The sequence below is a fragment of the Acomys russatus genome, chromosome 20 (assembly GCF_903995435.1).
Source record: "Acomys russatus chromosome 20, mAcoRus1.1, whole genome shotgun sequence".
Taxonomy (NCBI): domain Eukaryota; kingdom Metazoa; phylum Chordata; class Mammalia; order Rodentia; family Muridae; genus Acomys; species Acomys russatus.
The window spans coordinates 46,535,412-46,679,590 of NC_067156.1; the positions used below are offsets into that span (position 1 = coordinate 46,535,412).

Here is a 144,179-nt window from a genome sequence, read left to right on the forward strand (position 1 = left end):
AATAGATGGTACTGATATCAATCATGGCATCTGAATCAAGCCAATCCCAGAGAGGCAGAGGTTGTAATTTCTCATCATTACAGTGGTTCCCAGGTTTTTATATAAATACATAAAATTGTCTATGATCATATGACCTGAATTCAAAAGTCACACTGCCTAGGACGACAAACAGATTATAGGGGAAGAAGGTATGAGTAAAGGGAGATCGGAAACCCATGGCAAGAGCATGCCAACATATAACACATATGTGTACAGAAACCTAAAATTTTAATTAAGTGAAAATAAACATAAATTCTCCTGTAAAGCAGATGATATACCTATTCTGCGACAAATTATTATAAGAGCAAATGTGACTTTAAATAGTAATCTTACTTATTTGGGGGCAATATTTTAAATTTAATTATTTGAAACTTTGTAAATGTTCACTTAATATCCCGATTGTAGCCTGTTCCCTCCTCTCCTCCAGATCCTTCCCTCCCACGCTCTTCCCCATCCCCCTCCCCTTGTACTCAGAAAAGGGGAACCCCAGCAACAACAACTCACCCCAGCAAATCAAGTCACATCAGGACTGAGCTCATCCTCATCCACAGAAAAATCTCTGCTCTCTCATCTGAAAATCAGTCTTAACACTTAATTGTTGGGGTTTCTTATAAGACTTGTTTTACAAGAAAGCGTAGAAGTCTGGGAGATGGCTAAATTGGAAAAGATCTTCCCACACAAGCATGGGTACTATGTTCTGTCACCAGCACCCACATAAATGCTAATTTCTAGTTAGTGTGAAATGGAGAGTGCTTTCCTTTATCAGACACTCTCATTGTTCTGAATTGAGTTGGATCCTTTGTATCAATGCTCTTTTGTCTGTAAGTTTCCTTCTAAAAAGGTAAATGAGTGCACGCCTTTAATCCCAGCACTTGGGAGGCTGAGGCAGGTAGATCTCTGTGAGTTCGAGGCCAGCCTGGCCTACAAAGTGAGTCCAGGATATCCAGGGCTACACAGAGAAACCTTTTATGCCTGAAAGGCAGGGGGAGGAAAGTTAAAAAAAAAAAAAAAAAAAAAAAAAAAAAAAAAAAGTAAATGAGCACAGGAAAGCCAGAGACCTTACGCACAAAGAAACCTGTGTTGGGTTTAACAGAATTGAGAGGAATGGTATGGAATAGAAAGGCTGCCTTTTGCATTAAGACCAGATTTCACACCCCACACCGAAAGGTTAGTCAATGGGGCTTAATTCTGCAAGTCAACATTGGTTAGGAACTAATTGAGCCATCTGCTGGGACATGGCAATGAAAAACTATTTGCCTAGTGGTGTAAGTAAGCAGGAGTTCAGAGAAAAGAGTCCTTTAGGATGAAAACAAAAAGCAAAGATTAGTGGTTAGAGCAATCCTTGAGCTCTTGTTCTGAAAAACAAATGCATCCAAGAGAGAAGACGCTTTAAACCTGAGCACATTTTGATGATAGGATAAAGATGACAGGGAAAATCTAACAGATTTCTTAATTTATTGTCATGATGGTCAGGGTGATGGTGTAGGACCAAAGTGATTTGGTAAGTGTCCATAGTCGTTATTTCCAGCCTCAGGGGATGAAAGATGCCATGAAATATGATTAATCCACATAACAGTGGCTCTGGACCCAAAGTCTGTCCATTTATAATATGTTGTGATATAAACATCAAATTAACTCTAACTTAGTTTGAAGAGTTGAAATTGGCCACAATCATTCAAAAAAATTAACTTAAAAATTGGTACAAGTGAAAACATTAATAATATTATAAACAAAAGCTCTAAACACGCTCTACCAATAATTTTTCTTCAAAATCAAGGTTTTTGTTTGTTTTGCATTGCTTTTGAGACAGAGCGCCATGATGTAGCCCAAAATGATCCTGAACTCACAATCTCCCTACTTCAGCTTCCTCGGTACCAGAATCACAAGAGTGGCTGCCTTCAAAGAAAGCACATTTTTAAATACTAACAAGAATATGGAACTACATGAGCATGTTATGTTTTTTACTTCTTAATGTTTTATTTATAGTTGACTTAAAATGAACTTTTCTTATGTGTGTGAGTGGTGTGTGTGTGTGGTGTGTGAACTGGAATATGTGTGAATGTTTGAACTGTGTGTTTCTGTATGTGTGTAAATAATATTTTCAACCTCTAACATGAAAATAAATATATAGATTGCCAGATGTTTTTGATTGTGTGCATGAGTGTTTTCCTGAATGTATCCATGTGGACTATGTATGTTCTATTATGGAGCTCAGGAGAGGGTGTCAGATCCCCTATAACTGGAGATACAGAGGCTTTTGAGCCATCTAGGTGCTGGGAATCTAAACCATGTCTTCTTCGTGGGCAGCAAGTGCTCTTAACTGCTGGCTAGCCTCATAGTCCAAGAGTTTATTTAAGGCTAATTTTTATGTTGGTAGATTTAAAAATCTAAAATATTCTTCTTGTGGGAACAGAAATCCAGTTTTAGGAATAAATCAACCTTTCCTTTTACACAGCAGACAGTCTGGGCTGCTGATGGACTTAACACACAGGCAGCAACTGCTCACAGGACTGGCCAGCATCCTTACAATAGTCAGAGGCTAACACACAGAATCTCACCCAGAAATTGCCATTGTGGCTCCATGAAATTAAAGAATACTAAGACATTCTAACTTATAGACCCAAATAGCTAAAATAGTTTGAGATATATACATGTGTTTGTGTGTGTGTGTACGTGTGCGTGTGCGCGTGCGCGTGTGCGTGTGTGCGTGTGCGTGTGCGTGTGTGCGTGTGTGTGTGCGTGCGTGCGTGCGTGTGTGTGTGTGTGTGTGTGCGTCCCCAAGTACATTGTATGCATTCAAGAGTGACAAGGTGGCTTCAAAACATGCCCAAGATGAATGTTATTAAAACTTCCTTAGGAAAGTGTATAAAATTCTGACTTGCAAAGTTTGGATGGCCGCTATCACTCTAACATATCAGCAAATCGCGCATTATGTTTAGATGCTATGGAAGAATGAATGCTTCTCATGACTGAAGAGAAAGCAGAACAGAGGAAGAAAAGATGCCTATAGATTTCAGAGTTGCCACAGCCTCTCAGCAATGGCATGGTTGAAGGGTGAGGACATCAATCTATCCTCATCCTGGGCCACAGAGGTGGAGGCCTCAGAAAGCCCACCTCATCTCAGCAATGCCCCCGCAGTAGTTCTGGCCAAGAAGGACATTTCTTGCAGGTGTAGAAGCGGGTCAGGCAGCAAGACAGAGGCACAGTCCAAATTTCAACTAATCCTTTGCCTTCTCTGGACCCATGGAAACCCAGTGTGCTCACACATTCAAGCACAGGGTCACTGCACTCAGGATGGGCAGTTAATTCCTAGATCTCAGCACAATGCTGGAAGAAAATAATGGCTAAATATAAACTGGATTGGATTTCTGCTTCAGACACAAGAGCCCATCATTCTGAGGGGCTTCACACATCGCCTGCTCTATCAATGTTATGCTTGGCTGTGCATACCAAATACCCAGTGATTGTCAGGATCTCAGACACAAGACATATTAGTAGAAGCTTGAGATGAAATAGAAAACAAGTCAATCAAAACTAATTTTTTTATTAATAGATCAGAGTTGTCACAAGAACATGTCTGCTACCCTCAATATCCTTGCTATAATAAAGGATTTTTCTTCTCCAGTATTTGTCTTTACACTGATGCTTTCAGAGAGCAAAGGGGGATGCCTCAGTTAGTAGAACACTTATCAAGCAAACAGGGGGACTTGGGTATGATTTTCAGCACCTGCATAAAATGTGCCTGTCTGTAATCCCAAGGCTGGGGAAGCAGAGGGAGGGGCATCACTGGAAGTCTCTAAACAACTGCTCTGCCTGGATCATGGAGCCCGAGGTTCTGTGAGAGATGCTAACTCAAAGACTACGGGGAAATAACTAGTCAACTTCTGCCCTTTGTGTGCACATATATGTTTGTGTACACCCACTAACATGTGAAAACACATTCAGAGAAACTAAATGTATTTTTTATTTATTTTTCTTTAGATAAAAATATTGTGTTAACAAGTATGGACGTCTGTATATGTTCATAGCATCGTCACCAAAAACGAGCTTTGTTTATTGTTTACTAAACATATCTATCAATTCCAGAAATATTTCTGTTCATGTGTGTACATGTGAATTTCCCTTTGTGTGCTCATGTGCGTAGGGAAGATGTTTTTGTGTTTGTTCTCAGGAATGCACTAGCTGCTTATGCTTTAGATATCACTTATATCTTACTGATGCTTAAGATCATAAAAATTTTTAAATGAAAATGTCAAATGAATGCTACATCATTCTAAGTAACGGTTAATGTACATTCTAATATAAATCCTGCATCCTCTATCTGCAGGGAATTCCCCAGCTATCTCAAGATGTATATAACATGTGGAGTGGGACTCAGCACCTAACCCTGCCACCTAAGCAGACCTGAGCCAGACTCAATGTGTTTCTGTGAAATGTTGAGTATCTTTAGTCCCTCGGGTGTTTTCTTTCAAACAAGCAAACAAAAAACTAACATGATTTATGTAATATATAAGACAGCACAGCACAAGATTGGAAAAGATTGTTTTAAAGTCCCTGGTTACTTCAGTTAATGTACTATCTGAATTGAGAGAAAACCAAAGCAAATACAACTAATGACCATCGGGCACGAAGAGTAAAGGCTACATAAGAGATGAGTCCAGATTCTGTGCAGCTAGGAGACAATACTCTGAGGTAATCTGTTAAGGATTCGTGGCAGGAGGAAAATGTAAGCAGGTACTGTGATGAGGAAGTGCTCATGTGGCCACAGGAGGCTACAGAGATGGGAAAAAATCAGCCTGTCCCCAGGAAGAGAATAGCAACTGATCAGATGTACAGAAGAATTTGGAGGAAAGAGAAAAACTTATTACTAAATAATAAAATACTAAGGAGGCAAAAATTTCCTTGAGGGCAATGAGTCATGGTGCTTACTAAGCATACTGAGTTTCCTGAAGGAAAGGTTTTTATTGCTGAAGGCTGACTGTCTTAACAAGTAAGCAGAAAGGTGGTTAAGGACACCATTTTCTATTTTTAGTATGCAAGTTTGCAAGTTTTTACATAATTCTGACTTTGCATGAACACCCTACAGATTGAATTTTATTTGTTGGCTATACTCTAAGGATGGGATTTTGATATATGAATAATTTATGAGTCCTAACGTAGTAATTAATGTCTACCCAGAGCTTCCAAAAGCTATCTAATCCTGTATTTTGGCTCAAATCAAAATAAATTTGCCTAGAAAATCTTTAGTAGGGAATACTCCAGAATATGTTACAAGAACAATCAGTTTCCATTATATTCTCCAGTTTTATGTGATAAACTTAACTTTAGGACATCCCAAAAACCATATATATATATATATATATATATATATATATATATATATATATATATATATATATAATGAGGAGGAAAGAAAATACAGCACTTACCTTCCCAGACAAATACTGAAGAGTGAATGTACATTTTTTCTTTCTACTCAGCCTTTTACTAATTCTTCATATTTTTTTGTAAAATAATTTTCTACTTTTATTTATTTCTACAAAATGCTAAGAATTTCAACCCACACTTTCAAATGGTGGGAAACAATGCAAAGTTTACATCTTTCCACTTCAAGGTAGGCACAGTTGTCATAGCTTTAATTTATAGGTAATACTGTTAAGAAATTCCTGAATTGTTCAGATGGGCATCTCCATACAATCGAAAAAGAATTAAAGGGAAAAATATCTGAGTTACGTGAGATCAAAATCAAAAGGATCTAAAAGACATCTACCCGGTGTCTAAACAGACATTTACCCAATATCCCACTCAATATTACAGAACACACAGATTTCTCACCAGCCTATGAATGTTCTCCAAAATACATCATATAATAAGACATTAACCAAACCTCAACAAACAAAGTAACATTGAAATAATTTCTTCTATTCTATGTGAAACCAAAAGCCAACAAGAAAAACCAAACTACACAATCATGTACACAGTTATCAGTACTTTATTAATGATTGATGGGTTATTGCAAAAGATCAATAAGGAAATAAAAATTCATAAGATTAAATAAAAATGAAAACACAACATACCAAAACCTCTGGGATGCAATGAATAGTTCTTAAGAGGTATTGTTATAGATATAAGTGCCTATATTACAAAACTATGGACATATCAAACAAATAACAATTCACCTTACAGTCTTGATAAAATAAGAAAAAAGTCAAATCTAAAATCAATAGGTAGAAGTACTTAATAGCAGGCAAAAATTAATGAAGTATAAAATTTAAAAATAAAATTGACCAAATTTTTTGCCAAATAAACAAAAGGAAAAAAAGAAAGACCTAATAATAAAATTAGAGATGAAAGGAAACTTGAACAAATATCAGTGTCAGTAAATTATTAGGACATTTTTTAAAATTTATATCATTAAATATAAAATCTAAACAAAACAGATACATATTTAAGAGTAGAAATAATGTAAACAAGCATGTGTGTGTGTGTGTGTGTGTGTGTGTGTGTGTGTGTGTGTATAGTGAGATTGAAGTAGTAATATAAATCCTTTCAATCAAAAAAAAACAAAAAACAAAAAAAAACCATCAATCCCAGGTAGATTATCACCAGTGCTCAAACTATGCAAAAGGTGCTGAATCTGCCAATCCTTTTTGTAAAGCCATTATTACTCAAATGCAAAAATACAGATAAAGACACAAGAACAAAAACAAAAACAAAAAAACAAAAAACAAAACAGTATAGGCCATGAGCATAGAAGCAAAATTCCCTATCAAATAGTTATAAACTAAGTTCTAGATTGCATCAATATAAGATCACTCGCCATGACCATGTTGGCTTCATTCCAGAGATGCTGGGAGTGTTTGACATAATACAAATTAATATAGGTAATGTACCACATACATGGACTCAAAAACAAAAAGCACATGATCGCATCAATAGGCGCTGAACTGTACTTTACAAAAATTCAACATCTCTTCATGATAAAATCCTTTAAAAGACTAGTTATAAAAGGAACATATCTAAACAGAACAAAGGGAACATATGCCAAAACATATAACTAAATAAACTAAGGGGGAAAGATATTTCTACTAAAATCAAGAAAAGACAAGAGTGCTCTCTTTCTCTATTCTTTTTCAACAAGGTGCTGGAAGCCATGGATACAGCAACAAGATAAGAGAAATGAATGAAAGGGGTACAACTAGGAGAGGAAGAAGTAAAAACATCCCTACAGGAGATAATAGGATTTTATACATAAGGGACACTAAAGACTATAACAGGAAACTATTCTTTACACATTTTGAGCAAGTGGAAAAATAAAAAATTGACACACATTTTTATTAGTCTTCCTATGTACTAATAACAAACACACAAAGAAGTTAGTAAAATGATCCTACTCAGAGTTGCCTCAAAAACAGACTCTGGAAAAAATTCTAACCAGAGTAGTAAAAGAAAACTTGAAAACTGTCTCAGTCAAAGTTATGTCACTCTGAAGAGACACCATGACCACAGTAACTCTTATAAAACATTTAATTGGGGCTGGCTTATAGTTTAGTCTGTCATTGCCATGGTGGGAAGCATGGCAGCATGCAGGCAGGCATGGTGCTGGAGAGGCAGCCGAGATTTTTACATCTGCATTAGCAGGCAGCAGGAAGAGAGAACCACTGAGACTGGCTTGAGACTTTGAAATCCCAAAGCCCACCCTTGGTGACAAGTTCCTCCAACAAGGCCACATCTCTCAATCCTTGTCAAGACCCACCCTCTCTAATAACCAAGCACTCAAATAGATGAGCCTATGGGGGCCATTCCTATTCAAACCACCACAAACGCATTGAATAGAGCGATTAAAAGAAACACCAGGAGATGGAAACACTTCCTATGTACACGTATTAGAAGAATTAATATGGTGAAAATAGCTTTACCACCAAAAGCAATTTATAGAATTGAGTTCAATGCCAACAAAATTCTAAGTCTATTCTTTGTAGAAATAGAAAAAGAAACTCAAACTTATTTGGAAACACAAAGACTCCCCAGACAGCCAGAATAATCCTGCTCAAAACAATATTAGAGGTATCACCATTCCTAATTCAGGTCATATTAACATCATAATAACAAACGCAGCATGGTTTTGCCATAAAACAACAAATAGAATAGCAATTTATAAACTTATATAGACATAGCCACTTGATACTTGACAGGTGCCAAAAATACACACTGGAATAATGGCAACCTCTTCAACAAATGGTGGGAAAAATGAACATCCATATGTAAAGTGAAACTACATTCCTATATCTTACCATGCACATAAAAATAAATTCCAAACTGGCCAAAGGTCTTAACGTAAGACCTCCCAAAACTCTGAAAATATTAGAGGAAAAATTAAGCAAACTACTTAAAGACGTTAGCAGAGGCAAAAGTTTTATGAATACAACCCTAATTTCTCAAGAAATTATGTCAACATTTGGCAGGAGGGATGTAATGAAATTAAAAATCTTCAACACAACAAAGGATGGTGCTAATAAACATAACGTGGAACGAAATCTTTTTCTCCTGTACATTTGACAGAAGACTAATTACCAAAATACACGAAGAACCCAATAAAATAAACAGTAGCAATCAAACAACCAAATCAATAAAAGAGCTAGTGAAATAGTCTCAAAATATGATATACAGATGACTATTAAATATATAAAAAATAGTCAAACTCACTAGCCACTGGACTCCATCTCACCCCAGTCAAAGTGAGAATTAGTATAGAGGCTCCTTAAAAGCTCAAATGATATCAACCATATAACACAGCTGCACCATTCTTGGGTGTTAATGTAAATGACTCCACATTAATACATCAGTGACACTTAGCGCACCAATGTTCATTACAGCACTACTCACGATGGCTAACTTGTGTAAGCAATCTATGTGTCCCAAAATAGAGGAATGGTTAGAGAAAATGTGGTATAAATAAATGGATTTTCTTTTGTCATAAGGAAGGACAAATGTTATTTCATTTGCAGGAAAACATATGCAACTTTAGATAATTTATATTTGTCTCAGAAAGAATAATATTGTATGTTTTCTTTCATACATAATTCCCAGAATAATAAGGATACAAAAATCATGTATACATATATGACATGAAAGTAGTAGCAAGACTGTTTAGGAAACAAAGAGGAGTCACAGGAGGTGAGAGAGGGAAAACAGGGATTATGTGGAGCCTGAAGGGGAGTGTGCCCAGTGTACAGCACATATTTGTATGAAATGTCCTTATGTTACACGGTATCGTATACAATGATTATGTACAACAAAGTACTTCTAAAATAACAGAAAAATATTTTACTACATCTCCAATTTTCCTTTCCATTCCATTAATGAACTTCAAGAACAAAAGTAACCATTCAGTACCTACCTGGGTGTGGCACAAAATGTGAAAGGAAGGATAGAGCTAATTGTTCCAGATGAGGATTCCATGAAAGCTTATGCACTGCCCTCCCTATGCCTTTTCACTGTTACTGAAGAGCTGGGATGCTTGCTGTCTGTGTAGTGTGATAATACACTTAACAGAATACCCCATACTCCGTCATTAATTTATTTATTGACTTTAGCTGCTAAGATTAAAGCCAAGTCCCTTGATGCATTCAAGGCTCTCATACAAGCATTTGAACTCAGCATTAATTAATATGCCATTAAAAACACATTCTTTTTCTCTTGGCACTGCATGAAATTACATCCTTTGAATTTTCTTAGTAATTTACACTGTTTGAAAATAATATGCAATGACACAGAGGGCAGAAGTCAAAACTACCTCTGATTTGACTCAATGTATTCCAAAACACAATTCATGTTCTCACTAATGCGTCAGAGTTGTCAGTGAGGAGGTATCCCTATTCTAGCAACAGAATTTCTACCACAGCCTGTGTTACAAAGCATAGGAAATACTTTTGACATGTGTGTGCTTGCTCCTGTGGGAGAGACCTTGCCATGTGTAGCAATGAACTGGAGGCTCTGGAAACCCTACTGCACTGAAGTCAGAGGAAAGAATGTAACACTCAATCATTTGTTCTTAGGATGCAAAGAAAAGAAAGTATAATAGAGTTGATAAATGGCTTCCAAATGCTTAACCAGGATACAGAGTTTTCATGTTCTATAAATCACCCCATCTTTACATTCAGAGCTCCCACAGAAGGCATTACTCATAGAGAGCTGTTGTAAAGGTCAACTGTGAGTGTAAACACTGAGAATTTATGACACGCATTTATGCTTCTTTCCCAGGGAAGCAATAATGGAAATAAATAATTTTATCTCTGTATTTTTGTCAAGAGCATCATTTGGTGATTTTGGCTCTTATATATGAAGAAAGTATGCATGCTCACACCTGACTTCAAGACAAGCAAATTATGGCAGCAAGTTCATGTGAACACCAGTCTCTTGGGCAGCTTTTTATACCCACTGAGGGAAAAGAAAAAAGGACCCACAAAAACATCAGTCTCTCTGCCTTTTCTCAAACAGAGAAACATTTCTTTTCATTTTTAACTGGTCTTTCATTTTATAGAGACAGGAACCCATAAATGTTGGGGGTTTGTCTGGTGCTATATATTCTAATGCTAATTATTGGCCCCCAGGATCTGGTTGCCACCCAGAGGAGTACATTCTCAGGTCTTCGGTGTGTAAATCTTGCTATTCCTAATTTAAAGTTGATTGGTTAATCAAGTTGCTAAAGCCTGTGACTGGGCAGAGGAGAAGTAGGTGAAGCAGAGGTTCCTGGCCTTGGGGTCTAAGAGGGGAGGAGAGAGAGGAAGCAGAAGATGTACCAGGAGGAGAGGAATCCAGAGAGGAGGCAGTGGGCATGGGGCAGTAAGACCAGGACCACATGGCTAGGAGAAGGTTGCCATGGGGACAGACTGATGGAACAGAAGCAGCTCAGCCAGGAACTACTATAGCAAGTGACTTGGAGTGTGTAGCTGGGAAATAGCAAAATAGCTTAGAGGGTTGATACCTGCCCAGTTGCTGTGCTTTCTAGCTTTCATAAATCCAAGAGGTCTCTACCTTGATTATTTGGAAACTAGCTAGGATAGAGAAGCCTCCTAGAGTCAAATACTTTTCCCCACAACACATACTGTCATGGATCAAAGTTGCCAGATATGTTAAGTAGTAGCCAGTGTTCAGTAGCTGACACTGACAAAAACATTTCAGGTATCAATAATTCCTTCTAGGATGAAGAAATAAGGAAATGATGCAGTAAGTGTTTATGTATTGTTTGTATTGTACAGTATTAAAGGATTTTTATATTTATTAATCAAGTAAATAGATTCATGGACTTTATTATAAACCCAATTAACAACATAACTCCTCTGTAAAAATCTTGAGTGTAATGATTCAAAATTTGATACACTGATAAACATCTCTATTTCTAAAAACAAATTACAGAAAGAGGGTTTACCTAAATGTACAATTGTTTTCTTTTTTTCCAAGATTTGATATCTTTTTTATTTATTTATTTATTCGGATTACATCTCCATTGTTATTTCTTCAATTGTGTCCTCCCATTCCTCCTCCGTCCCTTCTCTCTTTCACCCTATTCCCCTTCCCTAGGTCTGTGACAGAAGGGGACCTCCTTCCCCACCATATGGTCACTATCTATCAAGTCTCATCCTGGTGATCTGCTTATCCTTTCTCTGAGTGCCACCAGACCTCCTCACCAAGGGGAAGTGATCAAATATGGGGCACCAGAGTCATGTCAGAGACACTCCCTGCTCTCCACACAACTATGGAGAATGTTCTGTAAGGCAGAAGACACTGTCAACAGAACAAAGTGACAGCCTACAGACTGGGAAAAGATCTTCACTAAGCCTACATCTGACAAAGGTCTAATAACCAAAATATATAACGAGCCCAAGAAATGAAACACCACCAAACCAAATAACCCAATTTAAGAAACGTGGCTCAGAATTAAGCAGAGAATTTGCAACAGAGGAATATCGAATGGCTGAGAAACACTTAAAGAAATGCTCAACATCATTTGTCATCAGAGAAATGCAAATCAAAATAACTCTGAGATTACACCTTCACCCATCAGAATGGCTAAGATCAAAAACTCAAGTGACAGCATATGCTGGTGAGGATGTGGAGAAAAGGGAACACTCCTTCATTGCTGGTGGGAGTGCAAACTTGTACAACAACTTTGGAAATCTATCTCGCACTTTCTCAGAAAACTAGGAATAGGGTTATCACAACACCCAGCTATTGCACCCCTTGGAATATACCCAGAAGATGCTCCACCACACAATAAGGACATATGTTCAACCATGTTCATAGCAGCCTTATTCATAATAGCCAGAACCTGGAAACAGCCTAAATGTCCCTCAGTCGAAGAATGGATAAAGAAACTGTAGTACATTTACACTATGGAATACTATTGAGCTATTAAAAACAAGGAAATCCTGAAATATGCAAGCAAATGGATGAAACTAGAACTGATCCTCCTGAGTGAGTTAACCCAGACCCAGAAAGACTCACATGGTATATACTCACTCATAATTGGACACTAGCCCAAAATGGATATCCCATGCAAATCTTCACTTACCACAGGATTGGAATAGATGCTGGGATTTCCTATTGGGACTCTAGATGAGAGAAGTATGGGAGAGTGGGGACATAGAAGGACCCAGAACATCCTAGAAACCTACAAGAAGAACATCATGATGGGTGGATCTGGACCCAGGGGTGTCTGCTCAATTGTTTTCTATTACGCCTCACCAATTTTCAAGTAGGTTATGTGGATATGATTCTTGTGTGGTTTATAAAATGCCACACAAATACTTTGCATTGCCTTCATGTCTCATGCTGATCACTGCTTACTAGAGTTCTATGCTTATCCACATTGATGAAGGAAACAGAACCAGAAAGGAAGGCAGATACTGCCTCTATGTGAGTACTTGAACTCTTTGCGTTCAGAGCCTACAACCCTGAAGCGGTGACCAAGATATTTTATAACTACAAGAAAAGGAAGTGGCTCATAAGAAATTAGAGCACAGTAGCCTCAATTCCTCCCTCAACATCCATGAAATAAGAGACACCTGGGATGGGCAAGAGGATAAAGCCTATTTTCAGAATGGACGCTAAACCTAATAGGCGGGTTAAGCCTACTAGACCGGCCAGTGTGAATGGGACAGACACAGACATCATGAGCCACTGTGTCTGGATGTGCAGTGTATCCAAATCATCTATGTAAATGGCCCTTTTCCAAGTTTCCATCTGACTTTTGGCTGCTTAGGTAGTTTTATCTACAAATGATGGCAACAGAATGGTAGAGGGGGAAGTTTCTAGGCTTGGATGAACTTGAATAGATAGATGCTTAGCATGACTGACCATGCCAAAGCACGGCCAGGGGTGACTGATCTTGCAGACAATGACATTCTCAGTTCAACATATCACGAATCTGACCTAACACTGTAATTTGTTTTTGAAACAGGTGAAGAAAAGCCAAAGGAACAAGAACAGCTTCTCTTTATATGCTTGCATTGTAAAAGTTGTAGCGTAAACTTTGCCTCTCGTCGGGGTTTTTCTTATTTGTCACACACAGGCTGTGACTGCTTCTGAAGCTGATTGAAAAGTCACAGCTCTGTGGGAAAACTGGCTTTGCAGCTTTGTGTATGCTCTTGAGAATCACACCTTCCTTTTTTAAGCTTCAAAGGAGCCTAAGTTTTTAACTTGTGTCTCCGTGGAATTTTGGTGACCACAGAAGTGAAGGGGACTCTGTTCCTTTAGAGGCGTGCATGGCAGATCTGTTGGATGTGACAGATAGAGTGCTGCAGCTATTAGCCCACAGCAGAACACACCAGCCCACATCGCCCAGAATTAGCTTCTGTGGACAGACAGTATCACAACTGATAAGACACTAATCACACATATACTGACAGGTTTTCAGCTTACCCAGACATCCGGTGATACAAACAATCTCTTTTCACTCAGTCCTAAAAGACAAATTGACTAGGGAAAATGCATGGAAACACTAAATAAATGCGTTTGAAATTACTGCAGGAAATTGAATTTGTGACACAACTGAGATAGATAAATATTCCTACTTAACAGGCTATGAAGAGATGTCAGATGGCTTGGTTGTGCCTGTTCTCTGCAATGACCTTTAATGGCCTAAGGTGGTCCAGAGGCCCTGGAGCTATATCAATGATAGAGCTTTTATGTGTCTTTTCTTGCTAGTATTCTAAGTGAATCACAGGCATCAAGAAATCAGTTTCTTGGCTGGTGCCTTAGTTTGAGCGGGACCCCTGGGCCCAAACCTGCCTATCATATTGTTCTACTTGTAGATTTCTAGGACCCTCTGTATCCTTTTATTTTGCTATTCTCCCATGCGTCTCTCATTTAGAGTCCCAATAGGATGCCTTCCCCTCTGTCCCAGTTTCCTGGTAAGTGAAGGCTTTCGTGGGACATGCCCTTTGGGCTAGTATGCAGATATAAGTGAGTATATACCATTTGATTCTTTCTGCTTCTGGGTTAACTCACTCATTATGATCATTTCTAGTTCAATCCATTTATCCACAAATTTCGGGAATTCCTTGTTTTTAATAGCTGAGTAGTATTCCATAGTGTATATGTACCACAGTTTCTTTATCCACTCTTCTACTGAGGGACACTTGGGCTGTTTCCATGTTCTGGCTATTATGAATAAGGCTGCTATAAATATGGTTGAGCAAATTTTCTAACCCTAAGGCACCAGCCAAGGACAATAGAGGAGGTAAACTTTAAACCCCTACCCAGATCTAGCCAATGGTCAGAATATTCTCCACAGTTGAGTGGAGAGTGTGATACGACTTTCTCACGTACTCTGGTGCCTCACATTTGACCATGTCCCCTGGAGGGGGAAACCTGGTGGCACTCAGAGGAAGGGACAGCAAGTAGCCAAGAAGAGACTTGATACCCTATGAGAATATACAGGGGGACGTAATCCCCCTCAGGAACAGGCATAGGGGAGGGGAATAATGGGAAAATGGGGGTGGGGGGGAGAAATGGGAGGATACAAGCGATGGGATAAACATTGAGATGTAACACGAATAAATTAATAAAAAAAAAAAAAAATCAGTTTCTTATCTAACAGAGCTCTGATGTGCTAATTTTACCTATTGAAGCAGGAACATCTTATGACCAGTAGGGGAAAAGATGAGGGAAATATTTTAATGCAATTATTTAATAGTAGTAGTAATAAAAGGAGCTCATCTATCTTTCAGTTAGGCCTGCTACACTCTTTTATTTAGGCAGCTATTTTGGACCTAATTAAAGCAATTTCAATTAACATATATTAGAAAGTATCATTCTCTCTAAAAGATTTTCTGATCCTACTTTATGTAAAAATCATGACAAGTGACAATCAGTAATAATGGGAAAGCCAAAACCATTATATAAGGATGCACTATTCTTAACCAAGGATAACAAACAGGCAATGTCCTTTTATTATAACAAAAAATATTTGCAGAAGTATTATTAGCACATAAGATTTTTACTAGACTTGTTTCTTATATTTTCCTTTAGATTTTACAGAATGATCATATTAGAATTAAAAATGCCAAGAATGTTCAGAATTCAGTGCATTAACATTTAAATATGAAATGCCCTTCTCAATTCATAATTAACCTAAAATCAGATGTATTTAAGTTCAGTGCTTCAAGTTTCTATGAGGTCACCTGAATTGTGTGTATTAAGATCATAACCATTCTTACCCCCATAGTCTTTATAATAATTTTACTAAGTGTTTTCTAAAGTAGCATAACCCTGCCCTTCATTCAAAACACCGAGAGCCTAAAATCCCACAGAAATTCAGTCATGTTCACACCAAAAGGAAGAAAAAACAAGTTTTGTCATGTTATTCTAAATAAAGGACAAAAAATATTATTATTTCAACATAGCCACCAGCCAATTTTTTTGTAATTTTTCCAAATATTTACACAAAACTAGAAAAACACTAACAGGTGGGAGAGGCACTGGGGGACAAAAAACAACCAAAGATCTGTGTGATGGGTAATGGGAAAACTGAAAGTGGAGTGCACATGATTAGATCAAGTGAATATACATCACTACCTCACATATACTATTTTTAAATTTATTTCTGATATTATATTTTAATTGCAACATTTTCCCTTTCCTTTTCCCCTTCGAAACCCTCCCATATAACCTTCCACACTTACCTTCAAATAGATAGCCTCTTGTTTCACCAACCGTTATTGTAAGTATGTATGTATTTGTATATGTACATATATTCCAAAATATAACCTACTGAGTCCACATAATGTTACTTGTATATTATTTTCAGGACTGATCATTTGACACTGGACAACAACTTGGTGCACTCATCCCTGGGGTGGGCCGCCTTTTTCATTCTGAGCTTTCCTTAGTTGCCCATAGTTCTTTGTGCAGGGTTGAGGCCTTGTGGGCTTTTCTCCCATGCAGTTTCACATGCTCACTGGTGTTTGCCTTGTTTGGCTCACATTTGAGCAGCCATGCTGGTAAGGGACTTGGTATTGGCCTCACTAATCAGTAGTGAGGCCATGGTTATTGGAAGAGAAGCTACACCCACTGTTTTTTTTTTTTTTTTTTTTTTTTTTTTTTTTTTTTACACCCACTGTTTTACTAAGCCAGTATAATCCCTAACAACAGCAAGTAAAAATGTGTCTATGTACACAAAGATAAGTGCAATCTCCAGCCCTCCTCAAGGAAGCCTCTCTTTGCAACAAACAAAGACCACTACAGAAAACCACAAGCATCAACATGCAGAGTCGTAGAACCCAGGCCCAATGAATACATCTACAAAACATTCACATACTTTTATGTGATTGGACCGCATGCCTGTAATCCCAGCACTAGAGTGTTAGAAGCAACAGAAGCAGAAATATAGACTCAGGCTTTACTATATAGGGAGCTCCAGACCAACCTGGGTTATATGAGATCTTGTCCCAAACAAAAACAATAAAATTACTCTTGAATATTTTTAAAAATATACTGCATTGAATTATTTATGGTTGTGAGCCTAGCCTTTAACGGCTGAGCCATCTCACCAGCCCTAATTATTATTAACTATAAATCTACTTGTTGTGTAACAGATGTCTGAAATTTATTCATCCTATCAAACTGAAATTTTTCGTTCTTTGACCAATATCTCCCCATCTTAATCCATTATCAGCCTTTAGCCATCACCTTTCCACTCTCAACTCCTATTTCTTTTAGAATAAGGCTGAGAGATATTCCATTGTTTTTATCCACTCATCTGTCAATAAACCTGACTGTTTAAGATGGATATATATGTCAAAGCATCATGTTATAGAAAATAAATGTATAAATGTTTATGGTAGTTTTAAAAAGTAAGTGAAGGGTGGGGGAGATAGTTCAGTTACTAAAATATTTGCCAAAGCCTTGAGTTAACCCCTGTAACCCAAGTAAAAAGTTGGGCACAGTGCTGCCTGCTTGTAATCCTAGCACTGTGGAGACAGAAGAGTGTCAGTGTCAGAGCTTCCTAGGCAGCCAGGCTAAATAATGGGCAAGCTGTAGGCCAATGAAGAGACTGCCTCAAAAGACTAATGTGAAAGAGCACCTGAGGAACAGCACCCCAGGCACCTCTGTGCTTCCTATTCATGCTCACACACATGCACAGCCACCTGCACACGTGTGCACACACGTGAAAGCATGCACACATACACATATATACACCTTTACATACACAAACACACAAGAATAAATAAATAGTAAATTAAAATTACTTAAAAAAACAAAATGATGGATTTCTAAGAATTTATGATCATCAAGCATCTGTGTCAATAAAATCAACTTGCTGACATAAGAAATAGAAAAGTATAGAAAGAATGTAGGATCGACAAAAGGGGAGAGAGAAGTCCAGAAGAGAAGATGAAGACACTTCACATAAGAGAATCAGCTTTCAGACATTCCAGTCTTCCTGGCCTTATCTGATTTCTTATCCGGGCCCCAAGCGAGTGAGTGGATTTAGGATCATCTGAATGTTTGTGGGGAGAATAAGAAACAACTAGAGCTGAGGAACGCTGAGCAGAATAGCTACACGGCTCCCACCAGTGACAAAAGAACTGAAACCCTTTCCAAGTTCGTAAGAACTATGCTTGCTATTTGTTAGGAACGAAAATGTGACTTGCAAGTCTAGCCTCAGTATATAACAGCAGAAATGAAACTCATTTCCATGTATTTTGAACAGACTGAATTATAACACGGGAAAATCCACTTCACTGTATATTTCAATGAATAGGGATAAGCTTCACCATGAAGTCTGCATAGTGTGTGTTTTCACTGACACCTACACTGTACCCACCTTCTGCTCAATATGCCCTTCTGCACACCGACCATGGCTTCCTCTACATGTACACACATTCTGTAAGAGTAGCACGGGAATCTACAGCACAGGCCATAATTCTGCCGCTCTACATATGGCCAAATCTTGTGAACAAACATTATGAGCTCTGAATTTGAAGTTGTTTATGTTTGTATAATAAAAATTATTTCTTTGAGTTGTGTGTGTGTGTGTTATTTTTTTCTAACTTACTGAAATTAGTAGTTGCTATGCATATGTTGTGTAGCTGTTTCTCCTATATTGAAACATCCCCTCCAAGAGGAAGAAGGATGGCATAAGACTCAATGGCTTATAAACCTAAAATTAAATCTGACGGAATATGTAGGGCACAGAAAATCACAAGATTCAAAAGGCTCCTACCAATGTCATGTATAAACAGTAAACAGCTGCTAGGAATGGGGAGACTTAGGTATAGTTGCCTGCAAGTTGAGTAGGGATGCAGTATCACCCAGGCAGGCATGGGTTTCTAGTGATGCAGCTGTCTCTTTAAGCAACCTGAGTGAGTTCATTGGCCTACCGAGATAGACTGGAGTGGAATGCTTCTTCTTCACATTGGTTTTAGTTTGTGTCTGTCCTCACAGGCCTATCTGGGGTAAATAGACAGCTGTTCTTGTCTCCCAAACCATCCATACATGTCTCTGAGCTTCAAGGGAAGCCAGTTCTGATGATGATGGAAAGCTTCTAAAGAGCAGTTGCAGTCAAGTAGCTCTGTGGACATTTCACTCTAAAGACTCTTGTACATTATTTTTTATCAAGTAATAAATGACCTTGAGCTTTAAAATTGATCGGTAAGGAAGATTTGAGCTGCTCAGCCTCATCCCCTGTCCTAGTGTCTTCTAACCCATGCTTCTTCACAACAGGTGGCCATGGTAATGATCTCTGTCCTTGCTTCTTCCAGTGAAGCTGCCTTCAAATTTACAAATACTATCACGTAAGCTCTGTACTCAGTTGCTAGCTCTCTTTATGCTCCACAAGAGAAAGTAGGTTCTCTCAATTAAACTTCCCTTCTGCACTTTGGCTCTCTTGGCAGCATTGTGTACCGCTTTCAGATTCACAACTCTTTGCTGCTCTGTCTTTAAACTGCATAGCTACAGCTGTACTTATTCCTTACCCAGTAGTTCTTATTTTCTGTTTTGTAATAGGACATCCCTAACTACCTAATATTCGAAGATAGTAACAGTCAGGCAAGAAACCAAGAAAGCACAGTAGCACTGTAGACGCTTGCCAAGAGAATGGTCTTCCTATTGGGTTAAAAACCCAGTACTGAATAAGAAAATGGTGGAGAGCATGCTGTGGTGGTGTTAGTGGTAGCAACGACAGTAATAGCAGCCAACAGGTGCAGGACTTGCAGAATGCTAGTGCCACCTTGCAGGCTTCAATCATTTCATTTTGACAGTTCTATGAACCAGTCATTTCCAACCTGAGGAAAGCAAGACACTGGATGATCAATCAACATAGGCAGGAGGTGGCAAAGTGTGATTAATAAATCCTCCATTCATATGATTTACGTTGACTCTGGAGTTTGAGCTGTGAATTATGATGAGAGTGGTGACTGCAACAGATGTAGTGGTGACCATCAGGGAGAAGGAGTAAAGACTCCTGCCTTTCCTCAGATAAATCTCAGGCATTGGTATGCTCCACCTTGAGACCCATGCCATGAGAGCGAATCCACCCCTGACAAGACCTGGAGGGCTAGAAAGCATAGGCTGGATAGCCTAGAGCCCTAGGATAGAACCAAGCACAACTTTCCAGGAAAAAAAAAGTCAATGAAATGATTCCTTATGATATTGTGCTATACTCAATAGATTGCTGCCTATCCAGTTGTCATCAGAGAGGCTTCACCCAGCAATTCATGGAAACAGATGCAGAGATCTGCAGCCAAACATTAAGCATGCTTGGGTAATCCAGTAGAAGATGGGGAGGAAGGATTGTAGGAGGCAGAGAGGTCAAGGACACCACAAGAAAACCTACAGACTCAACTAACCTGGACCCACAGGGGCACACAGAGACTGAACCTCTAACCAGGAAGCCTACATGGGACTGACCTAGGCCCTCTGCACATTTGTTAAAATTGCGTAGCTCGGTCTTCTTCTGGAACTCCTAACAGTGGGAGTAGAGGCTGGCTTTGACTCTGCCTTTGGGACTCTTTCCTCTTACAGGGTTGCCTCATGTACCACTAATAGGAAAGGAGGTACACATTCTTACTGCAACTTGATAACCTGTAGTGGGTTGATACTCACGGAAATCTTGCCCTTTTCTGGACAGAAATGAAGGAGCACAGGGGAGGGAGAAAGAGGGGAGAGGGGTAGGGAATGGGGAAGACAGAGGGAACTGTGGTGTGGTATGGATGTAAATAAATAAATACATAAGGCTTATAGTTTATATAAGTCAAATAAAAATAAAAATTAAATCCAATAATATGAGTGTATGTTCTATATTTTATGACAGAAAATATAAGAGCCAATCTAGTTATGGTGTGATAATTATGAGGCAAACAACAACATACTAAGAAGTTTAAAAATCCATTTTAGAATTTTTTTCATTACACAGAAAAGTACTTACGTTATGATATGCTATGCAAAGCAAAATGCTGTAAGTTATGAATACACCCCAAAATAAGAGGTCTGTCTGTGTAGAGAAACAGAAAAAGATTTAAGTAAACAGGCAGCAGAGAAAACATTATAAGCTGAACAGATAGCATAAACAAAGAAGATGTGAGGACATGAGGAAAAAAGACTGAAAGTCATCTAAGGCAGCCACTGTAGCCCAGATAAAAGATAAGTTGTTTGGAATTTTACAAGCAATGGGTTCCTCTTAAAAAGTAGCTACCCAGACAAATGCTTTAATGTTTCTTGCTCTCTTCTTGATGAAACAATTTTGAAGATACACATAAGAGAGCTTACCATCAAGTGAGGGATTCTACCACATTTAGAGGACGCTTGAAAGAAAGTCGGAAAGCATTTACTATTGGAAAAGAAAAGTGGAACCTGAGATCTGTAACAGACCTATAGAGGTGTCCATCAAAAAAGTATGGACTGACGTGAGCTCTATAACAGGCCTACAGAGGCGGCCATCAAAGAGGGCATGGACTAAGAGGCTGCATGAGTTAGAAGAGGGGCAAGTGGGGCTACAAACACCACACCTCAGAAGTGTACAGGCTGAGGACTTGACATACTGTACTCTATTTTTAGTTTTTGTGCTCTCCCCTCAAAAATGGCAAATAACCAAGTTTTTCACCATCTAACGACATTTTAAGGCAATGACAACTAAAAAGTACTAGTTATATATGTGAATGTGATTAAGCAAATATATAATCGATGTATACATGATCAGTAGATGGGAGATAGAAACAGATGATAACTAGAGAGAGGATACATAGACACATAGATAAATAGACAGACAGATAGATGATTGATAAAAAACATGTGATAGATGAATAGAGATAGATGATAGATAAATGAGTAAGTAGATTAGATAGATGATGATAATGAAGATATACAGATAGATGACAGATAGATAGATAGATGGATAGATAGATGATAGATAGATAGATAGATGGACAGATAGATGATAGATAGATAGATAGATAGATGGATAGATAGATAGATAGATAGATAGATGATAGATAGATAGATACATAGAGAGATAGAGAGATAGAGAGATAGAGAGATAGATAGATAGATAGATAGATAGATAGATAGATAGATAATTGAAATAGAAGGGAAGCAACATCAAGTTATATTTTTGTAATGTTGTCTTAAGAAAGCAGGATATAGACACGATGAGTATTAGAGTGCATGTTTATAGATACAGAGGTCCTTTGTTTACAAAACAAAATCACAGAAGTCACTGCAAGTTTAGTTCTACTGCCTAGTTGATGTAACTGTCACTTGCTTCTTAGATGCACTGATGGAAGTAAAGTCATTATCAATGGTCACCAATGACATCATAGCTTATTTAGCTTCTGTTATTACCTAACCATTCCCCTATTACAGTACAATATTGTCTTCTGACACAGGAATTCCTCATTTTAAAAATTGGTACATTTAACTGGTATATACAAGGTAACAGTTAGCCTTGAATAGGTGAAAGTTAAAGACAAAGATAAACTTCTTGAAGTAAGGTTTCAAGAAAATGAAATTAAGTCAGGTAACCCAATAAGTTGGAAGATCTTTGAAGAAGGATCAACTGACTCTGTTGACATTAAAAAAAAGAAATGAAAGAAGCCTGTCATCCCAAAATAAATCAAGATACAGAGGTAGATTTTGAACAGAAAACAAACAAACAAAGCAATGACTTAACTCTGATGAAGGGAATATGTTTCCTTGAGGATCACAAAGGCAGTACTCAAACCACGAAAAACAAATGTAATGGGGACACCTTATTAATATAAAAGGAGATAACAATTTAAGTACTGAATGCTTAAAGTTCTGTTTTAAAATTTATTTTTACATATTTTTCTATGAATGAACTATTATGATTGTAGAGAAAGGTGGGATTGTAACAACCATAACCATAGGGATGACAGGTGAGATTGACAACAATAGAGTATTCAACCAATAAGACAAATGTGGAGAAAATGATAAAAGATTAAAAATGAATTTGCAAAGACATAAAACTGATTAAATAATGATGAGAGTTGTTAAACGTATTATTTAAAGTTGTAAGTTACAAAAAGCAAAATACACAGTATGATCATTATGATAATAAGAAAAGGAAAGATGACGATCAATTGTAGTTATGATTTTTCATAGAGGAGAAGCTAAACATAAATGCATACATGTATTTATGCATATATCCATAAGAAGTGAATACCCTAAAAACTCTAAACACATACAATCCGATAAGCTAAGAAATGATATACTTATATGATTCAAATACATACATACTTGCAGAAAGAAAGACACAGTGGGGAGCAAAAGAGAGCAGAAAACTAAAATCAGGAAATTTAGAATCATTACCTTAGAGCTTTTGAGTAGAGAAAAGGCACAGGGAAGAATAATGCAAATAATTCTTGTAATACTTCATGTTTAAAAGTTTTAAGCACATAGTGACAAACAGATGTCATTACATGATATCTCTAAAACAAAAGAAATAACTAAATTTTGTTTAGGAATAAGATATTACTGAAGTTTGATTATAGAAGTTATGAAATTTTTGAAAAAGGGATGGTAACACATGTTTTATCTACAGTTTTCTAGTTACATACACTAGGCTTTGAGACTTTAAGCAACTACCCCAAGGCCAATAAATCAATAAGATGATGAAATAGAAAGATAGAGCTATGATCTGCAATCCGAGACACTACAGACGCTTTGTTTTGCCCCTGTTTTAAGTTCCTGCTATAGTCATTCTGACAACATTCAAGCAGCTCAACTAAAGTGAACTACATTAATATCTATGGAGGGATAGAAACAGCACAATATAGTAAAATAAAGAGATCTATTATAAATAAATTGCCACTCCAGGAAGCCAGTGACAATTTCACCCCACTACCATAAGAAAAACTAGCAAGAATTTAAGGATCTACTCAATGCAATGTGGAGATTTCCCAAGGCAAAGCTTGACTCTATGATGTGTGCAAGAGACACCTCCTCAAAGTAATCCACAAAGGATAAAAACAAAGGCATCAACAGAGATTTACCAGGAAAACCAAAACAATAAGAAACCAGAAATTTGTGGAGGCCCCCTGGGTCCTGATCCCCTGGCCTTTGTGGTCTCCCTGTGGAGCTCCTGCAAATGGACAGCTCAAGTTCCACGTGTGTGGGGAGTGGGGAGAGAGGGGACTGCCTCTGACATGAACTCCAGCACCTGCGATTTGATCACTTCCCCCTTGGCAGGGCAGGCATGGGAGCACACAGAGGAAAGGACTATAGACTACGCTGATGAGATCTGATAGACTGATCAAACTGTAGGGGAGGATGTCCCCCCCCCCATCAGAAGACCAAGGGAGGGGAATATGGCAGAAGAGGGAGGGAGGGCGGGAATTGAAAGATAAGAGTAAGGGAATAAGAATCAGGATGTAATGTGAGATAATAATAATAATAATAATAATAATAATAATAATAATAATAACAACAACAACAATAATAATAAAGAAATCAGAAATTAGTTTCCTTTAACAAAACTAGAAGATTGCCCTCACTTCTGTTTAACCCTGTACTGCATCTTTCACAGACCTTTTCACAGAATAACAAAAGGGAAAAGGTTAAGAAATGAAAAAGCAAAGTGATATCTTCAAAGTCAGTAATATAATGGGAGAATTCTAAAAGTCAGTAACAAATATTACTTAGTAATAAATATTACTAAGAGAGAAGTATGTAATATTTTTGAACAAGAACTGGAAGCCTTCCTTTACATGACAAAAACTGGCATTACCACAGAAGAAAGAGTTATCTGTGCAGAGGTCAGTTAACAGAATGATAGTCTGGCATGAACAAATCTCTGAGTTCAACTAGCATTTCAACTAACATATAGATTGGTGTAATGGAGAAAGTCTGTAATTCAATAGTCGGAAGAGAGAAGCCGGGGGATCAAAAGTTCAAAATTAACGCACAGCCACCTAGTGAGTTCTAGATCAGCGTGGGCTGAATGAGACCCTGCGAAAAGGAGGGAGGGAGAGAGGGAGGGAGGAAGAAAGGAAAAAAGAAAAATTCTATTTACATTGCCAAAGAATAGGAATAAATTTAATAATAAATATTTAACATTCATATAAGAAAAACTAGAAAATCCTTTTGAAATATATAAAAGTGTATCACGTGCTCTAGGTCAGGAAGATTCAGCATCATAATAGAAAATCTCAAGTGTTTACATGAATTTAATGGCATACAGATTAAAAAGACTACATTTTTATTTAGATACCTAGAAAAGGCTATTAAATTTTTTACATGTGAAAGTAGGCATCTAAGGCTCTGCAGGAAAGCTCTAAAACTAAGCGCATGAGATTAAAAACAGTAGAAATCATCTATAATTAAAATGGTACAGTGCCCTTGTTGGTAGGCTGACAGACCAGCAACAACACCCTGACCTTTTAACACACCATGTGAGGAATATTAGAAAGCCACTGGGGGGAGATAAAATTGACGCTTACTTCATACCAAATGCCAGGGTAGACTTACAACACATCAGAGACCTGACTGAAAACATCGAACTCTTGAAAAAAAAATATGTTAAATCTCCTTGGCCTTAACTTAAGGCCAGGGGAAGCTAGTTTCCATTTAAAATCAATTAATTTTAGCCTTTAAAACAGTATTTTTCTCAAGGGAACAAGGAAGGAACATTTACAAATATACAGAACTAGGAAAATATTTTTAATGGGTCACATAAAGTGGACTAGTCACTCTGAAATCTGCAGAACTCTGAGAAGAATAACAAAAAGGAGACAGTAAAAGGACAAGATCCATAAGTTATCAAAACATGGAAGTAAATCTGAGATTTATGAATACAGAGTAGGAGAAATCCGCATCTAAACCACACAACCCATCCTTCCCACGTGAGCAGTTCAAAAGCTCGACTTCATGTTCTGTTAGTGAAACTGGAAGGACCAGCATGTCCCTACCTTGGTAGAGGAATGATCACACAGTCCTGATGGAGGTGACCTGGGAAAGGTCTAGCAAAATACAGCTGTAGTTCCCTTTTGACTCAGTGTAGTTTATACTCAGAATATGTAAACGTTTTCTCACACTTTACTGATCATAGTGGACTTTCATTTGGAGATTATTGAAAACGACCTAAACATCTAACTGTAGGAGGCTGGTTGGAAAAGTAACTGCATAAAGCCTTGTTCAGCTGAGCAAAGTAGTAAGATATATCATGCTAACTAATGTTCATAACAATATACTGTGCACTTACAGTAGCTAAGGGCAGACCGTTCTGTCCACAAAGTGTAAATATATTAAATGGTGCTTGTTGGTTTGGCTTAGCTATTCTACCCTGTGTGCATAGATCAAACATTATATCGCCCACTACAAATATACACTTGCCAATTTAAAACATATCTAAAATATAATGGTAGATATGCAAAGATATTTAATATCTCTAAGGATGGCTATGAACTAATTTCTAAGATGTATTCTTAAGAAAATAATGTAAACTACATATATCTCATCCCTTATTCAACTTCTTGTTTTGGCCAGGTCCCCTTGATGGGGAGACCCGATGGCACTCACAGGAAGGATAGCAGATTACCAAGAAGAGATTTGATACCCTATGAGCATGTACAGGGGGAGGAGGTCCCCGCCAATCACAGTCATAGGGAAGGAGAATGGGATGAAAGTGGGAGGGAGGGAAGAATGTGAGGATGCATGGGAGGGGATAGCAATTTGAGATGTAATATGAATGATCTTATTTTTCAGTTTTAAAAAAATGACTTAAAAAAAAGAAACAGAAAATTATATAATATACATGTCACATATAGCTTATGTATCACAAATATATATATATATATATGTCACATAATTTATACTTCTGTAAATACATAAGTATAGCATTCTAAGTTCCTTCTGTTTCTGTGATAAGACACCATGACCAAAATCAACTTGTGGGCACAAAAAGTTTATTTCAGCTTACAGGCTACGGTCTATTATAGAGGGAATTTAAGGCATGAACTCGAGTAGAAACTTGAAGCAAAAACCACAAAGGAACGTGGATTAGTGATGTTCTCACTAACTTATACTTAGCAAGCTTTGTTACAGAGCCCAGGACCACTTGCCTAGAAATGGCACTTTCCACAGTGTCCTGGGCCTTCCTACCTCAGAAAGAGTCAAGACAATTCAGTTCCCCACAGACATGCTTAAAGGCCGATTTGATGCAGCCAGCTCCTCATTTGAGGCCTCTCCTCTCACATGAAGCTAAGCTGTATAGAGATGGAAATTAAGGCTAATCATGACAAGTATATATTAGTATATGCACATATCATAATTTCTATAAAGAAATGAATGCTAGCACTTACTTAATCAGTTGTTTATCAGGAAAGAAAGAGTAGTGGTAAAAAATGTAGTATAAAGTATAAGGAAAGAAGTATCAATTCTCTGACTACCATTTTCATTCTTATATTTAAGTTATGGTACATTAAAATACAAATTTAAACCAATAAGAGTGGAGAAAATATTGAACACAACATATGAACTTAATCACATATCAAATTGATAACACAGTCATAAGGAAAAGAAACTACTAAAAGTAATTTTTGTTTTATTATATATTTCCTTGAGAAATCTTGAAATTAGGAGCAGGAGGATCTCTGAGTTCAAGGCCAGCCTGTCTACAGAGCAAGTTCCAGGAGAGCCAGGGCTAACACAAAAAAAAAAAAAAAAAAAAAAAAAAAAAAAAAAAAAAAAAAAAAAAACCGTATGTCCAAAATTAAAACAACAAAAGTCTTGAAATTTACTTAGTCAGTGCTATGTTTTCAATATTTGTGATCTGTTCCCAAATTCCTATGTTGAAATACTAATCCCCACCCAAAGGGGCAGCACTAGGAAGCAAAGCACTGGGAAGGTTGTTTGGTCTTGATGATGGGGCTTCCAAGAAAACTATGTAGTAATAGCACATTGTACCCTATTAATTTACAAACTATATCAATCAATAAAGAAATTTCTTCAGGTATCATGATCTATTTGTATTTTTTTTCTTTTTTGATTGTGTGTGTGTGTGTGTGTGTGTGAGAGAGAGAGAGAGAGAGAGAGAGAGAGAGAGAGAGAGAGAGAGAGAGAGAGAGAGAGGGAGACAAGTATATGCAGGTGTCCCCTACTAAGTCGGAAGATCCCTGGAACTGGAGTTATAACCAATTGTGAGCCAGCTGAGTGAGTTCTGGGAGCCCAACTATGGTCCTCTGAAAGAGCAGCAAGTGCTCTTAAGCATTCAGCTGTCTCTCTAGCCTCTATTCATGCTTTTAATGGCCTACTAAATTGGGATCTCAAAGACAAACAGCCTTTTTGAAGTATCTTTATTTCTCTTCAGTGGTCTTTAGTAGCAAGAGGAGCAAAGGGACTGATGGGATTGGCTATGAATCATGCTAAATGATCCTGTGAATCATTAACATGCTTTCAAAAGACTTTCATCAGGTTGAACCATGCTCCACTGATGCTTCGCAACTCTGAACTCCAACTGCAAATCCCGTGTTAGCTTTCTCCATGCAGAGAAGCACTTCCAGGGCCCTATTCAACTATGCTAAAGCTGGGAAATGTCTGGAGCCCCACCAGCTACCTGATTAGAAATGATCTCCTTCTGTGTAGGGCGGCTAGTCTGCAAACTAGAAAATGGTTTATGAAATCGCCCTCTGCCTTGGCAGATGTGACTGATCCATGGAGCAGCATCTCAGAAACAAGGAGGCCATGGAATAAAACTGCTCTTGGAAACGGTGAGCAGTTGGACAACTGACTATATTGGACCCGAGTGATAACAATTTTAGCATCTCCAGCACTCAGGCTTTTAAATAACTTCAAGAAAGTCAGACAAATCTGCATGCCTATTGAAGTCCTTCATTTAAAAGTCACATGCAGAGACAAAAAATTTATTTCCACCCACCAGGGAGTCAGTGATCCCAATGAATAATTAAATAAGAGAAGTGTACAGGAGCTAACATTCAGACAAAAGCTGGAGAAATAATCAGGGTCCCCTTCATTCAGAATCATATTAGAAGATTCCTGAAGGCCAGTTGGCAATGAGCAGACGGAGTACTTCAGTTTTCTTACAATGTATAGTGTTTGCCTGTCCAGTTCCTGAGTCTTCGTGCATTTAGCTCACTTCTCTTGTAGTTTTTCGTGAAAGTGATCTTAAAGTTTGCCAGTTTACTGTCAGCCTTCCAGGTCTTATTTATTTATTTATTTAATCTCTTTGCAGTCTGATCCAGCCCCATCCATCCTCTCTTCCCAGTCCCACCCTCCCAGCCCTCCCACACTCTGGCTTCTTTCTCTTAGAGAAGGGAGGCCCCCAAGGGGTATCAATGCCCCCCCTGGCACCTCAAGTCATTGCAGGACTAGGCACATCCTCTTTCCACTGAGGCATGACAAGGCAGTCCAGCCAGCTAGGAAAGACATCCAAAAGGCAGGCAACAGTCAGAGATGGTCCCTACTCCAATTGTTAGGTGATCCACATGTTGACCACACTGTATACCGGCTACACATGTGTACGGGGTCTAGGTCCAGTATGTGAATGCTCTTTGGTTGGGGGGTTCAGTCTCTGTGAGGCCCAGTCAGGTTAGATGACTCTTTAGGTCATCTTGTAGTGTCCTTGACATCTCTTGTTCCCTCTATTTTTCCTCCTACTCTTCCACAGAACTCCCCAAGCTCAATCAATTGTTTGGCTGTGGTTCTCGGTAACTGTTTCTTTCTGCTGCTGGATGGAGCCTCTTGGAAGATAGTTGTGCTAGGTTCCTCTGTGCAATCATTGCAATACGTATGCACAGTATCATTAAGAGTGACAGGGGTTGGCTCTCTCCCATGGGGTGGGTCTCAAGATGTGTCAGTTATTGGTTTGCCATTTCCTCAATCTCTGTTCTGTCTTTACCCCTACACATTTTGTAGGCCAGACAAATTTGGGATCTGAGGTTTTATGGGTGGATTGGTGTCCCCCTCCCTCCACTGGAAGTCCCACCTGCCTAAAGGAGATGATCAGTTCAGGCTCCTTAGCCCCAGCTAATTCTCAGCTGGGATCACCCCTATAGAATTCCAGGAGCCCATCCCCCTGTCCCTGAGATGCCCCCACTAGTTTTTCATTCTCTCTCCTGGTCCTCTTCCCATACCCCACTACCCAGGCTCTCTGAATACCTATCCGCCCTGCTTACCCTCCCCATCCCCTCTCTCACCCAACTCCCTCCTTCCACTCACTTCCAATGTCTATTTTATTTCCTGTTCTGGGTGAGATTCAGCATCTTTTCTTGATCTGCCAGTGGCTCTTTTGGGCCTGTGGATTGTAACATGTTTATCCTGTGCTTTATGGCTAATATCCACTTATAAGTGAGTGCATATCATGTGTGTCTTTCTGGGTCTGGGTTACCTTACTCAGGATGGTATTTTCAAGTTCCATCCATTTGCCTGCAAATTTCATGATGTCATTGTTTTGAATAGCTGAGTAGTATCCATCGTGTAAATGTACCATATTTTCTTTATCCTTTCTTCAGTTGAGGGATATTTAAGTTGTTCCAGATTCTGGCTATTATGAACAAAGCTGCTATAAACATAATTGAGCAAATGTCCTTGTTGTATGGTGGAGCATCTTTTGGGTATATGCCCAGGAGTAATATAGCTAGGTTTTGAGATAGAGCTATTCCAATTTTTCTGAGAAAGTGTCTGATTGATTTCCAAAATGGTTGTACAACTTTTCACCCCCACCATTAATGCAGGAGTGTTCCCCTTGCTCTACAGCCTTGCCAGTATGAGCTGTCACTTGAGTTTTTAATCAAAGCTTTTAGTTTCCATGAGTTTGTAGGTTTCCTATTTTTTTCTGTTGTTGTTCAAGTCCAACTTTAATCCATGGTAGTCTTATAAGATACAAGAAGTTATTTCAATTTGTGGCTAGTGGTCTGTTGCAGGGATGTCTGGGAACACCATGGCCAGCAGAGTAACAATTCATTGGAGGCAAGAATGTAGTTCAACTGAGCACAACTCAGTAGCTTCTGTTGGTTCAAACTTCAGGAGTCTGATCCCCACTATTTTTCTTTAGATATATTTTAGTATAGCACAATTTGATGAATTTTTTCTGGTGATAATTAACTTAATCCCATGTGCACACACAGCTGGTTGATATGATGGCATTAAAACTCTTTCTGAAGTACATGTGAAATCTTCTAAAGATTACTGAGAAAAACAAGCTAAGAATAAAGGTCTCTGGTAGGATCCACTGTTGTCTCAGAAACACAGATAGTCCAGCATTCACCAGGCTATTACCCATGCCCTCTCCCAGCCTTCTGGGTAGAAAACAAGTTACACATCTTTCTTTGTGAAGAGATAACCCTAAGTGTTTAGCATTGGTTCCCCTAGTGCTTAGCTGTGAGCACAAAAGCTTCCATACATCACATAGTCTGTCTAGTCCAGGCTATTGAGAAACTCAATCTATACATTTTCAAGGAATATCATAGAACCTTCAAGAAAGAAGAAAGGGACACAATTTAAACAAAGAAAATGGATCAATAACTTTACAATGCAAAAGGAAATGTGTTTCCTAAACAGAATTCCATTCCCACTCCAATTCCAGTAAGTGTAACCTTCAAGTTCAAAAGATAATGAAATTCTCTCTGTATACTTCCTATGTGCTCCTGTAGTTGTTTCCTCTGTTTTAACATTCTTTCCTTGGGAGCAAGCAAAAGCTCATGAACTCACAAATCACAAACCTCATCAGTATCAGGAAACTTACAAGTCTTACAAGGCTCCTTATTTAGCTGAGTGGTGGTGGCTCACACCTTTAATCTCAGCACTCAGGAGGCAGAGGCAGGTTTATCTCCAGGTTTGAGGCCAGTCTGCAGAATGAGTTCCAGGGCATCCAAGAATACACAGAAAAACCCTATTTCAAAAAAATTAGCCCCTCCCTGAGGTTGTATAGACGATAAACAGATGCCGGGGTTGGGTAGGGCAGAAAAGACTCTCTGGTAGAGTAATCGCCTTTAAGTTGTGCAAAGTCCTTCTCACTGCAGCGTCATTAGTCATCATCCACTCTGGAGCAACATGTTTCTGTGATGCAGCTGCTTTTGAGTCACCCATGCTCTTCTAAGTAACCACAGTAAACCTATTACTTCATCAAGTTGGAGTGAGATGGAATTGTTTATTTGACCCCTTGTTGCTTTCTCTGTTGGAGGTAAATAGAAATGGATTTCTCAGGAAAAGTAGCAGAACAGCACTCTGCCAAAATGAGAGTGTAGATCAGGAAACTTTACACTGGCTTTAGGAGCTAACATAAGAATACCAAGCTTATCTCTTGAGTCCCAGGCAAGGAAGGTGTTAGCTAAGGTACAAGATAGCTCTGTAACAAACTGATCTTGCAAATAGAATGGTTTTAAGCAGAAATCATTCTCTTATCTCTAGTACTCTGAGTTGAACATCCAGGTTGTATCTTTTAAAAATTATTTCAGAGTCTAGTTCCTTTAGTCACATTATCCATCCAGAATCTATACTCTTCTGTATAAGCTCAATAACACAACTATGATATCATTTACGGGAAAATGACAACTATAAATTCATAGTAAACAAAGGAAAACTTTACATACACATTGCTTCTACTATTATACCATAAACAATAATTTAGTGATGTTCTTACACCTACAAGAAGAGAAGTTATGAAATACAGATCTTAATAATACAACCAAGTACCTAGCTTAAACTAACTTTTGGGTGATAAGTAGATTGCACAACATTTCTGTTACAGTGAGAAATTAGTCCAGATTAAATCATGGTTTAAAAACATGTGAATGAGCCTAGCAGAGACAGGTTAGAAAGATACTAGAGTGAATACAATGGAGGAATCTGATACAATATGCAAAGACCAAACCTGCAAATAATATGTGTAGAAGAAGAAACCTAGGTCAAAGACACCAAAAGAATCTTGAAGAAAATTCCCCAACTGTAAAGTAAGAGATCATTTTACTACAACTCCTGCTTTACCAGAGGTCTCACTGGTATTCAAAAGCTCAGGTAAGACCCTACCGACTCCTTAGAGCCCACCAACAGCACTTAGGTTCTGAAATATCACTCTTTCACCTCATCTTCATATCCTGGCCTACACCTCTGGATGAAGCCCCCTGCTCTACCACGGGCATGCTAAAGTCTGGAGACTAAGTGGTCCCTCTACTTTCAAGAACCCAAGAGGCCACACTGGTATCAAGAACCCCTGAAGACCCTTGCTCTTCAAGGGCAATGCCAATACCCAAAGCCTCAGAGACCATGCCAGTTCCCAGAACCCTGGAACCCCAGAGGCAGCATGAGTATCCCAAACCTCAAAAGTCATGCAGACCACCCAAACCCAAGCAGAGATACCATACTGGACCTGGAGGCTTTTGAGATCACCAGAACCACAGGTCACTCCGGCCAGAAGACAAAAAGAAAAGAGAAAGCAAGGGAAAAAACATGTGTACAACAAATATAAACAAAAAAAAAAAATGGTACCTAAAGCTATACTTGCCCCAACCCAGATGCCTGGAGGGAAGCATACAAACACACTCAACAATACCCAGGACAATATGGCACCACCAGAGCATACAAACACACTCAACAATACCCAGGACAATATGGCACCACCAGAGCATACAAACACACTCAACAATACCCAGGACAATATGGCACCACCAGAGCATACAAACACACTCAACAATACCCAGGACAATATGGCACCACCAGAGCATACAAACACACTCAACAACACCCAGGACAATATGGCACCACCAGAGCATACAAACACACTCAACAACACCCAGGACAATATGGTACCACCAGAGCATACAAACACACTCAACAACACCCAGGACAATATGGCACCACCAGAGCATACAAACACACTCAACAACACCCAGGACAATATGGCACCACCAGAGCATACAAACACACTCAACAATACCCAGGACAATATGGCACCACCAGAGCACAGCGATCCTACTATAGCAAGGCCAGGAAATCCTAACACAGCTGAAACAAGACAATGACCTTAAAATCAATTTCATGAAGATGATAAGGGTCCTTAAAGAGGAAATGAATAAACTCTTTAATGAACCCAAAAGAACACAAACAAACAATAGGAGGAAAAGAATAAATCCCTGGGCTGGAGAGGCTAGGCTCACAATAAAAAAATATAAGAATAAATTCCTTCAAAACAGCAATGCAAGAAACAAACAAACAGGTGAAAGAAATGAATAAAGCTGTTTAAAATCTGCAAATGGAAATCGAAGCAATAAAGAAAACACAAAAAGGAATTCTGTAGAAGAAAAATCTAGGTAAGTGAACAGGAGCTATCGACACAAGTAAAACAAACAATAGAAAAGATAAAAGACAGAACCTAAGGCATATTGGAGACAATAAAAGAAACTGATAATGCTAAATCTAAAAAAATTCCTGACACAAAACATCCAGGAAATCCGGGACACTATGAAAAGACCAAATTTAAAAATAATAGGAATAGAAAAATAAGAACCCCAGCTCCAGCGGAGCACTCAGTTCCACCGAAGGCGCTAGCTCAGCTCAGCGAGCAGTTCTGCCCAAGACACTAGCTCAGCTCAGCGGGAAGTTCTAGGGTGCTGACGCAGGCTGAGGTCAGCACTCAGATTCATCTCAGAGGCCCTAGCTGGACTTGCCAGGCAGTTTGGGCTCAGAGACTCTAGCTGAGCTGTGCACACAGGCTCAGCAGCCCTAAGACTCTGGCTGGACTATCCATGCAGTTTAGGCCCGGAGTTTCGGGCTGAACTTAGCGCAGTGTGAACCCAGAGTCCCTGGCTGAGCCCGGTGCACAATTCTGCCCCAGAGACTCAGGTGGAGCTCAGTGTGCAGTTTGGGGCCAGAGTCCCTAACTGTGCTTGGCAGACAGTTTGGGCCCAGAGATTATAGCTGAGCTTTTGGCACAGTCCCGGCTCTAAGACTTTGTTCAGATACAGTGAGCAGTTTGAATCCAGATTTCCTAGTTGAGCTTGGCGGTTGGTTCGGTCCCTGAGTCAATAACTGACCACAGCCCGCACTTTGGGCCAAAAGCCCCTACCTGAGCTTGGTGCGCAGTCCCAGCCCAAAAATTCTGGCTGGACCCTGTGTGCATTTTGGGCCCAGAATCCCTAGCTGAGCTCGGCAGATGGTTCAGGCCCTGAGAATCTAGCTGAGCACGGTGCATGGTTCGAGCCCAGTGTCCCGGGCTGGACTTGGCAGGGAACCCAGAAGGCTGTGGATACCTTGGCCTGACCCAACGCTCATTCAGAGACCCAAAACGATTGCAGGACCCACAGCACAGGGGAGCTGAGGATCACTGGCTGTGAGAGTCCAAAACAACAGGGCTAACCTCCTGCCATCCACACCAGTGAAGCATCAGAGCTTCCAGCCTATGGAATTCGTGTGAAACATGTGAATCTATCATCAGACTACCTCCATCCAACTCTGGAAGCTACCCAACAAAAACAAAGATGGCAAGATGTCTAAAGGACAGTGAAAAAGCATACGCAAAAAAAAAAAAAAAAAAAAAAAAAAAAAAAACCAAAACAACACGGCATCTCCAGTTTCCAGCTATCCCAAAGAAAACAACCCAGAGAACTCAAATACAATGGAAATACAAGAAAATGACCTCAAATCCTTAGTAACGAGGATGGTAATGGAGAAAACAAATAAAATTCGTAATCAAATGCAGGAAGACGCAGCCAAACAGGTGAGAGACATAAAAGAAGCACGTAGAGTCGAACTGGAAATTTTTCAGGAAAATGCAAACAACCAAATGAAAGAAATAAATAAAATGGTTCAAGCTCTGAAGATCTATAAAGAGGCGATGGAAGAAACTCAGGAATATACAAACAATCAGATGAAAGAAATCAAAAAATCAGTTGAAGATCTGAAGATGAAAATGGATTCAATGATAAACACACAGAATAAGAAAAACGAGAACATGAGACCTCAGAGAAGAAGGTGAGCAACACAGAGGTAAGCTTTTCTAGCAGAATCCAAGAGATGGAAGAACGAATCTCAGGTCTAGAAGATACAATCACAGATCTTGAAGCAACCATTAAAGAAAATGCCAAATCTGGAAAACTCCTGACACAAAACATCCAAGAAATTAAGGACACCATGAAAAGAAAAAATCTGAGGATAATAGGCATTGAAGAACAAGAAGATATCAGACTCCAAGGCCCAGAAACTATCCTCAAGAAAAATCATAGAAGAAAATTTCCCCAATCTAAAGAAAGAGATGCCTATAAACATACAAGAGACCTACAGAACACCAAATAGAATTGACCAGAAAAGAAAAACTGCCTGTCACATAATAATCAAAACACAAAACATACAGAACAAAGAAAAAATATTAAAAGCTGCAAGGGAAAAGGTCCAAATAACATTTAATGGCAAACCTATCAGAATTACTCCTGACTTCTCAGCAGAGACCATAAAAGCTAGAAGGGCCTGGACAGAGATCCTGCAAACCCTAAGAGAACACAGATGCCAGGCCAGACTACTTTACCCAGCAAAACTATCAATAACCATTGATGGAGAAAACAAAATATTCCATGACAAAAACAAATTTAACAGTACCTATCCACAAATCCAGCTTTACAGATGGTACTAGAAGGAAAACTCCACCCCAAAGGGTCAAGCTACAACCAAAACTACTCAGGAAATAGATAACTATACCATGGCAAAAACACAACTACACCAGCACTCGACTGGAAACAACATCAAAATTAAGACTCTTAACAGTCACTGGTCATTAATATCTCTCAACATCAATGGCCTCAATTCTCCAATAAAAAGACACAGACTAACTGAATGGGTGCATAAACAAGATTCAACATTCTTCTGTATTCAAAAAACACATCTCACCCATAACGATAGGCATTACCTCAGGGTAAAAGGTTGGAGAAAATATTCCAAGCAAATGGTCACAAGAAGCAAGCAGGTGTAGCCATTTTAATATAGAATAAAATAGACTTTCAACCAAAATTAATCAAAAGGGATGCAGAAGGACACTTCATACTCATCAAAGATAAAGTCAACCAAAATAACATCACAATTCTGAACATCTATGCTCCCAATACAATGGCACCCACATTTGTAAAAGATCTGCTAAAAAAAAAAAGCTTAAGCCACACATTGATCCCCACACAATAATAGTGGGAAACTTCAAATCCCACTCTCACTGAAGGATAAGTCATTGAAAAAGAAACTAAGCCAAGAAATAACATCATTAACCAATGCCATGGGTCAAATGGATCTAACAGATATCCGTAGAACCTTTCACCCAAACAAGAAAGAATATACCTTCTTCTCTGCACCCCATGGAACCTTCTCCAAAATTGATCACATCGTAGGTCACAAAGCAAGACTCAACAGATACAAGAGGATTGAAATAATACCTTGTTTCCTATCAGATCACCATGCCCTTAGGCTGCAATTCAACAACAACAGAAATAAGGAAAAGCCTACAAGTACGTGGAAACTAAACAACTCTCTGCTAAATGACACCTGGGTCAGGGAAGAAATAAAGAAATCAAGGAGTTTCTGAAATTCAGTGAAAATGAAGGAACAACATACCCAAATTCGTGGGATACATTGAAAGCAGTGCTAAGAGGAAAATTCATAGCACTAAGTGCCTTTAAAGAGAATTTGAAAACCTCACACATAAGCATCATAACGACACAACTGGAAGCCCCAGAAAAAAAAGAAGCACAAACACCCAAGAGGAGTAGACGCATGGAAATAATCAAACTCAGGGCTGAAATTAACAAATTAGAAACTAAGAAAACAGTCCAAAGAATCAACAAAACCAAGAGCTGGTTCTTTGAAAAAATCAACAAGATAGACAGACCATTAGCCAAACTAACTAAAAGGCAGAGAGACAGTATTGAAATCAACAAAATCAGAAATGAAAAGAGAGACATAACAACAGACACTGAAGAAATACAAAGAATCATAAGATCCTACTTTGAAGGCATATATGCCACAAAATTTGAAAATCTAAGGGAAATGGATGATTTTCTTGATCAATTTCACTTGCCAAAGTTGAGTGAAGAACAGATAAACAAGCTAAATAGTCCCATTTCCCCTACAGAAATAGAAGCAATCATCGATAGTCTCCCAACCAAAAAAAAGCCCAGGGGCAGATGGTTTCAGTGCAGAATTCTACCAGACCTTCAAGGGTGAGCTAATACCGATACTCTTCAAGCTACTCCAAAAGATAGAAATGGATGGAAAATTACCAAATTCATTCGATGAGGCCATAGTCACATTGATACCTAAACCTCACAAAGACTCAACAAAGAAAGAGAATTTCAGACCAATTTCTCTTATGAACATCGATGCAAAAATACTAAATAAAATACTTGCAAAACGAATACAGGAACACATCAAAGATATCATTCATCATGTCCAAGTAGGCTTCATTCCAGGCATGCAGGGATGGTTTAATGTATAGAAATCCATAAATGTAATCCACCATATAAACAAACTGAAAATAAAACCACATGATCACCTCTTTAGATGCAGAGAAAGCATTTGATAAAATCCAACACCCATTCATGTTTAAACTTTTAGAGAGATCGGGGATACAAGGCACTTTCCTCAACATAATAAAGGCTATATACAGCAAGCAAATAGCCAAAATCAAAGTAAATGGTGAGATACTCAAGGAAATTCCTCTAAAATCGGGAACAAGGCAAGGCTGCCCACTCTCTCCATATCTCTTCAATATAGTACTCGAAGTTCTAGCCAGAGCAATAGGACAACATCAAGGGTATCCAAATGGGAAAGGAGAAAGTCAAATTATCCCTACTTGCAGATGATATGATAGTGTATATAAGTGACCCTCAAAATTCCACCAGAGAACTCCTAAAGCTGATAAACACCTTCAGCAAATTGCTGGATACAAAATTAACTCAAAAAAGTCTGTAGCCTTCCTATACACAAATGACAAGCTTGCAGAGGAAGAAATTAGGAAAACCACACCCTTCACATTAGCCACAAGCAATATAAAATATTTAGGAGTCACTCTAACCAAGCAAGAGAAAGACTTGTTTGAAAAAATTTTCAAAACTCTGAAGAAAGAGAATGAAGATGACCTGAGAAGATGGAATGATCTTCCTTGCTCATGGATCGGGAGAATTAACATAGTAAAAATGGCCATCCTACCAAAAGCAATCTACAGATTCAATGCAACCCCTATCAAAATACCTACACAATTTTTTAAAGACATTGAAAGTTCAATTCTGAACTTCATATGGAAAAACAATAAAACCCAGAATAGCTAAAACAATCTTGTACAATAAAAGATCCTCCGGAGGAATCTCCATACCTGATCTCAAACAGTACTATAGAGCAATAGTAATTAAAACATCATGGTACTGGCACAGCAACAGGCTGGTTGATCAGTGGAATCAAATCGAAGACCCAGATATGAATCCATACACATATGGTCACTTGATTTTTGACAAAGAAGCCAAATCCATTCAATGGAAAAAGGATAGCATCTTCAACAAATGGTGCTGGTCTAAATGGAGGTCTAAGTGTAAAAAAATGCAACTGGACCCATATTTGTCACCTTGCACAAAACTCAAATCCAAGTGGATTAAAGACCTCAACATAAAACCAGAGACACTAAGCCACTTAGAGGAAAAAGTGGGGAGGAGCCTGGAACATATTGGCACAGGAGACAACTTCCTGAACAGAACACCAACATCCCAGACCTTAATGTCAACAATTAATAAATGGGACCTCATGAGGCTGAGAAGTTTCTGTAAGGCAGGAGACACTGTCAAAAGAATAAAGCGACAGCCTACAGACTGGGAAAAGATCTTCACCAACCCTACATCTGACAAAGGTCTAATATCCAAAATATATAAAGAACTCAAGAAATTAAACACCACCTAACCAAATAACCCAATTGAGAAATGGGGCTTGGAACTAAACAAAGAATTCTCAACAGAGGAGTATCAAATGGCTGAGAAACACTTAAAGAAATGCTCAACCTCCTTAGTCATCAGGGAAATGCAAATCAAAACAACTCTGTGATTTCATCTTACACCCATCAGGATGGCTAAGATCAAAAACTCAAGCGACAACACAAGCTGGCGAGGATGTGGGGAGAGAGGAACACTCCTTCATTGCTGGTGGGAATGCAAACTAGTACAGCCACTTTGGGAATCTATCTGGTGCTATCTCAGAAAAATGGGAATATAACCAGAAAATGCTCCAGCACACAACAAGAACATTTGCTCAACCATGTTCATAGCAGCCTTATTCATAATAGCCAGAACATAGAAACAGCCTAAGTGTCCATCAGTAGAAGAATGGATAAAGAAACTGTGGTACATATACACTATGAAATACTACTCAGCTATTAAAAACAAGGAATTCCCGAAATTTGTGGATAAATGGATTGAGCTAGAAATGATCATAATGAGTGAGTTAATCCAGAAGCAGAAAGACTCAAACGGTATATACTCACTTATATCTGCATACTAGCCCAAGGGGCATGTCCCATGAAAGCCTTCACTTACCAGGAAACTGGGACATAAGGGAGGACATCCTATTGGGACTCTAGATGAGAGAAGCATGGGAGAATAGAAGGATCCAGAGAGTCCTAGAAACCTAAAAGTAGAACATTATGATAGGCAGATTTGGGCCCAGGGGTCCCGCTCAAACTAAGGACCAGCCAAGGACAATACAGGCAGTAAACTTTAAACCCCTTCCCAGATCTAGCCAATGGTCAGAACATTCTCCACAGTTGAGTGGAGAGTGGGATATGACTTTCTCACATACTCTGGTGCCTCACATTTGACCATGTCCCCTGGAGGGGGAGACCTGGTGGCACTCAGAGGAAGGACAGCAGGTTACCAAGAAGAGACTTGATACCCTATGAGCATATACAGGGGAGGTAATCCCCCTCAGGAACAGTCATAGGGGAGGGGAATACGGGGAAAATGGGAGGGAGGGAAGAATGGGAGCATACAAGGGATGTGATAACCATTGAGATGTAACAAGAATAAATTAATTTAAAAAAAATAAGTTTAAAAAAAAAAAAAAAGATCCCAGCTCAAAGACCCAGGAAATATTTTTAATAAAAGCATAGAAGAAAAGTTTCCTAACCTCAAGTAGGACATGCCTATAAAGTTATAAGACAGTTATAGAACACCAAATAAAAGCAAAAAAGACCCCCTGTCACATTATAATCAAAACACTAAACATAAAGAACAAACAAAGACTATTAAAAGTTACAAGAAATAAATGTTATGAAGCATATAACAGCAAACATATTAGAATGACAACTGACATCACAGTGGAGACTGTAAACGCTAGGGAGGCTTGGACAAATGTCTTGAAAACTCTAGAAGACCAAATATGCCAGCCCAGACTATTATAGCCAACAAAACTTTAAATCATCATAGATGGAGAAAACAAGAGATTCCATGACAAAATCAAATTTAAACAATATATATCCACAAATCCAGCCTTACAGAAAATACTAGAAAGAAAATTCCATTCCAAGAGGCTAACTATACCCATGAAAACATAAGAAATAATCTCACACCAGCAAAACCAAAAGAAGGGAAGCATACAAACACATGCACATGCATAAACATACATACACACAGCCACCATCAACAACAACAATAACAGGAATTAACACTTATTTGTCATTAATATCTTTCAGTATTAATAGACTCAATTTTTCCAATAAAAGACACAAGCTAAGAGAATGGATGCAAAAACATGATCCATCTTTCTGCTGCATACAAGAAACACATTTCAACATCAAAAATAGATATTACCTCAGAATAAAGGATTATAAAAAGATTTTCCAAGTAGACCCAAGAAGTAAGCTGGTGCAGCCATTCTAACAGCCAACAAAATGAATTTCCAAGCAAAATCAATCAAAATAGATGAGGAAGGATACTTCATATGCATTACAGGAAAAACTCTGTCAAGATAACTTTGCATATCTAAACATCTAGGTTGTTTTCAGATTCTGGCTATTATAAACAAAGTTGCTATGAACATAGTTGAGTAAATGTCCTTGTTGTATGTTGGAGCATCTTTCAAGTATATGAGCATGTGTGGTATAGCTGGGTCTTGAGGTAACACTATTCACTGTTTTCTGAGAAACACTGGACTGATTTCCAAAGTTGCTATACAAGGTTACACTCCCACCTGCAAGAGAGTGGTGTTCCCCTTTCTCCACATCATATATTGTCACTTGAGTTTTTTGTTAGCCATTCTGATAGATATAAGATGGAATCTCAGTGTTATTTTGATTTGCGTTTTCCTGATGAATAAGGATACTGAACACTTTTTTATGTGTTTCTCGGCGTTCAATATTCCTCTGCTGAGAATTCTGTTTAGCTCTGTACCCTATTTTTAATTGGATTATTTGATTTGGTGGTGTTTAACTTCTTGATTTCTTTATATATTTTGGATATTAGCTCTTTGTCAGATGTAGGGTTGGTGAAGATCTTTTCCCAGTCTGCAGGCTGCCATTTTGTTCTGTTAACAGTGTGCTTTGCCTCACAGAAGCTTTTCAGTTTCATGATGTCCCATTTATTGTTGATCTTAGAGCCTGAGCTATTTGTGCTTCATTCAAGAAATTGTCTCCTGTGCCAATGAGTTAGAGGCTCTTCCCCACTTTTTTTTCTAACAGATGTTGTCTGTCTTGTTTTATGTTGAATTTTTTAATCCACTTGGACTTTAGTTTCTGCAGGATGATAAACATAGATCTGTTTCTATTTTTCTACATGCACACATCTAGTTAGACCTGCACCATGTGTTGAAGTTGCTATCATTTTTCCACTGTGTGCTTTTGGCTTCTTTGTCAAAAATCAATTGTCCATAAGTGTGTGGGTTTATTTCTGGGTCTTTTATTTGATTCCATTGACCCGCCAGTTTGTTTCTATGACAGTACCATGCAGCTTTTATTACTGTTGCTTGATAGCACAGCTTGAGATCAGAGATGGAGAGACCTCCAGAAGATCTTTTATTGTACAGGATTGTCTTAGCTATTTGGGTTTTTTGTTTTGTTTTGGTTTTTGGTTTTTTGGCGTTTGGTTTTCCATATGAAGTTGAGAATTGTTTCAAGTCTGTAAAGAATTGTGTGGCCAGCCTGGTCTACAGAATAAGTTTCAAGACATCCAGGGCTACACAAAGAAACCCTGTTAGTAAAACAAACAAGCAAGCAGACAAGAAAAAAAAATCCAACTACACTACTCTTAGGAATATACCAAAACAACTCAACATTTTGCGATAACATAGCAGGTCTTAACCTGTGCAAAGATTACCCCAACTAAACATTATAAAATGACTAATACAAGGAATGTTTTACATCTAGTTGAGTCAGTGGCTAGTAGGAAACCCAATTTTTACAGGATATGCAAATGCTATTGGTTACCCTTCACAGCCTTACAGCAGTGTCCTACTGCTGAAGGGACTACTTACTCATGTCATCAAACATGTAGAAATCAAGCTGGTGCCCAACTGGAAGCTTTACACTTCACTGATTAGCATTCATAATATTAGAAGGTGGTATGATATATGCAATCAATATTACCCTGCTATGAATTCTGGGACCTATAGCAGGGTCCTGCCTGCAAGATACACTGGTACAATGATGGCATAAATGTTATGGGAGTAATCAACCACTGTGTTAGTTTGATTTAAGCCCCATCCCATGAGATGGAACCAATACCTGACACTATTAATGATGCCAAGATTGGACAGGTCGTGAGCTCTAAAGGAAAACATACTACTATTCTGCTAAATGAACACAGCAACAAAATGATTACAAATGACACACTGTCATGCCTATAGATGAATGCGTCATGCAACCCTCATCAGAGAAGCATATTCTTGCAGTCAATGGTAACAAACACAAAGACTCACAACTGGACAATGTGCAGAGTTAGAAACTTTGGCGCACTCAGTCCTTAATGGGATGTCTTCAAACATGCCCTAAAAGATCAGGGATCTACGCAAAATAGGTGTAAAGATTGTAAGAGCCAGAAGTGATAGAAGACTCCAAGGAAGCAGGGTGTTCTAGGTACAGCACATATGAACTAAGAGGCTGTGACAGCATATACAAAAACCGTATAAATTCAAGCCAGATAAAAATCTCAGTATGAAGAAGGGGAAGTAGACACAAATTTCATGCCCAGCCAAGAGTCTATTTGCAGCTGATACTTACTGAAAGAAGAAATGTCAATTTTCTCCAATGTAGTGACACTAGGTATTTCAACCACACTCCCAAGACAGGCACCATGTTCATGCTAACGAGTAGTTGACCAACACAAATTTAACTTTAGCACATGCACAAGAATGTGTGTGTGTGTGTGTGTGTGTGTGTGTGTGTGTGTGTGTGTGTGTGTGTGTGTGTGTGTGCTTTCTCTTTTTTGTTGTTATGGAGTGGTGATTTGACTTTTGGGTTTTTCCCCCTTTGGATTTTTTTCTTTTTTTGGGGGGGGTGGGTGGGTGGGAAGGATAGATAAAAAGCAGTTAGATGAGTAAAGACTTGGGAAGAATTTTGGAGGACATGGAGAATGGCAAAGAATATGATCAAAACGCATTGTATTAAAATTTAGAGAGTAATAAGAAAGTAATTTTTTAAAACCTCATGAATGAGAAACATGCCTATTCATAGGCATTCTTTTCTTCCAAAGTGAATGGATAGGCAGAGTGAGAAATCAACAGAAAAGCATCCCCTATTATTATTTTTTAAATTATCTGTATTACCACTAGGCCCAGCTAGCAATCAATCAAGACACAGACACTTGTTATATTTTAAAATAGCCTTAGTTAACCTGGGGCAGGGCAGATACCAATCCTCTAAATTACCTCCCGTAGTGGGGAAGGCATGGAATCCCTGCCTCAATCCCATGCAATCTGCTTCTAATACCTTCTATCAAGTTACCTCACATCCATAATCCCAAATTCTTGCTAATGTTCTTCATCCAGGCTGGATTCTCCATCCACACCGGCCATGTGCTTCTCCTCCATCTAACCCATGGCAGCCTTCCTCTCTTCCCTTCAGGTCTCTCTTTTTTCTTCTTGTGTTGGTCTTTCTTCTTCCCAGAATTCCTCTCTCTCCTCTAAGCCCCACCTATCTCCTGCCCTGCCCAGGTGGGATGACTTTTTATTAAGCAAAAGGTGGATCACACAGACAGCAAGCAGTAATTAGCACCAAAATACATCAGACCATCCCCCAACACCCTGTAGTAAAATCTGCAATAATTTTAACATGAGGCATGCACTAAATGAAGAATTGAATAGAAGTGTGGTTCAAACATTTAATGGTAACATAAGAACCTAGGCTTTTTTCTCTCACTAATTATTTTGCTTGGCAAGAACATTTAAACTCTGTAGGCATAAGGTTGTTGTGTAATTCAAATGTTGATTTCTGTATCCCCCATGTCTGGTTTCAAGCCTTGTTCTGAGAATCTCTTGTCTCAATGTTGTATTAACTATGCATCCCAATTGCTTCCTTGAATGCCAATAAAGCACCTTACAGCCAATCATTGTTTGTACCTGATTTAAATATAAATTTTTAACTCCAAAAAGTATTATAGTAAGCCAGAAAAAATGCCAGATTTCCTGTATAGGACTCCTGTTGGTGCTCAGCTCCCTAATTTAGTATCTTGTAGCCAATATAATAGAGACCAAAAGTACACAGTGCAGGGCTCACAGAATTGGCCCAAGACCAAAATGAGAAAGTAAAATACATCGTCCATGCAGGTAATGGGTTCAAATTCGTGGAAATCCATGTAGAGAAAAGATTTCAAAAGTAGGACCAAGAGTCAGATAGGATGCGTTCTGTAAGACATGGAGTCTTGGGGTCACACTGTTTACAACAGGCTCTGTGCACAAGCATGCTGACTCCTTTCAGAAAGATGCTGCCAAGATCCTGGTTGGTGCTTTATACACTTTAGGCCAAAGCTCTTAATCTTGAGAAGTCTACATTCTTTTGGCTTAGATCTGTAAAAAACATGTAACAAAGATGATGCACATAAAGGATCCTTAAAAGCATCAGATGCTATGATTTCCTTCATTGCCTCTATAGCACAAGTGCCCTGCACTAGAACAGGACTTACTTCTGTCAGCAGAACTCAGCTTGACGACCACTGGAGACAGCAACTGTGAAACCCGGTCCCCAGTTGGTCTTTAGCATTTTCTAAGTTTGTGTTTCATGGTGTCAAGAAATCACTTCTAACCTGTGCCCTGTCTTGAAAGTAACTTGCATCTTGGTCTTACAATATGTTCATTGCTTATAATTTGACTTTCCTGTCCCAAGGCATTAACTTTACAAGACTAACTCAGAGATATTCTAAGATGCTTTTGCAGAAATCTCTATGTAACTAATAGTAAATTATAGGTTTTTTAAACTGTGGTAGGTTAAAATGTAAAATTATACAGTTTTGAAAATCAACAGTCAATTGTCTCATACACTGCGTACATCAAAATCCATATCTATTTGTTAAGTTATATCACTTTCCTTTGCTCCTAACAGTATGCAGATGATCTGGACTAAAACAACTTTAATAAATAGCTGTGGTGGGATACCAATCAGTTTTTAAATCCAATTCCACATCTCTGTTTCTTCATTAGGTTTTTCTTACAGATATCTAACTTAAGAGAAACCGATACCTGTGATGGACAAATACACAGAGCCTTAAGGTGTGTGGCAAAATGAATTGGTGCAAAGGGAAAGAAGAAACATGTTGAAATAATAGGAATCTGGGTCAGTAAAACGCAAGTATTTTATAGTCCTATAAATTTAGAAGCAAACTACAGAAATCTATCCTGGTACTAGAGATGGTTAATTGCTCCCCAATTCCCATTCTCCCATCCTACTCATTTTTATCTGGGCAGTTTGCCACCAGCTAAAAATCTGTATTCCCTAGTCTCCCCTGCTGTGTGGCAATTCCTTTCTTCAATCCCTATAAAAAGCAATGGAGGATGAATAAACATACATATGAAAGAGTTGTTTGTAAACTTACTTCTTTATTATATTTATCTAGAGGGTAGTAAATCTTTTCAGTTAGCAGCCTCTAAAACTTGAACTTAGGAACAAAAAGTGAGAGCTGCTAGAGAAATAAGTTTGTTCCATCTAAGCATGAATTTGTGTTAATTAGCCTAAACTAAAACAGAGATATAGAAAGAGAAAAGGAGGGAGGGATGGAGGGAGGGAGGCAAGGCAGTACAGAAGGAAGGAAGGAAGGAAGGAAGGAAGGAAGGAAGGATGGAAGGAAGTAAGAATCTGGAGCTAGGTATATAACTTTAATTAAGGACTTCTGCTGTAGGGTCCCCTGTGCTCCTCTGAGACTAAAGAGAAAGAAGAAGAAGAAGAAGAAGAAGAAGAAGAAGAAGAAGAAGAAGAAGAAGAAGAAGAAGAAGAAGAGAAAAGAAAAGGAGAAGGAGGAGGAGGAGAAGGAGAAGAAGAAGAAGAAGAAGAAGAAGAAGAAGAAGAAGAAGAAGAAGAAGAAGAAGAAGAAGAAGAGAAGAAGAAGAAAAGAGGCGGAGGAGGAGATGGGTGTCAGATGAGGAAAGGGTGAAAATACAGGTTTTCAAAAATTGTCATTTTTGCCAGTTCTGATAGCAGATCATCATCTAGGTATCCAGATGCCTCAGTTCATCTTAGTTTCCCAAATCTTAGTTCAATATTTATCATGGCTCTGCCATGTAATTTCCCTAGAATCTCATAGTTTCTCCTTCCTACCCTGTAAGAGATTCTAACTGGTGATAGAACTACAGAAGTTGGTGAAGTTGGAATTTAATGTCTTAAGAGTGCTGTAAAATATTATCTTCTGGACATGACATGGATATAGTCCTTGTGAACTCAGAGCATCTGTGATTACTGCACAAAACCAAAGTAGCCAAAATTCTGCCACCAAAGGGGTAGATGACATTTAGGCCACATTCCCTGCTAAGGAGCTATTAGCTGATGGGGGCGGGAGAGAATAATTCTTTATTGAGGACACGGCCACTTATAGGATTCCTGTGCTTCATTGGGTGGCTCTATACCCATGTATGCACAGATGGGCAGCACTAGATGGATTTAGTGCTTATTAAAACAAACAACAAATGAACAAAAAGACATGCAGTTAGTTGAGAGGGAAACGTTGATGAAATATGGAGCCAGTTGAAGAGAGGAATGTATACTGTCAGGTCCAAAGGATACTCCATTGCTTCAAATTCTGGTGGTTAGATAAAAGCTAGCACCCCTCAAGAACTTGTGGAGCTGGATCCCCTCCCAAAAGGAGCCATTTCCCTTATCACTGGCAGAAGGAGCAAATGACTATCTGTGGTGCCTATTAGCATAGCAGAGCACATGCTGGCCTCCAAGCTTCCTCAGTATCACAAGTTTCTGTGACATAGTTCAGGTTTCATGGTCTATCCTGGCTTTCCTCATCTCCTCCACTATCCTAAACTTTCTTCAGCTTAGGAGCCTCTTTCCTCCCGGTGATTCGTCCTCCTTACAACCATGCTATGCAGTCCTCTTTCGTCCATGAGCTCTTTGTCTTCAACTCTCACCCTCCCAACTCTCTATCTCTCTGCTTTGTTTCTGTGCCTCTAAGGTCCAGGTCCTGTCTGTTGGCCAATTTCAGCCTCCTACTTTCTCTCTCTACTCTGGACTCTTCCAGATGCCTCTGGCTCCTCCCTCCCTCCCTCTCTCTCCCCTTTTCTCCCTCTCTCCCTCTAGTTTTTCAAGACAAGGATTCTCTGTGTTATCTTGGCTGCCCTTGACTCGATTTGTGGGTCAGGCTGGCCTCGAACTCACAGCAATCCACCTGCCTCTGCCTCCCAAGTACTGGGATGCTCTTCTCTCTCTTATATCTACAATAAAAACCTTTCCCTTAACCATACCATGAAGTGGTCATATCATCAGTTTATACGTATATGACCATATTTCATTTTATACATGTGTGAAATTCTTTTTTCTTGTTTTAAGGTTTATTGAAAATGTGAAAAACAGATTTAAATGGCTCCAAGTGGTGTTTTGAAATTCATCCCAACTGTAAGCTGAGTGACCTGCAGCTTGGAGAGCCTGCCAAAGTCCAGAAGCTTCATCATTTTCTTGGTGTAAGGATCTACCTCAATGATCTCCTGGTCCAGGGCTGAGACCTCAGGAACATAATTATCTCTCCTCTCTCTCTTCTTCCTGCAACTTGATAGAGATATCTCTTACAGGACCTCTCTGAATCTTCTTCATCAGGTGTGTGATATAGCTGGCTATCTTATTGCAGAGTTTTTTTTTTTTTAATTATATAATTTCTTTTTTCTTTTTTAAATCTTTTTTGTTAATTTATTCAGATTACATCTCAACTGTTATTCTATCACTGTATCCTCCCTCCCTCCCACTTTCACCCTATTCCTCTCCCCTAGGTCTATGACTGAGGGGGACCTCCTCCCCCACTATATGGTCATAGGCTATCAAGTCTCATCTTGGTAGCCTGCTTATTCTTTCTCTGAGTGCCACCGGGCCTCCCCACCAAAGAGAGGTTGTCAAATATGGGGCACCAGAGTTCATGTCAGAATCAGTCCCCGCTCTCCACATAACTGTGGAGGATGTCCTGTCCATTGACAGTAAGCCAATAGCCAACATCAAATTAAATGGAGAGATACTCAAGGAAATTCCTGTAAAATCAAGGACCAGGCAAGGCTGCCCACTTTCTCCATATCTCTTCAATATAGTTCTTGAAGTTCTAGCCAGAGCAATAAGACAACAAAAGGAGATCAAAGGCATCCAAATGGGAAAGGAGGAAGTCAAATTATCCCTATTTGCAGATGATATGATAGTGTACATAAGGGAACCCCCAAAATTCCACCAGAGAACTCCTACAGCTGATAAATACCTTCAGCAAAATGGCTGCATACAAAATTAACTCAAAAAAGTCAGTAGTCTTCCTATATACAAATGGCAATCATTCAGAGGAAGAAATTAGGAAAACTACACACTTCATGATAGCTACAAGCAATATAAAATATCTAGGAGTAACTCTAAGCAAGCAAGTGAGGGACTTGGCTGCAGAGTGTCTTGCTGAGGATAACGGTGATCTCCTCGCACAAGTGCCTGTTGGTGTGGAGGTCATCACCTAGACACGTGTAGAACTTCTCACTGGTGACCCGGGCTGCCTTCTTCACTGTCTAGGTACGACAGCGGCCCGTGTTGGTGGGTCTCGGTCACGTGTGAAACTCTTAAGAATAAACAAAAACACCTAAAAACATAATAAAACTTTAATGTACACATCAAATATATATTGAGGTTAAGTATGGGCCCGGCTTACATTTATGACAGTGTTTTTCTGAATTTTAAAAATGAAGTAACTGCAGTTCAGAAAAAGCAAGGTGTTTGTCACAGATCATTTTCCTTGTAATCCACAAAAAGACCAGAACCTGGTCTCTTGACTCCAAAATCAACTTTTTCTAACTTATGAAAGCGTATCACTTAAAACGCTTACCACAAAATAAATAAATATACTGCAGCTTTTTCGGTTTTCCTTTTGAGTAATGGTTTCTGTATTGGTTGGTTTGGGGTAGAGGCTGAAGTCAGTGTGGTCCACATAGTGATTTTCAGGCTAGGTAAGGATACAGAGAAAAATCATGTTCCAAAAAAAGAAAGAAGGAGAAAAGAGGAGGAGGAGGAGGAAAAGAAAGAAAGGAAGAAAATAAATTGGAGATTCAAATTCAGTGAAGTGTATTGGCTGGTTCTGTGTCAACTTGGCACAAGTGAGGGTCATCAGAGAGGAAGGAGCCTCAGTTGAGAAAAATTCCTCCATGAGATACAGCTGTGAGGCATTCTTCTCAATTAATGATCAATGAGGGAGGGCACAGCCCATTGTGGGTGGTGCCACTTCTGGGCTGGTGGTCCTGGGTTCAGTAAAAAAGCAGGCTGAGCAAGCCATGTGAAGCAAGCCGGTAAGTAGCACTCCCCCATGGCCTCTGCATCCTCTCTTGCCTCCAGGTTCCAGCCCTGCTCAAGTTGTTGTCCTGACTTCCTGCAGTGATGGACTATGATCTGGAAGTGTAAGCCAAATAAACCTTTTTGTCCCCAACTTGCTTTATTTTTTTTATCATGTTGTTTCATCACAGCAATAAAACCTTAAATAAGACCCTCTCTCAAGGCCATAAGAAAGAGTACAAGCTACAGAGGAAAACATTATACAACATGTTTTAGTTTCTGCACACATACATACATGTACACACACACTCATGTATATGTACTATTACATACCACACATACAGATTAGCATACACAAACTTTTACATTGTGTAACTTACTTTTTGTCAAAAAAAAACAAAAAACAAAAACAAAAACAAAACCTCCTAATGGGACTCTAGATGAGAGAAGCATGGAAGAATAGCAAAGTAGAAGGATCCAGAGAGTCCTAGAAATCCACAAGTAGAACATTATGATAGGTAGATTTGGGCCCAGGGTTCCTGCTCAAACTAAGGCATCAGCCAAGGACAATACAGGCGGTAAACTTTAAACCCCTACCCAGATCTAGCCAATGGACAGAACAGTCTCCACAGTTGAGTGGAGAGTGGGGTATGACTTTCACACGGACTCTGGTGCCTCACATTTGACCATGTCCCCTGGAGGGGGAGACCTGGTGGCACTCAGAGGAAGGATAGCAGGCTACCAAGAAGAGACTTGATACCCTATGAGCATATACAGGGGGAGGAAATCCCCCTCAGGAACAGTCATAGGGGAGGGGAACAAGGGGAAAATGGGAGAGAGGGAAGAATGGGAGGATACAAGGGATGGGATAAACATTGAGATGTAACAAGAATAAATTAATAAAAAATTAAAAAAAAAACAAAATCAAAAACTTGGTTCTATATACATAAAAGTAGGCAATTCTACCCAAATACGAAGTACATTAGAGGTTGGCTATGGCTGGGGAAACACAATGAAGAGTTGGAGCTGAAAGGTGTGAGACTTCTGGAGGTGACAGAATTGTTCTAAAGTTGACTTTTGTGATCATTAAATATATCCTTGAATGTACTGACAGCCACTCAACTATATACCATTGATGAACAATCTTGTGTTATACTATTGACACCTCTTTTTTGTGTTTCATGTATGAATATCATATTTTATTTACATGTGCCCCATTACCCTGTATTATCCCCCCTTTATTCTTCTCAGAACCCCTTTTTTCTATCTAGGCCCCAAGTGGGTATACAATTACAGGAAATTTTACAGACTGGAAAAAAAATCATATATTAAATCCTACTAAAAATTATAATTAAAGAATAGAAAATTTAAAAAGAGCTTGGAACAGAGGTAGGCCTGTTCCCAGAAGTCATAGCACCTTAAACAAAACCCTAGTGCCAGACATGGGATACTACTGTATGAGTTATTAGCCACAGAAGACCCAGAAGCCCTAAAAACGTACAAGTTATTAGCCGGGCAATAGTGGCTCATGCCTTTAATCCCAGCACTCAGGAGACAGAAGCAAAGTGATCTCTGAGTTCATAGTCAGTCTGGTCTGCTGAGCAAGTTCTAGGATCGTCAAGCTACACAGAGAAACACTATCTTGAAAAACCAACCAAACAAACAAACAAATAAAAGTCTACAATTATTAATCACTCTTGGTGTCCTTCCAGAATTAGAAGCTAAGACCTTATTGCTGAAGATACAGGACACAGAAAAATCAAGTAGGAATACTATGGAACCTCCCTCCCTGCTGGATAGCATCCATAGTGCCACAAGGTGTTAGGCAAACTGCTTGGAAGGAAAAGTCATCAGCAGTCCCACTCAACAGTAGAGTATGCATACTACAACACTGGCCTGACAGGCAAGATATGCCTACTGATCTGATAGTGACACAACTATTAGGGGATGCCACGCACTTTATGATTAGAGTTGAAGTCGGCTCCACAGGAAAGAATACATACCTGATACTAGAAATGTAACCAAAAGCCTATGCATGTGGAAGGCTTGCTCAAAGGGAGAACGACATTGTTTTCTCCTAAGTGGGCATGTTATTTTATCTACTATCTAATTATAAATCTCATTTAGGTTACTTCCATTTTAATTTATTATAGATGTCACTGAATGTGCAAAGGAACATATATTATCGATTCAGTTATTAGAGATTCATTAGGCTTGATTACAGAATTACAATTACTGAGCCATATAATGTATGAGTAATTTTAGACATTTTGTTTGACTTCTCAAATTTATCCCCATGAGTCTTATAATTACTCTCACCAACTTTACATTGGAATAATAGCCTTGCTTCCACTTTGCCTGAGTTAGCTTCACTTTATTTTGAAGAAGGACTTGCTTAAAATGTTTTTAAAAGTTTCTTAGTTTTCCCTAAATTTATATTTATTTCACTACTTTATAAAGTTATTAGTAGATATAAAATACCCAAACTCCGCTGTCTAATTTCTAACCTCCCTGAAGATTTGGGGGGCATAACTGAGCAAAGCCAGCTCTTGAAAATCAACCTCTTCTTCCCTTCCCTACTCTTACACTGTAGGAGACACCACCTTTGTGAATGCCATCTTATGTACTAGATGCAGCCCAAAGGCAGGCTGAGTAAGCCACGAAGAGCAAGCCAGTAAGCAGCACTTCCTTTTGGTCTCTGCTTCATTATCTGCCTCTGGGTTCCTGCCTTGGCTTCCTTCAAGAATGGATTTTAAGCTGTAAGGTGAAATAAACCCTTTCCTCCCCAAACTGATTTTGGTCATGGAATCTATCACTGCAACAGAAGCCAATTAGGACATTCTGGATGTGTATATGAGTCTGGCTTTCCTCATATGTGTTTAATAATTTCTGTACCCCTACAATCTTAATTCAGCCCAATAGATTTATGGAATTCCACCCTTTCTATTCCCAGGAATAAGTCATTTATCAGTCAGTGCTTTGTCGGGGGGCACCATACAGATGATGCTTGTCACATACTCACCCAGGGGCAGAGATGGTCTTCATCCTCAAAATGTATTCAAACACTCCTTGTTAAGTGGAGCCTCTCAAGGCAAGAGGCATTCTAAAAAAATAAAGTTTTACACAATATAGAGTAACTTGGGGCCACTGTGCAGTCTGACTTCAACAGATTCCCTAACTATTAAAAATAGACATTTGTTTACAACTCCTCAAGAAATGATAATTCAACATCCCAAACAAATATTCACCCACATTTTGGTCTTATACTTTTAGTTTAATTTTTCTTTTATTGTTAATGGCCCTGAAATTAGAAACTGTCACAATTTTTGGTTCATTGCTGCTGAGGTCAGCTTGTAGCCCGTAGCCCAGGTTCTCCTAAGGAAACCACCTCAGTTCTACATTCACTGGCTAGCAGCACAGCCTCAGGTCAACTCTCACACTGCACAGCGTAGAGTCCTTGGTGACTTTAGGGCTCACCAGCCATAGGATAGCTTCCTATTGCTGAGTGGTGTCCTGTATTCCCCAAATGCTATTCCATAGGCATCCACAGAGAAATGAATAATGTGGAACAGTGGCCATCCCATGCCTCCAGGAAGCCCTAAATAAGCAGGACATCTTGTCCCCACCATTGGCAATGACACTGCTCCTCTGGTCTATTGAATTGGAGCCAGATGTCTGCCCAGCCAAGAGGCTACATGTTTTCCTAGACAACATGTAGGAAAAGAACATAGCAGCTTAAAAAATCCTTCATTAGCCATGTGCCAATCACTGGGAGGGCTGGTTTAAATGCATTGCCAGGCCCTATGGTGAGCTTTCATTTAGAAAGTCCAAAATGACGAGTCATGTGAAATAAGTCCAAGTATATAGATGATACTGGTTTGAGAACCATGACTGAGAACTAAGACAGGACCCTTTCCCCTCCTGCTTGCTGCCTGGGCTTTTCCGGGCTCTGGATGACTACATCCCACCTGCTCTACAAATTAGGCCTCCATCCTTGTCTCTCTGGGTGCTTATGCTTCACCAGCTCCTTCAATCCTGAGTCCCTTTTGCTTCTATAATGTCTCCCAGGATTGCTTTGGGGGCATGGAGAATGAAGCTTCTATAATTTCATTGTCTTGGCAAGACTTCCTTTTAAATTATCCTGTCTCCTTAGTATAATATTTTCTATAATTTGGTAAGATTTCTATTGGATTAAAATAGAATAATATAGAAAATACTTAGCAAAAAAGGGCTAGTCTTGATCAATGGAGAACAATCTTAAGTTGTTTAAACTATTATTGTACTACACTTTGACTTTCTTAAAGTGAGTTCCTTCTTGATACCTATAAAATAAACACTATTTCTGTGTCAAAGGATATAGTAAAGACTGTGAAAATAAACAGAAAACGCCAAAACAGTTAACTTGGGAGCCTGGGAGTAACACTGTAGTCTTACCAATTGTAGACCAAGAATCTTCAAATAATTCAATGCCTCCCTGTATGCTGAAAATAAACATCTTAAGAATTTTGATTTTGTAGCACTAAAGGGCTTTCAGCCTATTGTGATTTATGCAAATAGTTTGTACAATAACTCAATTTAATATGAAATAATAGTTTATGGCCATTGACTTAGAGGGAAAATTAATACTGTCTTAATGAAGAAAAACAAAGAATAAAAGAATATATATGCAGGACCCTACAGGGAGATTGGGGTCTTGGTAAAGGTAAACTAGCCTTCATTATCCAAATCACAAATGAAAACTGACAGCAAGACTCTACTGTTGAAAAAAAGAAAAAAACAACTCATTAAACACGAAGAAGTCGAGCTGGTGCCTTTATAGAGCTTCCACTCATATGGACTATAACCTTTGGTGCAGGACAGAGCTCTGCACACTACCAAAGGAGAAATGTGGACACCAACCCAGCTACAAAGTCTTTGATCTAAATGGGATCCTTCCTGTAGATATGCCAATGCAATGGTGCTACAAAGCTTGGGATAGCAACCAGTCTATTTCTGATTTAACTTAAGGTCCATACCTAACACTTCTTGGGTTACCAAAAACCTGAGACTAGATAGCCTGAGGACCTAGGGTAAAACCAAATACTACTGTTGTACTAAAACAACAGCAATAAAAATGGCTCCTAATGATATTCTACTATACTTATAGATCAGTGCCTTGCTCAGCTATCATCAGAGAAGCTTCTTCCCGCAGGAGATAGGAACAAATGCAGACCCACAGTCCTAAATGAGATGTCTCCACCAAATCACTCCCCTCAGAACTTGGGGAACCCTATAGAAGAGAAGGTGAAAAGAATGTAAGAGCCAGAAGGCACTATAAATCAATATTATTAATCCACATATGAGCTCACAGAGACTGAGGCAGCATGCACAGGGCCCACATAGATCTGCACCAGATAGGATCCTATAGCTGAAAGGAGAAATTTAACACATGCCCCCATCCCTAACCCAGAAGCTCTCTCCAACTGATAACCTCTTGCAAATGAAAACTTAGTTTTCTCCAAGAAAGTCTCACTGGGGAAAAAAAAACTAATCTTACAGGTAGACCACAAGTCCAGCAGTAGATGACCAAGAGAAAATGAACTCAGCAGCATCTTTAAATTTTCCTTATCTCATAATGAGTTAAGTCTCTTTCTTTTTTTTTTTTTTTTTTTTTTTTTAATTCTATTGATTTTTTTTCTTTCTTATTTTTTAACCTTATAGCTTGTTTGGTGTGTGTGTATGTGTGTGTGTGTGTGTGTGTGTGTGTGTATCTTCATGTATGTTTGTATCATACTTTCCAATATTTAGTTTTTGTTTTGTCTTATATTTTATTATTATCCCTTAGAAGCATATTTGTTTTCAAATGGGAAACAGAAAGTGGTGAGGATAGATGAGGGTGGAAATGTAGAGAATTGGAAGGAGCAGAGGAAGGAGAAGCTCCAATATTAATAAAGCAAAAAGCAAAATAAAACATTTAAATATAAAAGGTGTATATTTGACTGTGGTATCTGTATTTATTTTGTTTGTTTTCAGGTGGGGTTCTGTTATTGTACAAAACATATATGCAGAGGGATGAAGAGGAAACTTCAAAATTGTTTTTAAGCAACAAAATTAATTAAGCTTAATCATTATAAATATCCTGTGTCATATAATTTTCTCACAGGATCCTCTCTTCTACTTACTGCACATACTTTTATAAGCCTAGCATATGAAATCTGAAATCAGGAAAAAAAAAAGGGTTTAATTTAGAAAGAGATGAGGATACCTTCACAAGTCTTGGGAGACAGCTGTCAAAAGCTACACAAACCAAGAAGCTGATGGGTGGCACCTCATCGCCTCCAAAGGAAACTGAAGGTTTGTTGCAGATAGCCCTTTTCTCTAGGGGAAAAAAAAAAAAAAAGACTGTTTGAGGTAAGTCCCAAATTACAATAACTTTAACTATTCCAAAATCTCCTGAGAGTAGACAGTTAATAGTAGAAAATTATTGGGCATCAGTGAGAACGAGTGGGCTTAGTGATTCAATTGCATTTTGATTGTGAAAGAATCTCACAGTAGCTGGAATCTACAAAACAATGAGTGAGTCAGTATGAAGTCCTATTTCCGGGAGTGGTAGCACTCCAGACTCCTGAGGAGCACATTGTTAAACTGATCATTTGCTCACTGTGTCAATGATTTCAGCTCACCTGGGAAGCTAAATTACAAATTCCTTCAGGCAAATTTAGTTAAAAAAAAAAAAAAAAAAAAAAAATTGAATCCGCCTCCTGTGGTCTCCACTGTGGTGAAAATTTCCTTAGTACCTACTATGATTGTTTGTCAAAATATTTTATTGATAGAAAACTCCTAGCCAGAAAACCTACTGGAGGCGCGGCACCTCCACAGTGAGCATTTCTCCTGTTGGTTTGGGGAGGAACATGAAAGGTTTTGGAACTTTGGACTAGTCAAGTGGTTCAACACTAGCACTTAATGTGACTTCCCAGTAGAAACATGAAGGACAGTAGTCATGAGAGCATTGTGAACTATAGAGGCCAAGCTCAAGAGGTGCCAGAGGGGAGCGATTTTAGCCAATGGGCTAGAGATCACTCTTGTGGTCATTTGGTAAAGAAGGTAGCTGACACTGTAATGTCCAAGTCATGAAGCTTCACAGACTACCAGAGACCAGTCAGATGCAATGTACATAGGGGTCTTTTTTATTGATCTTGCTCCAGAGCAAAGACTGCCCAGAGGCTGAGGAAGGTGGGAAGCTTTGATTCCTAAACAAAAAAACAAACAAACAAAAAGAATACACGGTTTTTAAAGGCAGAAACCACAAGCAGGACTTTCCCAGCCTTGGCACCACATAATTGGGTAAGGGGCTTAGGGGAAGTTGACCTCAATTGATAAGGTACAGAGCAGAGGAGCTTTGAGTCATGCTGCAGAGGGACTCTTATCTAGACATTTTATCTGCCGTAGCTGTTACACTGTGGGTCTCCCACACAATTGGGTAAGGGGAAGCTGGCCCTAATCTGATAAGGTGAGCTTTTGTTTAGATTTCAGGAAAAGTCAGCCTTTCTTCTAGCTCCCAGGGAAGTTGACTTCAAACTGATTGAGCATAGGGCCTGGAGGGAGCTTCTGTTCAGGAAAGCTAGCCCTTGTCCAGTTCCCACAACACTTTCCGTTCTTCTGCTAAGGATTTTCCTGAGGCTAAACTAAAAAGCTATGAACTAATTTATTTGGCACAGGAGATTTCAAGAAAGCCTAATACTGACTCTGTATCATGGTGATTAGTAATCTCACTTATGTTGGTCTACAATGGAAAAATGAAAACCCACATAGGACAAAAAAGAAATATAAAGTCTATAGTGTGAGGAGAAAAACAGTGCCAAAAAACTTAATGGTGAACCTATGACATGAAGAAAGATAAGAAGACTAAAGAAAGGCATGTTCTCAAATGGAATAAAGTGGGAGTGCCCTCATGCAAAGATCTCATGCAGCTAACCTTCTGCTCCTAAAAAGCAACAACAAAGGAAGCTTTTAAATGTAACTTTTATTTCCCCAATAAGATAAGATTGCCATCTCTGAGGCTTACAGCCTCTTCCATCTCTACACCATACAATCTTATCTAGGCCTAGAACATTTTCATCCTCTGAGACTCACTGCTGAAAAAGTTCACCCTTTCTAGTTCTTTGTGAACTCTAGTTGGCTGTTTCAACTCAGCTGTTCTGGCTCAGACTCCTTTCCCAGATGATTGACTCAATCTGGCTTCTCTTGGATTCTGACTGAATTGCTGTGCTTGGCCTCATACTAATTTGAGCAATATGTTCTAATCTTCTGGCTCCTCTTCATTCTCCTCTGCCTCATTCTGTCTTTACCTGTGACTAGCTTGTTTCTCTCTCTCTCTCTCTCTCTCTCTCTCTCTCTCTCTCTCTCTCTCTCTCTCTCTCTTTCCTCTCTCTCTCTCTCTCTCTCTCTCTCTCTCTCTCTGTCTCTCTCTCTCTTTTCTCTCTCTCCTCTCTCTTCTCTCTCTTTCTCTCCAACCTGTCTCTGTATAGCTGTCCTAGTAAAACTGCCTCCTCTCTCTCTCCCCCTGTGTTGCTCTCTCTTTAGTTGGCTCCCTTTCCCCTCTCTTCTTGTAAGAGTTGGGCATATCCTATTCTGTCAAATTGTTCTCTGATTCGTCAGTTCGTCTGATGCTCAATTAGACATCACTTTCAAACATGGCTGCTTGCTTCTGCAAATTTTACATTCATTGGTTGGGATTAAAGGTGTGTACTGAGGGTCTGTCTATTCCAGGCAGAGGGATTAAAGGTGTGTAGCATATCTACATTCCAACCAGATCACACAAACCAAGAAAGTCCATGAATGTGATCATGTTGCTGCACTAAATTTCCTCCACAGAAGCTTCTGTAAATGTGATTCAAGGGAGCCAGGCTCCATCCCAAATAACCAGAAAACTTGGCAGTGTTGCACAGCCCACATGGTTACAGCTTTAGAGCTATGATGTACAGAGTAGGAAAGAGGTAGTGGAATCTTTGTATTTTCTAGGTAAATAAAAGTTAAGATCCACTGAGGCCAAGAAAGTGGCAGGGAGACCTTACATGGAGACCCCGAGAGGCCATTCCGTGAAGTTGTGAAAGTGAAGTTTGCATTTTGTTGGAGACTTCAAGATTTTATAGATGCCAGAACTATGTGACACGTTCAAAGTGAGCTTCACACAAAGAATGGATCCAACCCAAGGGAGAGAAGTGTCTTGCAGGCACCAATGCTTGAAGAGAAGAACCCATCTAAGCGCTCTGATAACAAACATGGAGCTACAGGATTTGGAGTTGTACTGTTGAGTTTCAGTCTTGCCTTGGTCTAGTGTTTCCTCACGATGCTCCATTTTCTTTCTTTTGGAATAGTAATGTATTCTGTGTCATTGTACATTGGAAGTGTGTCATTTGTTCTATTATTTTATAAGAGATTACAACTAAAAAATGTCCCCTCCATTCCAGAAGAGACCTTACAGTGTGTGCTTTTAAACTTCCTTGCAACTCTGAAGGGGACTTTTGAAGTTGGATTATTACATTTTGCATTTAGATATAGGGTCCAGGAATTGGAATGTTCTTTTTAAAGTAATAATGGCCCCTGTGGGCCCATATACTTGAGTACTTGGAACTGTTTGGAAAGTACTGGCAGGTGTGGTCTTGTTGGAGGAGGTGTGTCACTAGGGATGGGCTTAGAGTTCAAAAGACTAGAGCCATTTAACACACATTCTCTCTCTGTCTCTCTCTCTCTCTCTGTCTCTCGGTCTCTGTCTCTCTCTGTCTCTCTGTCTCCTCTCTCTCTCTCTCTCTCTCTCTCTCTCTCTCTCTCTCTCTCTCTCTCTCTCTCTCTCTCTCTCTCTCTCTCTCTCTCATTGTAATTAAGATACAAGATCTCAGCTTTTCCTGCCACCCTGTTTTGGCTCCACCACCATGGATTCAACCTTCTGAAACTATTAGCTCAAATTAAAACAATGTCTTCGTAGTGGTGTCTTATTACAGCATTAGAAAAACAACTGATGCAGCCCTACATATTTGTTATAAGGCTTAAGTATATAGCTATGCACAGAATGACTTGCCAGTACCATGAGCATACATGCCTTATCAATCAGTCACAGGGTAACTGCTGGTTTCTCTGTGCAATAGTTTCTGCTCGGAGATGACTTTTTTTCCTGTGGGAAACAAAGACACTGACTTGCTCATGTTCACCTTTGGCTCTTAGTATATCTATACATCCTTCCGGAGCTTTTTAGAAGCATGTAAAACTGTCCATTTCAGTTTACAAGATTGTGAGACTAAAAGCTTTTTTCTTTATTGCTTTAGATATTTATTTCCATCATATTCACAATCGAACAAGCCAGAGTACATTTCACCCATTGGCTGTAACCTGAAAGTACTTTGCATTGTAAAAAATAAATATTATTCAGCACACTTTTAGCAAATCTGTCTCTTTATTTTAGGTTTCTAAGATTCTTCATATGCTGTCTGGCTTTTAAAAATAAGTTTTGTGGAGGTATGAGAAAAAAACATTTCTATAAAAAAATACAGTGCTTTATATTTTATAACGAAGATAAAATAGTGTAATTTTGCTAGAAAGAAAGTAAGAATGAAGACTGTGATTAAGACTCTGCCTAGCAGGTTTTAGTTAAAAAGAAGAGATTGGAAAGAATATTATAGGTACAGGAAATGGAACATATCGAAAGACTAAGTTAAAGCAGTATCAACTAAAGGTAGGTAAATGATTCAAAACAATATGAGTGTGGGCAACTGAAAGTTGAGTAGAGGTTGAAATTTCATGGCAGTTCACATTTATGAAAAAAAATGTGTTTCTTATTTGAGTAGTAATTCAAAGATATCAAAACCATTAAAGAATGATATAACACGGTTTTCATACAAAAATATTCTTTCTCATAGTCTTTATTTTAGCTATATAATATTTGCATAAACTATATTTTCCCAATTCACTAAGATTTATGTCATTCATGCACCATAAACCATTGCTTCTAAAATGATGTTTAAGGTAAGCAGTACATTGAAATGCGGAGTTGTGTTCTGTTTTTCGGTATATTTTCCATCCCTCTCCAAAAAAGGTAGTCTCACCACTATCCATTCCTCTACAGAAGTTATCTAAACAGCACAGTAAGAAAATATACTTAGGCTTATAGGTCTAATGCATAAAATACTGTCACTCCAGATGTCATATTCATTAAGAGAAAATTTCTAGGCAAGAAATATACGTATAAATTCTTGTTGGCCAGCAACACAAATTTAAATGAGAAGAACAATGCGAGGTCCTGCCTCAAAACCCTGAAGTGGATGGGTCGAACCAGTGACACTAGAACACAGGTGCATACCTGCGTGTGGTTGCGTAGCAGTTTCCTCCAAAGTTAAATTTTTCCATCACAAAGGAAAGTTCTTTAAGATACAGGATGTTTCCATGGAAAACATCAACAATATTTTAAGGGGAGGTAAATCATCCAACCTAGAAGGAAGCTCATCGAGGTAGGAAACTCATACAAGCTTCAGGAAGTCTCCTGAAGTCTCCACTCCTCCCCTCCTCCTTGATGGCACATGAGCAGTAAAGACAGCTAGAAGACACTCCAGGACCAGCTGAGCTGCTAGGAAGAGGCTCTGACCAAGAATCCTGGAAAAAGCAAACAGAGGATGAGCAGCCAGACAGAAGCAGAGTGTCGCTGAACTGATTGGAAGAAACAAAATCGTGCCGGGCTGCCTATGTTACAACATGGTCCGGTGCTTTGTATTTGCGCGTTAATTATTCTCCTCCCCTGAGGTCAGCTCAGTCAGAATAATGTTTGTGAACCTTGCCTCCAAATAATCCCTAACTGGCTAAATAAAGTAGCCTACACACATGGGTAGGCAGAAGTGAGGAGCTAAGGTTCTCAAGATTGGAGGATCATGAAAGGGGAGGAGGAGAAGGGAGGAAGAGAGACAAGAGAAGAGAAAAAGAAGTGGAGTATCACCATGGGTTAGCTTAAAGAAGAACCACTACATGGCTGGGAGTTTACTCTGAGGATTGATAACGGAAACAGCTCAAATGAAAAACATGTGCAAGTATTCATGAGACACTGGATGGGAAGTAGGCCAGCTAGGAATTATTAAAGCAATTGGCATAGGATGTGGGGCTAGGAGGTAAAAGATAGCTTAAGGGGTTAGTTTTGCCCAGTTCAGTGTATAGTTTTATTAAAATTCTAACAGGTATCTGTGTCTTTTTTAATATGGTAACAGGTTAAATAGTAATTGCCATAATAATTATACGGATTACTAGTAAATATTAATAACCAATTTTTTTATAACAACCTGGAAGAGGCTCAGGCCACTTGAACCACCTGGAAAGGACACCCTTCGGCTTGTTGAGGTGTGTGTATGCTGTGCCATGTGCTCCAGGTTTCCAGCTTTCATGAAACCTTTTCCAGGCATGCTTGGTGGCCTTTTGGTGAGGTGGCTGCTTTGAGTCATTCCTGCTCGTTAAATAACTTTATATAAGTTTATAATTTGAACCAATAAAACTCAGTGGTACAGCAAGTTGGATTTTGTTGGTATCAGTACTTTGGTATGTCACTGGTTACCTGTCTAGAGTAAATAGACATTTGCTCATATCTACATGGTATAGTGTTACATGATACCTGCACACACTTGCTCATGTACGTACACACATGCACACAGGCACACACATTTACATGTTCATACATGCATATACCCATATACACATACACACTTATACACAAATTGAAGCAAAGAGGAAAATTAATTTTAAATAACTTCTTACTAGCTAGCTTCCACATGGATATAGCTGCTGCCTTCTTATTACTTTGAGTTTCTGTTTTAAGGCTATGGGGAAAAGTGGACCATGCGTAATTTTACTTTCTACAAGATGGAGAATTGAAGATGCTCTAACTGAAGATGGGTCTCCAAACGTCTGAAGCCTTAGTAGAAGGATGAACTAGACACAAAAGCACATTGCTGAGCACCTCTGCCTTCTTGATTGACAGACAGAACAAAAAGAAATGTCCTTTGACAACGTGAGCCATACAGCTGATCCTTGGACAGGTTTAGAAGTGAAGTGCTGAAAGGGATACAGTAATGAAGTGTCATTAATCGCTATTTTTAAACATCCATTATCTTGATAAAATTAAAAGGGCTTGTGTCAAAATTATAAAGCAGACTAGAATATTGAAAACAAATGATTCTTTTACTGAAACTGGAGCAGATTAAATTTGGCACTGGTTAAAGACTGCTTATATTTTGAGGTAGGTAAGACAAAAGGACTTATCTAAGAAACATACATTTTCAGAGGCACCTAAAGCTATTCAGTGAATAGCTGCACAGCAGCACAGATTGCATTTATTACTCAAGGGTCTGTTAGGATGAGGGCTCTCTTAAGGGGGAGACACTTAGCTCAGAAAATAAGAATGTTGATCCATGGTTGCTCTGTGGGATGCTCGGCTGCTAACACCATGCACCAACCTCTTTCTCCCGCATCAAACACATCCACATCCGAATTAAGAGCATCCTCTGAGTACACCCACTGAAAATGGCAATGATGTGTGCTCAGGAAGTTTAGTGTGGAGGAAGGAAGAACTTAAAACGTGTTTGTGCATAACAGGAAAATGATGCAACAGATTATGGTGTGGCCAAGGAGTGGGGAAAAACAGGAAGTAGAGCAATTCTCTTTTACAGACAGAAACATTGGTTACTCCTTAGCAGGATGAAAGAACATCATGAACTATTAACATATCAGTTCGATAAGAGTGAAATATTAGTACACTAGTCAGGAGAACAGCACGGGGGAACACAAAAGTAAGAAAGGACTCCATGTCTGTGTAGTGATAGACTGTGTTCTCAGGTAAAGAGATCACCAAAGTCCCCACAGTGAGACCAGCCATTTCCACAGTGGCAGTGGGTACCTCCTTCCAAATTCTCTACAGCAGATTAAGAGTAACCACAGCTGGTTCACACAATGGTGAAGCCTGAAGATACATAAGCCTGCAAAAGCCGCATTACCTGTTCATCCAGAAAAATTAAAAAGTGTTGCCTGATATCTTAATACAATGAAATTTCTAAATTCACTCCTTGGTGCCATGAACCATAGTAGAGAGGACAGATGTAACGTCATTTTTACTGTGGAAGGCTGGTCCTTATGGATGAATAGAACACCGTGTTTTATATCCTGAGCCTGTGAAGCCACAAACTTGAAAATATGACGCTATTTTTTATGTACACGCAGTTAAGTTAAGAAGCTGCAATATGTATCCATCCCCTCATTAAAGCCACGTTTTTGATCATTTACTCTGTGCTATCAGCCAAGTACCAAAGACAGCAATGAAGAAGACAGGGCAGGCACTCACAGCCACTCATGCTCTACAAAAATCTCCCAGACTAAAGTAACCTGGTGTCATTGGCTGAAGTAATTAAAATATCATGATCTGACTGTCATCGCAGTGCCACACATCAAGATGCACTGGGGTGAGTTCTTAGTATCCAGGGAGCAAGAATATGCACTCAGGGTTAGGAAACAATAACACAGACCAGTGCCTCTCAAGCCAGCTACAGTGCCATTCCAGGATTTTTTATGGGATTTTTTTCTATTCTTTTTTATTTTAGTGTATTGAATAATGTGCTATTATATACTTATGTATGTGTTCATGTGTGTGCAGGTATGCTGTGTGTGCAGAGGACAGAGCTTAATGTTGGGTATCTCTCTCATTTACTCTTTTTTTTTTTTATGATTAGGGTGTCTCCCACTCTGCCAGAGCCTGCTAATATGTCTATCCTGACTGGCCAGGGAGCCTCACAGTTCCTCCTGTGTTCTCTTCCCTAGGCACTGGGATTATAGGCATGTGCTGCCATGTCTAACTTTCCATGGACACTGGGATTCAAACTTTATGCTTGGTGTACTCATTTTACCCACTGGGCCATCTTTGCAACATTCTATGTTCTGCTTATGTCCAATCTAGGATGGAACAATACTCAAAAAATAAAAATTAAGAAGCATAAATGTGTGCTGAAGAAACATCCAGCAGTAAAGAGCACTCAGAGGGCCAGAGTTTGGTTCCTAGGCACACATCGCAGGTGGCTCACAACTGCCTCTAAAGACAGCTCCCAGGGATCTGACACATTCGGCATACATTCAAACAACACACATACACACACACACACACACACACACACACACACACCACACAGACACAAAAACACATACATATACATAGACACACATCACACACATATATATACACATGCATGCATGCACACACCTGTACATATACATATATACATACAGATATACACACACCACACCACACACACATACCACACCCAGACACACACATGCACGCACACATAGACACAACACAGAACAGATACACAGGCACGGTCACACACATTCACACACCCACACATACATCCACACACATCCCCACATACATACACAAACAGAGGCCAGAGGACAAAGAGATAAGACAGACACACACTTCTAATTTTCATAACTAAACAAATAAATGAAGGAGTTAAATACCGGCCAGATTATCTCACTGATGTGCAATTGCTGTAAACAATTGCCATCATGCCTCCGGTCCATTCCTTCTCACAGACAGATGTCAGTTCGCACACAGAGCCCAAACACTGAATGGCATGTATCTGAAGAATAAGTGGCTCTGGAATTCAAAATTAACTTACGGTAATTCTATTATTTGTTACCCAGGAGACAGCATAATATGGGAGGGGGAGGAAAGAGAAAATTTCTTTTAGGAAAAATTCATTGACAAGACCCTGCTCTAGCTCTCAAAGTAGCTACCAGCCAATATGCAACAAACACTTGTGCATTGTTTTAATTTCTGAAGTAGAGAAACTACAGACTTACTTTGGAGAGACTGGCCACCTAAATCAACCAAAGAACTGAACGCAGCTGCTGTTGGTCCAGGACCATATAGCTACATGCCACAATACAAAAGTATGTATAGATACATAGATGTATATATACACAAATGTACATATGAAGACAAATCATATTTTATAAAGGCTTGTATATTTTTGCACTTGTATGGGAGGCATTCCTCTTTTCTAGCATATTGTATATGGAACTAATTATTATTGCTTTTGCTCTCTTCCATAGATTTTTGTGTAGTTAGGAAAGAGTAGGACACAGGAAACGTCAGAGCTGATATACATTAAACATTCGTTTGCGTATTCATGAATTGTTAGCTTATTGACATATGTCTTTTCTAAAGAGTTGTTCAATCTCAAAACCACTTTGTTCAGTTACAAAACCATCACTAAGTGAAAATATAACAAATCTTCTTAGTTACAATGTATTTCATTAGTTAACCCAGGACACAGTTTGAATATTCATTCTTCCAATAAGATCTTATGAAAAGCAAGTCAAGGGAAGAAGCAAGTTATGAAAAGAGCTACTGCAAGGCTAGGAAGGATGCTCACTTCACTCTTCTCTCTCTCTCTCTCTCTCTCTCTCTCTCTCTCTCTCTCTCTCTCTCTCTCTCTCTATCTCTCTCTCTCTCTCCCTCTGTCCCTCTCTCCCTCTCCCCCCCTCTCTTCCTCTCTCCCTCTCTCTCAGTGACAGTCTCATGAGCAGACCTACTCATTCTAAAAGCAGGCAGTGGTCCTGATGCTGCAGAGCTACCTTCCTGCAGTCCACTTTAACACCCGAATGCATCTTCCTGAGGGTCTCAACCCTAACAGAAGTGGGCAAGGTGGGATGCCTGTAATCTCAGTACTGATGTGCCTGAAGCAGAGGGTTACTAAGAGGTCCAGGCTATTCTGCACTACACAGTAAAGTTCAGACTAGCCTGGAGTACAGCACGAGACCCTGTCTCAAAAAGAAAACCAAAACCCAAAAGTGAAACAAATAAAAAGCAAACATAAACCCAACTGAAAATAAAACAAAGCCTTCTGTTAATTAAATTCAAATCCGATAAGTAATTTTTTTTCAAGAAGAAAAACTTTGGTTAAGAGAAACAAGTTTGATTCTTTTAGAATAAAGTATTTTTCTGTATTTTTTCTGCTTTAGGTGTCTGAAAGAAACCTCTTCCTTTTAAATAGGGAATTATTTGTATTTGAATTTCCAATTCTACAATATAGAGCACAGATTAAATGGTTTCCTGTTATAAGGCAAATGTTTATGGCTATAATCTCCCCCAGCTACCTGTCGATACTTACAAAACACACCGAAACAAGTTTTAAAATGCTCAGTACATCTTAGACGTTATTGTGAGGAGTGTACAGTTCGCATTGGAATGAAAGTGGCTCAGACAAGTATATTCCCCACATTGTACAGGCCTGGGCTGTGCAGCGATGCAGTCATCACTGAGGTAGGAGCAGAAGTGAGACACAGAGGTGTGACAGAGAGGGTGCCACTGCTGACCTCAAAGTGCTTGGTGTAATTTCTCACCTGCCTATGTCTTCTCTTTGAGATAAATAGTGGTAAGGTGATTTCTATTTGAAAGACTATTTAAAAATGCAAACAGCTACTTTTAGTGAATTTACAGCTCAGATAAATGGCCATACATGGAGTTTTCATTTTGAATCAGTGATTTGTTTTTTGTCTTTGGATTTTTTTTATTGTAGCTTCTAGATACCAGACAAACTACCTGAATTTCAATATATTCAAGTTAAGGAAGACCCTTTCTTTCATTATGTTCTCTGGTCCACTCTAGTACTGCTCCATCACTTTAAGAAGACCAGATTTTCATTTTTTCTCTTACCATTTTAAGAATCTCATGGGTGATGACCCAGTTAAGAAAGAAATAAAAGACTCACTTGACACCTAATGGAGGAACTGGGTGTAAATCACATTAGCCCAGCCATTATTGATACATTTGCACATTAAATAAAGCAGAGGGCTGAGAAACTCCGATTAAACCATAAAAGGGATTTTCATAAAGTCATCTGTAAGACATTTTTACTGTGTCACTTAGCATGCCTTAAGCAATAAGTCCATTTTACTAAACCTTGCATAAATCGCACAAATTGCCTACTGAAAGATCAAGGTGGACTAGACATCAACTACAAAGAGAAGCCATGAAATAATCTCCCAAAAGTGAGTGCATGGAAGATTTATATCTAAAAATCATTTTAAAAATTAAACCAAATATGTTATACTTCATTTTATAAAATAATCAGAAAATTTTAAAAAGTATTCTGCAAAATCTCAATAATTCACCCTACAAATCACACGTCTAGTTTGCAAATCAAGTGCCAGAGGAAGAGCCACCTAAATGCAGCTGCACTGGAAATTGTTATCATTTGGTTCGAGCAGGAGCAGGGCAAGGCTAACACGGCAGGTAGCACGAGGCACGTGGCTGAGAAGTACCTAGGCTAGTATAGACAGGTTACAATAAATTTCTCATCACATAGCCTCTATACAAATGAGGAGCATATGTCTTCTGAGGCTGTTTGGGGTTACTTTCTCCTGCAATGTGTATATGTGATTATCTATTTGTAATTCAAGGTACCTAAGGTTGGATAATATGTAAAGGAAAGAGACCCCCTTAGGATCACAGCCACTGCAGCTGGAAGTCCCAGGTGAAGGCCCCATGCTGCTTCCTGACATGGCAGTCAGAGAGCAAGTGGCAGGGTGCAGAAGAGACAAGCTATGAGCGGCAGCCTGCTTCCTCTCCAGCTGTGCAGTCACTATCTCACTCAGGGAGAATTAGAACTGTGCACAGTGGCTCAAGCACTAATACAGCCACACAAGAAAGGCATTGACTGGGCTGGCAAATGGCTCAGTGGGTAGGGCACTTGCCCCACAAACTTGACAACCTGAGTCTGATCCATGGAACCTGATGTGGAAGAAGAGACCAGACTCAAGAAATCTGTGTTCCGAACCCTATGCGGGTGCTGTGGTTCTGTAGTACACGATCACATATGCACACATACACGAGGGAAAAATCTTAAATAATCAAGATTAATTAAGACATTAAAAAAATTAAGACATTTACAAAAAGAATGGCAATGACACACCCATGAGTATCCTGACACAGGAAATAAAACACCTCCTACTGGGCTCCACTGCCACCCACCCCCCCAAGCAATGCTGCTTTGAGGACTCAGGGTCTCAGCGTGTGAAGTTTAGAAAGACAAGCAATTGACAAAATTCTACAGACGACAAGCAGCAGAGATCTCAGCACAGGCCTCGCTGAAGCACAGGTTACATAACAGTGTGACTTCTCCCACAGGGTAATCAGGTGGCATCTTACTCTTGGCACAAGGAGCCTCATAAATGACTTTAAATGGACATAAGGCTTAGTCAATTTCTTGTTTCATTTTCTTTCTTTCTTTTTTGAACTAAAGTAAATGACCATAGATAGTGCTGTAATTACTATAAACCATTAGAAAAGAATGACTCACAGTAACTCATGAGTGTTTCATAAAAGCTATAAGATTAGAAAATTACAATAAACCACTCCAAATAATGCCTTAATCATATGAGTGTGTGTGTGTGTGTGTGCAATGCCATGTGTTCGTATACACAGGTATATATATGCATAGATATCCAACTCATTAAATGTTGGATCTCTACAGAAAAATAGCTTCTATGACTATAAATAAAAGCAAGTATTATGGTCTGACCGTAAATGACCCCCTCAAAGTTTGTGTGCGGCAGGCTTGATCCCAAGCTAGTAACTAGATTCTTAAGCTCACTATTCTCGAGTATGGAAAATGGGCCCCTAGTGGCATGACTGGGCATGGCTCTGAGCAGCGGCCATCTTGTTCTTGGTCTCTGGTTCCCCTGCCTCCTTCTCATCCCCTTTTCTCTTCATTGTGGCCATGAAGGAGGCAGCATTGTTCCACCCCAGGTCCCAAGCAGGCTGGCCTGCCTGACTTGTGACCCAAAAGCAATGGAGTCCTCCTAACATGGACTGAATCCATGGACCCTAAGAGTTCCTTCCTTCCTCAAAATGTTGTCTCAGGTCCCTGTAAAGCAACAGGAAGCTCACAGAAAGCAGGGATGGTCTAGTCCCAAATCTTTGTTCCACCCCCCCACCCCGTTCATAATTCTATGCCTTTGTGATTACAACCTGAGGCTTGAACAGTTCACCCCTCTATCAAAAGCAAAAAACAAACAATGAAATAACTGGAAGATAGAACTTAGCAGAAAGTTGGTAAGTTGGCCCCAAGGAAGCAGAGAAGCCTTGCCAGGGAGTGTGAAGGTCTCTTAAAGTCACACAACAGGCTCCAGTAAATCCTCTTTACATCACACCAGCCCCACTCCATCCCATACAAGTCTTCCCAGTCCTGCAAGCAGGAGCTCCTAAAGGCCAGCATCATATTTCAAGGCAAACACCTTACCTTTCTGCAAATCAACTAATATGTGTTAATCCTCTCTTTAGAATTGGACCATGTGAGGGGATGGGTTGAGAAGAACTGGGGAAGGAAGGGAAGGCAATAACATCCTCCCTCTCTCAAACACCTGCCTAGAAGTGCTTGCCCAGGCTCTGTGTGTGCCATCTGTGTGAATAATCTCAGTTATCAAGTCAGATCTTCTTAGCTTAACAGTTCCTCTCAACTGATGCTCTTAACTGGTCAAGTTTGTGACCTTTTCTGCCTTCCTTACCTGGCTATGGGCTCAGCCTGAGGCAACAGACAGGACATATTAGAAACAAACTCATCTGAGTATAACAGAACCACTCTAAGCAAGGTGTCTATCAGATAGTTTTGTGAACTATAGATAATTGAGAATAAATCTTTTAAATAGTTCTATTCAAACAAAGGAGTTTGGATAAAGGTCAGAAGATGGAATAGAAAGAAAAAGATGTTGAAAAAGCCTGAAAGATAATTAACCCGCCTGAATATCACACTTAGACCCACACTTGTCAAATCCCACTTTATTAATTATAGCATACTCAATCAGAGATAGCATAAAAATAGAAAGAATTTAACTACCATTTCACCGTGGAGTTATAGCTAAACTGATAATGTAGAATGAAGTTCAGAGTTGGTGAGATAGGACTATTAGTGCAGGAATAATGAGGGTTAGCAGGCTGGCAAGAGACAAGAAAAGCAATCTGAGCACAGTACATTTATGTAGAGAATTTTACCAGAAGATGGGGAATATATAAGGTCAGAAAACTGGTTTCTTAGCACGCTGCTCCCTAAAAGACATAAGCACCAACTGGAGAACCTTTTCCATGTTCATCTCCAACACATGGCTGATACAGTGATTATCCTGGCGGAACTGAAGATCACCCTAAAGAGAGGGAGTTAAGCCTTTCTGTGGATCAAAGTTCCTGGAAAGACTCATAGCTTCTCTGAACCTTCTGCAAGGCTGGTTCACTAGTTAGACCCTCAATGACGCACACAGGGTGCAAGTTCAATGTCAGATTATCATGGGCCATCTCTAACCCCCTTAACATCATTTGTTGTCTCCCTCTGTATGCAGCCTAACATCTATGGGATCATTATGTACATCTTCTGTCATAGTCAAATAGACTCCTAGTTCTACCAGCCCAAAGGCTAAAAACATCATCAGATAGTATCTGAGGCCTATCTGGTGGATGCCATCTTTTCTGTGACTCCTACCTGAGGTTCCCATCAAAGCACTGGAAAACTATATTGCTTTGTGATTTTCTTCTGTTACAATAAAACTTCATGAAACTGTTATGACATTAGAAAAAGAAAGTTGGTGGAACCTGAGTTATCCCAGGGCCATGGTCACTCATATTTGGCTCCAGAATAAACTACCTATCACCCACACCTTTGAGGTGAAATTTGTGTTTGGAAATAGACATTTCTCTTTAGCTATCAGATTGCTGAAACAGTGGCCCCAATGAATTGAAATTCCTATGCTGGAAATCTCATGCTAGAGGAAGAAAAAGGTTGAAACTCTGCACCTAGGTAGAGGAAGAACTCATCTTCTTGGAAGAGATTTCACACAGTGCAGACCATTTCTCAGATCACATTGCAGGGAACACTAGAGTGAAGACAATGATGGCTCAGTGATGGAGGGGACAAATGTTGGCTAGAACTACTTGGCTGTGTACACCTCTGTGCCCTACCTAAGACTAAACCTCATGCCAGGATCATGAGGATGGACTGTGTGTGTGAGTGGGTGGAAGTAACCTCTGTATTTGTTCTTTCATCCAGTGTGATCACATTGAACAAATATCATTTCTCTGGTTTTAGCTATTACTCCATCTCCTCACCAGTGTATTGAGAATGAGTGGTCCTGGCTTGTGCCTTGAAAACTCCAGTACTAATATCTGAACTGTCATCTCAGGCTTAAAAATTAAATCCCAGGAGAACAGAGCAGATTTCACAAGACTTGTAAGAAACTAGCTATCAATCATGAATTGCCTAAAGTGGCTGCAGACCTTATACACATTCCTTGAAATCCTTGCCACCACGCAATGAGATGGGCACCGCAATCAATCATCACAGAGAGAAATAAGTAATGGCCCTAGGTTACCCTAGAATGGAGGAACATGAGTTTCAGCCAGCCTTCTTCTGCATTCTGCTCAAGCTCCATAGAGCCTAATCATTTTTAAACATGGCCAAAAAACAAAAAAAAAAACAAACAAAAAAAAAAAACAAAACATTCATATAAGCAATAAATAGCACCCAGAGAGGTTTCTCTTTATGGGACAGAAAACTCCAGGCACCTGGAAAAGAAAAACAAGAAATAACCCTAAAGGCTTGGTGTGTATTTCAATAATAAGACCCTGCAATAAAAGGAGCTAATGCTGCCAAAAACGAGTCCAATTTTCTCTGAAGAATCAAGGTGAGGACAGAGCTCTCAGCAGCATCACACATAATGAAAACCATTAGCAAGCTCCCGCCTCCATAGCCTCTTGCTAATTCTTTTATCATGCAGATTGCTTTAATTCGATTTCAGGATTCTTTTTTCTTCTGTTTTTGCCAAGAACTATAAACACAATGTGATGTGACAGAGTGGTGTTCTGGATCATTATGGTCATTATGATGTTCATTTAGTTTAGGATCTAAGACTCCACTAGTTAAAGCAGAGCTCTGCATCATTTTAAGTAAGGTGTGCCAGTCAGAAACCCCTTGCCACGTCAGTTCTACCCACCAGCTATGCAAGGCTGCCCTGGAGTGAAAGCCATGCCAAACAGAGAAATACCTGGGAAACTCATTAAAAGCTCCTGCAGAGAATGCTGCTTCTCTGAGATTGAGCCACTTTTATTAGGTGATGAACACACCCTTCTGGGCATCCAATTTATTGGGAAAGTGTGCTCTATTGCTCAAGTCTCCTCACAGCCCGCACCACCGGCCTGCCATTTCCCACGTAAGCATCTTCTATTTTAAAAGGCAATGTCATAATTAGGTGAATTAAGCCTCATGTGGAGGAGAGGAAATGCTGGGCACCTGGAAAGCAGTAAGATGCACCAGAAGATTTAGAGCCTTTCAGCGTGAACTCACAAATTTCCCTTAGGCTCTGAGCTGAGCCAGCTAATCATTCCCAGATGAGCTTCTCCCCCACTCCCCACAGCTCTCCTGAATTTCCACCTATGAACTAACTGCAGCTTACAATATGCCAAAGAGAAGTTTTGAGTGTAAAATGAAAGTGTGTCTTCTGAGCATGTAGTGCAATGCTTGGCAATTGTCCAAACTGAGAATAAGCCTGTTTGCATCTATATGAAAACTTAGAATCACAAGAAATGCTGTAAGGCATCACACATTTCAAACGTGAGGATTGTATGGCCTGCTAAACTGGGAAATATTATATAAACTTAAATAAAAGTGAAACAGATTTCTCTATTTAAAAGTCCCTATACTTTTTACTCTAATAATATACATTAGGCACCTTCTAGAGACACCTATTAAGCTGTCATTTAAAAAAAATAGTTTCAGTGAAGCCATCAGTCAGATGGAGAGTGACACCTAAATGTTAAAATGGCATTCGGAATGACTGTCACAAAGAGTGTTCTAGGGGAGATGAAGGCCAATTCCCAATTCAATCTGAAAGAAACGACGTTAAAAACAAGCAGAGCAGGCACACAAGAAACTTCACAGCAGATTCAGAGAAAAAACCATCTTCACTGAGGAGGCTACTATGCCACTTAGCCTGTGGGGCAGAGAAGTAGAGCAAAGTGAGGTCCCAGAAACTCTGCACCAAGCATACGATGCATGTGATAAAAAGAAATTGGGAAATACAGAGACCAGGACAAATCCCCACACCACCACGGCTAACTAAACCCAGCTTAAGCAGTGACACGGGTGCAGAAAGGCTCCAGAGTGTCTGCCGGCAGCCCGAAGCTCTCATAATAGTAAAATGAATACTTCTGTGTGGAAATTTAAGACGGTTACGAGGCACAACACATAGGATGTTGTACGGAGAACGACAGAAAAGAGGTAGAGCATGCCTGGGCTATGCAAATGAGCCAGAGCTGCTCAACTCCTTCTCTGCTTCACTCTACTTCCTCGGTGGGATGGATATTCTTTCTTGATAAATAACCTCAGGCTGCTTGCTACTGTCTATGAGTCACTGCCCTACGCTTTGTCCTGGGACACAAGAACCTGGAACTCTCCTAGAAGTACCCTACAAATCACACCAAGCAGCATCATCTGGATATTAGCCCCATCTCGTGGGGTGTGCAGCAGAGAGATGGGGAGGAAGAGGTACTTGGGGTGTGTCTCTGCTCTCCCTTGGGGCCACATCTCTAAGTGAAGCAAACAACTTTCCAAACTTGCTGAGGACTCTGCTGTGAGAATTAGTGAGGGTGAGAGGATTTGTTTGTCTCTTTGTTTCCTTTGGTTTGCTTTGCTCTTATGCCCACTAGAAATAGCTATATCGGGTTAAAATTTAGGACATTTATCAACACACAGATGGAGTTAAAGTTAAGGTTTCCTCCAGAAACAACACATAATGAAATAGGACCTTGCTACTCAGGTGCGGCCAATGGACCCAGACTTTTGCCTTATCTGAGAACTTGCTGGAAATCCCAGGCCTACAGAAATACAGATAGCATTTTCACAGGAGCTATAAGTGATTAAGACACACTAGGAAGCAGGGGAAGTATTGAGGAGAGGCTTTTCTACAGAGCACATCGAAAGCCTGGTAAAAGCTGATTGTAAGTGGTACCAGCAATCTGGGGGCCTCTCACCATAATCACCATGTTACCAGGGAATGTTGGGTCTCTCTTTAGAGTTCTTAGTCACACAAATAAAAGAATTTTAATAACAGACTCAGAAAAAAAGCTTAGCAATTTTTTAATAGTGTTTAAGAGAAAAACTCCAGGGCAGCAAACTGTAGATTTCAGTAGCTGCTCTGGGAGGGAGACGGAGATGAGAAAGAGAGAAAAGTATGCTACAATTTGTAAGCAGTTACATGGTGAGGAGGAAGACTTGAGAGAAAGACTTCAAAATCTCCACATACCAGAGGAAACATATTTGGGCTCTGGCTAGTCTTCATATGAAAGAGACAAAGGAGAAGGAAAAGACAGTTTTCTCTTTCTGAGTCCGGACACAGAAAGTCAGGCCCACTTAAAGAAACTTATGGTTCTGCAGCAACTGTACAGAGAGAAGAGAAAATACATTATCTCATTAAAAGGATAAGTATTCCTCCCCTCTTTTTACCATGATTTAAGGTTAATCCTTTCACCAAGCCCAAGGAAGTGACTCTTCAAGGAAGATAATGACATGACTTTACCAGAGGGAAATTTAATTGTTTTGACCAGAATGAAATAACTTTCCCTTAATGGGCTTCCAATACTATTGTAACATAAGGAAATGAAACAAAGAAATAAATCCATATCTTTCTGGGTAGAATGTTTAAAATTCTCCCTCTAATTATCCTCACGTCAGAAAAGAAATATAAAAACTTCAGAATCTTTAGAAAACGATGGCCAGCCATGGTGGTGTACACCTTTAATCTCAGCACTTGGGATGCAGAGGCAAGTGGATCTCTGTGAGTTCGAGGCCAGCCTGGTCTACAAAGAGAGTCCAAGACAGCCAGTACTACCCAGAGAAATTCTGTGTCAAAATACAAAAACAAAAAGTATTAAATACCATGTTTTCACCATGTAGAACATATAAAAATACAGCTAAAGTTCTCAAAGGAAAGTAAGCATGTTTCAAGTTTGTCTTTGTTACCAGGGCATTAGAATTGTTACAGGGTACCCGAAGGAAAAGGTATCCTGGCAGGCAGAAGCCAAGAAATACAACAACCTCACACTGCACAACAAACCTCTCATGAGAGATTTCTTGAGAGGCAAGAACCCAGGAGGGTGGCTGCCTCTGCTCAGTGGGAAGCAAACACAGAGTGGCTTGTGATTGGAGGGATTATGTGGCTTGATCATGGTGTAAACTCAGGCATTGGTGGGATTTTTTTCTGTAGGGCAGCATCTGGCCAGTCTTCTGCCTTGTGGCTGGGAACTGCCTTTATAGCCTTAGAAAATGGCTGGTAGTGCATTTTGAGGAGTCAGGAGCAGCGGAGCCTTACCTGCCCCGTGGAGCTCCTCAGGGGCATAGTTTTGTGTATCATTTTATTTAATCCTATTTTATTTACATTATTTTATATCTCTACCTCCCTCCCCCCCCCCCCAATACCTTCCAAGCTACCGGTGCCACAGCGGCAAGCCACCACTACTACCATACCCTCCTCACCACGGCGGCTGTCTTAAAGCTGAGTCAAGATATAGTCATAACCACAAGAGGAGTGAGTAATGTCAAATATAAGAATTGAAAGACTTCAAGTGTCCCAAGTGTGGAGGCACACGCCTTTAATCCCAGCACTCGGGAGGCGGAGGCAGCTGGATCACTGTGATTTCAAGGCCAGCCTGGTCTACAAAGCAAGTCCAAGACCACCAAGGCTACACAGAGAAACCTTGTCTCGAAAAACAAAAACAAAACAAAACAAAACAAAACAAAAAGTCTTCAAGTGTTTAGAAAACCTTGAAATGATGAGATTCTGCATGGTAACCCGTCGCAATGGTAGGGCTAGGATAAACAGAGTTACATTCAAACTGTTTTAATAGTGCTGGCCAGATCACTCTGGAACCCAAATAGCTGTGTCATCATAGGTGCGAAGTCGAATACAACACAAGATAAAACTGTGCTCTTAAAGAACAGGAAATTTACCTTGCCAAACACAACACTGAACGAAAATCCAAACAAAAACAAGCAGCAAATAATAATCATGTAAAACAAATTTGAACTGGAAATAACTCAAGTTATCATCAATCATCACTATAGATAGAATATTCCATCCACCAAAAATGCATAGTCTGTTGAATTGAGTTGGTTATTTATAAATATAAATATAAAGATACATATATATATATATATGTATATATATATGCATACATACACACATATCTTCTGTTAAAAGTCACATGTGAAAACTAATAAGACCCCAACAGACTGTGATTATTGTCCTGAAGAATGAAGATGGAGGTGGTTTTAACCCTTAAAGCACAGTGGCCAAAGAAGCCTAATTTTCCCTCTGATTACTTATGAACAGGATGGCTTCCAGCTTCCTGAAAAAGATATTCAAGGACTGTGAAAATAGCAAGAAGCTTTTTAAAAAATCTGCATTGCAAAGGAGGCTTAGGAACAACCTTCAAATTTGCTAAAGTAAGCTCTCTAGGAGAATGATGAAGTCTCAGGGCCAGAAGAAACTTCTGTAAACGTTAGCCAAGCTGGGAGCTTCCTAAAAGCCATCTTCTTTTCTTATGGTTATAGATAATTTAGTAAGAGCCCTCCCCCCAAGCACTTGCAACCACTAGGTCACTTTCTCTGCTTGTAGCTCTTTCTTGCTACCCCCAAGAAGATAGCAAGGGGTAGAGGTGCAATGTGTTCAGCTATGAGACTTTATAAAGGCCATGTCTGTCTTCCTCACACAGTATTTCACCTGTGACACTTTATCTGGGTCCTTCTGTCCATAATACTCCTCGAAGATCTAGCACCATTGCAGGATGGCTTGAAGCAGACAAGGAACCACCATCCAGCGCTGCACATCAATGCCAACCTTTCTAGTCACACCAAGGTCCTCAAAAAGGTCAAGGTAGTCAGCCCAGATATGAAAGAACTTGAGCGTGTCCAGCAGGAACATCATGGCATTGGAATGCTTCCACTCCCAGTCAGTTCCTGCTGTGTACATAGCACCCATCATAGACAAATGGAAGGAGGAGGAAGCCATATTGGACAACAGATTCATGCCTCATTTTAATGTAGTAGTAAAATCTATGTCTAAGTCTGTCTGTTGATACCAGCAAATATAATGGCCCTGTAGAGTGAAGAAAACATCCATGATGTCATCTGTCACAAGGAAGAAAGCTCTGAGCTGCTCCATACACTAGCCCACAGTCAGGGACCACTGGAGACTCTTATGTCCTTAGTTTCCTTGGCTCTACCAGTTCCCAGAATGTTTACAGAGAGATATACCCGATTGTACTTGCCACCTAAGCATCGTACTCAATGATGTCCTTGAGCCAAGTAACAGCATCTCCCATCTCTGGGTATCTGACTTCATTCTCAGTCAACATCTTGATGTGTGGGAAGTGCTGCATAAAATCCTGCCTTTCTTGAGTTCAAACATTCCATTTCTTGTTTTGATGCACTCTGAGAGAAGAGCACATTTCTCTCTTCCTAGATGTGGGTTCTTTTGTTTTGTTTTGATACTATTCTTGCTATTCTTATTCTTTATTCACACTAAACCCAATTATAATACCCTCACTCTTGTCTTCCAGTTCCCACCCTCCCCTCCCCTATACCTCTGACAGGTGGGGTCCTCCTCCCCCATCATCTAACCACAGCCTATCAGGTCTCATCTAGACAGTCTGCATCCCCTTCTTCTGTGTTCCCACAGGGCCTCTCCACCAAAGAGGAGTCATCAAATCTTGGGCACCAGAGATCTTGTCAGAGTCAGTCCTCTGCTAACCCCCTTCCCCATGTGGAGACTTAGCTGTCCATTGGCTATACTTGAACAGGGGGTCCAGTTCCTCTGTTTGCACTGTCTTTGGTTGGTGTGTCAGTCCATGTATGCCCCCCTGGGTCCAGATTCCTCAGCCTTGATGGTCTCATGTGTGAGCTCCTGACAACTCTCCCCACTCCACTACTTCCCATCCTTCCATCCACGATCTCTCTCATACAACTCGCAGCTCTTCCCCCATGATAGTATACATAAGTGATTTGAAAAATTCTACCAAAGGTTAGGTAGATAAACAGGTTCAGCAAAGTGGCTGGATACAAAATTAACTCAAAAAAAAAAAAAATTCAGTAGCCCTCCTGTATACAAATAACAAACAGGCTGAGAAAGAAGTTAGGGAAACCACACCCTTCACAATAGCCACAAGTAATATAAAGTATCTTGGTGTAACTCTAACCAAGAAAGTGAAAGACTTGTATGAAAAAAAACAAATCTCTGAAGAAAGAAATTGAAGATTCAGAAGATGGAAAGCTCTCCCATGCTCATGGATCAGGAAAATCACCATACTAAAAATGGCAATTTTACCAAAAGCAATCTACAGATTCAATGCAATTGCCATCAAAATACCTACATAATTCTTTACTGACCTTTAAAGATCAGTTCTCAACTTCATATGGAAAAACAAAAAGCCCCGAATAGCTAAAACAATCATGTACAATAAAAGATCTTCTGGAGGAATCTCCATCCCGGATCTCAGGAACAGTAATAAAAACAGCACGATACTGATGTAGATATGAGTTCTTAAAGCTGTTTTGATGGACGTAAAGAGAGCAAAGCTGGGGCAAACATCACTAAAAACAGAATATTCAAAGTATCATAGGTTTAACTTAATGGGCAAGCATAAACTACTGTAAATACCAGTTTTGGAACTGGCCCATGCAAGCACTTTTGTAACCTTGCTAGGCAGGACAAATATCATCCAAAAGGACAATTGTGCCCCTTCCATCAGCTATCAGACTATTTAGAAAATGAATACCACGATTTGAAAATTTCCCAGAAATCCTATGTGAGAGAAACAGACACAGAGAGATCTCATTTATATGGTGGATAGCATTATAATTGCCTGATTGTATTGTTCTTTATCCCTTTCTACAACTGATCCAAAAATCCAATGTTATCATGTGCATTTATATACACTAAAGCATGTGGTAGATTCAGAGTTTAGTGTAATCTCATGGTTTCAGCCATCCAGTTGGCATTAGGATAAGGATGGGCCTACAGGAACAAGCATGAGTTTTGATTCTGTTCTACACACTGATTCATCAGTTCTAGTTCAATAGAGTCATTGGGTAAAGAAAAAACAAAATGTGGGTGAAAGTACTATGTCACTTTTGGTATTATAATTCATAAATAGGTAATATGGCTAAATTTTACATATATTCTACTTATATCACCTGGTATTTGTCAGTTATATCTCAACAATGCTTACATATTCATCCAGTTCAATGTTATCTCTTACACACATTATGGCATATTACTTTCTCAAAAATCTGACATACCACTGTCCTGTTGCCCTATTGCTAATTCCCAGTAGGTGAAAGAGCTGAAAGAAACCCGTGGTCTGGCAGCCAGCATGGCAAAGAACTTTGCCACAAATTGCATTGAATTTAGTCCAGATAACTGACCTATTTATTTCATAGACGAATAAACACAAAGGTGCAGTCTGACTCTGCCAACGTGGCAGAAACTAAGAAGGAAGCACAGTAATGTGGCAAATCGTTTTGTTCATCTTAATATCTGACTAAGGGTAAGGAATATGATCAGACATTGCTGCGTGGAAGGTTATGCATCTTTTCTTCTCCAGAGAATAAGGCTGTAATGCAAAATCACTTGGATTGGCATTATTCCAAAGGGAGGGTTATGTGCACTCAGCCAGCAACTTATTTCAAGGTGGCAGCATGTGAAACATGACTTCAGACATTGCAGACATTTTCACACATGTGGCTGGATCTCAAACAATACATCTTCAGAGAGAAGCTCCACTCCCCACCAGCCTAGTTGCTTCACCTTCAACAGAATGGCTCCTTCAGTGGAGCGCCTGGTGCCAGCAGCACCTTGCTAAAGCATCAGCTTCCTTCCTCTCAGAGATCCTCTGAGCAGCTGCTGTGGACTGCACTGCACTCCAGATCTTGGAAGATTTTGCCATTTGTTACTTCCTGGAAAGAAATAGAACAGGAGAGAAGGAAGCATCCACACATAAGTTATATATGCCTAGCTAGCATCTCTCGTGAGCCAGCTCAACAGATGGGAAGGATTCTTCTTCTCATCTCTACAGCATTATCATAAAGTAAATTCCTGAAATAAAACATGTCTGTTCTGTCTGGCTGAAAATTTGCTCTCTCTCTATATATATATATATAGAGAGAGTGTGTATATATACATATATATATTCTTAAAAGGTAAGTGAACATTATTTAAATATCTAGTGCTATATGAGATCATAAATCTTCCAAGAGATTTTCAGTTGAAGAACAAAAATTAAATGTAAAGGATATGACACCAACATATTTTTTTTCTATATCAGCACTAAGAATTCATATTTGTACCCAAGTTCTGCATTATCTATCTCAGAAATATTGGATGTGTTTAAAATGTATATAGAGATGTTTATTTTTTTTCCCCATGATAACAATGATTTTAGTTCAAAACCCATTAAATGAGTAGTAAGGGTGAGGTAGGACCACTGGAAAATAACTATAAAAACTAGAATAGTAGAGTCTGGAGAGATGGCTTAGTGGTTAAGAATGGTCACTGCTCTTGGAGAGGACCGGAGCTCAGTTCCCAGCCCCACATTAGGTGGCTTACAAACACCTCTAACTTTAACTCCATGGGATCTGATACTGTCTTCTGTCCTCCACAGGTACCCACACACATGTGCCATATAGAAACACACATACACACCAACACACACACACACACACACACACACACACACACACACACACACACACACACACCAATAACTGTGTTTAAATTCCTAAAAAGGAGATTAGAGTAGCATCAAAAAAGAATCAGTTGACAAAGGAAGCTCGTGGGAAAAACCCAACCCAGCAGCATTACATTACCACTTTAAAAACACCATTCTTTAATTAGCAGAAAATATTTCTAGAAAAGGTTGAAGTCTTATAGCTGTAAGAAATAAAAAAAAAATCTTGGAAACCAGTTCAAGTGTGGCATTTCTTCTGTCTTGTGAATAATGAGGTGGACAAGAAATATGGGTGTGAGTTATCAGGGGCTATTTGAAGGAGCGACAGATCCTTCCCAGGAAATGTATCACCTGCTAGCATTCACCTATTAGCTTTCTTCAACATTGCAAACATCCGCTCTTCTGTCACTTCAAGAGCATGATAATCGGTTACAGAAGGATCCTAAACCTTGGCTTTCCTCTGGTTTGCACATCAAGTCCTTCAGCATTTCCTGACACTGGACGTGCTCCCACTCTGCTGCTCCTTTCACCACCTAGAAAAACATCCATCTTCCCGAAATACCTCCCCTTCCCAGATATACACAGCTTCTCAAGATGGGCTTACCATATTCAGTCCCCATGTATTTGTAAGCAGTGGAGATTGCTGGGAGGGATGGAGGCAGATGCATTAATTCTATGTAAAACTCTCACAATTTTGGGGTCTTATCAAGCAAAACTCTGACTCCAGATGCTAAGAGTCAGTATCTTGTGCAATATTTCATCATCAAGATGTGATGACTCACTAGTGATAGGAGTTAACCATTGCAGATGCTTTAATATAACAATGTGACAACTGTTTCTCACTATAAATGATGATGTTAAAGGCCTGGTGTCCAAAGCGATGAGTCAGCACATGATCTGCTAATGAGCTTTAAAGGAAGAACTGAATCTTGTTTATGGAGACATCTGTCATCAGGAAATATTTGTTCGAGGAATCTGTGGTTTCCATTTTCTGATCATATTTATACATAATAAAACGTAAGCCCCACCAGGAATATGAAAACTTGACTTCAAAACAATGGGAAAGAACAGAGTAAAGGAAGGAAAGTACAAAGGCCATGAGTGCCTGTGTGTTTATTTCATAGGCTACTTGGTGAGCACACAAATGCTCTACATAGAACTGCAGTGTGTAAGAGTGTTACAAATACTATCACCAGAACAATTTGTGGATTTTTAATAAAAATTGAATTTTTATTAAAGATATACAGCAATTAAAAATTCTACAAAACTCAAAATTTACTAAGATCTTTTTTCTAAGATTTTTTTTAAAAGCCATAATAATTTATAACCCATTCCAATGGGTGATGTTGGAATCTTTGCTGGACCTCAAAGTCAGAGTTAATAATATACTATGATGTAAGACTTAGGAATGCTATCCTGCTGTATACCCAGCCTGGTTTTTTAAATCTGCTCTTACAAAAGCAATGTAGCAATCAATTTCACTTGCTCTGAATTTCCCATGCAGTCAACTTTTAAAACCTAAGCGAATGCTCAGCTATAATCTTAAATATGTACTCTTCCATAAACCTGACCCAAAACAATGCATGCCTATCATTTACTGAAAAGAGCAAAAGTAGAGGTTGAAATAAGTCTTATAACATGAATATACACCATGAATGTTGAACATAACATTTGGATAATGCTTAATAAACAATGATGCTTGCAATACTGTTAAAGTCTGCTGAAGATTTCTGTAAAGTGTCCTTCATCCCTTCTGTATGTGATGCTTTCTGTGATGTTCAAGAAAGACAGGACTAAGCCTTTTGTTGGGGACACACACACAGTCACACAGAGATAAACATACAGTCACACAGCAAGAGACATACATTCACACAAAATCAGATACACAATCACACAGAAACAGACACACAGACACACAGTGAGAGACACAGAGTCATACGGAAACAGACACACAGTCATACAGTGACACACAGTGACACAGAGACATAGACACAGTCACACAGCCACAGACACATAGTCACACAGAAACAGACATACATTCACACAGAAGTAGGCATACAGACACACAGTGACAGACACACAAGCACACAGAAACAGACACACAACGACAGACACATAAGCACACAGAAACAGGCACACAGACACACAGAGTCATACAAACAGTCACACAGAGACAAACACACAGTCACACAAGGACAAACACACAGTCACACCAAGGCATACAGGAACAGACACAGAGATAAATTCACAAGACAGCCTTCAGGCAGGCATCGATTCAGATTCATGTAACAGACAAAGAAAGGACATAAGACACAGGAAGCCTGAAGTAAATGTAACTGATTCAAATCTGGGCTCCCTTTTGGTTAAATGACACCAAGGGGAAATTCTTTGATTTATTCTTAATCACCAATGTAGTATTGGTGACTCAGATTTGTTGTTGATGTACTTAAACCCATTGAATGTTGGTGCACCAAGTGAGGACAGTGTGAGGATGGGTGAGGAATCTTTGATGTGTTTAGTATGTGCATACTCAGCTCTACCCACACCGAGCAGTTGCAGGCAAGAACATGGGCTACTTTTGCTCCACCTCCCAGTCAAGGCAGAGCAGACAGACCACACCTCTCATACTATACAGGCAGGTTTCTGTGTGTGCCCCCAAAGGCTGGGAGACTCCCTTCTCCTCATCCCCTACTTACAAGCCAAATATTCTAACCATGTGCCTAGAAAAGAACATTAGAATACTGGTCACCCCATCCCTGATCATTCAGAAGTCAAAAGTTTCAGACTACGGAAGGCAAGAATGAGGCGAGATGTTACAAATCCTCGCCTACTTCCAAGAAATCAAAACAATAGCATCATTCAGAGGAAAATATACTAAGATATTCAACTCCAAATCGAGAGGGAGAGGCAGGCGATACACTGGAGAGCTCCAAGGTCTTGGTGAACAGAAATGAGTACACCCTGCAACCTCATTACTGATCAGACTCATCTACAGGTCAGCCTGTTTACTGCCTAGAATCTGGGCAAAGGAACGCTAAGGAGAGCTGCTCCCGGGGAGTTAGAACAAACAGACATGGTCTTAAAGGACTAGCCTCACAAAGGAGCCCGGATTTGGATGACTCTGGAGACAAATGTGTGCTCCACAGCATTATGAAAACAATAGCGTAATCAGCCAGGAATTAGTGGCCCTGGTTGCAGTCAGAGAAATAGTGAGACACAATTCTAAAAGCACCTTGACAACATCCCAGGCTGCAGTTTAGAGATATGAGTGGCTACTCGTTACAAGGGAAAGAGGCCAGAATAATCCACCCGGTCAACATATAGTAAATAAGCAAGCGCAGTCGACAACCTCCTTAGGACAATGATGTCAGAACCACCCGCAGGGCTTTTGGAACATATCATCTCAGAGGCTGACTTTTCAACAACAAAGTGACAGGGTTTTTTTTTTTTTTTTTTTTTAGCAGAACTTTTGCCCCTTACATAAGGAAACAAAGCAATCAGTGGAAAGTGTCTATAATAGCAGCTCCACAAGAGATCTAACTGACAAAAGCTTCAAAATAAGCATTATAAGTGTGTACAAAGAACTAAGCATAGTCAAAAGTAAGGGAATATAAAGGAGAGACAATGTCTTATCGTGTTAGACAGCATCAGTATAAAGAAGCAAAAGACAATCCTGAAGTTAAAATTCCAACAACTAAAATTAGAAATCCAATAACTAGAATGTTATATGCATGAGAGGCACGCAGCTATGTTTGAACTAGTAGAAGAAACAGTTGACAAACTTGAAGATTCTCAATATAGATCACACAACTCCCAAAACAAAAATGTAAGTATACAAATACGAACAGAGCTATAGAGAAATGTGGGCTTATCAACATACGCATAGTAGGCTGTCAGGAGGAATGAAGGGATAAGAAGAAATATTACAAAAGTCACAACTAAGCACTTATTTAGGGAGCCTAAGAAAATTAATAGCTGAGGGCTGGTGTGGTGGCCCATGTGGGTAAAGGAGCTCGTGAGATGGCTCCGTGGATAAAAATATTTCTTACCACTAAGACTGACAACCTGAGATCCATCCCAAGGATCCATACAGCGTAAGTGAGTACCATTTCCCAGAAGCTGTCCCCTGACATCCACAGAGGCATCATGACACACATAAACCCATGTACACAAACAGAGGGAAGGAATATGTGAACACAATTAAAACAACTAAGAAACCAGAAGTTAGTAAGAACAACATAAAAGTGTTCAAAGCAAAATACATAAATAAATAAAAACAAGTGAAATTATAAGCCCAATAAAAGCAGATTTCAAAAGAGAACAAAATAAGATATCACAATAAGTGAAAACTGAGATAACATGTTGTTAGCAGAAAGACATTATAAAGAATCATAAAGGAAGCTTTTGAAGACGGAGAAAGATAACCTTAAAGATTAATTTCAAATTCAAAGGAGAAAAGAAAATCCACTAGTAAACGTAATTATAAAAGACAGTGAAATGTGTCTTTGTTCTCTAAGTAATTTAAAACTAATTGTATAAAACAGTACGCTTATAACTGTATGGTTGAGGCTGTCAGATGTGAGCATGAAAGGCATTTTCCTATAATTACCACAAGAGAAGGTTGGAACACAGGTACATTTGACGAAATGATGCCCGGTGGTTGTGAAAGTCAATGAACAAATGGAAAGAACCAGAACTGCTAAATGATATGGCCACTGTATGAAATGCATGCTTCTCTATTTCCTCCCAAACATCAAAATACATAAACCTATGTGAAGTAAGGATCATTATAACATGTTCTTTAGGAAGGGAGAGGAGAGGTGGCTCGGGAGAAATTTGAAGATATATTGTCCTTTTCAGGTAAACAGGCTGTTCTTCTAAGTTTTCCTGGGGAAGGTGAGGACTTAGAGCCCAAGGGACCAGGCTTAGCTCATGTGTCACTTCTGCCCTGTGACTGAGGGTAGATGACAGGGCTCAGGGTTCCTCGGGGTAGAGAAGTGGGTCCATGTTAATGTATGGCATGTAAGATAGCACTGTGATCATAGTCCGGCTGTCATCAAACCCCAGAAGCTGAGGGGTGGGGCATGTTCCTGCCCAACTTACGGCCTGGTTACCTAGAAGACCTCAGTTCTAACAATAACAGTGTAAGTTGGGTTTGTAACATATTTGTGAAATGTATAGAAGAATGCAAAAAGAAATAAGACAAACATGTATAAAACATGCATAGACAAGTATCAAATTAGCATTTCTATATCTTGCTTCAATTAAGTTAAAGTAAGTCTGAAGCAGATTGTGTTCAATACACACACACAAATAAGAAAATCTCTACAAAAATTATAATTAAGAAAATAAAGGACTCAGAATGTTAGATTAGAAAATACTCATTTTGCACATAAGAAAGCAGTGAGGGAGGAATGGAGAACTAGGACACGTGACCTGACCAACATAAGCAGCATGACTGCAAACACAGTTGCACTTTCACTGAAGTCACTAATGTTTGTGAACTAAACAACGAAGGCAACAAATTGCAAAACCAAAGTCTAATTGTCTGTGGTATACGGAAGAGACCTGTGTTAGATCCAAAGTTGTGAATCTATTAAAATGATGGGAAAATCCAAACAAAGCTGAAAATGCTACAGTAGCATCAAACAAAACAGACTTTCAATCAAACACACTGAGATTATATATATATATATATGCATATATATATATATAATATGTAGTAATAAAGTGGTTAGTTCTTGAAAAAGACATAATAATCATAAACATATGCATACAATATCTGAAAATAAATACATGAGGGATCTTTTTTTCAGGAGTGAAGGAAAAAAATAATCCACATTGGGGACTTCAAAAAATTTTCCTTAATTAATGGCTAGAAAATTTGTAGACGGTAGAAAATGACAAGAAGTTTTCAAAGACACTATGAACAAACTAGAACCAACAATCTCCCAACACTAATAATAATTGCAGACTATGCATTCTTTTCAAGTGGTCGTGAAACATCATCTAGGACAGATCATATGCTAAGCCACAAACCTGAATAATATTCTCCGGGCACAACAAAATGTTGAAATCAACAAAAGAAATAAGTAGGAAATTTATGAATGTATAAAAATTAGAGCATTAAATAAATCATCAAGAAGTTAAAAAATATTTTGTGAAGAAAGAAAATGAAAGAACAGAATACCATAGCATGTGGTAAGCATCTATAAAGCAACTCTTAGTGAGAAATGTAGAGCACTAATTAAACAATAAGAAAAAATCTAAGATCAACATTTCAACCTGCTACCTGAAGACAATAAGGGCAAAGGAACAACTGACCAAGACCAGGTAGAAGAGACTAAACAGAAGGAAAAGAAGGAACAGAAAGCACTAGAGATTAGTAAAGCCAACTGACCAAGAAAACTACAGAGAAGACTGACATTAAACACAAGAAGTAAAAGAGACGTTATTAGTACTGAATTTACAAAAGTAAATATTATTATAGAGAGCTCATAAACAACATATCACAATAATTTAGAAAAATGAACAAATACTGAAAAATTAAAAATATCAACCTAACATTAATAGACAATCTCCATAAATCCATAACTAGTAAGACTAAATTGACCTAAAAAAAAAAAAGAAAAAAGAAAAAAAGGACCCACTAGGTAAATTTATTCTTGAATTCTGTCAGATATTTTAAAAGCATTGATACCAAGAACTCACAGAAAATAAAAGAGTAAGGGGCCGGTCTGAACTCAGCCTGCAGTGCTCTGATAACAGAAACCAGGGAAGGCATCATACGTGTGCATAGAATGAGCATTAGTTCCAATGAATGTTTGTTTTGATGTTGTTGTTTTTTTTTAAATTTTGGTACCTAATGTTTTTTAAGTTTTAGCATCTCTGCCCCATACAATTTTAAAGACTTATACACATACAAAAGAACCATTACCACACAAGAATATGCATAAATGCAACTCAAGAAAAACGATATACATGCAAATCTTCTTAAAGAAAAACAAGCAAACCCAACTCATCAACATCCACATAGGACAGTATGCATAACCATGTTGGATTTATCCTAGCTAATATCATAATTAGCAATGAAGACAGAGGATGTCATACTAAGGTCAAGCCTGCCTTCACTACTTCTATTTGACATTGTAGGGAAGGCTTCAGCCAGTGCATTGAGGTAATAAAAGGTTAACAAGAGCATCCAAATCTAAAGTCTATTAATTCACACGCAATGTGATTTTTATACAGCATATTGTAAGAAATCTTGTAGGAACTACTGCAGATGATGAATTCAGCTAGTGTAACGTTTGGTTTGAGTATCACCCTGATAGGATCTAGACTGAAACAATCCCCTTGCCATATCCGTGAGAGATTGTCTTGATCAGATTAACCTCTGGCTTGCCTGGGAGAGATTTTTTTTAAATTATCTTACCTCAAATGGGAAGGCCCACCCTAAATGCTACTGGGCCCTTCTGTCAATGGGCTCAAGAGAAATAAGGAGGTCCAATGGACAAGCTTTGACTTTTTGCCCACTTGCCTCGGCATCTTACTGGTGAATTAATCTGCTTGTCTTTGAGTTTATCCACCCTGTTGCTGCCACAGCTCCTCTTGGTGCTGTCCTTTGCTGACATCCAAGGCCAGCTTCTTCCGTGTTGACTTGGACTGAGGAGCTGTGGCTCTCTAGTAACCCTACATACGTTAAGGGCTGAAGTATCCATCCTAGAGGACTAAGAAGCCCATACATTCAGGCCTAAGGTATCCATCCTGAGGACTGAGCAGCCTCAGGACCTTGACCTCTCCAATGGGAAGACAGCCATCATTGGATTAGTCAGACTCTCTCATGCAGGGCAACGTAGTAAGTCCTCCTCTACTATGTAGCCATCCTGTCAGTTCCATTTCTCTAAAGAGCCCTGACTAATATGACAAGGCTCAAAGTTAGAAGATCAAAATACAGAGGGCTTTTGTGTTTTATTCCTTCACTGTGAATACTTGCAGGAAGGAAATTAAGAGAGGAACCTCAAGACTAAGACAGTGGTTCAGTGGAATAAGCTTCCTGGAGAAGTATGAGGACAAGAGTTTGGAGTCTGAGAATCCAAGTAAAAGAAAGTTATCCGCAGTTAATATATGTACCACAAGAAATTGTCAAATATTCACTGGAAACAACACACACATACAAAAACTTCTGTGATCAAAGAGATTTTGAAAAGTAAGTACACCAAAATTAAAACGACTTAGATAATTGCATTAAATAATGCAAGACTTTAACATCAACTCTAATAATTAAATAAGCACTACAGCTTGGCATTTTTTTCAAGCTTACTTAAATTCAGAAGAATTTATTTGACCATGTATTAGCGTATGGCCCACATATTGATTTTGAGAAATACTAGTGGTATTATGTAGGATTGACTGGTCTGAAATGTGCCATGTGGACCAAGCTGCTCTTGAACTCACAGAGATCTGCCTGCCTCTTCCTTCCTATTAAAGTCATGAGCCGCCATGCCTAACTTGTTTGGTTTGTTAGGTTTTGTTTCCTTGAGAAAGTTTATGCTAAGAGAAATTAGGGCACTCTGTTGACCTCTCTCCCCTCCTGTTTCTCTGACACAGTGAGGTCAGCAACAGACAGAAAATCAAGTCCATATGCATAAGCACACCTATCTTTGTTTTTTACTAAGTAAAAATATCATTGAGTATGCCTATATATGATTACTTCTCAACAGGCTTACTGAAAAGTCCCTCCTAAACTTCCCATTAAAAACATGTGCATTCTTCTATTAAGGGTTGATGCAGAAAGGTTTTCATCAGATGGGCAGGACATATGCAGTCACTAATGAGGAATGAATTGAGTCTTATTATTATTCCCAGGTATCCAGAACTTCCAAATTCCCCAAAAAGTTTCAAGGAAGTAACTGATATACCAACATAGAGAATACCAACATAGTCAACACAGGATGGAGCATGGGAGAGCACCATATCAGAAAATTTGAGTTATTTCATGAACTAAGTGTCTAGGATATAAAAAAGGTATGTAAGAGAAAGTTCAGGTTCAGGGAAACTTTTTAAAATCACTTTATTTTTTCCCCCTCATTTTTAAAAAGTTATTTACTTTACTTCCCAATTGTAGCCCCTCCCTTGTCTCCTCCCAGTCCTACCCTCCCTCCTTCATCCCATCTCCCACCTCCCCTAGTCCTCAGAAAGGGGGAGCGCTCCTCCCCTCTCATCTGACCACAGCCTACCAAGTCTCATCTGGACTGCCTACATCCTCTTCCTCTGTGGTCTGGCAAGGCTGCCCCACCAAAGGGAAGGGATCAATGACTGAGCGCCAGAGTCCATGCCAGAGCCAGCCCCTATTCCCCTTTATTATGGGGCCCACAAAGATACTGCGCTGCCTATTGACTACATCTGAGCAGGGAATCTAGGTCCTCACCATGCATGGTCCTTGGTTGCTGCCTCAGTGTCTGCAGGCCCCTATGAGCCAAAATTTATTGGCTCCACTTGTCTCCTTGTGGAGCTCCTGTCCCCTCCGGGTCCTTCTTTTCTCCCAACTCCTCCATAAGGCTCCCTGTGCTCCACCCCAAAATTTGGCTGTGAGTCTCAGCACCTGTTTCAATCCCCCACTGGCTGGAATCCTTCAGTGGACATATATGGTAGGCTCCAGTCTTGTTCCTTCTCTTCAACTGTATCTGATGATTTCTCTTCAGAACATATAAAATATTTTGCCTTTTAAAATCACTTTATATGATCATAATGAGTGAGTTAACCCAGAAGCAGAAACAGTCAAATGGTATACATTCACTTATATCTGGACCCTAGCCCAAGGGGCATGTTCCATGAGGGTCTTCACTCACCAGGAAAGTGAGACAGAGGGGAGGACATCCTATTGGGACTCTAGGTGAGAGAAGCATGGGAGAATGGGAAAATGGAAGGATCCAGAGGGTCCTAGAAACCTACAAGAAGAACATTATGATGGGCAAATCTGGGCCCAGGGGTCCTGCTCAAACTATGGCACCAGCCAAGGACAATACGTGCAGTAAACTTTGAACCCCTACGCAGATCTACGCAATGGACAGGACATTCTCCACAGTTGAGTGCAGAGTGGGGTCTGACTTTCACATGAACTCTGGTGCCCCATATTTGACCATGTCCCCTGGATAGGGAGGCCTGGTGGCACTCAAAGGAAGGATAGCAGGCTACCAAGAAGAGACTTGATACCCTATGAGCATATACAGGGGAAGGAAGTCCCCCTCAATCACAGTCATAGAGGAGAGGAGTAAGGGGAGAATGGGAGGGAGGGAGGAATGGAAGGATACAAGGGATGGAATAACAATTTAGATGTAATATGAATAAATTAATAAAATATATTTTTAAAAAAGAAAATAAAATCACTTTATGAAATTATAGTATTTAAAGATATACCAGAGACACACATTCAGATTAAAGTACTAAAGATCTGGACAGTAATTATTTTTTACAAGGGAAATGGTTGTACCTGGAATAAAGACTATGAACAGCTTGTGGAGTGATAGTCAAAGCCCTGTTCTCTGCCTTGCAGTAATTCATTGTTCTACAATAACCTTTATTATGTATAGTATAATTAATGGGTTGGCCTTGTAAATTAATTTTATAAATATATGTTCTAGGGTCAGCCGTGGTGGCGCACGCCTTTAATCCCAGCACTTGGGAGTCAGAGGCAGGCTGATCACTGTGAGTTCAAGGCCAGCCTGGTCTACAAAGCGAGTCCAGGACCGTCAAGGCTACACAGAGAAACCCTGTCTCAAAAACAAAACAAAACAAACAAAAAAAAAACAACAGAAAAAAAAACCAACAAAAATATATGTTCTATTTTGAAAATGAAATGTTTTATTAAGAAGTTTGCGTCAAAGTGTGTGTTTCTTCATTTCACTTCTAAGTATGATAGCGTTTAATAGGTAAATCACAGCACGCTTTCCTGTAACTGTGGACAGGCTCTCATGACACCACATTAAAGTACATACCATGTCCAGTCTCTTCTCTGTCCTAACATAAAGCCTGGTAAAGTATGCATATGATAAGGTAATATACAACTGTGTTTTCAAAATCTAAATAGTTCTTTATGGAAGTCATCAAAATTTATGATGACTTGATTTGGCTTATTCACTGCAATAAGATATTCATAACATGTTCTTCATGGGGTATGCAATTCATTGTTACCTTGCACAGTAATTGAGTTAAGTTTACAACATTATTAATAATTAGCTACTAGGATATGGAAGAACAAGTGATTCCAAACCTGACTGGTGTTATTTAAAACACCACAAACACTGAAGTCTATAATGTAAAAGCATACAAAATGATTTATTATATCTAGTATGGCATAAATACAACAATCTAAATATCATACATATTTGAAAATTGCTATGATGAAAAATGCAAATCCAAGTCCTAAATATAAAACTTGTACTCAAAATGGACTTGAACTCTACAGAAATGAAGAGAAAAATAAATGCTAAACTACAAAGCACATAATTACATATCATCTTGATAATTAATGTGTGCATAGGACGCAAGCAATAGCCAATACAGTTAAATGCCAAGCATCCAAAAGCAGCCTAGCCAGATTAGTCAGGCTTTTCTCCCTTTAACAATTATGTAAGAGAGAAATGATTTAAGGAATAATCTATTTGGGCTGAGGGTTTAGGAGATCTCAGTGTTTACCTTGGTGGCTCCTCACTTCATGAGAATGTAGGAGAGCAGAGCTGCTGCATGTTGCACTGTGGCCAAGAAACAAGGAGAAGTCCAAGGGGAGGATGAAGCCCCAAACAGTACATACACAGTGACATTTTTCCCCCAGCTAGGCCCTATGAACTATAATTCTAGCTCTCTCAAAATAACACCACCAGTATATAAGTCTGTGAGACACAATTCATATCTAAACCAAATGTAGGAAAAATTCCTTTCTGTTGAAAAAATCTCTCAATCAGTGAAACTCATTTTTTAGAAAAGAAATTTAAAGTGAGATCTTAGCGACAGATTGACTACAGATTGTGATCATCCTGTTATTTGTGAACAGAAGACAGAAGACAGACAAGAGTTGGGAAGATGAATAAAAATGCTCTATGAAAAGCACAGTCTACGATATGGGACACAGCACATTTACAATAGGAGGTAAGTATTGTGCTCAGACCCAGAACAGCAACACAATATATACCACAACTCACAACTCACACCACAATCCTGATTTCTAGTATCTGTTGGACAATACTCTTATATAAAACAAAGTGTCAATACATGTCCTGAAGTAGAAACTGAGACCTTATGTGTACCTTATGTGTGGATTTGGAAAGAATGGCTCTTGGAATTCCCTGAGAAGAGATAAGTATGAAAAATCAAACTGGGAGCATTAAAGGCATACCTTCATGCTGCTGCTGCCATCGGGTGGTGTTCACGACAGGACCGCTGAGCAAGGCCATCTCGAGTTATAGGCTCAGTTCCAAGACTGTTGTCTTTTGTTCCTGGAAAAAAAAAAATGAAGAGTCCTGTAATGTAGAATGTTTAAGAACCAAACAAATGCTTAGATTCCCATCGTTAGCCAACACATTTATGGAAAAGAATATGCAATATGCCTACTGCTCTGAGAAGCCCAGCACACTTACTAAAAACAACAGTAAAAACTGAACAAAATACAAAATAAAACTTTATTTGAAGGACTTGCAGAAAAATAAGTCAACCAGGACATGAGGGTATGAAAGCCAGACAGGTGAAAAGTATATTATTATAAACTCAATTTTCTTTACATTACTTCTTCTCTCAGGGCATTTGACAATTCTCAGAAAAGAATGCTACAGGCTTGGAAAACAAACACGGGCTGGCAGAGGAGTCATTGGAGTCTGGGTTTGGGCTGCTAAGGCAGCCAGAATAGAAAGAGTGGCACACATGGAAAGTGCACTCAGTACTCAACACAATCACCCAGTGAAGCCATTTGCTGAGTAAGCTCAACAGGTAAGATGTTGAGAGAAGAACCAACCGAAAACTATAAGGTTTTAAAATCTCAGGTTATTGGGAGAACAAACAGTGGAATTCAGGACTTATTTAGAAAAGGGATCCTGGGAAATACCTCAGGCCTTTATTTGTTATAGTGAATATTTTCATTTTAGAAGTCATGAAGAAGTAAGAAGTGCCACCACACAGAGTGTGAAGTGCTTCAAGTCATCCTAGTTTCTCCTCACCGTCCATCTCTCAGTTACTGAACACAGAATTGGAGAACCATCTCTAGCCAATGAAAACCCATCCATAACCTACAGAGGAAGAAATACCCCCACTCTCCACAGTAATACAACAAGATGCAAGAAGACACGAATACTGGGACAGTCTCCCATTAACTTAAAGTACTTGTGATTATTAATGTATACAAGAAAGTAAAGTTCAATGCAATTTTAAATGGAAATTGTAAACCAGGAAAACAAGATGACTAAAATTTAGAACTCAACAGATTTAATATCAGACATAATTGAACTCATGGAAGCTGTGATCTGGCCTAGAGCTAAGTTAGTACAAAATATTGAAAATCAAACACAAGATGTGTAAAAGTAACTTGCATTGTTCTGACTCAGTTGTCTCATAGGTTCACTGCCTCCTTCTGATAAACTAGGCCCAGTCCTGGAAGTTTATAGCCTCCATACAATCTAACCTAAGCCTAGAATATGTTCAGCCTCTGAGCCTTAAGGCTTAATGAGCTCACCCTTTCTTGTTCTTTCTGAGCTCTGGGCTGGCTGGTTCAACTCAGCTGTTCTGGCTCAAACTCTTCTCCCAGCTGACTTACTTAATCTGGCTTCTCTCTCAGCCTAGAATTGCTCTGCTTGGCCTCAAACTAAACTCAGCAAAGATGAAAAAGTAAAAGTAAATATAAAATATATGTAAAGTATGAGAAAAAGTTTTCTTCTTAAGCTGTAATTTTTATTATTCTTTCATACACATCTACAGTCTGATTATGTCCACAGCCCACTGCCCTCTCTCCCTCCTCCCACTCCTGCTAGACTCCTTCTTCTTCCTAACAAGTTTCCCATCTATTTTTTTATGGCTTTTTGCTACTTTTCTTTTCTTTTCTTTTGCTTTGTTGTTGTTATGAACCGCTGTGTTTAATTTAGAGTTGCTTGAATGAGCTTGGGTGGGTCCTGTTTATTAGAGTACAGACAACTTACTAGTGGCTAAAACACTGAAGAAAGTGACTTCCCCTCACCCAGAAATTGTTAACTGCCTGTAGCTCTCCTGGGAGGAGTAAAACATCAAGAGCCCTTTACCAATCACGATCAAATTTAATGTGTGGGCCCATCTTGTGCAGAAATCTGCATTTGCTGTGATTTCATGAGTACAGTGTGCACCACAGTGTTTCACAGCACTCCTCTCTATCCTCTGGCTCTACAGACATTTTCCCCCCCATCTTCTGCAGTGTTCCCTGAGCTCTGGAAGGGTTGTCATAGATGTCCTATTTAGTGATGGGCACTTAACACTCCCTTGTTCTGAACACTCTGACCAGTTATAAGTCTCTGAATTAAGTGTCACCCACTGTAAATGGAGGTGTCTCTGACCAAGGTTGAGAAGCAGCACGAATATATGAGCACAAACATCAATATTTAACAGGTAGTTTGGAATCATGTCCTTTTAGCAAAACAGAAGTAGGAGGTTGTCCCTGCCCCCAGGTCTACGCCATCCTCAACCATGAGATCTTGACCAGGTTTACAGTGCCATGCATGAGTTTCCAACTGTGGTATGCACTTTAAATCTAATCAGAGAGCAGTTGATTATCCCTCTAGCAGTCACACCACTATTGCACAGGAAGTGGGGGGACGGGGTACATCTTGTCTTGTAGATTGGTACTGTAGTCTCAGAAGGGCTTTAACAGAAATGAGAAGGAAAGATGTCTTGAGAATACAGACACTAAAGTTAAAACAGAATTGCCATACTTAACAGATGAAAACTAGCACAGCTATAATAGATCTACAGTGCACAGCATATTCACTGGTAAAAAGCCAAAGTCACAAAGAACTCTCATTTCTCACACTTGTTCAGCACTGTTAGAAGTCTTTTTTTTTTTCACCTTTTTAAAATGATTTTTATTAAATATTTTTATATACACATTTATACTATTTTTTAAATTTTATTTTATTAATTTATTCATATTACATCCCAATGGTTATCCCCTCCCTTATATCCCCTCATTCCTCCCTCCTTCCCATTTTCCCCTTACTCCCTTTCCCTATGACTGTAACTGAGGGGGACTTCCTCCCTCTGTATATGCTCATAGGATATCAAAGGACAGGACATTCTCCACAATTGAGTGGAGAGTGGGGACTGACTTTCACATGTACTCTGGTGCCTCATATTTGACCACGTCCCTGAATGGGGAGGCCTGGTGGCACTCAGAGGAAGGATAGCAGGTTATCAAGAAGAGACTTGATACCCTATGTTAGAAGTCTTTTGCAAGAGCAATCAGGCAGGAGAAAGAAACAAAAGGCACCCATCAAGGAAAGTAAAAGTGAAACGATCACTGACTGCTAACAACAAGATGTAAAGTGTGGAAAACCCTTAAAACGCTACCAAACACCTATCAGAATTAACAGACAAATACAGTACAGTGACCGGATACAAAACTAACATGCAAAAGTCAGTAGCATTTTGTACTTAATGATGAGCCATTTAAGAAGAAACAAAAAGAATGATTGTATTTATATCAGAGTGTAACAATAAGTAAAATACCTAGCTACAAACTACCCCAGCAGATAAATGATGTATACGATAAAACCTACAAAATAACATTGAATGAATCAAAGACACAAATAAATGACAAGACACTTGTGTTCATAGATTGTGACAATTAATGTCAATAAACTTTCATGTTCAATAGTTTTTTATTCAAGATTCACATGGAACTACGAAAACTATACAGCCAGAACCAACATTGCTATAAAACAAAACAAAACAAAAACATGCGAGGTGCTGGAGAGATGGCTCATCGGTTAAGAGCACGTATCTTCATTCCCAGCACCCATATTGAGCAGGTCACAACTACCTGTAGTTATAGCTCCAGGGGGATTCTACCATCTTCTTCCAGCTTCTCCAGTCATGCTTCCATATGTGGCACACATCACACACATGAATATCAATAAAAAATAAATCTGTTTTAAAAGAATACAGCTATATAATTTGATTTCAAATTATACTACAAAGCAGCAGTAGCAATAAAAATGTGTTGCTGGTATAAGAAGAGATGCATTGATCAATAAAACAGAATATGGAGCCCAGAAATGAACCAATACCTATATGGTCAATTGATTTCTTTTTTTACAAAAATTACAAGAATATACAGTGGTAAAATATCAGTGTTCTTGATAAATAGTGTTTATAAAATTAGAGTTCTAAATGGAAAGGAATTAAATTTGACTGTTATACTATAAAGAAAAATCCACTCAAATTGGAATAAAGGTATAGATTTAAAAAAAAAACTATGAGGGGAAAGCATGAAAGAAAAACTAAACATTACCTTAAGTAGTTTTTATTTTGTTTCATTTTAGATACAAGCCCCAAAGCTCAAATAATTAAAACTAAAAACAGACAAATGGGACTACTATTAGAATAAATAGTATGTAACCAGAAAACACGCAGACTGAAATGATTTGCAAGCCAAACATCCAAACAGGGATTAATATCTACAATATACCAGAAATTCTTCCATAGTCAGCTGACAAACCAATTATAAAATTGGCAAAGAAAAATGAATAGATATTTCTTAATAGAAGTCACATAACAGATATTTGAAAAAAATATTCCACAGTGCTAATCATCAGGGAAATTAAAGCTGAAACAATAAGATGGGAGCTGAGGAGACGCCTCAGTCAGTAAAGTGCTTGCCTTGCAAGCATAAGGACCCAAGGTTGATTGTCAGTACCAATGAGAAAAGTTGTTTGCAGCAGCGCATGCTGTAATCCCAGCGCTAGGGAGGCAGAGGCAGAATTCCCAGAGCTCAAGAACCAAGTGTAGCCACATCAGGAAGATCCAGGTTCAGTAAAAGAAGTGGAGAGCAACTGGGGAAGACAGCATCAATACCTGTCTTCCACATGCATCTGCACACACATGTGTACATGCAAAAGCACACAAAGAAGATACCACTTCAAGACAAAGATAGGGGTTTGCAGGGGATAGATAGAAAAGCGAACTCCTTTTGGCGAAACATAACTTAGTACAGTTAGTATGAAAAATCATATGGGGGAGCTGAGTGTGGCAGCACATGCCAATATTCCCAGCGCCTGAGAGGAGGTGACAGGAGGAACAGGAGTTCAAGAGTACTTTATGCTACATATGGGTGGGATTGGACAACACTACACTGAGTAAAATGAGCCAATCAAAGGAAGATTGGTAATGCATGGTCTCCATTACATAGAAAATCTAAAACAACCAAGTCACTTAAGTAGAGGTGAGTGATGACTCTAGGAGATGCCGCTGAAAGGAGCAGGAGATGAGGAACAGTCACCAGATCAGGAAAGGAGTAAGGCTTCTGGTTTGCAGGTTCCACTCTACTACAGAATGTAATGAATACAACCAATGATAGTGTACCAAATTTCACAGTTCCCAAAGAATACATCTCAGAAATTCTCACCACAAAACTGCTTTAGAAAAGATGAATTTATTGATGTACTTGGTTATGAATCATTCAACACTGTAGTCAGAAGTCACAATGGTACTCAAGTGCATGCCACTAATAAATACAAGGTATTGTGCACAGTGACTTTTAAAACATGTGTGTGTGTTCTAACTAATTGCGTGAGCTGGAAAAATATAACAGGGGTGTGAAAAGAAGTAAGCATACCCTAACAAACTATTGGTTTTATATGTCAAAAATCCAAAATGATTCACAACCAGGCATAGAGACAAGTTCATGTTTTGATACCAATAAGAACACAGCCTATACCCTTACCCAAGATGTTCTCAATTTTCCTTTATGTAATATTTTTCAGAATTAAGAGAAGCTATGTACATGAGTCAAAACATTACTTTGTGACTCATACATCAAATATGACATCAACATTTATAACAGCTAAAAACAATTTGGAAGTAACATTTTAAAGGTCGCTAAAAACTGATTAGTTTCTAGGAATAGATGTGGCAACTACAAAAACCAGTTTAGAGCAATGCACATTATCTAAAGAAGTCAACAGTAGCAGAAAACTTTGACTCCACGTGCAAAAACATCGGCATACCAGTGGTACACATCCCTTACCTTACAGAAGGGAATTTCATTTACAATAGTCAGGTAATTCTGATATTTAAGTAGACGTGCATAAAACAAAAATAGTCAGAAATCGGTGCAAAGAAATTGCCCTTTGCTAGGCACTATTTTTTTTTCCGTCTGGCATCACACTTCTCTCTATTGGAGAGATAAGTTCCCCAGTCCAGATCTATCACAGGAATGAAGCCATGACTAAGATATGAGGCCAGATGCAATGATTTATGCATGTCCTTATTCAGACTCTACTAGCTCAAATTAGAAAACATACTGTGTACAAGCCCTTAGACAAATGAAGCCTTCCAGGTTTTGTAAAAGCAACTCTGATCCCTGCAGGCATGTACAAAATGAGTCGGATGCTGGCTCTGCTACTGAAGGGATACAAGATTTGGATGAGTAATTTCATCTTTCAAGGTCCCTGTTTTTTCAACAATAAAAATTGGATTATTTTTGCTTTTATTGAAAATAGATCTTTTTAATGCAACATATTCTGATTATGGTTTTCTGTTCCCCAATTCTGCCCAGGTCCTCTCCACCTCTCCTCCCACCCTTATCCACACCCCTTTGGTCTCTCATTAGAAAGCAAGCAGGCATCTAAGGGATGATAATAATAAAATAAGATAGACTAACAACAAAAACAAACAAATCAGATTAGGACAAAGCAAACAAACAGAAAAGAGCCAAAGAAAAACACATGAAATACATATAGACACACATATTTGCATATTCAATAATTCCTTAAAACACAAAACTAGAAACCATAATATATACACAAAAGACCTGTAAAGTTAAAAAAAAAAAAATTCTATGACACTACACGAGTCAAAGACTCCTAAGATGCTATTGAATCCATTTTTTTGTTGGCCATCTACTATTGGATATAAGGCCTACCATTAAGAGTGCAAGCGATTATTAACTAGAGCTAGCTCTGGGCATGTGTCTAGCTCTCCTTTCAGCTACAGGACCCTATCTCTCACAGACCCATTCAGGTCTCTTGCATGCTGCCTCAGCCTGGATGAATGTTCCCTTTACTCCACATCCTCACCAGCATGGGCTGTCATATATTTTATTGATCTTGGTTATTCAGACTCGTGTAAAATGAAATCTCAAGGTAGTTTTGCAATTCCCTGATGTCCAAATATATTGAATATTTCTTTAAGTGTTTCTCGGCCATTTGAGTTTCCTTTATTGAGAATAATCTGTGTCTAGCTCATTTTAAATTATGTTGTTTTCTTGATGTCTGGGATGTTTGTTTGTTTGTTTGTTTGTTTATGTATTTTAGGTATCTGCCTTCTCTTGGATGTGTAATTGGTAAAAATATTTTCCTGTTCTGTAGGCTACTGTTTTGTCCAAATGAAGGTGTCCTTTGCTGTGCAGAGACTTTTCAGTTTCACCAGGTCCCATTTATTAATTGTTTATCTCACTGCCTGCTCTGTGCTCTGTTCAGAACTTTTTTTCCTATGCCAATGAATTCAAGGATATTTTCCACTTTTTGTTTTATCAGGTTCAGTGTATCTGGTTTTGTTGTTGTTGAGGTATTGGATCCATTCAGATTTGAGTGTTGTGCAGAGTGATAGGTATAGATCTATCTTCATTCTTCAACATGAAGCCACTCAGTCTGACCAGCACCATGTGTGAGAGATGCTGTCTTTCCCCTGGTGTGTATTTCTGGATTCTTTGTCAAAAAACCAAGTGTCCATAGGTACAGGGACTCATGTCTAGGTTTTCATTCTGATTCCATTGATCAATGTGTCTGTTTTCTGTGCCAGAACCATGCTGTTTTTATCACTATATTTCTGTAATACAATTTGAGATCAGAGATGGTGATATCTTGGATTTTTGTTTTGCTGTTGTTGTTGTTGGTGGTGGTGGTGGTGGTGGTGGCGGCGGCGGTGGCGTGTGTTTCCATATAAAGTTGAAAATTATGTTGGAATTTTGATAAGAATTACATTGACTCTGTAGATTGCTTTTGATAGGATAGCCATTTTTACTAAATGAATTAATTCTGTGGATCCATGAGCACAGGAGATATTTCCTTTTTATATCTTCTTTAGTTTATTCTTCAAAGACTTTAAAGCTTTTTTTTCATACAAGGCTTTCACTTGTTTGGTTAGAGCTACCTCAATATATTTTATGTTGTTTGACACTGAAAACCTGATTTCTTTCTCAGTCTATTTCTTATTTACATATAAGAGGACTACCGATTTTCTTCTGTATTAATTTTGTAGTCTGCTACTTTGCTAAATATTTTTATCAGCTGAAGGAATTTACTGATGGTGTTTTTAGGGTCACTTATGAGTACTACCATATCATCTGCAGTAAACATACTTTAAAGGACTTCTTCCCTTCCCATTTGTACCCCCTTGATCTCCTTCAGTTCTTTTATTTCTCTAGCTAAGACATCAAGTGCTATCTTGAATAGGTATGGAGAGGGTGGAGAAACTTGTCTTGTTCCAGATTCTAGGAGAAGTGCTTCTAGTTTCTCTCCCTTTAGATTGATGTTGCCTATGGACTTGCTATAAATTATCTTTATTATGTTGATGTATATCTAATTGTATTTCTAATCTCTCTAGGACTTTTATCATAAAGAACTCTTGGATTTTGTCAAATGTCTTATTATTCCCTGGAATAGTTGTTCTGAGAAGAAAAAAAAATGTTCAACATTTTTAGATTTAAGTTCTTGGCAAATCAAAAGTATTCAATATAAATTTTGTTTCTCCTAGATTCATATCAACATATTAACCTAGAATAATTGTTGGAAATATTTTCCTGTAATATAAGGTTTAACCAAGCAGTTTTTGAAGCTTTAAGAAAAGATGCATCAATTTTTTATAAATTTTGCTCCAGGGTCTTTGGAGCTCACATGCTGTTCAGGAGAGAATGGAAGCCTGCACTGAGATGAAAAGGTGAGGCTTTTGATGCCATTGCTAATGAGCCGATGAGGCCTGCTGAAGCATGCTGAGGCCAGATCTCAGCTCACCGGAAAGAGCAGCAGCAGCTGTTGTGAATGTGGGAAGTGGGAATGGCAGCACATGTGCTGTGTTCTTCACAATCCTGCCCTTCCTTCCCCACTGGTTTGCAACATTCAGCATTCGCGAGTCCTATTAATGAGGAAAATGGTCTTCAAGCTTCCCCCTTACAGCAGAATCATCCCTTGAATGCATGCCGGATACCCAGATATCTGGTTAGCACAGTTATGTTCAGATGCATTTGAAAGATACCTGGCATTACCTGTTTTCTATCATATTGTTTGCACAAACTCCCCACCCATTAGTGGGTTTTGTGTGTTATTTGCAGCTACTTCTAAGAACACAGTTTATACCCTTGCCCAGACGTTATAAAACTTCAGTTATGTAATATGTTTTAGAGCTAAGAGAAGTTGTATACATGAATCAAAACATCACATAAACATGTACCAATATTATGTGCCAACCTAAAATATCTTTACGGCCAGAGATCCTCAGCCCCGAGTCCCTGTGGTTTCCTGCTTCAACATTTCTTGAACAGAACCATGTGCTCAAACCGACCCACCCCAGGTAACCGCTCCAGACCAGAGCCCCATTTCCCACTGCTGCTTCAGAGTCTCCACAGTTTCTTGCCCCCACCACCTTGGGCAGTGACCGCCGAGTCTCCCTTGCAGGTTCTTCAGAGCTACTATCAGGACTGCCATTGACCTCCAGATATCTGGAGCGGACTGCCCCCTGTGTCTGTCTGTCCGTGACGCTACTTGATCAGAATGACGTACTCTGAAGAACTTTTCCAAATACTTTCTCAGCCAATCTCAGGGGGAGAGGGACCATACTGAGAAACTGATTATGATGATGATGATGTGCTAACTAAGGAGGTAGCCACGTCTTTCCGCAGAATTATCAAGAAGCCGGACCATGATTATACCCGAGAAGACAGCCTGAATGCAATGGACTGTGCACTGCGCTCGGAAAAGAGTGTGAACCAGTCACTACTGCACAAACTGACCACTGACCAAAACAACCCCCACTTATGAGACTTCATTGAGAATCATTACCTGAACAAATAAGTGAAATACATCAAAGAACTAGGTGACCATATAACCAACTTGAGAAAGATGTACACCCTTGTATCTGGCATGGCAGAATGTATCTGAGACAAGCATACCCTGGGACCCAGTGATAATGAGAGAAAAGCTGATTTTCCCAAAGCCACAAGTGATGTCACTGGTCACCAAGCAATGCACACAGGTCTGGGTTGCCTTTGCCTGTTCTGTAACCCACTCCAAAACATCTACTTGAATTCTTTAATTTATAGCATTATTTCTTTTTTATTTTAAATTTAAATTTTATTTATTTATTCAGATTACAACTCAATTGTTATCCCATCACTGGTATCCTCCCATTCCTCTCTCTCTCCTACTTTCACCCCAGGGTAGAGCATTCTTTCACATAAAGAATTTTGGCATGCCCCCACACACACACTGTCAAAAATATTTTTTAAGCTGTGACATTTTCTAAGGACATGTGACAAGATGAGAAGTTTGCACAAGAGGCAGTGGCATTGCTGTGTGTAACAGCTATCATAAAGATATATGCACGTAAAAAAGACGTGTCTTAAATAATATAATATAAATAAAATATAAATAATTTAGGTCTGCTTCAGCATGAGTCAATCACATGGGACAGAAAATGGAAACAATGAATGTCACTTGGAGCTTTTAATTTAATTACAGAATCCAAATAGCTAATAATTCTATTTTTTTCTCTTTTCAGCAAAAATAAATGACTCTTTGCCAGTCAGGACATTTACATCTCTGAAAGCATTGGTACCACAAGACATTTTCTTTTCTTTCTTTTTTTTTTTTTTTTTTTTTTTTTTTTTTTTTTTATCTGTACGTGTGTATCTCTTGCATGCACGTGTATATTGACGTTGGCGTGTGTGTGGGTACACATACGTATGTACACACACAGTCCCGAGATTGACGCTGCCTGCCTTACATCGTCCCTCTCCACCTTGTATGTTAAGGCAGGATCTTTCACTTGACCTGGTTATCCAGATTTCTGCTGGACTCTCCTGGTTTTACCTCCAGAGTACTAGAATCGCAGAGGCTGGGGGACAGCAAAGGCCCACCTGGCACTTATGTGGATGCTGGGCTTCCAAGCTCTACTCTTCGTTCATTGGTTCACTGAGCCAATTTCAAAGGCAGAACTTTTTTTTCACTCCTCCATATCATCTCTTCTCACACACCAGCCTCTCCTGAACTTAGAGAGCAGACCGTTGCCAAGGCTAATGAGGCACGCCTGCAGAGAATAATTCTCCCAGGGATGTTAGCCAGTGCACATTTCAGTGGTTCATGTTAAACATCCACAAATCCTCTGGTTGTTGGAAGGAAATAAATGATTCTCTGTCTCTGCTCTTGTTCTCATTTAACATTCGTTGCCTTGCTTGCATGAGACATTTTTTTTCCTTCTTTCTCAATGAAAGATCAGATTTAACACAGTAGCTCAGCAGACTCACAGGATAATTTTACCAGTAAAAGCGTCTATAATTCACGGGAACAACATTTAACCTGGAGAATTCATGATGGTCTTGTTCAGTTATAATGCCATATTAACACCTCTTACTATAAGCATCATCTTAGACTGTCACTCCACATTAGGGTTTGTGGCTGTTGTGGCTTTTTAAAATGGCAGCAGTGCAGTTTCTAGACCTCATCAGAGATGCTAATTGGAAGTTCAGTAATTTGTGGTTTCTCATTTTTAAAAGTCATAAATCACTTACAAGGCTACATTCCTTGGCATTGAATGCTAATTTTGGGAACTGCCAGGTGTGCATCTGTCTGTCTGTGTGCAGGACACTGTCCAGAACGTAATGATGTATTTGTGAGCAGTACAATATTAAGTTCAGTACTGTCTTGTTGACCATTTAAAGTGAATGGGATGTTTCACGACATTGAACAAGACAGTCCGTTGTCCACAGACTGATTAAAGTTGTTTTAAGCATGTGGTGTTCAATGGGCACATTAACATAAGCTCAAACTTCCACTGTTTTCTCGAAGAATTCCACAGACAGAACCAATGAAATAATGTAGCTGTTTGGCTCTTATCACACCGATTTCAGTCAGAGTCCATGGGCCAAAGTTGGAATTCTCAAACGTTTTCTGGAATGGTCATAGGTTTAAGTCAATGTGTGTGTGTGTGTGTGTGTGTGTGTGTGTGTGTGTGTGTGTGTGTGTGCGTGCGTGCGTGTGTCTGTGTGTGTGCGTGTGTGTGTGTGTCCAACATGGGCCCATTTGGACTTGCTACCTACATCCTTCAAATTCTTCCTCAAAACTCTTCAAAAGGCACTGACAAAAGCCATACTTGATTCTTCCATCCATTGGCACTCAGATTCCTTAAGGCATCTTCTCTTTTCAGCCTCAGCACTGAGGTGTAGGCCACCAGGACCCTTGCACTCTCAGTTTCATTCTTTTTTTTTTTTTTTAATTAATTTTATTCTTGTTACATCTCAATGTTTATCCCATCCCTTGTATCCTCCCATTCCTCCCCCCCCCCCATTTTCCCATTATTCCCCTCCCCTATGACTGTTCCTGGGGGGGATTACCTCCCCTATATATTCTCATAGGGTATCAAGTCTCTTCTTGGCTACCTGCTGTCCTTCCTCTGAGTGCCACCAGGTCTCCCCCTCCATGGGACATGGTCAAATGTGAGGCACCAGAGTACGTGAGAAAGTCATATCACACTCTCCACTCAACTGTGGAGAATATTCTGACCATCGGCTAGATCTGGGAAGGGGTTTAAAGTTTACCTCCTGTGTTGTCCTTGGCTGGTGCCTTAGTTTGGGTGGGACCCCTGGGCCCAAATATACTCACTTATATCTGCATACTAGCCCAAGGGGCATGTCCCACGAAAGCCTTCACTTACCAGGAAACTGGGACAGAGGGGAAGGCATCCTATTGGGACTCTAAATGAGAGACGCATGGGAGAATAGCAAAATAAAAGGATACAGAGGGTCCTAGAAATCTACAAGTAGAACAGTTTCATTCTTTATACTGAAGCCTGTATTAATCTTGACTAAGAAACTGCTGTGAACTTGAAGACCTCAGTTCTGAAGACAAAATACCTTAATATCTCAATTATGTTAATATTTTTATTTGTCCCTTACACTCATCTTCTTTTTTTGTGTCTCCTTTTTCCTCCTTCTCAATAAAGGGTTCGATTGTATTACACAATTTGTCTTAAATTTTATAACCAGCCCTACACTCTTTACCCTTAAGAAGATCATTTAGAGCAGAGGTTCTTAGCCTTCCTAATGCTGCAACCCTTTTAAACAGTTCTTCATAATTCAGTGACCCCGAACCATAAAATTAATTTTGCTGCTACTATAACTGTAATTTTGCTACTGGTATTAATCATAATATAAATATCTGACATTCAAGATATCTGATATGCAATTTCTGTGAAAAGGTTGTTCGACCCCAAGGGGGTCATGTTCTACAGGATGAGAGCCACTGATTTAGATAGAAAAGGGAAAATAGTTCAATGTTATTTTTCAAGTACATTGTCCCTTAATGTAATCTTTGAAGTCAACTATCTCAATGCAGCGAACGATGTCTTGACCCTCAGTAATGATTAAAAAAGTAAATAACGCTTGAAATGAATTTGCACTCTTGAACATGAAGAATGATTCGCTATGATTTGTACCCAGAAGCACAACAAAAATGTTCAGAAAATGTTATGTGAAGAAGTGAGTGTGGAATAAAGTCATAGTCCTTATTTCTGTTGCGACACGTAGATCCACCATGAGAAAAAACATCTATTGGAGTGCAAGAGTGAAGCTGACAGGAAACAAAAGCATGTATAGCAAGTCCTCTGAAAGAAACAGGAAGGACATCGGTTCTTCTCTGTAAGGTGGGAGCTAGCTTCTCAACACTGATCCGAAGGAAGCATTGCTGCATGTCTTAGTATGTTTCAAACAATGAGGAGAAGTTACACGGCCATACACATAAGAGATCATGCTTGGATGTTTTTAGTGAATAGAGCAACGTAATCATGTCATGGGGACTGGAAATGTATCTAGCAGAGAAAGGGCTCCGCATACATGTCACTCCTTTATGTTGTCCCTTCACGTCTATTTCTTCCTGCCCCCTAGCCCCTCTCTCCTTGTTGTGAACACTATACTATTAAGGGCAAATAAAGACTCAGGAGAATCCAATCAATACATGTGGCTCCTACATATTAAAATAAGGTCATCTCTGCAGAGGAGTCAATCATTTCTTCTGCTTCTGTCTCTTGACAGAGTCCTTTGAGAATGTAATTCATTGATTCCATCTGGCTTATTGCCATTGGGGCTGCTTGAGTTTTTATTTGCTGGAGGCAGGTGTAAATACAGCTAGAAAAGATGCAAAGTAAGGTTATAAACCTGTGGTTTAATTCTCCTTTTCCAGATGCTACCCCATTCAGAGACGTTCACACAAGGAAATCTGCTAGGCTGATGAGCTGAGAGGAAAATACCCAAGTGTCAAGTGTAATTAACAAGTCTAGCACAGTCTTTCTCAGTGGTGAAGAAAAGTTACTTTACATTTTTTCCTGTATTTTTCTTTTTTCTTTTCTTTCTTTCTTTCTTTCTTTCTTTTTTTTTTTTTTTTTTTTTTTTTTAATGAAGAGAATTAAGGGCATGGCTGGCAAAGCTGCTTGAATATAAAGAGTTTTTTTTAGTTTTGGTAAGGCTGATGGGAACTTTTCTCACAACACTCATCATTTTTTTTTTCTGTACATCCCTCTTGCTCCCATCATCCACTGGCATGAAGCTTATCCACCATCACTTCCACAATAATGTAAAATGACGAGGAAAAGTACTTTATAAATCTTCTTAAGTTTAAATCTCTAGCTGATAGATAATAAAAGACAAGGTGCAAATAGCTTTCATTTCCAAAGGTGGGTGGTATTGCAGGAAATGTAGCATTAACTAATTAACTATTTGCTTGTTGATTTTTTAATTAATGGGATTGAATTACAATTTTAAACTATTAAAGTTGAATATACCATTGCAGTACAGAAGAAATAATCTTTTCATACATTTAAAAGATACACATGGTTTCTACACTGCTAAAGCACACACACACCCCAAAAAAACTTTGTGTGTATTTTGGGCAATGGTCTTTTATAACAATTGTGACTTTGATAAATAGGCAAGATATCTTGAAAGCTACCAAAATCTGTCAGATGGATTTTGATAATGCCAATAAAAAGCACAATTTTGCAGTTATGTTAAAGTCTCTTCAATTTAATAACTATTTATTAGGGTAAGTCTCTGATGCTTTGCTGGGGGTATGATGGTCTTACTCTTTATGTGGTCTCTACAACTTCTGTCACTAAATAATTTTGATGTCTCCTCTTAGTTAACTAGCATTTCAGGAAGAAAAGAAAACTAAAAGTGAGAGCAAGTAAATGACAATTTACCTGCATTTTGATGCCATGTAGAAGGCCTTCAATTTAGGCCCAAAAGGATGTCGGCTCATACTCAGTCTCTGTCACTTACTACCAATACTGGAAAACTGCCATAATTGCCAGAAGCTCAGTTGAAAATTTAAGTTGCTTGGAGACTGCTATAAGTATTTTTACTTAGATAACTATGTCAAATGCCTTGAAATAAATCCTCAAAGAGTAATCTCTCTCTTTTCTTCCTATTTCTTGGCTATCCCCAATTTCCAGAACAAAAGCACCTTGACCTTTAAAGATAAGGGCACATCCCCGACTTCCCTAAATGCATTTGGCAGGAAAAAAATTCTGAATAATTATGAGCTGCTTGTCCAACGTTGATGCTTTTCCTAGAATTTAGGCACTCATCAAGGAAACAGTCTCTCTCAGTGTTACCTGTCTCCATCCACACAGCAACTGTGAAACATCTAGGAGTAGCAAGCCAGGCCTACATAAATGGTGGAACTCCCACTGCAAATGTGATGAAAATTTACCTTTTCTGGAACAAATGAACACAAAAGAGTATCAAAGCAGATATGCATATTGAGGAAAATTTGTGGGATTGTAAAATTGTTGGTCAAACTTTCTATTTAGCCAAAACTAGAGCCACCAGAGTAAGTGAGTCTAGAATTCATTTAAAAAAAAAAATAATGCTACTTCAGTTTCCAAAGTCTGAACCTGAGTGAATTTGTGTCATAGTTTCTGCAATAATAAAGCTAAGACTAGCAAGGAAGGAATTAATTTTGCATCTCTTAGTCATAAAATTTATATGCTGTATTACCCATAAAGTTAAGTATCACAGCCTCAAGAATTCTGTTTTATTTGGGTTATTTATCAGTGGATATGTGAATAAGAGTCTATTTTAAGATACCTCATTTGTAAAAACATTGTACAAGTAATAATACTTCTAAACATATTAAAACTGCACTTTCATTTATCATAAGTCCACTTCCTCTGACTCCTCACCCATTAAATGAGTAATATTCGTGACTCTAGGGTGTTGCTGGCTATTTTCTAGAACAAATAAGTCATTATTCAACTTTCAGCCCCAAGCCAAATTATTCCTGACTTCACAGCTAGATGATAGCCTTGGGAGCTAAATTTTTCTAGGAGGAATATGTTTTCTAAATTCTAAATTCTAAAGTCTTCATTTTGTATTGCAAAAGCAAGCTGAGATGCCAGAGCTTGTTCTCTACTCTCAGATTAACTGCACATAGGACTAAGTCTCGTTTGTTTGTTTGTTTGTTTGTTTGTTTGTTTGTTTTTAATTTCTATTGGGAATCAAGCATGCATAACATAGATGTTAATGTTTTAACCACTCTTACATGCATAGCTCATCTGTGTTAGATAGAGACATATCACTTTGTAATCACCAAAACCACCATTTATTCCAAAAGTGTCTCTCATTCCTTCCAAACTCTATCTCTACTCAGTTCTAAGTCCACACCCCCTTTCAGTTACTTTCTGCCTTTATGAATTTGATCTTTTTCCATTTATTAGTTCTTTGAAATTTTGGACAGGGTGTTTTGATCATATTTACTCGCTTTACCAACTGCTCCCAGATTTACTCCTATCCTTATCCACACAACTTTGTGTTTTCTCTCTCCTTTTCTTAACCCATAAATTACAGTTCTTCTTACCCATACATTCTTGGATGCATGGCCTTCAATAGAAGATGGCCTACCAAGCAGGTGACACACCCTTAAGGAAAATCAATTCTACCTCGTTCAGCAGCTGTCAACTACCAATAGCTACGGGTGGGACTTTGTACCCACCTGCACTGCTCCATGCCGGAATTTTGCCTTGCTTGAGCTTTACAGGTCTTCTGATGTTGTCCTAATTGCTGTGAATTTATATGTGCAACTTCCCTGCTGTGTCTAGGAAACATAAATGTTTTCCCTGTAGCTATCTGCCACCTAATAGCTCTCATACTCTTTCCACTCCTCTTCTGCAAGGATCTCTGAACCTTGGAAGACTGGTATCCATTTTGGCCTGAGCATTCAATGGTCTCTTAATTGCTGAACCTTGATCAGTTATGCGTCTCTGTGTTTATCAGAATTTATTTCAAAAAGAAACTTCCCTGATGAGGACTGAGAAATTTACTAATCTATGGATATAATGGTAAGTCTTTGGGGATTGATTTAATTATGCCCATTCAGCAGAATAATATTAGTAGGTTCTCTCCTGGAGTTTATGATACATCTAACCACAGGTTCTTGGTCCCAACAGCAGTATGTGGTCTGTGTTTCAACCTTTGGGGTAAGCACTAAGTCCAATAAGAAAGTGACTGCCACTATTGCACCAATGGGCATTTCTTGCCAGGCCAGTCTTTATTGTAGGTTGGAGGATTTACAGTTGGATCATTGATGATTACTTATCTCTACTGGTAGTTCAAAACATCTCCTAGCAGTATGAAAGCTAGGCAGTAGGGCTGAAACTTAGAGTTAGGTATCAGATTCATTTCTATGGGTTTTTTTTTTTTTATGATTCGAGTATGAGGTGTCTTCAGCAATAGGGTCTTATTGTCAAGTTCTGGAGGGCAACCAAGCAAAGCACTTAGCGATGGCTCTTGTCCACAGGAAGAGAAGGTGGAAGGAAGCTCTCATGTGTAAAGAAAGCTTTGAAGAATTTAGGAGATATTAATGTAGAACAATACTGCATTAGTCATTGAAATACGACTGGATGTTTCCACCACTCTGGACCAAATATGGAAGGAGAGAGAGAAAGAGTAAGAGGTGAAAAGTAATACAGAAGTCCTTTCCCACTTGGAGCTACAGCCAGAGGAAGCTGCAGAGCTGCTCTGTGCCCTTTGGGCTGACCACAGTATAAGAGACACAACAGGACACTTAGAGATGGCACTTGCCTTCCCCCACACCTCCATGTGCTTGACAGATACTGAGATACAAAGTGTGTGTGTGTGTGTGTGTGTGTGTGTGTGTGTGTGTGTGTGTGTGTGAGACAGAGAGAGAGAGAGAGAGAGGAGGAGGGCCTGGGGGCCAGAAAGATTACCCTGCTGTGAGAAGCAAGTAGCTGAGTCATATGATACAGAAGCATACCCATGATTCCTGCTATTGCCTTCATACAATGAATAGGTCCAAATGTTCTACATAAAAAGTTTTTAAAGTCCATGCTATTTTAAAGTAATAAGCTACATAGTCAAATAAGCAACAGGTTTAGCATACATAAAAAGAAAGTTACTTACTAATTATAACTAGTCATTAGGATCAAGTGATGCCATGTAATGAGGCACATAACTAGAGCCCCAGGACCCTGCAGGATTAAGCAGAAGAACAAGCTCAAGGCTAGCCTTAGTGTCATAATATAAAACCTTGTTTCAAAAGAAAAAAAAAAAAAGAAAGAAAGAAAAACCTATGGGAACTGAAGTTAAAAGGACTCAAGTTCCATCCCCAGTATCCATGTCAAGTGGCTCTTATCTCTGCACAAGACGCTGTTTCCAATTGATGTGTGCTTGCAAAGGAGAAATCAGTCTTCTCCAATGGAGTCTCGCTGGGTATATTGACCACACTAAAGGGTGGGCTCCATGTCCAACAGTAGTTGGACAACACAACCTGAGTGAGCTCAATGGTATTTTTGCCCATGTTTTGTCTCATTTTGCTTTGTTTGGGCATTCTTTGAGAGGTTGAGAACCTAGAAACACCCAACCCAGGCCTGACCACCAGTAAAACCTTTGTTGAACCCCTTGGGCTCCCACACACATGAGACAGACACATACACTTACACGCAAATTAAATTAAATCTTAAAAAGTTGAATATAGCTAGAATTATAGAGATTAATTTTTATTAATTACTTTATTTAGCTTTGTGAATATTTGATATTCTTCAACTCTGTAGTGATGGCTTAGAAACTAAAGTAACAGGACTTGCACATTAAACCCAATGTCAGTAGGATCTAACAAGAAGACATGTAGTGTACATTAGTCCAAATTAAGCTTCTAAGTTTAAATAAGTATTATTTTCTTACTAAAGAGATTAATTTAATGAGCTAATACAAAACACAGAACATGTGAAGTTAACTCACTTTCTATTATGGTTTGGATGGGAACAAATTAATCCATCAAAGTACGGCCCATGGTTTGAAGCATTATTGGGAGGGGTAGACAGAAGGACCTCGTGAAGGACATAGCTCACTGTGGGCACATCTTTGAAGTCTGTGTCTCTCTTTATCTCAATCTTTAGCCCTACCTCAACCTGCATCTTTGGATTCCCCTATCACTACCTCCATCCTGGCTTCCCTGAGACTAAGAGCCTCCTCTGCTCACACTCTCACTGACATGATGCTCAACTCAGCCTTACCTAAGCCTAAGACAATAGGACCAAAGAGCCATGGCTAGAAATACCCACAAACACTGACCAAAATCTATTTCTTCCTCTACTCAGATAGTTTCTCTCAAGTATTTGTCACAATGACGAAAAGTAACTGAATTTTAAAGCAAATTTTAAGGAATAAAATATGTTTGTGAGGAATTACACTCAACATGTAAAATTTTGTTAGAGATTAGATGCTTTTATGATTTCAGGATTATAAAAAATATACAAATTTTGTACAAATCTAGTATTATATAAACACTGTCACTTCATGCTGAGTATTAAGCTAAGTATTTAATGGTATTCTCATAGATAAGCTTATCTTCAGAGTGAGTTGAAAATTAGGAACCATTATATTATTCCTAAAGATAAGACAAAGAAATTGGATTATAATTAGTTTCTTAAGGACCATGGTTGGCAATTAACAATACCAAGGACTCAAAGCCCAGACTACACTGTCTCCACTCTTAAATTCACGTGTCTATTCCCTTAGTACTGATACTCACATTGCTTATGAATGAAATTAACACGCAAAATACATGATAGTAAAAAGAAGCCAAAATCCAGAGAGCAGCGAAAGAAGCACTCATGTGTCCTTCATAATCACCTGGACATTTGGAAAGTTGGTCCCAGAGAGTCCTGGAAATCCATCACCTGGGTGAAGTAAATGAATAGGGTTTGTAAGAATCCACAGCAGTTAGGTCTGAAGATGGTGCATTTGTTATTCTGTATACCTCGGCCTGTGTGATTGATATCAATTTAGACTTTATAGAGTAAAAAGTGCTGACAAACAAGTAAATCGCTTTATTAGGGTGCTATAAAAGGATAAATGAAGCTTGAAAAACTTTGTTTGCCCTAGACTCAGCACTCCAGGAAGGCTGGCAAAAGCAAACATCTCCCCAGAGTAGATGAGCCAAGACTTGGGCAGCTCCATTTTTCATAGGCCATCTTTCCTTTAGATTTCCCCAAAAATCTTTAGATTTTAGATTTAAAATTTACTCTAGATTCACAGTTTCAAAATACTTGATCTCACCTTGACATGTGTCAAAATACTTAGCTATTATTATAGCCATTATCTATCCAAAAGCCTTTTATTAACCCAATCATCATCATCACCGCTGCCACCACCACCACCACGACCATCATCATCATCATGTATTTTTCACCCCTCAAATAAATGAGAAATTTGTGTATCTTAAGCCTAGCCCAATTGTCATCAGGGAGGTGCCATCCAGCAAGTGATGGGAGTAAATGCGCAGATCCACAACCAAACATTAGTCAAAGCTCGGGGAACCCTGCGGAAGAGGGAAAGGAAGGACTATAGGAGACAGAGGGGTCAAGGACACCAAGATAACATAGCTCACAGAATCAACTAAGTAGGGCTCATAGGAGCTCACAGAGACTGAAGCAACAGTCACGGAGCTTGCATGGGGCTAGGTCCTCTGAATATATCTTATGATTGAGTAGCTTGGTGTTCTTGTGGGACTTATAACAGTGGGAGTTGGCGGAGGAAGGATAGCGGACTACCAAGAAGGGACTTGATACCCTAGCACCATATTCAGGGGGAGGAGGTCCCCCTTGGTCACAGTCATAGGGAAGGGGGATTGGGGTGAAAGTGGGAGGGAGGGAGGAATGGGAGGATGTATGGGATGGGATAGAAAATGAGATGTAATATGAATTATTTTATTTTTCAATTAAAAAAAAAAACAAAAGAAATTCAGCAGCTCAAAAAAAAAAGTGGGAGTTGGAGTTATCTCTGACTCTTTTGCCTGCTCTTGGAATCCCTTTCCTCCTACTGAGTCACTTCATCCAGCCTTGATACAGTAACACTAGGGTATGTGCCTAGTCTTATTGTAACTTGTTATGCCATATTTGGTTGATATCCCTGGGAGAAGTGGATCTGGCAGAATCGGGGGTGAGGATGGAGGGACTTTGAAGAATAGAGAAAAGGGAAACTGCTATTGGCATGTAATATGTGAGAGAAGAATAAATTTTAAAATAGAATCACTAACTATATAGAAGTTAATTGAGATGTATATAATTTGGGTCTGGTTAATTTTGATGTGTGATTTTTTTTTATTCACAAGTTTTTTTTAATAATAAAGTTTATTTTTTAAAAAGATGAATTACAATTCCTTTTCTATAATGAGGCTCCTATGAAGGATCATTGGAACTCTAAATTGTTGGGAATCTCTGATGATCATGATGATGATGATCATGATGATGATGTAGCTGTTGGGGTTTTTTTGTTTGTTTGTTTGTTTGTTTTTGTGTTTTGTGTTTGAGGGAATTTCATCTCGTGCTGCTCAGGCTAGATTTGCGCTCTTCAGGGAGTGCTGAGAGCACAGCCATGTACTGCCCTAACTGCTTTATGTTGACTTTTATGTACTTCAGAAACTCCTTCTACAAATCCAAGCTCCCCAAACAGTATCATACAGAGAGCCTGAGCAAACCCAGAGCACAGCAGAGTCAGAGTAGAACTTTAGGAAGCAGTCAGCATGATCCACAGAGTTCTCGGGGCAAACGATAAATGTCTTTGTCAGCTTCTAAGACTTTTCTGGGAACTTTCCAGCATTCTTGGGTCCTAGGTCAGCCATTCCTTTCATTGATAATAAGCTTCTTCTTCCTTTAATCCAAGAGAGGGAGGAAAGTGCTCCCTGTTCCACAGAGATAGGTGTACATTCAAGTCACTGGTAGGAAAATAAACTGCAAAAGAACCCCCCCCCAAAAAACAAAATAAAACAAATAACAAACCAAAAAACCAACCAAACAATAACCTATAAATGTTTTTATAGGCTTTCAAGGCATTGTTATACAAATAAACCACTGGCACCTTCTCTGAGTGGACCTATGTATTGCTAGAAAATAGAAAAAGATGGGTTTCAGCTTTGATTTCTGCCTTTGCCAAGAAAAACTTTGCGGTATAAACAGAAACTATTGAACATTATATGAGATTTTTCTAGACTATGCTAATATATATATGTGTGTGTGTGTGTGTGTATGAATTTTTTTCAGGAACATCTAACTAATAATTTGTTTGTCTCCTTAGGTACCTCCCATTTGTTCAACCTAATAATTTCTAATCCATTTGAAGCCTCTTCAAATCAGGTCTGAAAACGTTCCAAACAATTGTACACTCACCAATCAATCCCATTTAAGCATTCCCAGCATTCGCCAATCAATTGATGTAAACAAACTGTGCCACTTCTCAGAATAACAAGGAGATTGCTGAGATTTGAAGGAGGCTGATAAATGATGCTCCTCTCCCTGTCAGATATCAGCAGGTTAAAAACTGCAATGCTAGCCAGGAGAGATAAAGATATAGCATATAAAGCAAACTGGGCTAGAAGATGTGGTTTGAAACAAGGATTAGTCTAAAACTACCTTGTCCAGGATTAGATGCTTATGCTTCAATAATTATCAGCCCTGGGCAATAGCAGCCTTTCTTCCCACAACCAAAGTCAAAGAAAACTCTGTAGGAAAATTTTAAAATCTAGTAAATAAAAAGATAAGAGTGCCAAGCATTCTAGTCCTTGACCTCAAGGCCCCATGAGGGTTAGTCCACATAATTTCTATCAAAATTCCATTAACATCTTACCAAGAAATAGAAAGGGGATTCTGACATTTGCATGGAAACATACACACAGACACACAAACACTCACACACATTCACATACACACATGCACACTCATATGCTGACACAGACACACACACAGACAGACAGACAGACACACACACACACACACACACACACACACACACACACAATGTAATCTGGTCATCACATTGTTTCACTTTTAAGTATTCTAGAATACATAATCAAACCGATAGGACTAGCACAGAAACAAACATCGACCATTACAGCATTACAAATGATCAAGGAAAACAATGCTCCTTTTACAGCCAACTAATGCTCAGGAAAGATAATAAAAAATACCCAATGGAGAAATGATTTCTCCTCAATAAATGGCATTAGAGTATTTAGTATCTACATGAGAAAGAATGAAACTGGACTCTTCTCTTCCATCATCTTCAAAGAAAGTTCATCAATGAAAGATGTATTAAATTTAATATCTGAAATTGTAAAAATGCTGAAAGACAACTCTTCTTGAGGATTAGTTAAGGTTATATTGTCCTGTGGTATTTGGAGCAGCCCCAAGAAGACAGTATTTCAAGTGACTCTCTTAGTTAAGGTTTCTTTTGCTGTAATGAACATCATGACCAAAATCAACTTTTACAACTATCTGGTCACACTCCATCACTGAAGGAAGCCTAAACAGGAACTCAAGACAGAACCTGGAGGCAGTGACCAAAGCAGAGACCTTAGAGCAGTGGTTTTCAACCTATGGGTTATGACCCCCACGGGGGTCACAGATCAGATATCCTGTATATCAGATATCCTGCATATCACATATTTACATGTAGCAAAATTACAACTATGAAATAGCACCAAAATGATTTTATGGTTGGGGGAGTCACCAAAATGTGAAGACCTGGATTAAAGGGTCACAGCAACAGGAAGGTTGAGGACCACTGCCTTAGAGGAATAGCGTTTACTGGCTTGCTCCCGGATTTCTCAGGCTGCTTTCTTAAAGCACCTAGGACTACCACCCCAAAGTGGCAGCCCCCACAGGTTTATGGGCTCTCCCATACCAATCATCAATCAAGAAAATGTACCATAGGTTTGCCCACAGGCAAATCAAATAGGAGTATTTTTTCCATTTGAGATTCCTTCTTCCAAAATGACTGTCACAGTGACATAAAACTAGCCAGCCAGCACAGAAGCCATCATAGAACTCAATGCGGAGCTTTCTCAAAACATAAAATACAAACCTACTATATGACACAGAAACTATACTTTTAGATAGATGGTCAAGTAGAATAAAATAAACATGTCAAAAGGATACATGCACACATTCATTACAGCATTGTTTTTATTAGACACTCAGTGTATACTCAGTGAGTGAATGAATACAGAGAATGTGGCATATATAATTAAATAGTACTCACTTTAAAAAATAAGAAAGAAATCTTGCCATTTGCAATAATGCTGATGAACTTGGAAGGCAAGCTAAGCGAAATGAGACAGCACCAGACACATAAATACTGTTTGATATCACTTACTTGTGGACTCTGAAAAATCCAAATTCATTAAAGCAGAATGAAATGGCGGTTACCAAAAGTTGGCAAGTGGGGAGCTGTTAGTCAAAGAGGTACAAAGATTCCGTTATGTTTGATGAATAATACATGAAGAACCAATGTATAATATGCATTGCACATTTGAAACCTGCTAAAGGAGTAGATCATGTGTGTTCTTATCACTAAAAAATTATTTATTGTGGTAATCATTCCCCAATGCACTATATTTTATGCCTTAAAATATGTATAGTTTTTATTCATCAATCAATGTAGAGAAAGAAAAAAGAAAAAGACAAGTAGAGATGAATGGGGAAAAGCCCATTTGAGAGGCACTAGTGGAGGCAGCTTCACCTGGTAGGAGTCCTATAATTGATGCTGATGGTTGATCTTGATGACAAGCTTGATGGCTTGTAGAGTCATCTAGGAGACTCACTTCAATGCATAACTGTTGGGGCATTTCCAGGAAGGATTTTACTAGGACCAGATGGTGCCTAGCAACAATAGTCCATATTTCAAGGCATGAATAGAGACAAGAGCACTGCCTGCACTTCTTTCTGTGCAAGTGCTCACATCACTGCTACTACCATCACCAGTTTATGGCAGACGCCAGCTCCTTCAGCTTCCCAATATGAACTGAGTAGTGACAGCACTCTGAGAATCTTATAGACCTACAGCTCTAAATCAGGACTGCTGAGACACCCATTTTTATGGCCTGAGAAGCTATACAATTCTCAGCCTATGCAGCATGCAGATGGCCATTGTTGATTTACCCAGCTCCTATCTTCTAAGTCAATTAAACAAATCCATTTTTATAGCATGTATATAGGGACACACTCACACACAGACACGGACATAGACAGACACACCCACAGATGCACACACACATTCACACACACACACACACACACACACACACACACACACACACACACACCATGAAGGGATTACATAGTAACACCAGCATCAGGGACTTGAAAGATACTGAAGGGATGACTTTCATGTCTCCCTTTTAATGCCTCTACTTAGTCTTAAGCTTAATCAAGTAATTATTCCACTTCTAGCTGCACTAAATATGGCTTCTTCGACTATGTAGATTAGTACATCTTCTGGTGTCTAATGTGCAGGTATTTGTCTTTCCAGTGATTTCGTGTGTGTGTGTGTGTGTGTGTGTGTGTGTGTGTGTATGCGTGCGTGTGTGTGTGTGTGTGTGTGTGTGTGTGTGTGTGTGTGTGTGTGTGTGTGTATTAGGGCCATCACATGCAATTTTCCTCTAGCTGGCAAAGCCATCAATAGACATTTACCATCTTGCCTCAAGGGTATACTAATTCCCTGGGCCTATGTCTAATCTATAGTTTACAAGGATCTTGCTCACCCACCTCTCCCATATAGACTTACACTGGACCATTACAATGATGGCATTATGTTGAATAAATCATGTGATCAGAAGATAGAAACAACTTTGAACTAGTTAGTAAAGGATGTATGCACTAGAAGATGGGGTGGGGGGAGCTAACCACAATTTCAAGGATTTTCTACCTTACATAATTTCTAGTGGTATAGAACACGAAAAAATATCCTTTCTAAAATGAATAATACTTGTTGTACATAGACCCTCCTACCACCAAGAAGCACAATGCTTAGTGGGCCCATGTGGATTTTGGAAGAGGCATGCACCTTACTATATTACTATGGTATACAAACTAAGCCACTCAAGAAGCTAGTTTTGAGTGGGCATGTTGCAAGAGAAGGCTCAGCAATAGGATAGTTCTACTATACAGACTACTGTAACTTTTGGGAGACATGATCTAGCAGTATCCAATGGTATCTGAAGTGTCAATCACAGACGAAAACAGTAGTTGGTGTTTTTGGCAGGCTCACATAGATGAACCACAATAGAGGCTCTTGGGCCTTTGTAGCAAGAATATATAGTATTCTCTACATCATATGTAGTGATAATTTTTGTTTCTTTAAAACTCAGTTATGTTATGTGAATATGTTATGGTTTTAATCCCAGGTACTAGATATGAGGCTGATTCAGTTTGTCCACAGACGTTAACTATGATTGTCTTGTGCTCTAAAAGGGGCATGGTTTTTGCCCGTTGCAGATAGTTTAATTCTGAATATTCTAAAGAGGGTATAAATTCAAGAGCCCTGAGAGAGCCTGCACCAGCTGCTGCTTCCCCCTGTTGCTGGTTCCTGCTTCTGTGTTTGCTACTACTGGTTTGCTAGTTTTCTGCTTTGTTGGATTGATATTTGGAGATATTTGGAGATGAAGATTGAGCTTGTCCTAAGGAACTCAATGCCCCTAATCCACAGGAAGCAGTCTAAAAAGGTCTATGTCCCTTTTCCCCTCTAATCTTCTTTCTTTCTTACCAAGTGTTAGAGGTGGAAAGAGATTAGAGTGGAATAAGAATTGAAAAAGTGGTAGATATAAGAATCCAATAAAGTAGCACAAAACATACACCTACAATCATATACAGATAATTACTCTTCCTTTGAGAGATAGCTCTTGGTCTGCTACTAGGCATCTTTGAAGACTGATTCCTCAACAAGTTCCCACATGAGCTGAGCTGCTACCATGAGTTTAATCTGACCTACTAAGACATAAAGTAGGACTTTATAGCAGTGTTCCGTCATCAGTTGTAAAATACAGGATTGCCAACCTCTGACACCATTAATGATACTCTGCTATGTTTACAGACAGGAGTCTAATTTAACTATTCTCTGAGATACCCCTCTAAGCAGCTAATCAAATCAGATGCTGAGACTCACAGTCTAGCACTAGGTGGAGATCAAGGAGTCCTGTGGAAGAGTGAGAGGGAAGGAAAGAAGGACCCAGAGGGAACAAGAACACTTCAAGACCAGCAGAGTCAACTAAAATAGACCCATGGGGGCTTGTAGAGATTGAAGCATCAACCAAAGAGCATGCGTGAACTGGAACTAGGCCCCCTACACATATATAACTGATGGGCAGTTTCATATTCATATGGATTCCCTAGTAAGTTCATTAGGTGCTCTTTATGCATAGACTCTGTTGCCTTTTTTTTTTTTTTTTTTTAAATCACTTTGCCCTAACTGGGATGCCTTGCCTGGATTCAGTGGATGAGGAAGAGCTCAGTCCTAATGCAGTTTGATGTGCTAGGGTAGGGTAGGAGATATACCTTATCTGAGGAAAAGGGGAGGGGGTAGAAGAGGAAAAGGGTAGAAGAAAAAGATCTGTCAGAGAGGAGGGGGCTATGATAGGGACACAAAGTAAATATATAAATTAAAAATAAATTAAAAACAATGTACATTACTGACCCAAAGAGTCCTCAAAGGCACAAGTAAATCACATGAAGTGCCCCGGATGCTATGAGTCCTACTCCAGCCAAAATCCCTTCTGTTCCCAAGCGTATAGCTATGACCTCACAGGATAAGTGCAGTGATTGGCTAACTAAGGTGTGATCTTCACATGGTTCTGCAGTCTACTCAAGCACCACCCAGAAGTGGACATCTGCAGCATTACAACATCTTTCTGGGAGAAAAACCTCAGAGAATATAGATGAAAGAACATCTTCACTGAGAGCCAGATAGAACTTTGTACGTTGCACACTGTTGTACATTTTTCTTGGAAAGAAAGGTAGCTATCCATATGATTATATATTGATTCTCAGGCTGGAATTAAAGATTCTGCTGGATGATAAGGGACTTGGAAAGCATATTTCTGAAAACTTGTAAGAAAGACGTTTGGTAGAAGAGGTATTTGGACAAATATCTCCAAATTTAAAAAAGATGAGATGGTACTTGTGTACTATGTAAATACAAAATAAAAGATATTCCTAATACAGGAGGACATCAATAATCAAATGCAAAGGACAATCATTTCTGTGGAAAGGAGTCAATGGCCATCTCTGTTATTGCCCAATGGGCCCATGAACAAAGTGGTGATGGTGGCAGAGTTGGAGGTTATGCATGGGCTCGACACCATGGATTTCTACCCATCACTGCTAATCTGCTGCTGCTGCTGCTAGCCAGTAGCCAGAATTAGCCAGAAGCAGAAACCAATGCTGAGTGTCTGATATGCTACCATTGCCGAGAGTGATCATGCAATGCATGACTGCATAAACTGTTTCCGTCATCAGGAGGGAAGAATTTTGTCTGTTTTGGTATAGATGTTTATTCTGGGTATGGAATTGCCTTTCATGCCTGTAACACTCCTGCCAAAACTGCCATTCATGGACTTACAGGATGCCCCAAGAGTTAACACTTCTAACCAAGGAACTTGCTTCACATCTGAAGTGTAGCTGTGGGCTTGTGCTCATTGGATCCACTGTCTTAACCATACTCTCTCCCACCCTCAGCAGGCGCTTTTATAGAACAGTACAATGGCTATTTGTATTTGGCAGCCTTGAAGAAACCATCTTTCCTAACTTGGTGCATCTAAAATTCTGAATGTAGATTTATATCTATCATATCTCACCATTTTCAACTTAAAACATCTATCTACGCCTAAAAACATCTTAATCCCTAAACTAATCCTAATTGTAAGACTAAATTATCTGGTCTTCAACCCCAAACACTAAGAATGTAACATTTATATAATTCGGGATTGTTTCCTGGTTCTTCTTGCTATAAATGTTTATTGTATATATGTGTAATAATATAAATGTATATGTAAAATATAAAACATTCAATAAATAAATAAAATAATGAATAAGTAAAATTTTAGAAAGAGGATGAGTAAACACTGAATGGAGTAATGGACATAATTTATGACAGAAGATATGAAGATGACTGTTTTCTAGTTCTAATTCTGTCAGAAATTTTTTTTTGCTTTTGTAAAGTGCGTAAAATATATTTGATAATGAAAGTATAAAATTTAAAGTGAAGTGCCATAGCTTACATTTCAAATGCCTATTCTAACTGTATAGAAGTCCATTGTGTTGTATAATAACAATATGGTTTCTGGTTAATTTTGTTGAGTGATGTTTTTATATATTTACAAGGCTTTTAATAATAAAATTTTCAAAAAATTTTAAAAGAACAATAAAATGACATTTTAAAGGCCCAGTTACAGCATGAACTAAGTGGCAATAGCCTTCAGGATTGAGGCAAGGTTCTCCAGAAGGCTGTATTTGCTCTGAATCCGCTCCCAACATATCGCAGTTTCTCCCACAGTCAAGATTCGCGAGTCCAGGAATCAAGGGAATAGAAATTGAGACAGTACTACTCTCGTGATCTCCCCTGGTAACCCACTAGCAAAGGTTCTGACTCCATGACCTTCTGCTCCGTTGGTCTAGAGATCTTGGTTCCAGGGGAAGTGTGCTTATGCCAGTTCATACAACCCACATTCCAATTAAGTAGAACTTAGGGCCTGTCTCTGGCCATCTGAGGCTCCTGTGGTCCCTGATACATCAGGCTAAGCAGAGTTTCACTGTTAGCTGGGTTGATTGATCCAAACAACCAGTGAGAATTTGAACCTATTACAATGTGCATCTAAATGCATAAGATCCTTCACAGTGTCTCTAGGTCTTACCACATCCCATGATTAAATTCAATGGAAACTACAATCCAATCCTGGCAGGATGAAAAATAGCGCAGACTCTTCATGAATGAAGAATATGAACCACCTCTCTGGGTAAAGAACCAAGAAAAGAGCACGAGCTGCTGAGATGCTTACTGATGAAGGGAGGGACACGGAATGGGACGAAGAATGTTGCAATAAAAGCCACATGGTGAGTTACAGAAACGAGGTTTGTAATTGCCAATAGTGTTTCTATCTTATTTTGTTAAGAACGTTTGTATGCACATATATATGTACATATACATATATGAGATACTTGTATTTTCTTTTCTTTCCTATTCTATTACCATGCAATATAATATTGACCATGTTAATATCAGTACTCAAACATTGTTAAATTTGCTACATGTTTAAGTTATAGGTTATTTAAAAAGCAGACATTTCTCTAGGGACTTCACATGTATGTGGAATGAAGGAATTAGTGTGGTTTGAGTTCTACATGGGACATATATATCATGTCTGATAGATTTATGACCCTGGTATTGCTTCATTTGAAAATTAAACATAACATAAAGGAGTTGTGATGAGTGTGAAGCTAAGAAGGAGTGGTCTTAGGAGGGCTAATTGTGCCTTAACACACTCTGCAAACAACTAGGAAGCAGATATCTGGGTGTGTTTGTGACAGCGTTTCTAGAAAGAGTCAACAGAGTGGGGAAGACCCTTCTTCAGAGTGGGCACCACCTTCCAGTGGGTGGTCAAGATGCGGTGAGGGCTGAGGGAAAGTCCGCGTTGCTGTCTCTGGACCACTTGTTTTCTTTTCTTTCTGAGGAAAGGAAGTGTCTATCCATGTTTCTTCCGTTTCCCTGTTGGAGATGCCCTCCACTGACACCATACTCTAGCTCTCCAGCTTTCCAATGTGGTCCAGATACCATCGACACTTCAGGAGTGTACCAGGCCTTCACCACTGGATCAGAAGTTCTGAGACATCCAGTTTCACTGGCTGAGTTACTATCAGTACTTAAACATTGTTAAGTCTGTTATTATGTTTAAGTAATATGATATTTAAAAGCAAGCATTTCCCAAAGGATTTTTACCATCTCCTGGGCTCTCAACCTTTTCAGCTTGCAAACAGCCACCTTTGGACTACCCAGATCCCGCTGTCTAAACCAACTGAATAGATTCCCCTTTGTAAGTATATAATTGTATTGTATTGGATCTGTTCCTGTAGGAAATGTTGTCTGACGCAGAGATCCTCAAGTGTTCTTTCCCTCCGTATAAGCAGTTTCAGTTTTCCAACTAGTGCCTAATATGTAGCCTTATGTCTCTAGTATAAGAAGGATGCAACACACCAGTGCCAGCCATGCCACAACAAAGACATGCATGAAAAAAATAAAAAATAAAGTTTTGTTATTTTTATCCACTGTAATTAAGCATTAACAGTATTGAAACAACTTTGTCCTTTTGCTTGATCAAACTTCCAACTTCCAAATTTCTTCCTCCTTTTTCTGTATTTCTACTCATAACAAAAGCTACTTGCAGGCACTCAGGCCTATGGTCATTGTTACTCTCTTCTCCTTTCCCCAGGTCTCTTGCCAATTGTCAGATTCAACTGGTAAATCTTCTAGAATGATTCCAGCAACTCTCCTTTATTTTTATTTCTCAAGTGGCTTTTGCTGATGTTCTCTCCATTAGTAAACTGACCTGGCCAACTATGAAAGTGCATGCTCATTTAGCCTCTGAGCTTTATTAGTTCCTTTTACCTAGCCACCCTACCTAAGGTGCATTTAATAAGCCTTGGATAATAATGGCGATTAAGTTATTTCCCTACTTAGAAATAAGGCTGGAAGTGACTCTCGAGGTTTTCCTGTCCTTATCTAAGTCTCGGTGGCTTTCTTTTCAGAAATCCCTGCTGTGTTGAAATCTTCTCTCAGGCTGTTTCTTGGATTTTCTAGAGCACATACTTTTTAAGAGAGTGGGCACTTGATGTCTGAGGTAGGGAACTAAGACCAGGCCCTCCTGTGAGAGCTGATCCTCATCACGGACTCCATTGGATTAGGAACTGCTTAGAGCAAGTGCACACCTGGGTACATCTCTCAGGGCTTCAGAAGAGGGTTATTGAAAAGATCATCCTGAGTGTTGGTTTCCCGGGATGGAATAAAAATGGAAAAAGAAGCAAGTCCACTGAGCATCATCAGTAGTCTCTCTGCTTCCTGATATGTCCAGATATGAGCAAATTCCTGCTGCCACAGCTGTGAGCTGCCTCTGCAGCCCTGCCGCCCCTCTCTGGTGAGCTCCATCTACTAAATAACCATACAAAATAAACCTTTGTCCCCTAAAATTGCTTCTCATTACACATTTGTTCACAGAAGTGAGAAAAAACTAATTTGCTCTATTCAACATATAGTTGGTGACCACAAATGATCATGAAGTTATTTAATTATATTACAATTTCAAAAAATTAAAAATATAAACTTTTAAAGGTATACTTTAAAGTGAATTTTAATCGCATAGTCCTAATTGGTGCAATCTGAATGCCTTTGGGTAAATTATTTTATTGAGACTTTAATAGCTAAATGATCTTATTTCTAGTCAACAGGTCTGAGTCATTTAAAATAATTAAGGGCTAAGAAGCCATAAAGTTGTTTCAGTGAACTAAATAGGTCAAGGCTCATGCTTTCTCAATAGTTGCTCACAGATCTGTAATTCCTGGGCTCAGCAATGTTCTCTCAAGGCCAGAATGATCTCTAAAGTTTAGTGAGTACATGCGTCTTCAATTCATGCCAGTCTTTCACTCTTGTCTCTGTCTGTTGAGCTCAGCAATCCATGAGGTTATTTTCAAATTTCCCATTTAAATATCTGTGATTGTGCCATTTTCTTCTTTTTTAATTTTAATTTTAATTTTAATTTTCATATACACTTATATTATTCTACATATATAAAATAAACTACCTATAACAAGAAGCACCATGACACAATCAGGAATTATATAAATGTTACATTCTTAGTGTTCTGGCTATTTGTATTTGACAGCCTTGAAGAAAACATCTTTCCTAGCTTGATGCGTCTAAAATTCTGAATGTAAATAAAGAGCCCTTTTTATTATTGCAGACATGCAAGTTGCTTCTAATAATAACAGAAATACAACTACCTCAAAAAATAAACCTTGTGAGCCAAAACAACAGTTTCTATTAAACAGAACTCAAGTCAGAAACTAGAGAGCTAGCACATAGGAGTGTCGCTTACAACTCCTAACCTTGATCACAGGAAACAACTCCACAAAGACGTGATGAACAAAAAGGCTTCACGCCAACTAACTCTATTCCACCTTTCTTTCCAAATACGTAGGTATAGTAAAACGCAGGCACCATTTTTATGAGAATCAGACGTAATCTGACTGAGAAAGAAAACTCAAAGGTACTCTGCCTCAGGTGACATTTAGCTTAGCAAGGAGGTTAGGGAAGAAGAATTAATTGCATAATCATTTGCAAAAGGACAAGAACTGAATGGAGGCATTTTTGGCAGTATTTCAATAAAAGACACATGAATAATGGCTGTTCCAAGCTCTTATCCTGCAAAGGGACACAGTCAACACTCTCCTTGTGTACTTAAACAAAAAAATGATTCCCTAGCCTTGCCCTTTTGGATTCAGTGGGTATTTCTTTGGAAGAGACTTTTTTCAAATAACTTTAAAAACTCATCATTGTTACAAGGTATCCTTTCATCACAAGCTTGATACTATTTTACTTAGATGAAAGTAATCAAAATAATGAGCTACAGCGGAAACATGCAGATTTCACAAGTCTAAAGGGTCTGACAGAAACTCATCAAATAAATGACCAAGTATGCTCAATATCTTGAGAGCCTATAGCCCATTTCCTGACTTGTGCAAACGATACAGAATGCATTTAAGAGTTTCAATTAAGCACACCTAAAGATTTACACAACAGGGTGCCTCTGCTTGAGATAGAAATGAAAAATAAATGGCCACCTTCTTTAACAATGCTCACAACTACCATGTACCAGAAGTCCAAGTAAAATGTATGTATTTCTGCTGGGGTCTGAGTGAGGCAAAAAAACAGATATTATCCAGACGAGTTCTAGGTTTCGGGGAGAATACATTTGCAAGCTTATTAGCATCATTAGTACTTTTCCAGAACTCTTGGAAAACTGAGGTTCCTGTTGGCCTGCTGGCTATCACAGGTTCTCAGCTCCCAGAGGATTCTCACGTCTCCTGTAATAGCAATTCTCTATATGTTGCACCCAGCAGCAATGTGCTGGATTCTTCTCCTGATTCAAACATCTGTCTCCCCTGTCTCTTACCGATAGATCCAGCCTCTAAGGGCTCCTGCTATAAGATTAGCCCCATCCAGCCAATTGGCATTTAGGAAAATTGAAAGTGCCCTCTTCTACAAGCAGACTGAGTAACACTCAGCATTTCCACAGCCCAGAAATAATGCAGTGCTCCAGAGTGTGGAAATCCTGGGGACCAGCTCAGATTTGTGCTAATTTTTAGACACCAAAATCAAAGCCTTTTCGGGGAAATAAAAACTGCAGACCTACAGCCTTCAAAACACCTAAGTGCTGGGCCGCAGAGATGGTTCAGAGGTTCAGAGCACCTGCTGTTCTCACAGAGGACTGAAGTTCAATGCCCAGCTCCTGGATGGCGACTCAGAAGCACAGCCGTCTGTAACTCCATTTCCAGGGGAAGCTGATGCCATTGTCTGGCCTGCACAGGCACCAAGCGCACATTCGGTGTCAGGGAAACATTCACATACATAAAAATAAATTTTAAAATATTTTTAATTGGATGTAAAAAATTCTTTAAGGCAACAAAATTCAACAACATACATAAAAATAACATTTACATGGATTAATAAAAGTAACTATCATGCTTTAGAAATAATTAGGTAATAACAATTTTCTCAAATTTTTACCTTCCGTGCATGGGCATTTTGCCTACATGTAGGTCTGTGTACCTTGTGTGTGTGGTGCTCATGGAAGTGGGAGGAGGCATCAGATCCCCCTAGAACAGGAGTTACAGATGGCTGTGAGCGGCCATGTCGGTTCTCAGAATCAAACCCAGGTCCTCTGGAAAATCAGCCAGTGCTGTCAACTGCTGAGTCATCTCTATAGCTATATTAAAAAAATTTAAGCAACTAATAAACAGTACATTCTTGGCTGATATGTTATTATAATTAATAAGTCAAAATAAATTAATAATGTAATTAATAAGTAGTGATATGTTATTAGAAAAACAAGGTTAAGTTTGAGGAACATAATCAACTGCACTTTTTCTAAATATCAAAAAAGCTTAGTGAGTGCATTGAAATAGTCACAAAAATTCCATTATTAGTGAATAAATCAAAGAGAAAAGTAAGGTTTTTATGTAGAATACTGAACAGTTAAAGAACCATGTGGAGCTTGGAGAGATTGCTCAGTGGGTAGAGTACTATCTGTGCAAGCATTGGTCAAACTTGAGTTTGGGTTCTTAGCACTCATGGCAACACCAGACAAGGCAGTAATCCTAATGCTGGGGGCAGAGGCAGGCAGACCCTGGGGCTCACCTGCCAGCCAGTCTTACTGAAACAAGAAGATCCAAAATGAGAGACCAAGTCTCAGAAAAATAAGGTGTAAAGCAATACATGAAGAAACCAGATGTTGACCTCTGGCTACTGAAAGCCTATACACAGGTGTGTACATCTGCACACACACACGCATACACACACACACACACACACACACACATCACATGAAAGAAGGAAGGTAATGAGGAAAGAAAGACTGAAATTCATGCTTTTAAGATCCTAGCATTTACACAAAAAGTAAACAAATTAGAATAAGCAAGTCCAGGATATGAAGACTGGAAATTGTACAGAAATTTGGTTTATGAAAGGATGAAACTAGAAGACATTGTGAAAGTTACTTCTCAATAAAGTTTGAATAATTCCCACTTAGAGAAAGAATGTTTAATATGTTTTGCTTGTTAATCCATTCACCAAATTGGCTTTGAGAAATATTTAAATCTAATTTTTTGCATACTGTGCATTAGAAGGAGTGATGTGAGTTCCCATCTATAACTGTCTAGAAGAAAAGGCTTTCTTTAACATTTTTTTAAAAAGTAAACACAGAACACAAACAACTGATGCTTTCAATTATGGCAAAGTTTTAAAACTTGAGGATGGTAGAAGGCAAGCAGCTTGTGAAATGTGAGTGATGCAATGAAGAGGAATAAGCACGGAGCGCATTGTATGTTTACAATTCCCTTAAAGCATCTGAAAAACAAACAAAGAACCCCGGGAAAACCAAATGTGCAGATGCTGGTAGCTAAGCAGGTATGTGAAAAGGTGTGCAGCCCCTCTTGTCATGAGAGAAATGCACATTTGACATAAACGGGTTTCTATGTTGTATGCCCCTCTGTACTACACTCTTCACGGTGAACAAGGGGCCAGTGACTCTGAAAAGTGTCCCAAACACCTTACAACTATAAAGAATCACCAAGGGGCAACCTCCTGAGACTCAGGAACTCACAAACTATGCAAATGCCCCCCAGTACCACAAGGGGACCCCTGCAGTGCAGCAAACATAGTGTTCAATCGTCAGCATGCATACTCACCGCGCAAAGCCATCAGATAAACTCACAGAAACCACATGCCCTGATTATCAACTGATTTAGAATCTCCAAATATTATGGAGGGAAATTCATCAAAACTACACTTCAAGAAAATTAATTGCATAATTAAATATATAATAGAGAAAATCAGAAAATTAACTATGACAAGCAGTCTCAAAAATTTCCTTATAATAAATGTTTCAGTAAAATATTGATTACTTCAAACCTGTTAGTTTATATAATTCATACTAATACATATTTAATGTTATACCCACTTTATCAAGTTTAACCATTCACATAATGCATGTAAAATGTTAACAGATGCAGATGCACAGCCATACATGTATGTTCAGGAATGTATGTTGGAATTTGAAATACACAAAAAGGGGAGAAGGGAAGGATGGTTACCAAGTTACATTTAGATGGGAGCAAGAAGTTGTGGTGAGCTCTTAGGTGGCGTGGTGGATGCAGTTTACAGTGATGTGCTATGTAGTCCAAAGTTTAAACATTTCACAATAAGGAAATGTTAAACAGGTGTGGATCCAAGATGGCAGCACCTAACACACACCTTGTTTGATCAGCAGGATGTCAGTGACTATTCACAAACCTAACAACTGATCTGAGAACCACAAAACACCAGTACTGGTGACCCACAGGTGAGAGGGCTCCAAACCGTATGGAGCACAGTTGGGCCCGGCCTCGGGGCACCTGGCAAAATCACAGAAAAGTCCTGGATCCCTGCGGAAATGGCATGCAGCCTCCAAAGGTTAGTGCCACATGCCTGGCTGGCGGGCAGCTTTTGAACTCCTGGGATGTAGAAGGAGCTGTGGCTTGCAAAAAACACTGGCATCTGTGGGTTCTAGCACTGAGCAAAAACCATCGTCAGTCTGGAACACAAGTGAATCTGACCTCAGGTCACCCAGAAAAGCCACAGAAAGCTCTGTGGTCCAAGCAGACACTGGGCTTGCACACATCACACACCTGGCTGGAGGACAGCTTTTGAACTCCTGGAGCACAGAGGAAGCCATGGCCTGAAAAAAAAAACCCACCAGCATCTGTGGCTTCTAGCACAGAACAGATACCACAGTCTGGAACACAAGTGAATCTGACCTCAGGCCACCCAGCAAATCCATAGAAAGCTCTGGGGTCTAAGCAGACACTGGGCACATGTTCCAACCAGAGACATCACAAAGGGAAGACAGCAGCGTAAGAACACAAGCAACAATTGCCAGGACCATTCGATACCACCAGAAACCAGCAGTCCCACCACAAAAACAAGTATGGGGGTAGTACCACATCCGACACACAAGAGAAGGATTTCAATTCTGAGATTATGAAAATGATAGAGGTCTTAAAGGAGGAAAATAAATTCCTCAAACTAGAACAGGAATATGCCAAGAAAGAGATGAAAAAATTGAACAAATCACCGAATTGGTCCAGCATTTCATACTGTCACACACAGGACTTCTATTTTAGCCTGGAATTTCTCAACATTTAGAAACTGGACCACAAATGCCATTTCTAGCTTGCTTAACCATTTTCTCCAATTTTATTTGGGCCCCTACAAAGGTAGTAGTAATCCCAAATAAGCCAGAAGAAAACCTTAAGAGAACAATACCCGATTTCCCTTGAGCGAGGTTGGGTAGGTTTTTGGTTGCTTTCTTGGACTACAGATGTTTATTTTCATTGGGAGTTGGTTGTAAGTTATTTTTGGTCTTATTCAGAGAGAAAAACAAGGTTGGATTCAGGGATGTCTCTTTTCCTTTATCTTTCTTTCATAGGTGTGAAAATAGGGGTTGAAAAAAAAGAAGGAGGAATATTGAAATATATAGGGATGATAGGACAAAAAGCAGGTTATTGAATCTACTCCTTAAGGCCTTAATTGTTACTCACAAATAAGGTTATTTAATTCATTGGTATAGAATTTTGTATGTTGATGCAAAATAAGTTTAATTTTGATATATTGGTATAGAATTCAAATTTAAGATTATGCATCACACATATTGTATATATTTCCACTCTAATATGAGGTACTGTGCCCATACAACTCAACTTTGAAAGTGCTATTACAGGCTGTTTAGGATAATTAAGTAGTCCATGTTAATTGTCAGTTGATCAAATCATGGTCATATCAATCATCAGTCTACTTTTATCTCAAGAATATACATCCTAGGCTTAACCAATAGATATTATTCTATAGATAGATAAGGTAAGATAGTGAGATAAGGTCTTCAAAATCTTCAGAGACCTACAGAATATGGCATTTAAAAATGTTTTTATTATTTTAAAGATTATTTTACAAGACAGTTAACTCCTGGCAACACCCAACCTACCTCAAAGAAGATAATGAGCATCAAAGAACCTCTTTATGGGGATGCCTTCAAATGTGACAAATAAACCACTGGGCAAAATGTCCTCATTTTGGCCACAGAAAGAATTCTGTCTAAAAATAGGCAAGCTTGGATGCAGGCAGAATCAGCAGCCAAACTCTGCCAAGACAAAGTAAGCAACTCCTCAGTAGTTCCTGCATCACAAATATATATAGCAGATATACTGGGCCAGAAGGCTGAAAATGATGCTCCAACGTTATAGAGAGTTTTGGATGACTAGTCAGGTAGCAAAACTGTATCTGTCATCTTCTCATTTGGGCAGCTGCTAACCTGCAGTTCTGGTTTACTCAGGTATTTAATTTTTATTGCTTCTCAACTCTCTGATGGGGTTAAAGACCAAATAGTTTAATTTTACAATTAAGCTTAGTTGTTTAGGGGGTTAAGATGTTTTTTGATCTATATAGATGTTTTAAGTTAATAGAGATAAGATATGATAGATATTGATTTACATTCAGAATTTTAGACTCAGCAAGATAGGAAAGATGTTTTCTTCAAGACTTCCAAATTCAAATAATCAAAACATTGTGAATGTAACATTTTTATAATTCCTGAATTTTCATTGTTGTTTTTGCTGTATTATGTAGTTTATTTTATTTATGCATAGTAATATAAATGTACATTTATATGAGCATATAAAGGGGGAGGAATTCCTCCTCAGTCACAGTCATAGAAGAGGGGAGTAAGGGAAAAATGGGAGGGAGGGATGAATGGGAGGATACAAGGCATGGGATAACCATTGAGTTGTAATATGAATAAATTAATAATAATAATAATAATAATAATAACTCTTTAAAGAAATAAATGATAAACATTTGAGGAGATGGATAAATTTCATCTAATTTATGACACAGTGAATGCTTGATGTAATGTATCAAGCAAATATCACCTGTTACATGAATAATATGCTAATTTTTATGTCTTTATGTATCAGTTTAAGATACATTGAAAATGTTAATATATGCAGTTAATAAATGAGCTACAAATAAGAAGAAGCTCAGCTACAATATAAATTAGTGAGATATAAAAATGAAGAGAAGGATAAATTATCTTTTTAAAATAGCAAAATAGAAGAGAGATGGAAAATATTTAATAGTTAAGTGGCATGTAAGTTTGGCTCTGAAATTTCAAACGGCTCCAATTAAATACCTTGTTTTAAAAGATCTGCCAAAGTCATGGTGCCTCTTCACAAAATAGAACAGTAACTAAGACACAGGTGTGTATGTGTCCAATGTGTGTGTGTGTGTGTGTGTGTGTGTGTGTGTGTGTGTGTGTGTGTGTGTGTCCAAGTGATCAGAAGAAGACATCAGATCTCCTGGAGCTGTAATTGTAGACAGCTATAAGCCACCTTATTTGAGTGCTGGGAATTGAACTAGTGTCCTTTGGGAGAACAGCCAGTACTCTTAACCACTCAGCCATTTCTCCAACGCCCAATATTTTTTTGAACAAGGAGTTTCCATGACTATCAGCTGAAAATAAGCTCTCATATGTCTACCACTTCAATGGAGCCAAGAGAGAGGTGTATAGTTCTTTGTATATTAGACTACCTACCTACCTATCTATCTATCATCTATCTATCTATCTATCTATCTATTTATCTGTCCATCTAGCCATCTACCTATCTTCCTATCTCTATAAAATTCTTATTGGAGAACAAATATAACTTTTGTTTACCAAGTTTCAGGAGCTAATTATCTACTTTGATACATAGCATATTTTAGAACTTTTTGAAAATATAAAGAACAAATTTGTTTCTCTTTTTTTAAAAACTGTCTCTGTTAGTAAAGAGAAATCATGTGAACAAGGAATTCACTTTAAAGAAAAATATCATGTTGCAGGATGAGCACCTCTACTTTAAGGCAGGACAGAAAGTTTTTCCTTTCTTAAGTCTTGACTGAAGCTCTCTTAATACATGTTGATAGCGTCACTCCCAAGAATAGCCATCCTACCAAGAAGAAAAAATTAAGTAAGCCAAGTGGTCACTGGGTCTCCGGTCAACCACTCACCTTAGAAGTTTCCATGCACTTGTGTGGTCCAGAGTTCATTCTCTTCTCTAGACAAAAACTATCTTTAAATCAAACAATTCATCAAGGTATCACTGATCTCTCTTGGTGGATTTAATTCCACAGCAACTTCTCCTTCTCCTTCTCCTTCTCCTTCTCCTTCTCCTCCTTCTCCTTCTCCTTCTTCTCTCTCTCTCTCTCTCTCTCTCTCTCTCTCTCTCTCTCTCTCTCTCTCTCAATTTTGTAAACTTTATTATTTTTTAACTTTATTATTTAAAGTCTTACAAATAAACAAAAGCATCACACAGCAAAATCAGCCAGACCTAGTATATACAACTTAATAAACTGTACAGTTAGAAGTGCCATTTGAAGCAGAAGATAAGAGACTTCACATTAAATTTTGCATTTTCAGTGTCAAATACATTTTATACTCTTATCAACCACCAATCCTCCCCCAAAAGGCCTATTAAAGAATTACAACTGGAAAAATGATTACCTAGATTCCTTCTCTCATAACTCATATCCATAACCTGCATTCAATTCTTCCTCTCGCCCTTATATTTAGCCACTCTTGTTCTCATGCTGTACTGTACACACATGTACATTTTTACATCTATACATGCATTATTGGCTAGATTCCACATATAGGAGAAAATGTGTAGTTTATTTCTTTCCAGAATTGTATGTAACCTCACTTAATATTAAACATTCTAAGTCCATTCATTTGCCAAATTTTTATTATACAGTCATCTGGTTTTGGACAACTAGGTTAATTTTAATTCTTTATTATAGTGAATGAAGCCCAATAAACACAGGGGTGCAAATATCTTTATGGTAAGGTATGGAGTTCTCTGGGCATATGCCTAGAAGTGAAATAGCTGGGGCTCATAACATTTCTATTTTTAATAGTTTTGAGACATCCCCATACTGATTTCCATAATGGCTGTATTTATTTGCACCCTCACCAACAGTGAATGGGGGTTCCTTTCTCTCCATGTCCTCTCCAGCATTTGCTGTCAGATTAGTTGCCTATGGTAGTATCATTCCCAGCTTCTTCTGATTACATTTTGGCTTTTATCTTTTATTTTCCTAGCATAGATAGGAATTTCATAAATTGGCCCTATTCCTCAGCAAACCTTTCCATTCAACACTCCCTGAATCAAGGTGAACAAGAGAATAATAAAATAAAAGACATAAATTAGATGTTATATGTTCCTGATATAATGTGTATTCCCAAACAAATCACTTTCCTGTTCATAGAACAGAATAACTCAGACCCTTTAACAAAGTTTTATAGAAATGGAAATATGTTAGAAAATTCAGGACACACATCCCTCCCGTATCACCTGTTTCTTTCATTGCATTTCTCCTCTGCTCTCTAGTCATTATGCCTAATAACAAGAATATCAAATCAAGTTTGTGTCCAGGTTTCAAATAGCACCATTGCACAAAGAAAACTAAGAGAAATAAACAGGTCTCATGAATAGCACGCCCACGTTATTCTGTCTCTTGCGGCTCTTTTCAATAGAATTCTTCATTAGTTCAGTGCCAAGACAGCATCTTTTTGTTCTTTTCTGCTTTTTATAGATACTCTTTCAAATCTCTGAATTCTTGTTTTTGTCTTATTGAAAATGAAAAGAAGTTTAAAGAAGTCATCATGTGGAAAAATTAACATGTTCACAAATGCAAATGTTACCGTCAGACAAAGAAGAGAGAGAGAGATTATTCTTCAAGACATACAGTCACAGTAAGGGAGTGCTGCAGATTTATAGTTCATTCATCACTATCTGACTACTAAAGGTTTGTGATAGAAACTTTTTATATATATGGGAAACATTAAGGTAAGAATATCTAACTTTATTTTGTTCCATTGAACTACAGTAATTAAGAAACATGGAGCCCCTTTCCTTGGAATCTAAAACCAGTCAAGAGTATAAATCAGTGATGGATTATGCTACCCATTGTGACAGATGAGGATAGTCATAAGAAAGCCAGCACACTCTGCTATTTACAGACCAGCATTTGTGTGTGCAATTCAAGCATCACGATAAGTAGAGGTAATACCATGTGCTAACAAAGAGAAGGCTCTGTGATCGAACAGGTGAGAGGAAGTCTAATTTCCTTCACCCAGCTGTGTCTCACTGAGCAAATTTTTAAACATATGTATGTAGTGTCAATTTTCTTAGCAAATATATTTTATTACAAACTTATTACTCTAGAGTGCCTCACTTATAATCTGACTAACCTAAACAATAGGAAAAGAAGATTAAAGAATACAATAATGAAACCATAAGGATATCAGTTCTGAGGAACAATTCTCCTGGTGTCATAAGCAGGATTTCTTCTGCTGGAACCTGGAGCAACCAGAACCTGGAACCTCAGCCAGAGCCAGGAACCCCGAAGCCTTCCCTCAAGCAGTTCTCTCTAGGAGCATCTCAAAGTGGAGCAATGAACAGCCAAAACTATCCCAAGTCTCCAAAGGCCCCACCTCTTGTTTTTGGCTCACGTTTGTACCTCCTCTCAGAATTTGTTCAAGGATGTTTTTCAGCTGGTTAATAACCAGTCTCCCCCACATGGTGGTTCAACTTCTAAGGGGATAAACATCACCTGCTCTCTCACAAGCATTCTCTTATACCCCATTTGTTATCTAAACAAAAAATATGTTTCTCTCTCCTTCATATGTAAGCTTCAGTGTTTTTAATATGCAACATGGATTTTAAGAGGCACTAATAGAACAGTAATGTGCCAGTGACCATCAGGCCTTGATTTATAGTTGTGATAACTATAAATCCATCAATATAATATAATGATTTGAGTATATCAAGGAAAAACAGCAACGTGATCTAGTAGCTTTATTTTCTTAAGCTACATAGATAGCATCTACCTGTCCCAGACTTCACATGGACAAGAGAAACCTCATAATTTCCTTGCCACCAAATTTTTTAATTGCTGTATCAACATCCATATTCCAATTGTTCTTCTTGCTTTTACATGAGATTATGACCACTAGTCTCTACAGAGTCAGTCTACTTTTCTCTGAACTGAACTCCCTCTGAGTCTTTTTGAAAGTTTGCCCAATGTAAGTCATGAATCTCCTTCACGTATGATTTGGTCAGTTCTCTCCCACATATCACACCTATTACAAAATGAGCTCGCTCCTATATGCTTCACCCTGAAGTCAAATAAGTAAAACAATGCAGCTGTCACCTTCTGCCACCCTCGGTCTCACTTACCATCCACATCTAAACTTCACAAATGCCTGCATTTCTTTGTACCCCCACTTCCTCCTCGGCAACTCAACCCGCTGGAGTCTAGCGTCTCACACCATCAATATTGTTGTCAATGTCATGGTGTATTTCATTTTGTCAGATCCAATGGACATACCCCCTAAATAGTGTACTTCGCTCTTCAACATCATTTAATGCAACTGACTTCTTTTTCCTTCTTGAAATCCTGTCTCCTCTTTGAGAGACGCTATATTCCTGTTTGCTTCTGCATTATCCCCTTTGCCCTTTCTCTCAGATCTCACCAGCCTCAGGAAAAGAACCAGTGCTAGATAGACAGGCCATGGGTTCTGTAGGAGGACCTACCATTCCTTTGCTGCTAAATGGACACAGTGTTAAACTGACTGCCAGAGACTTGTAATTAAATTCAAAGAACAACACATCTCTCGTTGCTCATCTGAAAAGCTCCGAATTGCAGTAGATGAGATTAACACAGTGACTTACTTTTTTGACCAAGGTGCAAAAAATAAGGAACTGCAGAATGCTCAGCCCTAAAGGGCATATATACTGCACCCTCATTCCTAAGGCTCAGGGATCATTACAGAAGAGGGGGGCAGGAAGAGGGTAAGAACCCAAGGTTGTGGGGGACTACAAGGAAGTGTAATCTTCTGAGCACAGGAGTGCAGCTGGACAAATGCACTCACAGAAATTTCAATATCATGCACAAAAAACATGCACACCCAAACCAAAACAAATCTCAGCATGTAGAGAAGCACTGAGCACACAGTCCAACCCCAAGCCATAGAGCCCAAAAAATAATTGGCATTTATTAGCTGCTGGAAGATACAGAGACTTTTTTTTTCTTTTAGAGTAAATTCCCTAATAAGTTGATGAATAAAAAAATAAATGTTAAAAAAAAGAATATCTCAGTTTTTTCTTCTACATCCTTTAAGGCCAGTTAACCCATCCCTGAGGTTCTAATTAAAAAGTTAAGTTAATGCACTCCAAGTTGCTATTCAGCCCAGAATGTTGTCTCAAACTTCAGTCTCACATCCCAGAACACATGTAAAATTCTCACAGTGACATCAAATACTTCTCAGTTTTAAGAACTTATAAATGGAGCCTTAGCATACCCTCCCATGACAACTTTTGATGTCAGCATCATGCCAGCATGACAAGCTGAAAGATGCCTTTCAGTTTGTACCCTTGTACTTCTACCCTTTATTGTTTTTTTTATTTCTATGAATCAACTAGTTCTGTTGGTTTTTTTTTTCAGATGAATAAAGCCACTGAAACAATCAAGATGGTCTTCATTTAGAACTTAAATTGTACAAGTGATGGATGCTTCCAAACTAGGAAATCCTTTCCAAAGCAAGGTGGCAAACCACGTGACTAGTTCTTAACTGCTGAGTTCAAAAGAAGAAACAAGTGACCCAAAAGAGGTGATGGTAAGGCAGCAGCAAAGGAAGAGGAATCTAGTTTATTATATAAATAAGACTAAAACCAAGAGAAAAACTGTAGCTTGTCTTAGCTATTTTGTTGGTTCTTCTTTTTATTCTCCCAGGCCCCGGTTTCACCTCCTATCACAAGATAAGAAAGAAAGGATAGAATAGAGGGGAGATAGAGACATGGAGATCCTTGAACCTAATTTCTCTCTTCTTGTTTCTTCTTTGAGCATGACTACTAACAAACTGAACCAACTCTTCTGAATGATCAACAAACCCACACCACCTATTGGAGCCTTATATACCTTCTGAGACATTCCCAGGATTCCAAGCATCACAAAATCACAGACACTATGTGCAACTGGTAAAACCATGCCTCTGCTAAAACAAGAGGAAAATCATATTCAGCTGCTACAAAGCAGCTCCATATCCACATATATGAGATTTAGAAGCACATATTTTTGTAATATTTGTGTACTTTTAAAGACACTAAAACTGCAGAATTGTCAGTACAAAAAAATTATATTAAAAATGAGTTAAATAGCTATAGCAGTGTGACTTAACTTAAAAATACTATGTGTTTATAGTATATTTGGAAAAAGCATATGGCATATTTAGATATTACCATCACAAAATATAAACTAAACATAAGGTAAAGACTACTTAAATCATACTCAGCCTAAGTAGATAGATACGTACAGAGAAATAAAAACATGAATATATAACAATGGCTGTGGCAAGGATGGTAGGTTGAAGTCCACACAATGGAAGCACCATGCACACATCCTACGCCACACAAAACAGAATTACAATGGATGGCAATCGAAAAAGTAATTTTATTTCTTGGTACATTTTTAAAAATCTGAAGATCTAAAAATATTCTATTTCCCAGACATCTCAGTGGGTGGGGCTTACAAAATGCTGAAAAGAGAAGTATATAGACTTCCAAATAGAAAATGCAGCCTAAAACACAGGGAAAGTCCGATTAGCTCAGAGTACTTGCAGCTTTCCCTATGCCTGTCAAGAAAACATACTGACAACAGTCTAAGAAAGTAGTCTTGCGATTGTAAACCTGACCAAGCAATGTATTCAGAATGAAGTATCCCTTCAATAAGGCTCATGTAGTGAAGCCGTGGTCCTCAACTGGTCCAGTAAACAGGTAATTAGGTCCTGAGGATTCTGACCCAACCAATGACTCACTTAACTTGATGAAGTCATAATCCAGTGACATTGGGAGGTCATATGAGGTTACACCAAAGTGCATCAGTAGGGGTGTGCCTTTAAAGTTTGCATATTGATCAAGCTCATTATTCCCTTTGAGTCTCTCTCTGCTTCCTGACCTGCATGAGGGAAGCATGTCTGCCTTTTACATGGTCCCTACCATGTTGTTCTGCCTTACACCAACACAGGAAGAAGAGAGCCAAAGCTCTGAACTATGAGCAACAAAAAGTTTTTCTCCTTTTCAAAAGCTTCTTCGGGTATTGGTCCCAAAAACAACAACAACAAAAACCCATTGTCTATGTTTCAAGCATAACTACAGCAGACAAACATTGAACATATAAGAACTGAGCATATCAGTGCTCCTCAGAAGAGAAAACAGACACCTGGTCATTAATTTAGTCCAGACAAATGTTAGATCAAATGCAAAGGAGGAATGCATAACAAGATTCTCATTAGGCTTCATTACAGCAAAACAAGAAGACAAAACATCAACAAAGGTCTTAGAGAAGTAGCCTGAGCCATGCACCCATGCACACACATGTGCACGCATTATGTTTGGGTCACAGAGCCTCAAGAAAGGTTTTTAAAAAGCAATGGCTCCGTTATAACCCGTAGACTTCATCTGAAATGCTCATGTTACATTACATTTCAGAAAATGAAAGAATTCCAAATGAAGAATCGCCATGAAAAAGCCAATGTTGAGCAAATAAAGCAATAAAACATAACCATAATTCTACTAGTTTAAAAAAATTAATACTGATTATTTCTAAAAAAAAAAAGGTGTTAGTAGAAATATGTATAACAGTCAGTTTTTAACTATGTCTAACCCCAGACATCTGAGTACCTTTCAAAACTACAAGGTTTATTATTACTGTTGCTGTTGTTCTTGTTGTTTTCTGAATAACTAGACTCTGTTGGATTTTTCACTGAAGCATCTCCATTTCACTGAAATGTTGTTTCCCTTAGACCTGTGTTCTTGCATAGCCAGTGTTGTGGAAAGATGAGGTTCGCTTTCTATGTGTTGGTCCCAGGATTACCAAAATTAAATTATTTCATAAATTTCCTCTAGCCATAGGAAAACATCATTACCATTATCCTCAGTTTCCAAATGAGATATATAACGTGAAGTGGAGAATAAAACAAAAATAAGGGACCGTTTCTAATAAAGGTATGTAACAAGGAAATATGACTGGCACTGCCCTCCACGAAATGCAGTTTACAAGCTAGAGTAACTATTGAAAATGAGATGAGTACAGGTAATGGAGAGTTTTCAGAAAGCTTTGATATTTCCACGAACTTTTTACTATATTTTAAATTTTACTGGTTTGCATGTGACTGAAATTTTTATCTTAAAACCGGCTATTCCCTACAAAAAGTTTGAGAAGTACTGACGTATAATCAATGAAAAATGAAAGAAGTAAATGTTTATGAATATAAAATATTTCAAAAATATTTAGAAGAATCTAGCAAATGGCATTAGTTTCCTTCTCCCATTCTCTAGCATTCATCACGCCCTCTGAAAGAAGGGAAGAATTTCTTTAACAACAGTTCTGAATGAAGATGCTGCAAGAGTGAAGGCTGAAATGCTCAGTGGGAAACTGAGTAACCTGAGAAAATATCCACACCAGAGTTGCTTTTAAGAGCTTAGATTAATCAACAGGATCAGGCACAGACTCTATTTGAGGGGGAAAGGAATGGATACTCTACACTATCTGAGGCAAGATTGTGACAATCCTTTCTCATTGGGCAGTGGAGAAATAAAAGCAGTGAAGTGTGTCTCTTTGGCTCCCCACAGCTCTGGAGCAGCATGACCTGTGGCGGACAGGGTGGCATGAATGCCTGTGTG

The 144,179-nt window shown here is 38.9% G+C and overlaps 1 pseudogene; it reads right to left on the minus strand.

Moving 5' to 3' along the window:
- Positions 1-49,020: 49,020 nt before the first annotated feature.
- Positions 49,021-95,218, minus strand: LOC127204270 (40S ribosomal protein S17-like; annotated as a pseudogene).
- Positions 95,219-144,179: the final 48,961 nt, after the last annotated feature.